Consider the following 144179-nt stretch of genomic DNA (forward strand, 5'->3'; position numbering starts at 1 on the left):
ATACCCAGCTACACCCTCACCTTTTCATGTAACCACCGAGTCCCCACTGTCTCAGCACACAAGGCTCCCACAGTTATCAGGTCCAGAGGTCTCTCTCCACCTGCCAGCCTGTCCAGTCAATAGAGAGGCAGATATTCCCCAAGACAGCTCTGCCTGGGTGTCTTGACCCTGGGAGGCTGCAGTTGCCTCACTGTCCCACTTGGTTGCCCCAGCCACCTCCCAGCCAGCCTCAGAGTCAGGGGGGACTGCCGTCCATTCTCTCTGCTAGAATCTCTGCATCACACGCTCACACAAGAGCCACTGGCCAAACATTGCTACCTGCCTGCCACTGCTGCTGGCACTGCAGATTAGGTGTCCTGTCTCAGTCAGCTGCTGTGCATGCACACGAAGGCTTCTGTAGCTGCTGCCCTAACCCAAAATGGCACCTGTCATTGCCTTCTCTCAGCTGAGCAGTGGGAGCTGTTGTGGGAAGTTGGGGCAGGACAAACATACCCTCTCCTCTTCCACTGGGTCCATGGGCAACTGTCAGCAACTTCCAGCCCCCAGGACGCCAGTCTGGACGCACACCATGCTTTCCCTCCAGCTAAGGCACCATGGGTTGCTGCAGTCTGGTCTCAGCTCCATCTCCAGACCGCCGCCAGCTCTGACTCTTGGCCGCTGCCCCTGTGCTCATGCTTGTGCTGTGCATGCGCACCCTCCACACAGGTTCACAGCATTCCTCCTCTCTCAAAGGACTTCCAGTGCAGCTTTCTCTCCAATTCTCCCCTGAGAGTGCAGTTCCTACACTTTTCTCTCCACTGTTTATCCTTAGCCCAGCGCAGCATGTCTCTCCTTAATCCATCATCTTGGAATCTCTATAATGTCAATTCTTGTGGGGAAATTAGGCACAGGAGGCAACTCAAAGATGGCGCCTGCAGAGAAATCAGGCACCCATGGCAATTCAAAGATGGCACCCAAAGGAAGTAAAGTGGGCAATACCCAAAGTCGTTTACCACCAAAGCTGATTGGCTGTGCAGCATCAGGGGAGGTGACGACAACTGATGCCGATTGTACAGACATGTGGCTGGTGCTGTAGAAAATTGCACCATAAAATGGCCTTTTAAGTAATTGGTTGGTCCTTATGCCCTGCCTCAGTAATCCTGCGGTCTTGTGCTTTAAAAGGCTTCGCTATGCGCGCAATAAACCGAGTTCTTGCTTGCTTGACTTGACTCCTGCTGCATCTGACTGTCTCTGGGATCGGGAGGCTGGGGAATGGGCGAGCAGCGCACTTACCTTTCTTCGGACCCAGTCCATCCTCGTTCAGGTGGACTAAGACCCTGCAAATTCTTAATGTTCACCATGTTTATTGCAACACTGTTCACAATAGCCAATATACTCAGATAAATGGATAAAGAAAATATGATGTGTGTGTGTGTGTGTATACACACTTATACTTTGGAATATTATTCAGCCATAAAAAATGATGATATCCTGTCACTTGCATCAAAATGGATGGAAATGTAAGACATCATATGAAATGAAATAAGCAAGACACAGAAAGACGAATGTTCTTCATTTGTGGAAGCTAAAGAAATCAATCTGAACACAGAATAGTGATTACTAGAGCTAGGAGGGGTAGGGGAGGGAGTTTGGATAACAGGTACTAAATCAGAGTCAGATCAAAAGAATAAATTCATGAATAAACAGAAGAAAGGAGCTTCAATCTTCCAATCATAAAGTAGTGTCAATAAAGGGGAAATGTTGATGATCCTGATTTGATTAGCATACAATTTATAAATGTATTTCAGTGTCACACTGTAACCTATAAGTATGGGCAACTATTGTAAATTTTTTGAAGAAATAACATTTTTAATCAAATTCAAAGTCTCCAAGAATCATAAGATTTTACATGTATCTATAAGGAGTATAGGAACAGAATACTTTTTCTTCTTTACCTAGAATACTGTGACTCCAAACAGTGAGATATGAAGTATTGTATCTGGTTGCAAAATGCAAATAAAATGGATTAATATTCATCTCATAACTTCCATTTCCCAGTAAGCACCTTGGCAATTAAACTTTGATTAATTTATTTTCTATTTTTTAGGGGAAGCGTTAATGAGATCATCACAACTTTTTGTAGAAAGCTAAATTGCTCATTTATAAGGGTGGAAAATTATACGATGATTTAGTCAAAAATTTTACATTTTAATTTTATGTGGAGGAACACACTTATGATTTGGTAGATTAATACAGTAAAAGAGAACTTTATAATAAAACATAGAATATCATAACCAAAGTATATAACAACTCTTAGAAAATTATAATTAAATTTAACCACCAGAACAGAGAAAACTCGTGACTTCATAATATTTCTTCATTTGCATCACTCATATATCCTGTTGCTTATTTTTACTGTTGTTCTTGATAAAATTAATTTAACCCAAGATTTTATCAACTCTGGCATATCTGTTCTTGCTAACATGGAAACAGAATAAAAATTAGAATCTCAAATAATTTCAGTACCCAAACAATAGCATTCAAATCTCAGGTCTATTTAGAGCAGAAGATATTTAATGTGGCTGATAAATGCATATTTGAATAGAATTTTAAACAATTGTTTTTCAGAAGAGTTCACATGTTGGAAACATTAATTTTTGATTTGAGATCAAAGACAGTCCATTTATTAAGAAAATAACAACAATAATAAATTACTTACGCTATAATTTTAAATGCCACCCACTTTCACCCAGTGATTTTGTTCTTTGATTTTAATTCTGTGCGTTTGCTGCAGGTCAAACAATTACTGAAGAGTTCAGCTAGAGAATCAGTGAAATGGCTCTGAGCATCATTTAGCGAAAAGGGTATTTCAACTAAAAAAAATTCACATGCAGCCACAGAGAGAGATCAAACCAATTTATGAGATTATTTCAAAGTAAACTTTTAGGAGGAAGTTAAAGCCCCTGACTAGGAGTAAGGAGACATGACTGTTCCTACCAATTCTACTACAAAGGACTTCTGATCATTGACAAATTATCTTTTATATTCAAGTTTTCTCACATTTAAAAAGAAGGATAATCATTGATACCACTGTTTTCTCATAGTGACGTTGTCACATTTATGACAGGGCTTTTAAAACCTCAATGTGTTTTATTCCTGTTAGTTGCTTCAGACAAATCAGTGCAATTCAGTACTGCACCTGCCCACCCAAAGTTCACTAGTATTTCTAGCAGAGATCTTGCAGAACATTCATAAGTCATCCTCTGTTTCATGTGATGTTATCTGATTTCGAACTTCAGTTATAATCAAAAGATTTGTGTCAGTTATACTTTCAAGAAAAAAAAAGTTACTTCTCTGTACCTTTTTACTTCTTTGTATCTTTGGTAAATGAGCCATGTATTCAAGCACTGCAGTGATTTTACTGCAAAATTGCATAAAATATTTCTGAGAAAAAAATTCTTATGCCAAAATTAAATTAACTTGTATAATTATACTTACACACAAATATACCCTTTTAAAAAGATTTTAGGAGCAAAGAGAATGGTCAGCTACTCTGAAATCCTTTCAAACTTAATGTACATATCAATTAAAATTATTTTCACAGTGAGAAAACTTTCTAAAACCTCTCCACTCTATCTCTCCCTTTTGCTGGGTGACATGCGGAGTACCACAGCTTATAGCAAAGAGCACTTACACAAGACTCACAAATCTATCAATTTTTTTCTTAACTGTATACTGTGCGTATTCTAAAAGCCTATAGTCCTCTTTTACCACAGGATCACCAATATCTGTGCTGTTCTCAGTGCCGATCCAAATAATACTAATCTGTGGCAAAACGTTTGATGCCCTCCATTGTAATTATTGTCCGTGTATATTTTTTAAATATGACAAACAATATAGTTACACAATATATGTAACCTCTCTTTTGTTTCTTCTTTTTTCTCTAAAGACATGGGCTGTATAATGATTCCTTCTATCAATAATCCATCCAATTGTCACCTAGCAATACAGGAAGTTCGTTGCCAATCTTTGTTGAAAATGCTACTTTGGTGGCCGGCACCATGGCTCACTTGGTTAATCCTCCACCTGTGGCGCTGGCATCCCAAATGGGCTCCGGGTTCTAGTCTTGGTTGCTCCTCTTCCAGACCAGCTCTCTGCTGTGGCGCAGGAGGGCAGTGGAGGATGGCCCAAGTGCTTGGGCCCCTGTACCCGCATGGGAGACCAGGAAGGAGCACCTGGCTCCTGGCTTCGGATCGGCGCAGTGCCGGCTGTAGCGGCCATTTGGGGAGTGAACCAATGGAGGGAAGATCTTTCTCTCTGTCCCTCTCTCTCTCACTGTCTGTAACTCTACCTGTCAAATAAAAAAGAAAGAAAGAAAGAAAGAAAGAAAGAAAGAAAGAAAGAAAGAAAGGAAGGAAGGAAGGAAGGAAGGAAGGAAGGAAGGAAGGAAGGAAGGAAGGAAGGAAGGAAGGAAGGAAGGAAGGAAGAAAGGAAGAAAGGAAGAAAGGAAGAAAGGAAGAAAGAAAGAAAATGCTACTTTGGGGGCCAGTGTTATTGCTTAGGGGGTTAGGGGGTAAAGTCACTGCTTGTGACACTGACATTACATATGGACACTGGTTTGTGTCTTGGCTGCTCAACTTCTGATCCAGCTCCCTGCCAATGTACTCGGGAAAGCAGTAGAAGGTGCTCAAGTGTTGGACCCTTACTTCCCACATGGGAGACCCTGATAAATCTCCTGGCTCCTGGCTCTAGCCTGCCTCAGCCCTGGCTGTCACAGACATCTGGGTAGTGAATCAGTGGATGAAGTTTCTCTCTCTCCATCTCTCTCTCCATCTCTCTCTCTCTCTCTCTCCATCTCTCTGCGAATCTTTCAAATACATAAGTAAATCTTAAAAAAAAAAAAGATTAATAAATCATCGCTTTAACATCTGAAAACTAATGCAATATCCATAACAGAAACTTTGTCCTTATTTTTCACAACAAATATGTAAATGTATAAGCCATATTTTGAAACGCTAAGAAACATGCTTCTCCATATATACATACATAGTAGATACCCAGTTAGATGTTGCATAACATATATTTCAAGTTTTTTTAATTGTAAATGTTGTATATTATGTTATTACCACCATCACCACCCCACCTTACCCACTACCAAGGGCAAGAAAGTATGTCTCTCAAACATGTTTCATTTATTGCATATTCTTGTCTTTTTGTCTTGTACTTTTTTAGGGGGAGGGCAGTGTTAATTAACTCGAGTTATCCTTTGATAACCTGGTTTTAATTAAGGAGTGTATTCAGATGTTAATGTCATAGGATTAAGGATCTTATTTAAGATGGTAGATTGAATACGTAGGTTATTTTTATCTGTTAAATCAGGATTTATATTACAGAATCATTCATTTACTCAGAATAACTTCTTGTCTCATCACTTTCTAGTTAATGACAGAAGTCATCCTTTGTGTTTTCAGTTTTATTATGATTGATTTCAATTATCAGTATGATTTTGTTTTGGAGCAGTATAGTTAATTATAATAGAAACTAGCATAATTGTGCAACATAGCTTTTTTTATTTGAACTTCTGGCTTTCCCAGTGTAATTGGGAATATTAACTGTTGTTTAATATGCTATAAATATCTATGCCCAAATACAGAGAATTTTAAACTTCTCAGTTTGAGTTATCATATCAGTATTTCTAAGTATATGTATGTCCCAGTAATTACTGATCCCTGAACTCTAATACAAATAACAGTTATTTATGGCATCTTAATGAATATTTCATGTTTCTTTGTATACTCAGTCGAACAGCTTCTGGTTATATTTCTATTACACTATAGATAACTTTTTTATCCCTTGAGATTTTCTCCCCTAGTTCCCAACATGAATTTTTGTGGGCCCAGCTATTACAGATACACTCTAATTTTGGGGAAAACCATCTGGCTCCTTTTTCCAGATATACTATATAGATAAATGATTAAATTTCATTTGTAATAGAAATATAATATTGAAACAGGGTATCTCTAAGTGCAGATTTAAGATGCATGTGCACCCTGATAATATCATCTGTAATAAGTACAGATGGTTTAATTTTCTGTTGTCTTGGTGGGATTTTAGGTTTTATAATTGCTCTTGACTCTCACCCTACTTAAACTGAAATTGTTAATCTGTCATCCCAAGTTATTGTCTACAGTAATAAAAGAGGAAAATAACTCTTCAGTGAATCTCACTGCATAATTATCTTTTGACTTTAGGTAAAACCAAGTCCAGTCTTTAGAGAGACAGCACTATGCAATGGCAACAGGGTATGGGTTTTAAAGCTATTAAAATTTGGATTTTAATCCTACTCTACCACCTGTAATCTTGTCATTTTACATGTTAGACAACTTTTCTGTGTCTTTTTTTCATGAGTACAATGGTATTTTAAGAGCAGCTTTTTGTGATTCTATAAGGATTAAAATTTGCACATACATATTTATATATGCACTTAGTGTATAATTATCTATCTTTCCTCTGGAGTAACAAAACTATGGGCCGGCACCGTGGCTCAATAGGCTAATCCTCCACCTAGCGGCGCCGGCACACCGGGTTCTAGTCCCGGTCGGGGCGCCAGATTCTTTCCTGGTTGCCCCTCTTCCAGGCCAGCTCTCTGCTGTGGCCTGGGAGTGCAGTGGAGGATGGCCCAAGTGCTTGGGTCCTGCACCCCACGGGAGACCAGGACAAGCACCAGCGCGGTGCGCCAGCCACAGCACGCCAGCCGTGGCGGCCATTGGAGGGTGAACCAACGGCAAAAGGAAGACCTTTCTCTCTTTCTCTCTCTCTCACTATCCACTCTGCCTGTCAAAAAAAAAAAAAAAAAAAAAACTATATTCAGTGTAGACATCCTCACTTTATCTGCCTACATACCTGTAGCAGGCACATCCTTTGAGTTTGAAGTACTCTGGATATGTCTGGATACTTAGAAGAGCAGAGTTAAGATTCTTCTAGGAAACATATAATGAGGAAATACAATTGTTACAGGCTGAATTGGGTCTCCTCAAAATTCATAACTTGACTCCTGAACCTCTAATACCTCAGAATATGGCTACATTTGGAGACTGAACCTTTAAGAGATAATTAAGGTCAAATGAGATCACATGGGCAAGCTCTAATCCAGTGTGACTGCTGTCCTTGTCAGAAGGAGAAATTAGATCATGGACAGTGTGACAAGAGTGATGCACGTGCTGACAGTGAAAGCGTGGCCATCTATAGGCAGAAAGAGAGAAATCAGGAAAAAAATTCAACGCTGACACCTTCATGTTAGATTTTTAGCTTTCAGAACTGTGAGAAAGTGAATTTATGTTGTTCAGTTCATCCAGTATGTGTTATTTTCTTTTGATATCCCTTACAAATTATATAATGAAGCAAAGAGATTTGTTTTAGTGTTCATCACTGCACATACAAAGGGAGAAAGTATTCTTAATACAACCCGGTGTCTATAACTCAGGTATTTCCAAATTCTTATTGAGTTATATTCAATGTTCAGTGGGTTGCACTGAAAATTAACAGTGAATAAAAGCATATGTTTACCACTTTGTGTGCAATGATGGCTTTGATATCAGCAGCAGACCCTGATGCAGAACTCAGGAGACCCGAGTATCAGATAATCCCAACATGTGACAAAGCAACAAAATCACAGGAAGAGTGTTTTGATTGACATACATCAAATAAGAGACAAAGTCAGGTATTTTATTTGTATATTTTTAATTAATTTGTTAGTTCTAATACTCTGGAGCACACAATTATATGTAATTACAGTTTATATTGAAAATGATTGTTGTATAATCTATATAACTCGCATTGGGACATGCGTTGCGGCACAGCAGGTTAAGCTGACAGCAGCATCTCATATGGGCACTGGTTCGAGTTCCAGCTGCTTCACTTCCAATCAAGCTCCCTGCTAATGTGCCTGAGAAAGCAGTAGAAGATGGCCTAAGTGCTTGGATCCCTGCACTCATATGGGAGACCTAGAAGAAGCTCCTGGTTTCCTACAGACCCAGCACCAGCCATTGTGACTATTTTGGGAGTGAACCAGGTCTCTCTCTCTTTCTCTCTCCCTTTCTTTCTCTTTATAATTCTGTGTTTCAAATAAATAAAAATAAATATTAAAAAAAAAAACAGTTTGCGTTGACCAAATAACATGTCTGTAGAGTCAGTCATGAAGAATGTAGAAGTAATTCAAAATGTATATGTTGACAATTTGGCAATGATTGAGTTTTGACTTAGCTATCAATTCAGCATATATTTAGAAGTAAATGATCCTAGTAACGATAAATGATGAACGGCCTGATGAAATAAAGTTGTCAAATTTTGGCATTATTCCCCATTCATAAAATGCTAGAAATGGTCTTTTCAATGGACAGCTTGCTTGGGAAAAGAAAAACAAGTCTCTGAAGCCAAGTAAACACATGAGGCTATTTGGTAAAGCAAAGTATAAATAAAGAAGCAGAACTAATCAAGAACAAATTGTCAAGTGGAGGAAATTTTTTCTCATTTGACATGCTCAAGCTGTCTTTCTTTTCCTGACATCATTTTTGTAATTTTGACTTTCAATCACCAATGCCCAGTGACACATGTTTTTCAGATTTCATTCATGCCTTTTTTCATTCATTTATTCATTCAACAAGTGGTTACTGGGTCCTTTTAAAGTATCAGCCACTTTCTGTGTTCCTACTATTCAGGCATTTGAATTAGCAAAGATAGAATCTCAGAATAGAGCTCAGATGGCCTTTCTGCTAAGATCAGAATATTTCAACAGTGATCCTATTTTAGGGCATTTACATTTGTTGACATTTCTGCCTGGACCAGTTCATGCTCAAATTTTCACATCTCATTTTCATTTTTCACTCTCTTCCTATATTGTTTTTGGAATACTTCAATAGGGTAAAGATCGTGGGAGCTTCAGGACATCTAGCAAAGCTCATGGAAGAAAAAATATGTGTTTCATAATCTGAACTTAAAGGCCTTGTTTATAGTTTGAGGCTGTAGAAACCCTGTGAAATGAAGTTGATCTGAGCTGAAGTAACCACTGTTTACTCTCCATTTCTGCTGTTATTCTGACCTAATTGCTTTTCTTTAAAAAAAAAATTTAGATTTATTTATTTGAAAGAGTTACAGAGAGAGAAGAGAGGCAGAGAGAGAAAGAGGTCTTCCATCTGCTAGTTCACTCCCCAGTTGGCCACAATGGCTGCAGCTGAGCCTATCCGAAGCCAGGAGGCTTTTCCAGGTCTTCCCATGTGGGTACAGTGACCCAAGAACTTGGACTATCTTCCACTGCTTTTCCCAGGCCATAGCAAGGAGCTGGATCAGAAGGAAAGCATCCAGGACTCGAACCAGCACCCACATGGGATGCCAGCACTGCAAGCAGCAGCTTTCACCCGCTATGCCATAGCACCAACCCCTCACCTAATTACTTTTCAACACTCCTTCCACCACTATAGGTGTTACTGAAAGCAATACAATAGCGTAGCATGCTTAATAGTATAAGTTCTGGAGCCACACAGCTGGGCTCAACTCATTCCATGATCTTGGACATGTTTACTAATCCCCCTGTACTCCAGTTTTCCATGCGTATAGAATGTAGAAGCATCCTATACTAGCAGCATGGCTGTGGTGAATGGATTACATAGTGTATGTAATAATCTTTACATGGTGGGGCGTTGCTGTGGTGCAGCGGGTTAACGCCCTGGCCTGAAGCACCAGGATCGCATTTGGGCACCAGTTAGAGACCCAGCTGCTCCTCTTCCAATCCAGCTCTCTGCTATGGCCTGGGATAGCAGTGGAGGATGGCCCAAGTCCTTGGGCCCCTGTGCCTGCGTGGGAAACTGGATGGGGCTCCTGGCTCCTGGTTTTGGATCGGCACAGCTCCAGCCATTGCGGCCATCTGGGGCGTGAACCAGTGGATGGAAGACCTCTCTCTCTGTCTCTACGCCTCTCTGTAATTCTGTCTTTCAAATAAATAAAATAAATCTTAAAAAAAAAATCCTTACATGGTGTCTGTTTACATATGTCGTTGCTATTATTATAATTAAAAATTATCTTTATTTCTTGATTTTTCTCCACTTGTTTTCTATTCATTTTCTGCTACTTCTTCTTCATGGATCTTACCCAGTAACATTTTTAACCATCTGCTTACCTCCCTCCTGCTCATTACCTGTATGGCTTTACCCAACCCTCTAAATAAAAGAGTTTTTTGCTTTAGTCACTGTCATGCAGGTTTGGCCACTATTTTATGGAAAACATGGCCAATTTGTATTTCCACAGTCCACTTCTAGTTTATTGTGACTATGGAAACAAAGACATCATAAAGGATATTACAGATGTGGAAACCCAATAGGCTCATTTCAAACGTGTCCACCATTCATGACCCATATTACCAAAAGTTCTATACAAAAGTTATAAGTGCTAACTCTTTGACTCCTGTTACTGAGAGAAGACTACAAATATATTGGAGACATCCTTGAAAGAAGGAAATATCAGAAAACTAAAGAAAAATGGATAGATAAGAAATTATATTGAAATAAGACAAAATGGGTTGTCTGATTTTTCCCCCGAAAAAGTAAGTTATATTTCCACAGCTGGAAGCTAAAAACAGCTGCATTATCTGTACCTCATTGAATGTAACTCAGTCATTAATATTTTACTCATGTACACACTTCATTTCAATGCAATTTTCCTGCATAACCAGCCAGAATCATTTGCAAGATATTTAACAAAAATGATGAAAATACTCAGCTGCATCTGTTCATCATTTGGCTAACCACATTTTTGCATAAATTTAACATGGGCTTAAGCCACCACCATTATTTTCCTCATCCTTTTTCTTCACTGTTCAAATCTGCATGCCAAAATTTATTATTTTTCAGGTATCCAATCACACTACCATCCCAGCAATCAAGTTTAAAGCAGCAAAACAAAATTGAAAAGATGTTGTATTCTAAAACTGCAGGCACGCACAATACTTCCCTAAGACAACAACTAGTGGTTGTTGCAATGACAAACAGCTTTAATAATGAAAATAGACTCTTGGTTTTACCTTCACAGATGCAATTTAATTTTCTTCGTCCTTATTAGAATCCTCACTAGTTCTCCTCCTCCACCCTGCCTCCAGTTATAAAAATGAGTTGGCAGGCACAACAGTCCTATTCATTCTCTGTTTAATATACAATTTCTCATATATACAAAGAGGTGAAATGGCTTCTAAAAACATTGGCTGGTAATGATGACAGCAGAATCTAATTCCCTCAGGTGCTCACTTAATACTTATCTCTCCGCTGGAGAGTGTAATAAGGTCGTCAGGATTATTGAAGTTGACAGAGCACCAAGCTCAGATTAATTACATCATAGAATTCAGAAGGAATTAGAAAAAGGCAACAGTACAGCCCGTGGCACATGCATATATTTTTGTAGTTCTCTAGGGACTCTCAGTATAATATAATACGAATGAGTGAAGAGTGGCTAAGACAATTGATTTGTATGTCCTAAAGTACAAACTCTGGAAGATTAATGATTCTGAAAGTAAGAAAACATTACTGCAAACTGAAGAAGAACACTTAAGAGTAGGATATCTTAAATAAGGGAAAAATAATCAAAGGGTGAGTAAAAGGTACTAACATGAAGATTTACTTGGTATATCACTTAATTTTCACAATCACACACAATAAGTATTGTCCTTGAGAAATGGAAACTGAGGCTGAAAATAGAAACTTTCTTCAAATCTCATATTTGGTAAATACTTGGAACATTTTAATTTATCACCTAAACTCCAATCTGTGTTCTTTTTAACAAGGAATAGCAAAGTATTGTTCTTGAAACATTTTCATGGTAGATGGTAAAAATTTTGCATAGGAAAAACACATATGATTATTAAGCAAATGCATATTGAGTGCCTTTCTTATGCAACATTGGATATTTAATACATACTTATTTAATTAAAATTAGGAAATTTGAAGAGTTTGCAGTCATTTGTGATTAATTTGGGAGGATATGACTTACAAACCTAAAACATTTTGATAAAAAGAAAGGACAGCCTATATCATTACTCTGATAAAAAGTGAGAAACATCACTAACTGCATGTTTAAAATTATAAAATATACCAATATTGGAATAAGTCAAAACAATAACAGCTTCTAGACTGCTAAAACTGATTTTTCAATTGTTCCTCCATTCATGCAATATTCTGTCAGTGGCTCTGTTCTTATTGTCTGTGATGAGGTTTTCACTATGTTGAGTATTGACTGAACCTGCAAAGCTCAGGACAAAGGGTAAAAAGTGCATATCTGCATTCTGAAGAAAGGCATTCACACATTGCCAAGAGCTTGCCGAGAAGTGACCAACATGGTCACAGTCAACACTCTGCTCCAGTCTCCAAAAAAGTGATATAAAATGTTAGTAACTTTAGACACAGAGACTGCTATGGATTTCCCCAGCCCCCTCTCCCAGGGCTGCAGGAAGAAAGCCCTTCCTCTGCACCTCAGAAAAATGGGGAGACCCAACAGGACTCCTAACAATCTGGAGTTGTCTGCAGTAGAAGAGACATGGCTAGCTGAAGAAATGTGTAGGGAAAGATTAAGGGTTAGTGAGTAAACATTTGTCATCTGTTCCTAGGAATTTAGAAGGAAAGAAAGAAGTCTGACATTCCATGGAAAACTCCAACAGCTTGCTGAGTGAAACGGAAGGTTAGGCCAGTGCAGGAAAAGGCCGTGGTGGGAATAAATTTGTATTTCCCCTATGCTGTGGCACAAGGCTTTGTAACTTGTGTAATGGCTGAAAATTAAATCCTGGACGATTCTTAAGAGGGCTGCCTCTGAGGGCAGTGGGAACTCTTGCTTGTAACCTAAGGGCAGGAGATCACTATGGGACATGTGAGAGGTCTCCATGAAAATAAATCACCCACAAAAGGAAATGGTGTGGTTTTGGTGATTTCCAAAGGAAATACTAATATGTTCCAGGACACACACAAATATGAACGCATCAGCAAAGCCAAATGAAAACCACAAACAAAAGAATTTTTGGAGTGGGAGTGTGTGCAATAAAAGAACAGATTCCATGCCCCCTCCAATCTTTCCTCTTCAGCGGCCTACAGCATAGGGTTAGGAACTGGGGAAAGCTTTGAACACAGCTGAAGTTTTGGTGTAGATTGGATTGGGCATTTTCACATGGGAAAGTGACCCCCAATTTATTCCTGAAAAAGGCAGGAAGGAGGCTTCAAGAGAGCATGGTTCTGCACAATGGAGAGAAAAAGGAAAGTTGTTTCTGAAGTATAGCTCGTTATATAAACTGCTTACACAGGCATAAGAGGAACCCTTGGGCCCACACTTGTACAATATTTACTCTGATTTTTGCGAAGAAGTTGATCATTTCTGCAATATTTATCATTTTTAAAATAAAACTACATTAGACAGCGAGGCGAATGATTGTTCCTGACACACTGACAGTGGTGAACATGACAACCTCAAAGCAAGGGAGAAAATAGAAACACTGTAATAAGCAGCTTTAAGAACTGTAAAATCATCAGTCTTCTTCATTTTACATTGGGGCTAACCTCCCTGTCTCACTGCGCCCCACCCCCCACAAGCTTGCACGTGTAGTTAATTCGTTTCTGGGAAAGTCTGATTCAATTGTTCTATAGTAAAGCCCAATCTTAATTTTAGTTATCAAAGTGATTTTGCTTGAGAATGTGCCAGTTTTGAAGAAAAAAACCTGCTAGCATCCTCCTGTTAATGATTTTCAATAATGATGTTCTTATATCAGTTTGCTTACAATTTTAGTGTCTTATAATTAGGCCTAAAAGAAGCATAACACATCTTTAAATGATGTCCACTCAAACCTCGTTTTATGAGTTTCTCCTTGGAATCCCTATCTTCAGCTTTTCAGAAATCTCAGTTGATCAGAATGATTCATTTGTTATTTGTACCAAGTAGCCAAAATTTTGTCAGATAGAATGTCATACCCTCGGCTCATGAAATCAGAGCCACAAGGGTTCCAAGCCAGGAAATCTGGTCTGTTTTGACTTCTTCATAAGCTTGAACTTAATGCCTAGACTTAGAGACTAGGTGAATGAAGAGATTTTGTAAAGATTAACCAGCATAGGAAATGACATACAGTGAATTCAAAAGGAGAAGTAATTGTCCATCTAGTCCCGAGGGTAGGGTAATCTTATTGTGAGAAAATCTGCACACTTTGTTCTAGCATGCATCTGTAAAGGGATGACAAGCTGGGGGAGTGACTGGATTTATTTATGAGATTGCTTAAAGGATACATTACACAGAAGATAAACTAGAGAAATTGTATGGTCATGTTTGCCCATATACAATCAAATGCTCAGCACAATTGATGTATCCAATAAAATCCTGAGATGGTACATAGACTGTACAAAATAGCAGAATGAGGGCATTTTGCTTGGAAGATGTCCAAGAGAAAGTGTATGATATAATTTATAGCCTTGCCTGAACCCTGAAATCACAGATGTCTATGAAAAAAAAAATGAGGTAGAAAAATAAAAGGAAAACCACTGAGAACAGATAATGGAAGCAAAAGTTCCTGCCCACAAAAGACAGCTGCAACTTTTGTTCTTTGAGCTTTCCAGAATCTTAGAATGCATGGGACTGTTATAAAATTTGACCGAAGCTGCATATTAGAAAAAAAATCCTTAACAATTTAATAAATTAAACTCAATTCACTAAAAACAGTAGTAAGAGGGGGCACTTTGTGCTTCATTTTAGGATTCCCTTCCATAACATAGAAAATGAAGTTTGTTTAAATGTTGTGAGGCGTGAATGCTTCTGTACCAGTATTACTCACATGCATGTAAAACTAAGAATGAGACAAAATTTATCATTACACCTAATATAAACTTTCACTAAAATTTCCTCCTCTTCCTAACTCATGTGGTCTTTTTCTTGATTCCAGCTTCACTTATCAAATAAATTATTTAAATTTAAATGATTTGCTCTATTAACTCGATTTGCCACTTTTGGCTAATTCTTCCCAAGATTTAAGTTTCCTGAATGTCTGAATCTCTCATTCCTTCACGTGTCTGTGAATGTGGCTTCTTCCACCTTTAGCCTCATATTGTATTTTAGCTTCTTCATATAAACAATTATCAAAAATGTTCTATGTGCAAGCACATATACAGATCATGGATACAGAACCTCAGACGCAAGAGAACATCTGGCCTCTTAGAACTCACCAACTAGTGGGTTAGGTAGACATTCCTGCAATGTCTGGAAGCTAAGGCAGTAAGGACCGGGAAACATCACAGATAAAAGCAGTCCATTTCTCTACTGTCTGTTTCATAGGGTGTCCATTTCCTGTTCCTCAAACCAAAAAGAGAAGGCTTCAACAACCATTTCTGTCTGCAGCTGGTGTGCAGTTCCAGGCTGTCTTTGTTTCCATGCTTGGAAATGACAGGAAAAGAAAACTAGACCAAAACAGGAAACTCACCACCAGTATACTGATGGGGAGCTCCCAGGACACCTGCTAGCAGAGTCCACAAACAGCGGCTTCGTGTGTATTGCCCAAGACTTCCAGTTGCCTCGAGTAGAAAGGTCAAGGCAATATGCCTGGACTGCATTTTATGGAGACACAGACTCTCCATGAGTACAGTTCTTACTTCAACATCATTTCTGTGTAGAAGTCTCTCTGGACAGTGTCCAGACATTTCTACTCCTGTGAGAAAAGTTTAAAGCAACATCCCTATATTTAATTGATTTTTTTTTTTTTTTTTTGGCAGGCAGAGTTAGAGAGAGAGAGACGGAGAGAAAGATCTTCCTTTTCTGTTGGTTCACTTCCCAAATGGCCGCTATGACCGGTGCACTGCGCTGTTCCGAAGCCAGGAGCCAGGAGCTTCTCCTGGTCTCCCATGGGGTGCAGGGCCCAAGCACTTGGGCCATCCTCCACTGCACTCCTGGGCCACAGCAGAGAGCTGGCCTGGAAGAGGGGCAATCGGGACAGAATCCGGCACCCCGACCAGGACTAGAACCCGGGGTGCCGCGCCACAGGTGGAGGATTAGCCTAGTGAGCCACGGCGCTGGCCTATTTAATTGATTTCTAAAACTAGGCCACGATTTTACAGATGAGGAAGTGATTAGTACTCCTTGGAGTTGCTCTACCAGGGAAATTTCAGACTCCAGAGCATGAAAAGCCTCACAGCCGGCTCAGGCTCAGCATTATTTTTTGCACCCAGAGAATGTACTTTGTGGTGATAGTTATTTTTTTCTTCGTCATACAGGAATCTTATAACATGGAACCCAATCACGAAAACACTAACTCATTTTATTTTACAGACCAAATAGTATTCTTTTCATTGATATGTCATAATTTCTATTTCTATGGCCCACATAGATGAGCATGTAATTGTCTCATCTGGTATTAAAACTACATTGCTGTAGCCAACAGTTTTGCAGCTATCATTGTCCTAAAGATGGATTCTGATTTTGCACATTATAAAAATTGAAGGGTGGCACATGATTTCTTTCCACTGTTGTCAAAATGCTCTAAAATTAACATTTTTAAAGAATTTTTATTATCCAATAACTTTTTCTTTCAGTATTGTGTACCTACAGTTTTGTTATGTCATGGTATTGCCATAGATTATATCTTTGTTTACTCATTTCTTTAGACCATGCTGTCCAATAATATTATAGATGGAGATACTCATATATCATGGCAATATGAGAACCACTAGACTCGTAGTTATTAAATACTTGAGATGTGACAAAGAAAATTACATTTTATGTAATATTAACTAAATTAAAATGTGTTTCGTGGCTATCATATTAGGCAGAAAAGCTGTACTCTGTAAATCCTTGAGGATAACAAGTTTGCATTTCATTTATTTGTCTCTGGTACTTATGTTAGTCAGGGAAGTTTGTATTCTGCTGTGGTAACAAATCAACCCTAATGCATCAGTACTGGAACATCGCAAACACTGTTACTTGCTCACCACACGTGTCCAGTGTTGGCTTTGCTACTCACCATTACTCAGGGTCTCACACTAATAGAAATTTCAGCACCTTGTAGCTGTGAATTTAGGAACACAAGTCTCTATGAATCCCTTGATGGGATAAAGTACATGTGGAAATTCAAACCACTTCTGTTTCACTAAAACCCATTGATTAGGGCAAGTCACATGAATCTACCACAAAACCAGGGGATGGGGAAATATGTGTGTGTGGGGGGGAGATACATTGTTATGAATGACTAACAATTATCTGTACCACACAATACCCTGAATGCTAAATGAATGTTGACTAAGGGGAGATTTTGATTGTTAAATAAGTGACTGGGTTTCAGATAAAGGAAAAATTATGACTATGTAGGAAAGGTCTGTTTTTTTTTTAAATGCCTCTTCTAGGAAAATTGATTTGTATGTGTAAAAGTTGAGCAGATAGAGTAATTTAAAATGGTGGGTTCTAGGTTAAGGTATTTAAAATATACCTGGAAGACAACAAACACTGGCAAGTTTATTTTGGGCCGTCAAATCATCAGACCTTTAATTTTTTTTTAATTAGGGTAAATATGACATTGTAAAGGAGAGGGTCTTCTTTCTTCAAAACAACTAAATAAAAGGGAATATGGATGAAAACTTAAGAGAAACTTCTGAGATGGATAGAAATGAATAAATGATAATAACACTATAGCATATTGACCTTTGCAATGTCCAGGAGATATACTCAAACAATTCACATTTACTATTTTTTAAACTTCTCAAGAAACATATGTGATGTATACCACAACTTCTTCCAAACTTAATGAGAAAACTAAAGGATTAACAGTATAGTGAAGAAATTTATTAAAAAAAAAATATGTAGCTTACAAGTTGTGATTTCCTTGGTCTACAAAAGAAAAGTGTTTTTTGAGAACGATAGGAAAAAGTTTGGAGTGAGGCCTTCGGAGACTGGAAAATTCCTGAGTAGTCACTAAAAAGAATGAAACAAGACAGTAATCCCTCCTGGATTTGGGAAAAGCTATGTCCTGTCATTCCAATTTTGCACTGTAAAGTAATTAGTACTCGGGAAAAGAATTTACAACAAACACAGAAGGGATTTATTTTAATTGACACATAATAAATAATTCTATATATTTCTTGGATATAATGCCATTTTGATACATGTACAAGGCTGCTTCAAAAAGTTCATGGAAATTAAAAGTATAATGGAATTAAAAGTTAAGTTTATTTTACTGCAAAAAGATTTTTTGGCATCTGTGCATAGTGTTTTTCAAGGTGTGCATCCTCCGTGTCTATGAATAAATAATTTTGCACCAAAATAAAATTAGCTTTTAATTCCATTTTCCATGAACTTCTTGAGGCACCATTCTGCATTAGGTAATCAGCAAGTCAGAGTAATTAGTATCTGTTGCCTCATGCTCACTTGGACTTACCCCTAATGGTAGAGCTAGAAACGTGCCAGGGGATTCCAATTCAACCCCATCAAGGTGGCATGTACCAATGCCATCTCACTAGTCAAAGTGATCAGTTTCAGTTCATAATTGATCATAATGATAGGATTAAGTGTTAAAGGGATCACATAAATAAGACTAGTGTCTGCTAATACTAACTGATAGAATCTAAAAGGAAGAGAACAATCCAACATGGGAAGCAGGATACACAGCAGACTCATAGAATGGCAAATGTCCTAAACAGCACTCTGGCCTCAGAATCAGCCCTTAAGTCATTCAGATCTGGCTAAAAAGCCCATGAGAGTTTCACAGGCATGGAAAGCCAAAACACTGCAAAAAAAAAAAAAAAAAAATGGCCTAAATGAAGATCTCTGTGAGTCAGATCTCAGCAGAAAGAACGGGCCATCAAAGAAGGAGGTACCTTTCTCTGAAGTGAGGAGAGAACTTCCACTTTGAGTATGGCCTTGTCTAAATAAGATTGGAGTTTGTGAACTCAAGAGGCTTCCATAGCCTTGGCAGCTCATGACAAGAGCCTCGGGTGATTACTGACATAAATAAGACTGTCAATTGTTAAATCAACAACAGGAGTCACTGTGCACCTCCTCCCTATGTAGGATCTCTGTCCTTAATGTGCTGTACTATGCAAATTAACAGTAAAACTATTATTCAAACAATACTCTATACTTTGTGTGTCTGTGTGGGTGCAATCTGTTGAAATCTTTACTTAGTATATACTGAGTTGACCTTATGTATATAAAGATAATTGATAATGAATCTTGATGTGAATGGGATGGGAGAGGGAGTGGGAGATGGGATAGTTGTGAGTGGGAGGGAGGTTATTGGGGGAAAAGCTGCTATAATCCAAAAGTTGTAATTCGGAAATTTATATTTATTAAATAAAAGTTGAAAAAAAACCAAATAAACAACAAAAAATTTAGTATCTGTTGCCTCAAACATTTATCATTCTTTTGTGATTAGAACATTTGAAATTCTCTCTTTGGGGCCAGCACTGTGGCGTAGCAGGATGCAGTGCTGGCATCCCAAATTGGTGTCAGTTGGTATTCCAGCTGCTCCACTTCCAATCCAGCTCTCTGCTAATGTGCCAGGGAAAGCAGCAGAAGATAGCCCAAGTGCTTGGGCCCCTGCACCCATTTGGGAGACCCAGAAGAGGCTGCTGGCTCCTGGCTTCAAGCCTTGCCCACCCCTGTATTTTTAATTTTCAAGTAAATAAGTAAAATCTTTAAAAAATGTATCTGTTCTAGCTATTTCAAAATATATAATACAATGGTGTTGACTATAGTCACCGTACTATGCCATAAATGCAAGAACTTATTCCTCAGTGCTAACTGTAACTTTCTACCCATTGATGTGTCACTTTTTTGTTGTCATTGCTGATGCTTTCTACTCACATTGTAAGTAACAATGAACTCCAAAAGGAAACTGAGTCAGAGATTGCAGTATGTCTAATGATTTACTTTTATTGACTAGTTGCTCAAATTTATTGTTACTTTTAGTAATGTTGATTTAAAATTGATGGGGAAATGAATTAGTCCATTTAGATACAAAATCATTTGAATCTGATTTGTTGACATTTGAATTCATGCTGTCTTTATCTATTCACCTGATAATGTCAAGGATAATGAGAAGTTGAAGGTATTACATTAAAAAAAAGAAGTTGAAAATATCTAAATCCTGCTGTTCTTGAGATTATCAATTTCTCCTTATAATTATTGCAGTCTTTATGCCTTATAAGGAAACATTTCTGAGGCAAATAAAATGATAGTAACTTCTTTTAAAAGGCCCTTGGTTGTACCACTTTGCTGTTCTACAAAATCTTGGAAGACTTAGGAATAAAAGTTTTTGGCAGTGCAAGAATGGCACATCAATTACTTGCAGGGTGGCGATACATTTTGCTAAGGACAGTTGACATCTGTAGAAAATCAAATAATGAAAGGCAATGACTTTGAAAGTGCCCTGAGTTTTCATCCATTTCCTAATGTCATGTTTCTCAAATTGCCTCACATTCGCATTCCTGCTCTGTTTATGTTGCTATTTTTGAAATGGATACCAAAAATTAAACTACCTTTGGAAATGCTACCACTATTGAAAAAAGAACTTGTCATGATCCTTAACATAAGCACTGCAATTTATCAATGCATCTGATTTTATGATGAACCAGTCACTAAAGAAAGGTATCTTCTTTTTTTTTTGTATTGCTGTGTTTTATTTATTTTATTTTATTTAACTTTTATTTAATGAATATAAATTTCCAAAGTACAGCTTATGGATTACAATGGCTTCCCCCCCATAACGTCCCTCCCACCCACAACCCTCCCCTCTCCCACTCCCTCTCCCCTTCCATTCACATCAAGATTCATTTTCGATTCTCTTTATATACAGAAGATCAGTTTAGCATACATTAAGTAAAGATTTCAACAGTTTGCTCCCACACAGAAACATAAAGTGAAAAATACTGTTTGAGTACTAGTTATAGCATTAAATCTCAATGTACAGCACACTAAGGACAAAGATCCTACATGAGGAGTAAGTGCACAGTGACTCCTGTTGTTGACTTAACAAATTGACACTCTTGTTTATGGCATCAGTAATCACCTTAGGCTCTTGTCATGAGCTGCCAAGGCTATGGAAGCCCCCTGAGTTCACTGACTCTGATCATATTTAGACAAGGCCATGGTCAAAGTGGAAGTTCTCTCCCCCCTTCAGAGAAAGGTACCTCCTTCTTTAATGACCTGTTCTTTCCACTGGGATCTCACTCACGGAGATCTTTCATTTAGTTGTTTTTTTTTTTTTTTTTCCCAGAGTGTCTTGGTTTTCCATGCCTGAAATAGTCTCATGGGCTTTTCAGCCGGATCCGCATGCCTTAAGGACTGATTCTGAGGCCAGAGTGCTGTTTAGGACATCTGCCATTCTATGGGTCTGCTGTGTATCTCACTTCCCATGTTGGATCGTTCTCTCCCTTTTTTTTTTTATTCTATCAGCTAGTATTTGCAGACACTATTCTTGTTTATATGATCCCTTTGGTTCTTAGTCCTATCATTACGATCAATTGTGAACAGAAATTGATCACTGGGACTAAGAGTAGAGTTTCTTTGCTGCTCCCATACAAAAGGGTTCTCTTTCATTTTCTGTAGTCTTAATATTGTCCCTGAATTCTTTAATGGAATTATACCCAAGTATTGGATTTTTTTTTTCTCTTGGAAAGTCTGTCTTGGCAAAATTTCAGTTTTAAAATCAGTGAGATTATCTGCTACCTTTAAACAAAATTGTTTGCTCACCCTTCCATCCCCATCTCCCTTACTATAAGCAGCTTAAACTCAGTGGAAACAGTAACTACGACCATTCTCCTTTTCCTAGCACAGCCAATAGAAACCCCAGATTACCTACCCAAGAAGGTATTACTTTCTGTGTAATAACTTTGTCTTTTTAAAATGTCATTTAAAGGGGACCATTATACTTTCTCTTCCTTTTTATATGGCTTTTTTCAATGTTAACAAAATGCCTCTGATGTTATAACATGCATCAGTGGTTCATTCCTTCCTATTGGTTCTTTCATTCTTTTGATGAAAACACCACAATGTGTTTGTCTGTTCACTTATTTGACATACATATGAGCAGTTTCCAGGCAGGGCTGTTATGTACAAAGCTGATATGAAACACTGAAAATAGTAGCTATTTATGGTTCCCTCCTCCAAATGCATGCAGCAGCCTGGGCTAGACTGGACCAAAGCCAGGAGTTTGGAACTTAATATGACTCTCCCATGTGTGTGGCAGAGACCCAAGTACCTGGGCCATCATCTGCTGCCTCTCACATTAGCAGGAATCTGGATCAGAATTAGATGAGCCTGGACTTGAACCAAGCACTTTGACATGGGATGTAGGTATTCTAAGTGGAAATTTAACAACTGTACCAAATGCCTATCTCAATCCCTTTATTAAAATGCTTACTTATTTATTTTCATCTTCTTAAAAGAGCACAGTGAGAGAAAAAAATCAGAAATACACATACACATACATACACAAAGAGAGAGTGTCTTCTATCCACGGGTTCACCCTCCAAATGCCTGATGCAGCCAGGGCCGGGCTGGGGGCGGGGGAGGGGAGGAGGCATCCCAAGCAGAGGCTTAAACTACAGTTCCTGGCCTCTCCCTCCAATCCCCTTTTAAAATTCACCTTCAAAGTATAATTGTTTTTATACTCAGATAATATTATCTTTGGATTCTTGATAAAGTACACTTAAAGCTGACTTTATACTAGGAGCAAAACGAAACCACAGCCTTCCCTGTAATGAGGTGCATGTAACTATTAGTGCCTGCCTTTCAAATTTTCCTTGTGGGTAAAATGAGTCAAAGAAATAAAGGCAGTCCATTGTAGCAGGGGAGCGGGAGGTATTTCGGTCATAACTGTCTTCATTGTGTGTGTGTGTATGTGTGTGTGTGCATATAGTGTTTATTTTTGTGTTTTCCTATTTGGTACAAGATCCCTTGTGATAGCTCTGGGAATGCTTATAATTTAAAATAAGCCACCACTGCTTCAGGCCTGAAGGAAGATTCTCTGGTTTGTAGGTTCTCATACTTCCAGCAAAGACAAAAAGATTTCCGTTTTCTCCAAAGTTCTGCCCTGGGAATTAAGACCAAGATCTCATTATATTCTGTACCTAGTTTTGGGCTCCTTGTGTGGTAAAACACCACATCAAAGGTAGGATTTTGTCATCCCTGTGTTTCAGATCAAATACTGTTTTAATCTTGTCCCACTTATTTCCAGCATTAGTAATCTGGTTTATGTGCTCACATATCATTTTTTATTCACATAATATGGGCAGTTGCTGTCTTAATTTTCCCACAAACTCAAGTAGAAATATCTTCCTCTAGTAACAAGTTCCACCTGACCCCTGATGTATCCCTTGGAAGACTGAAATAATGTCTGAGGATTAGCCTGGAGTCTTTGAGTATATGGAGGTCTTGGAGAATTTGGAGGTCTTGGAAAATCTGAAAAGGGGAACATAGTAGCTGTTTATGATGTCTTCTTATGTCCAACTCTAGCCAGAGGCAGTGCTACCAGAAAACAGGTTTCTTGGAAGAATTCAATGAAGCAGTGGCATAGACAGAGGAAATATTGTTTCAGCAACAAAATTCTTCACTAACTAATAAAGTTGTCTCTGGATTTCCTGTGAATGCTGTTGAAACCAACTGTGTTGAAAAATTCATTACTTCCAGCTTTATCAGCCTTGCTGTTCTCATCTGTACTTGCTTTTCAAACAGACAAACATCTCACTCACTCATTCAGCATACATTAGTGAGTTCCAGGTACTCTTATTGGTCTGTGAAATACTCAGATTAAAATCTACTTCCTTGAAGCTGTCTTCACTTGTTTCTAAGGTATTAAATATGAGGCACAAAAATTCTACAAACAATATTGCAGATTTATGTGCTAGAATTCAAGCAGACATTTGCAAGACAGTCTTTGTTCAGCCCTTTATTATAGTCCTTGATAGTGCATTTGGGAAATGCGATTTTTATGTACTTCAAATTTGAAGCTATTGATGAGATAGCAAGAGTTTTCATGGCTACCAGTAGGGAAATCTGAGAATATTCTTAAAAAGGATTTGTAGATTGCACCGCGTCTTCCTGAAGAAGGTTAAGAACAAAAAGATGCACCTGGAGTTTGCCTGGAGCCCTGTGCGGGTCTAAGCTCGGGTGGGATCTGGGGTCCTTCGCTGGAAGCCGCTCTTGCTGAATGCAAATAGAAACCAGGCCAGCTCTCCTCAGTGGACAGTTGGTTACCTACCAGAGGTGTCTCCTACTGAAGGTATCCTTGGCGATACTGTAAGCCATAAAAAGACAACTTGCACCCAAGTTTGTCTGACATCTACCCTGTCAAGTGTCCATGATGCTGGGTCCCGAGGGAGGTGAAGGCTTTGTGGTCAAGCTCCATGGCCTGCCCTGGTCCTGCTCTATTGAGGACGTGCAGAACTTCCTGTCCGACTGCACGATTCATGATGGGGCCCGCAGGTGTTCATTTTATCTACGCTAGAGAAGGCAGCCAGAGTGGTGAGGCATTTGTCGAACTTGAATCAGAAGATGATGTCAAAATGGCCCTGAAAAAAGACAGGGAAAGCACGGGGCACCCGTACATTGAGGTGTTCAAGTCTCACAGAACCGAGTTGGATTGGGTGTTGAAGCACAGCGGTCCAAACAGCGCTGACACCACTAATGATGGCTTCATGCGGCTTCGAGGACTCCCGTTTGGATGCACAAAGGAAGAAATTGTTCAGTTTTTCTCAGGGCTGGAAATCGTGCCAAACGGGATCACTTTGCCTGTGGACTCTGAGGACAAGATTACAGGGGAGGCCTTCGTGCAGTTTGCCTCTCAGGAGGTAGCAGAGAAGGCGCTAGGGAAGCACAAGGAGAGAATAGGGCACAGATCTATTGAGGTATTTAAGAGCAGTCAGGAAGAAGTGAGGTCATACTCAGATCCTGCTCTGAAGTTCATGTCTGTTCAGCGACCCGGGCCCTATGACAGGCCTGGCACAGCCGGGAGGTATATTGGCATTGCGAAGCAGGCAGGCTTGGAGAGAATGCGGCCTGGCGCCTACAGCGCTGGCTATGGGGGCTATGAGGAGTACAGTGGCCTCGGCGATGGCTACGGCTTCACCACTGATCTATTCGGAAGAGACCTCAGCTACTGCCTCTCAGGAATGTATGACCACAGATACGGAGACAGCGAGTTCCCAGTGCAGAGCACCACCGGCCACTGCGTCCGCATGAGAGGGCTGCCATACAAAGCGACCGAGAACCACATCTACAACTTCTTCTCTCCACTTAACCCGGTGAGAGTCCATATTGAGATTGGCCCAGATGAAAGAGTGACGGGCGAAGCCGATGTGGAGTTTGCCACCCATGAAGGAGCTGTGGCAGCGATGTCGAAAGATAGGGCCAATATGCAGCACAGATGCATAGAACTCTTCTTGAATTCCACCACAGGGGCCAGCTACGGGGCCTACAGCAGCCAGGTGTTGCAGGGCATGGGGGTGTCCGCGGCTCAGGCCACCTACAGTGGCCTGGAGAGCCAGTCAGTGAGCAGTTGTTATGGCGCTGGCTATAGTGGTCAGAACAGCATGGGAGGATATGATTAGTTTCGTAGAAGCATTTGAGTTAATTTCAATCAAATTTTCAGAGGCAGCCAGCAAGCAGTGAAAAAGCAGTTATTACCCTAGAGGAAGCTGTGGGACCCATTTTGCACTATGAGTTTGTGAAATCTGGATTAAAAAATTACCTCTTCAGTGTTCTCTCATGCAAACTTTTCTTCTAGCATGTGATATTGAGTAAACTAAAACTATTTTTCGCTTTTCTCGATTAACATTTTAGTAGTATCCCTCCGAGTGATGTTATCTGAGTTAAAGTAGTTTAAGTATGTTAAATTGTGGATCTTTTACACCACACCACAGTGAACACCTTGGGGAGATGTACTCTTTTGGAAAACTCAAAGGTGCTAGATCCCTAATTCAAAGAGAAACATTTCTCATGTTTGTTCATTCTAGTTTCTATTTTCATTTAAATCTTTTAGGTTAAGTTTAAGATTTTTAAAAGTTAGTTTTGAGAATTGAGACACAATACTAATACTGTAGGAATTGGTGAGGCCTTGACTTAAAACTTTCTTTGTACTGTGATTTCCTTTGGGGTGTATTTTGCTAAGTGAAACTTGTTAAATTTTTTGTTAACTAATTTTTTTTCTTAAAATAAAGACTTTTTCACAATGACTGGCACAGATTATCTGCTAAGCAAAAGGTGGCAAAACTGGGTGGTTGAAAGAAATTCATTTTAATCGTAATGTATTTTGGTGTGAATTTAAATTTAGTAAATCCATGATCTCCCTTATATTCTTACAATGAGGCTAAAATAAAAGTCTAATAAAAGATTTTAAAAAAAAGGATTTGCAGCTGCCTTCCCCACTGCCTGTTGCTAAGGCCTGGGGAAAATTCCAATATTCACCAGACTCTGCCTCTTAAGAAATAAGCAGCTTTGAGAATGAGAATAATTGGAGAAAGTTGTAAATTTCTGCATGTTTCCTTAAATCTATATTCAAAAAATTTTAGTTGTATTCTTAGAAGTTAAATGTTATTTATTCATTATTTAGGTATCCTCTTTGTCAGTATATGTCTATTAAAATCCTAGACATTTTTGTTACAGTAGACTTTTTTCTCTTAAATGTTATTAATTCATTATTTAAAAAAGAAAGAGAGTGAGAACGCTAGGGACTCAATCCAGGTTTCCCACATGAGTGGCAGGAACCCATTCACTTGAGCCATCACCTGCCACCTCCCAGGGTATACAAGAGCAGGAAGCTGAAATCAGAAGTTAATTGAGGAATCAAACCCAAGGACTCCAATCTGAGATGCAGTGTCCTAACTGGCATCTCAACCATTAAGCTAAAGGTCCTCTCCTCCTACATATATTTTTTTACCTAAAAAAAAAAAAAAAAAAAAAAAAAAAAAAAAAAAAACACAATATTTTGACTCTAGTGGTTGTATAACAATCTTTCAACAAAAATCTTATAAAATGTCTTTTTATGCTAATCTCTATACATGATTTAATATCCTAAGAATTTTATACTAAAATGAGGAAAGAAGATGTTTTTTCCAATATGGAGATTCAATTATATATTTGAATATTTGAGCTACAATTTAACAGATCACTTAAGGGGGTACTCTGAAGTCAAACTAATGAGCTTGTTTCCTGGCTCCATCATTTGCTAGTTGTATTTCCTGGACATGTTGCTTCACTTTTTTGGGCTCCAGTTATCCAACCTGAAATGGGTTTATTATCAACCCACACCTCATAGGATTTATTTTGAATGAAATTAATATATATGACTAGAATGCTTAGCACAGTGTCAAGATTTTATAAATAATGAGCAAAACTCACTGAATGATGAAGTGAAAGGTGAAATACTTTAGAATGAGTTCTCTTGGAGCATATTTTACTTTTATATATATGAGAGAACTTGGTCCAAATATTTTCTGAATTAGTCAATACCATTATCATATTATCAACCTAATTTTTTTTGACAGGTGGAGTTAGAGAAAGAGACAGACAGAGAGAAAGGTCTTCCTTCCGTTGGTTCACCCCCCAATGGCCAGTACAGCCAGCACGCTGTGCTGATCAGAAGCCAGGAGCCGGTGCTTCCTCCTGATCTCCCATGCAGGTGCAGGGCCCAAGCACTTGGGCCATCCTCCACTGCCTTCCCAAGCCACAGCAGAGAGCTGGCCTGGAAGAGGGGCAACCGGGACAGAATCCGGTGCCCCGACCGGGACTAGAACCCAGGGTTCACTAGGATTAGCCTAGTGAGCCACGGCGCCTAATTTTTCTATAAAAACAGAGTTTTTAAAATCCTTTCAAGCCTTACTGTAATAGTTACTTGAATTTCTTCCTCACATTGAATTACAAAGAGATATACTGAAAAAAGTTTGAAAATTGAGTTAGAAATTTGTGACCAATGTGCATAAAAAATAATATAATAATGTAATGATGGTTCTGGCAAATTCACTGCAATTTGAAAAATTAAGAGTTTTCATTTATCATAATCAATTTGCACCTTAATGGGTATTAATGTTAAGATACATGACTGTTTTTCAGAATAAGATGGTGTTTCAAGTAATTACACTATCACAGTCTATTTGGAAACATCCTACTGAAACATTTTTTGTGTCCCTTTGAAAATGATGTAGAAATGACTAAAATGAGCAAGCAGTTCTGTAAGGAGAAAGCCTTTAGGTCTTAACTTCTTCATATTCATAGCTCTTCCTCTTCAAATATTTTTCATTTGAGTTGATTGTCACTCCCCGTCTTCGTGGAGGAACGACACAGGACCCTGCGTTGTTCTTTCGTCGGCTCGGCCCTCCCCGGGTTTGCTGCTGGTTCTTCCCGGGTTGGCTACCGACCCTTCCACCTCCGTGGAAGGGCAGTTCCCCCTGCCACTTTCCCCACTTCCGCCGGGGAGCGGCACACCGCCGGCTGGCTCTCTCGGGGGCTGCACAGGTGTTCCTTCAGATAGATGTTCCCCTTAGATGTTCCTGGTGCATGTTGTCTCTCTCCTCCTTTATAGTCCTCTCCACCAATCCCAACTCTGCTACCCACACGCCGAGTACGCTGCTCTCCTCCAATCAGGAGCAGGTCCTACAGTTTATTGGTTGAACTGGAGGCAGCTGTGTAGAAGCTGTTTCCTCCTCTCCCAGCGCCATATTGTGGGAGAGCAGATGCATAGAATAAGTCTTAATTCCAGTAACTTAGTCTAGTCCGAGTTGCTCCCCACAGTTGATGAAGATTTATTCTTTTTCATTTTATTTTAAAGATTTATTTATTTAGTTCAAAGAGTAAGAGAAAGATCTTCCATCTGCTGGTTCACTCTTCAAATGGTCACCATGACTGGGGTTGGGCCCCAATGAAGCCAGAAGCCAGGAACTCTATTCTGGGTCCATTCTGCACTGCTTTCCCAGGCACATTAGCTGGGAGCTGGATCAGAAGCAGAGAAGCTAGGATTTGAACCACACTCCAAAGATAGCATGCTGGCCTCATAGGCAGCATCTTAGCTGACTGTACCACAATGCCCAACCACTTTTTTTTTCCCCCAAGAAGGCATTTTTTAATTTTTTTAAAGATTTTATTTATTTATTTATTTCAGAGGTAGAGTTACAGAGAGAGGGAGAGACAGAGAGAAATGGCTATAACTGCCAAAGCTGTGCTGATCCAGAGCCAGGAGCCAGGACCTTCTTCCAGGTCCCTCATGTAGGTGCAGGGGCTCAAGGACTTGGGCCATCTTCTACTGCTTTCCTAGGTCATAGCAGAGAGCTCGATCGGAAGAGGAGAAGCCAGGACTAAAACCGGCACCAGTATGGGATACCTACACCACAGGCAGAGGATTAACCTACTGTGCCACAGCGCTGGCCCCAAGAATGCAATTTAAACTTATATTTTAAGCCAGGTAGATGGCAGAGTGAGTGATATACCTGCAAGTGAATTTTTAACCAATATTTATTTATTTTAATATTTTTAATTAATATAATGTTTGTACATATTTGATGTGGAGCAGTATATCTTTTAATTCTGTGAAATCGCTACATCTAGTATTTCTATATGACTTTGTTATAAGTAAATGTACATACTCTCTACTCAGAGCTTGGTTTCTAGTTATTTGCACGTTCAGTTAAATTCCAAACGCTGACAGAATATTCTTCATTAAATTATACTCTTCAAGATATATATCACTTCTAGTCAAATGTGCATTTGAAAACTCCGTAGTGTTAATCATTTCTTTTGAGAATGAGTAATTATGTGTCACCATTTTGGTCAGAAAGATAATTTTGGTTTCCACTTCTAGGTAGAATGCTAAGATACTGATTCATATCAGCTTATTAAATTTCACAGAAGAGAACACATCTTGAATTTTCAAAAAAGAGTTTCCTGTCTTCAAATGAGACTTCATGCTTTTCTTTGAAATTAGATTTTTAACTTCTGTTAAGGCTTCCTAACAAAAGTCATTGAATCTTTTTCCTACTTTTTCCATTATTTTTCACTCACACTTTCACTGAGATTTCCTGGCAGGCATCCAAAGATGGAGCATAGCATGGTGTATGTTATTAGTCAGTTTCCCTCCCTGGTAGTGTATATGAGTGTTCCGGTGTGTCTTTTTTCTTAGTTTCTTTATTTATGTTCATTATTTTATAAGGCCAAGGGAGAGAGAGAGAGAAAGAAAGATAAGTGGTGGTGGTGGGGGGGGGGGGTGTCTGCCATTTACCTATTCACTTCCAAACCGGGCAGGGTTGGGCCTGGCTCAAGCAAGGAGCCTGTAACTGTATCCAGTTCTCATATATTGGTGGCAGGGGCTCAATTACTTGAGCCATCAACTGCTACCTCTTAGGATGCACATTAACAGGAAACTTGGTGGGAAGCAGAAGTGGAACTACATTCAATGCTCTCTAATATGGTATGTTGATGTCCCAGACAGCAGCTTCACCAGCTGTACCACAATACCCACTGTGTATATCTTTTTAAATTAATACTTTCCTAAAAGTCCTCGAAAGCCACAATTCCAACCAAAATAAAATTTTCCCTTATTGTAGTCTATGGATATTTTTATAGAATGAAGAAAATCATCAAACTTTTCCTCAAGAAATAAATAAAATCAAGCTGCAGAACTTAAAGCCTCCTAATTGAATTTTACACAAATCAAAGCACTAAAAAATTAACATAAACAGGTATCATTATTGAAATTAGGAGACATTTTTGAAAAGAACTATTCTCAGTATGATAGCGAAATAGTTAAGCCAGGTAACAGAAAGAACTCCAACAACACAGCTATCTAATGTACCCTGAATGCCCAAGGGAGGGTGATGATCAGTTGCACACTGTGGATATTTGGGATGGTCCAGCGGGTTGCTATAAGGCTCTTCTGCTTTGTCATTTGCAACAAAGAATATATTTGACAGACAGTGTCATCAATATCACTGCTAAAAACTTCCTCTATCAGCAACTGATCTTGTTGCTACTGCTGCTGCAATTTACCTTTTATGCCTCATTACTTTATTTAGAAAATGAGCACATGCTGTTTAACCTTTGGAGAAAGGGACTGCATCACTTTCAAATTTGTGATAGCCAGAAGGAAGAATGCTGGGCATGTAATAAATTTAGCTCAAACTTGAGAAAGATGGACTACAAAAGTTGAGAATAAACATAGGCATGAACTGAGCCACCAAGAAGAACGTCAAACCATTGGGTCTAAAGTCACTAAAGAATGATGTGCTCGTTCCCTTGAGCTCAGATTTTGAATACATATTTAAAGTGATAAGGACAAATAAACAAACTGGAAGATAAATATTATTTTAGAAGAGGAAAGCTGAATTGAAAAATAATCCATAGTATTAAAATAATGCTTAGAATTAGGCATATTAAGGGCAGGTATTTGGCCTATCAGTTAAGATACACCTTAGGATGCTTGCATCCCACATCTGAGTACCAGGATTTGATTTTCATCTCAGGCTCCTGATACTGGCTTCTTCCTAATGCAGACCACGGGAGGCGGCAGTAATGTCTCAAGTAGTTGTGCTACTGCTGCCAGCATGGGAGACATACATTGGATTTACAGCTCCTGTTGCTGGCTCTGCCTAGTCTCAGCCACTGCGGCCATTTGAGGAATGAATCAGTGGATGGGACCTCTCTGTCAGTTTCTCTCTGTGCCTCTCTTTCAAATAAATAAATAAAATTTAAAAACCATGCCAATGAGCCAAATGGTAAATGCATGAATTCTGGAGTTGACTTCCTGTGTTGGCATCTAAGTTTTGCCTTTTGCTACTTCATCTTAAGCAAGTTAGCAAACTTTTCTGAGCCTAGTTAGTTGTTCTATAAATAAAGGGCAATACTAGAACTTTTCCTTTGATATTATTATGAAGATGATATGAGAAGTAAATTAATCAACAGTGTGGTGATCAATGGGCAATACATGTTACCACTATTTAAGAAAAGTACTTTATTTTCAAAATGAAAAGGTAAGCAGTAGACTGGTTAATAATGTCAAAGAAAAACTGAACCACACAAATGAAATGGGAAAAGAAGTGTTGATTCAAGGCTATTGGAGTGAGGGAGAGAGATTCAATTCAACCCCCCGAAACAAAAGTAGGAAGTGAAAAATTACTGGTAGTCTTTAGCAAGGGAGCTGGTCAATGTGATGAGGACATCTGTGTTTGCTAATTGCCACTTAACCGCAGTTAGGCTCCTATTCCCCTCTCAGAGGCTGGAAGATTGAAATAATTGCTCCTGATGATTTCCAAAGGATGCCTCCAGGTCCTTGTGACAAACGTTCTTGGCTTGGGCAACTGACAAAAGGCTGGAAGATTTGTATCTCCAAGGACAGATGATGAATTTGTAATTGCAGGTGCATGCTCTAGGAAAAAAGAGGTTGTAGGAGCAGACATCCAGGAGGAAAGCTGCCCAAAGTTTATGAAGGAGAAAGTTAATTTCATCGTGGATAAAAATGACAACTAAGGTATCACATTTCAACTCCTACTTTCTACCATTTTCTGTCTGAGGAATAATGGCATGCTGCCATTTTTAATCTGAGAAACATTCAAAAGGAATTGAATCTCAAAATAGGCACAAAATTTTGGTCTTTTCCTATTCCTATAGTTATTCTATATGGATCTTAAGTTTTCATGTTTGGAGAAATTAAATTGCATGATACTGAAAAATTTTCGTGTAAAGTTACTGCTGCTGGCCATAATCATGAGGAATATGAAGACTAAATGAGAAAGTAGAGGACCACCTTTTGGAAAAGTAGAGCATAGGAAATTCAAGATTAGTGGGCTTAATACTGAACCAAGTAAAAGTTCAAGAATTAAATTTCTAACTTCATTGTGTGAACACTTATAATGGAGATAATGCTAACTCTGCCCATGAGCTCACAAATAGCTAAGATGTATATGGATTAACAAGCTTGTATATTGGGGCAATGATGTAGTGGTGCCAAATATATATGCTTTCAAGGACCACACAGGAATGTACATAAATGAAGCAATTAACTGCAAACCAATAACAGGTTGAAGTGATTGCAGAGAGTGGAAACCATAAGCCTTTCCTAAAGTTTGCGAATTTCAGTTTCTTTTTTAAAATCCTTGAAGCCCAAACAATGTGTAAAGCCTAATACAAATTCCAACTAAGCCTATGAGTTTGGAAGCTTTGATTATAACCTGAAGTTCATCAACAATTTTACCAGTGTCTACCAAAATATTTCGTGGACATAAAGAAGAAATGTAGATTACAAATTTAAATTCATAACTGATGTAATATTGCAACAAAATATTCCTGGGGGTCAGTGTGTGGCACAGCAGGTTAAGCCACCATCTGCAGTAGCAGCATCCCATACAGGGGAGCTGGTTTGAGTCCCTGGTGCTCTACTTGGGATCCAGCTCTCTGCCATGTGCCTAGGAAATCAGCAGATGGTTTGGGTTGCTGCCACACATTTGGGAGACATGAATAGAGTTCGAAGTTCTTGGCTTCAGCCTGGCCCAGAGCTGCCTCTTGTGGCCATTTTGGAAGTGAAGCAACATTGTTAGATCTCTTTCTCTCTTGATCTCTCCCTATCTCTTTGACACTCTTCCTTTCAAATAAAAAATAAAATAAATCTTTACAAAAAGATATTTTAAAAGATTACTGTATAATATATCTATATTAGGTATCAAGGCGCATCTGACTGCATACACAAAAGTGCCTGTATGAAAATATAGGTGATTTTAAAAAACAAATTTATCGAGGAATAGCAAACAATTTGACTGGGCTGAAATAATCCTATAAAGTTAGAATAATAGCGTAAACCTAAAAAAGAAGTGATCCTTTATTCAAGTCTACCAGAATTAACAGATCAGTTCAATATGCAAATTAAAATGCCCATGGAAAAGAATCCAGCAGATTTTTCCATAGAATATAAACTTAATATTGATGTGGGGAATTATGATTTTTCACTTGTATAAACATAATAAAAACCAAAACAAAACCCAACTCACTAATTACCAGTAAAGCAAGAACATTTAGTTCTGGACTAGACATGTATAAACACCAGTTCTGCTACTTGCATTAGTTTGAGTAAACTATTTTAGCTTTATTTTACTGCTCAGTTTAATCAGATTGAAACAAGAATAAAACATATCATAAAAAGCCATTGCTTATGTTACTCTATCCTTGATAGATTTTCAGTAAATCAAGCAAAAATTTTTCATAGACAAGTCCATATTATAACGCCATATTAGGTAAGTAAGGCTCAAACTCAAAATAGCACTCAGAATCTTAGATCTAGTGATTAAATTAGTCAAAACTAGCACTTCAGTTTCTTTTTCCTGCCTTCTACTTCCATTTCTCCATACATTTTCACTCATAAGAAAAAATAAAGAGAATGGAACTGTTTAAATAGGTAGAAAATAGTTTGTTTCCAGTAGTAAACACTGATTCAATATTTCTATAATGTAGAAATTCAGTCAATATTAGCAGAAACCCTTGTTCAAAGGATGATTCTCACCTGAAAAAGTAAATCACAAGAATCACAATTTTCCTTTACCAAGAACCTCTTTTCCTCTGAGTATTCACCCTTCATAAGTACAAAGAGTCATTAAATTAAAAGTTGAGCCAGTAAATTCCTTTTAATTATCAGTTCCATTGCTACTTTACTGATTTACAACAATCTTGGGCATTAGTCTGACTCCCTATATTAATCCTGTCATAACTAAAGGATTACATTATTTTCTATTAAACAAACTTCCATTCCACTGTGATTGACACCAAAGAAGAAACAATATTCAATGTGATACAGTTCCAGCTTTCATTATAAATGCAACAATGTTTAGTAAGATAGTAAACAAATACTTGGCAAATTAGTGGATGGATAGATAGATTGCAGAAAAGAGGAGATCAAAATTTCAGTTAGAGTACATTCAAGAGGTCTATGTATGACATGTATTTTTGAAAATTGCTTACAGAGTAGATTTTTAAAAAATAAGTGCACGAAATTATGCACATTAATTAGCCCAATTTAGACATTCTAACATGTATACATATTTCAAAATCATATGCTGTTCACCATAAATATATGTAATTTTTATTTATCAACTTAAAAATAAAGAAGTGATTTTTTAGAAAGAAAATAAGGAAAAACTATGAAAATGATTATAAATTACATTCCAAACTGTAATATAAGTATTATAAAATATATAGCATTGGCTGGCGCCACAGCTCACTAGGCTAATCCTCCGCCTTGCGGCGCCGGCACACCGGGTTCTAGTCCCAGTCGGGGCACCAGATTCTGTCCTGGTTGCCCCTCTTCCAGGCCAGCTCTCTGCTGTGGCCAGGGAGTGCAGTGGAGGATGGCCCAAGTCCTTGGGCCCTGCACCCCATGGGAGACCAGGAGAAGTACCTGGCTCCTGCCATTGGATCAGCGTGGTGCGACGGCCGCAGCACGCCGGCCGTGGCGGCTACTGGAGGGTGAACCAACGGCAAAGGAAGACCTTTCTCTCTGTCTCTCTCTCTCACTGTCCACTCTGCCTGTCAAAAAAAAAATATATATAGCATTATTATTTGATTACCGTGTGCTATAGAATGATAGTATGTTTTACAGTATTTGATGCCAGGAGAGTCTTGTGTCATCATGAATACAGTATTAATATCATACAAAGCAAAGTCAGGTGTTCTACAAGGAAACACAATAGAATGAACATGAACTTTAGAGCAAGTTATTTCTAGATATGAGTCCAGATTATGGTATTCATGAGCCATGATAACTGGAGAAAAGTATATAGTCTCCTAATTTCTTTCCATTCATCTTTAAAACAGACATCATACGTATTAGATAAATTATTGGGAGGGTTAGATTAGATAATATTTGTGATAGTGTGCCTGGTATAAAGATATATGTATGTATATGAATATATAGAGATATATAGTAATGATATATATTAATATACTTATTTATTAAGATTTTCCTGATCCATAGATTTCATAATCTAAATTACTATCATTCTTTTTAAAAAGATGTATTTATTTTAAAGTCAGAGTTACAGAGAGCTAGAGGGAGAGCCAGAAAGAGAGAGAGAGAGATTGAGAGCTCTTCCATCTGCTTGCTTACTCAAATGGCTTGCAATGGCTGGGACTGGGGCTGGAGCTGGGCCAGGTCAAACTAAGCAGCTAGGAACTCCATCCAGGTCTTCCACGTGGGTGGCAGGAGTCCAGGTACTTGAGCCATCTTCTGTTGCCTTTCCAGGTACAATAACAGGGAGCAGGATCAGAAGTGGAGCAGCCAGTGCTTATATGGGATTGCTGATGTTGCAGTGGCTTAAATTGCTGTGCCACAATACAGGTCCTCAATGACTCATTCTTGAGGGATATTTTGAATTCAAAACTTTCAGCAGGATGTTATAAAAATTAACATAAGAGTGAATATGACTTTTTGAATAAGAAAATTTATTTTTAATTAATAATACCTATATTAAAGGTCATAGAAGACCCTTTTGTGCATTGTATCCATTTAGCTGGTAGCATACATAATTCCTTGTAAGATTTTATCTTATACTAAATTATCTCTTTTTCAGTGATTGTATCCCTCTATTCATAAAGGGTTATATTAAACTTCAGTTACTATAGCCTTGTAAGAATTCCAATCTTGAGCAAGTCTTTAGAAATGAATCCTTATGTCAGTGAAACTGTCACTAGTTATATTCATACATTGCTTCTAAGATTTATATAGAAGTTACACAGAATTCTTCCATTAATTGCTCTAATTTTTCAATTCCTTTATAAAACCAAAAAAAGTTTCTTTCAGTAAGTAGATGTGCTCACAACTACCCATCCACATATAAGCTATTGCCTCCCAAAGTCATGTCTCAGTGGCGTTTGAAGGACAGAAACTTTCAATATTCATGATATTCATTCGACAAAATGAATTAAAGACAAGATAAAATGAAGATATGTTATAGGCCTGAAGGTTTTCTGAGAGGCAGAGTCTGCAATCAAGTAAATGACTAGTCAAAAGGAAGACAAAAGAGGAAAGAAAGCCTGGTTTACAGCTCATGCTGAGTATCTCTTCTAAGTTGGGCAATAAAGTGAGCCTATTGTTTCTGCGTTCATTAATTATTTATCACTAGCTCTCCAAACCTCCAAACAATTTCTGTTGAAAGAACTACAATACACATGGAGTCATTCATCAAACGCAGATGTTAACACGTTCCCTTTAAGGCTATAAACACGAGTGCCAGCTGTCCTGAGAGAATCACCAGAGTTCTGATTTATTAAAAATAGTGAGTTCCTTCACATTTTGAAAAGAACAAAAATATCAGATTATGGTAAATTAACAGGGGTACAATATATGTTATCATCACTTTCAGGAAAAGTTTTAAAGATAAAAGTTTGAGGAAATACATACATTTACCCAGATTCAAACATTACAAAATGCAATAAAGATAGGTGAAAGAAAAGACATTCTGGTATTCACATTGCAGTGGAACTCAAACTGCTATCCCTTTATTAATTCAGACACATTCTACCAATTACACGAAAGCAGAGTATAAAAAATTCCTTGCATGCAGGAATTAGGAGCAGAGTTTTCTAAAAATTTTTGATTTTTTGATTAGTTAGTGCAGTTCATACTTAACAACATAAAAATTCCGTTTCTCCTTTCCTTCAGAATTTCTCCATGCGGTTTTTAACTTTCTGCCTCAATACTTGCAAACTTTATGCACCTTCTTTCCTGCGGCAGTTTGATTATTACTCCTATAACCATACTAAAACTATCCACTAAGGCAGTGATTCTCTATTTTAGGGTTCATAAAATGCATAAGGAAAGTTTATTAACATGCAGATCCTTGGAGACTTCACCTTTATGAGTGGATTTTTGTGTAGCTTGTTGGAGGGAGGTTGGCTAGCACAAAGGGAGTAGCTCGTTTATGTGACACTGATGTTGACCATCAGAACTGACCTTAGTCAGCGTTTGTGAGGTGTATTGATTTTTGGCTCAGTGAGATGCAAGCAGGTTATGTCATGAACAGCCTTACTGGTAGAAGTCTTAATTAGCCCCACTGTATTTGCTTTCAGAATTTACTTTCCTAGATTCTGATCACAATAATTTAAATCCTCTGCAAAGAAAAGAAGAACCACTGACTTCAAATAACCTTTGATTTCTGAGATGTTGGCCATGAAGTTGAGGAAAGTCGAGGTAGAGCTTCCAGTTTGAGATAGGTTAACAGAATTCTCATGCAAAATATATATTAATATACTTTAAAATCCATCCTGAGACTCTGGCACTATGAAAAATATAATTACTAGGAAAACGAAGGACTCAGACTAATATTTACACAAAAATAACATTTTAAACATTCAGCAGCAAGACAAAGAAAGTAACCAAGTGTCAGTAGCATTCCATATATTTGATTTTGAGTACAATATAGATGGAAATACTTGCAAATGCATTAAAAATGTATTTGTGAATGATTTTATTCCTTTTCAAAGCAACGAAATAATTTCAATTACTTCTTTCCACTGGTACATGTTAATTCAATATATAAGCTGATAAGATAGACTTCTAAAATAATCCTTCCTGCCATCATGAATAATTACATGAGCTTACTGGAAAATTTAAATCATCTAAGGAATAGTTATAAGGTAAATACTGTACCCTTTATTAAATTTTCTTTCATAGTTAATTTTATAATGTCATCATGAACACCCAAAAGCATAATAATTTTGGAATTAGTGGGAATTTAAACTTGCATTATAGGAAGCTGTATACTGTAAAATATAATATCTTACATGAGATGTAAAATTTTACATCAGTTATGGAGCCAGCCTATATCCTAATGTTTAGAATGCCCATCTACACATTGAAGCGCTCGGTTCAATTTCTGTCTCCAGCTACTGACTTCAGTTTTCTGCTAATACAGGGTATGGGAGGCAGCAATGGCTCAAGTAAGCAGGTTTCTGCCACCCATGTGGGAGCACTGGATTGTGTTCCTGGCTTCTATCTCCAGCCACAGTTTGGTCACATCTGTTGTGGACATTCAGGGAGTGGACTAGAAGATAAGTTGGTCTTTCTCTCACAAATAAATAAATTTTTAAAAAAATAATAAAATTAGACATTCTTTAAAACTCTAATAAAAATTTAAAATTTGTATCAATTATAGGTATTAACATTTTTCAGTCTCAGTAAAGTTAAATAATTAGCACTGATTTATGAAAAAAATAAATATAAGAAAATTGCCATCTTCTACTAGTTCCATTTGATTAGTCTATCAACCATTAAGACCTCTGGAACTTAATCAGAGAGAAGTGTCTTTGAAATTTCAATAAAATAAAGAAGCATAGAAAGTTGGATATGTTCATTATGAAATAAAACAATATGCAAGAACAGAACAAATTCTGAACTTTCAATAACAAGAGCAGGTGGTGCAAAACTACTTATTAATCTATGAAATCAAGTTTGGAAACTATACACTTCTCAAGTGTCATACCCTTAATTCCCAAGCAATTAAACTGAAACTGTAGTGATGATGGTTTTACATTGGTACACAGCAGCATCTGAAAGAAGATCCTTGGAAATTCTCAATGTTATTACTACTACTATTTGGAATCTCTGATAAGGATTTAGAAAGGGTCTAGTCTATGAAATCAATTCCTTCGAACTGTTCTCATCTTTTTTCTCAGGAAGTCACTGGCTTTTTCCAAGAAAATTATTATAACCCGAAAAAAAAACTGAATAAAAGTTACATAAATGTAAAGAAAGAGGAAAATAATTTTCACTAATTCTGTTTATAGTAATGTTGAGTTGTCTGATTTTTCAGTTGCTAGACCTCTATTTCCTGAGAGAGACGTGAGATGTGTCATTAAATAATCATGCCACTGTAGATTTTATATCATTCTTGAATAGTAGGTTGATGTTATTTTTTCTGAATTCAATGTTTTTTTTTAATTTTGTAGGCCATCTCTACCAGAATTTTGTTTGGCCTTTTTTCCAAGCCTTTTTTGGTAGATCATTCTGATCTCCTTAGAAAACCAAACAAACCCTAAGCTGCTTCTCACTGCTTTCAAACCATGAAGTAATTATCCTCTAGCTAATAATAAATCTACACACATCAAAGCATGCTCTGCTGGGGACAGTGCCTTTCCAGAGATTTTCCTGTAACATCCCTTCCTTCGAGTTTTTCTGTATTTGATATATTTGCTTTTCTTTTTCCTACTTCAAAATTTTTGTATGTATGCTTTACATCATTATTTTGTATTTAAAATTTTCCTTATTTTGCTATTTAAACACAATATTGTTAAACCTATCTGCCTTTTAAGCTGTTGCTTAGAGCATTAGGGTTAAACAGACCCTAATTATTTAGAACCAGGATTTTCATCGTAAGTCAAAAGATTATTTTAATATGAAATAATACACTAGGGCTACCTCAAAAATTGCCTTCCTGTTTCATTTCTAGACAGGCAAACTAGAAGATAAATGTCAGATCTGCTAACTACAAGGTCATATGTGGTTTACATAGACATAGCCTGAACAATATCTTTTTTTCATTTTCAAAAAATCTTTATTTACTTCAAAGTTACAGAGAGAAGAGAGAGATCTTCCATCCTCTGGTTCACTCCCCAAGTGACCCCAATGACCAGGGCTGAGCCAGGCACTTCATTCAGGTCCCCCACATAGGTGGCAGAGGCCCAGGCACCTGGGCCATCTTCTGCTGCTTTCCCCAGACACATTAGCAGCAAGCTGCATCAGAAGTGGAACAGCCAAGACACAGACCAGCACCCATGTGAGATGCCATTGTAAAAGGTAGCAGCTTTACCCACTATGCCTCAATGCTGGCCAGCCTAAACAATATTTTAAATTTGCTCAAAGTATATCTTACATTATATATACACATATATATATATATATAATTTCCACAGCATATTAAAATATAATTGATATAATTTATATTACCTTATATTTTAAAGAAATTGTGCACCAATTTTACTAACAAAGAAACTGTCCATGGCTATTAGTAGTAAGTTTGGGACATTCCCAAGACTTCATATTTATTCTTTATTAGACCTTTTCCCCAGTGCACCCCTTTTTGCTGTGTAAGTTGTTTTTCTGTAAGTTCTATAAGTTTATTCTTAAGTTTAAGGGGCCAGCGTTGTGGCCCCTGAAGCAGCAGCATCCCACATGGGTGCCAGTTCTAGTCCCAGCTGCTCCTATTCCGATCCAGCTCTCTGCTATGGCCTGGGAAAGCAGTAGAAGATGACCCAAGTCCTTGGGTCCCTGCACCCATATGGGAGATCCGGAAGAAGCTTCTGGCCCCTGGCTTTGGATCGGCACAGCTCCAGCTGTTGGGCCAATTGGAGAGTGAACCAGCGGAAGGAAGACCTCTCTATCTCTATCTCTATCTCTATCTCTATCTCTATCTCTCTCTGCCTCTCCTCTCTCTGTGTAACTCTGACTTTCAAATAAATAAACAAATCTTAAAAAGAAGTTTAAGACTGAAACTTTTTAACTTTTATTGAAATGTATGTGTGTAATTAAATTGCATTTGTAGTAGGCTTAAAAATTAAAAAAAAGTAGAGAGTGAAAGTAATTACTTTATTAAGGTAGATTGAAACTTAAAGATGAGTGAATTTTCCAGATTTCCAAAAAAAAAGGAGCTGGACAATAGACATATTAATGATGTTGTTCTGATTCTTTCAATTTTGCTTCTGTGTGTCCTATAACAAGAAATAAATGAAGATTTCTCACTTAACTTTCTTTAAAGATGTATTTATTTATTTGAAAGGCAGAGTTACAGAAACAGAGGCAGAGAGAGAGAGAGAGAGATTCTTGCATCTGGTTGTTCACTGCCCAGATGGCTGCCATGCCTGGAGCTGGGCTGATCCGAAGCTGGGAGCCTGAGGCTTCTTCTTGGTCTCCCACGTGGCTGCAAGGTACCAGGCTGAAGCCAGGAGCCATGAACCTTATTTGGGTCTTCCATATGGTGGGAGGGGCCCAACCACTTCAGCCACCACCTGATGTCTCCCGAAGTGCTCATTAGCAGGAAGCTGGACTAGGAAGCACAGCAGGGACCTGAACCCTGGCACTCCCATAATCTTTGCATCAAGTGCACAACCCAAGCATGACATTTTAGAGGAAAGGGAAAAAAGAAAACAACTGAAAGGTGATTTTACATTTTATAAGTGAAAATATGAAGAAAATTTTGCGGTCAGAATCACAGACTGGAATTGAGCCTTGACTTAATTACATGACTCTAGATTCTCAGTTCAATTTTTTTTATTACTTACACACACACAGACACACACACACACACACACACACGAGAGAGAGAGAGAGAGAGAGAGAATCAACCATCCACTGATTCACTGCCCAAATGGTCACAATGGCCAGAACTGAGTTGATCTGAAGCCAGGATCCAAGAGCCTCCTCCAGGTCTCCCACGTGGGTGCAGGAGCCCAACTACTTAAGCCATCCTCTGCTGCCTGCCCAGGTGCACCAGCAGGGAGCTGGACCAGAAGTGAAACAGTTGAGACTTGAACCTCAGACTGGTGCCCATACAGGATGCTGGAGCTGCAGGCAGCAGCTTTACCCTGTATGCCACAGTGACAGTCCCTATTTCTTTCTTGTAATAAATTACTACATTTCATGAAAAAAGATTCATTTGAAATCTGATCTAAATTTGCATATTGTGATTGAAAATACAAAGCCACATGATTAATTTAACACAGGCTATTCCTTAAACTATGAGGAAGAAATTAATGAAGCATCAGTTATGTTAATCGGCTGGTGAAAAAATATTTCATGAAGATCCACTAAAATACATTATGAAATGCATTATACAAAAGGCCCACTCTGAAAATAAAATAGAAATCTGAGTCAAATTTCTCACTTGTTTCCAGATGGGTTATGAAAAATAATTGCTTTTCACAATTTAGCATTACAAATAAACCAATTGTGATAAGCACTCTCCATTTGTTGACAGAGACTTTATTTGGTCATGTCATGTCTAAAGAGCAGTAGTGGATGAATCAACTGCCTTTTCACTTCACTAGCCTGAAGATTTAATTGAAGAAGACTGCTTTGCTAATGGCCATTTCAGGGACTTTGTGAAATTGCTTGTTAGGTTATCTTTCAATTTTAATCAATCTCAGAGGAAAAAGGCTCAAAAGGATTGAAGAAATGTGACAGTATTTGTATGTAGAGTTTCTCAATGAATGTGTTTGTAGAATTTGCAAGACTATGAATCTGATTAATTATATGTAAAGAAAAAAACGCTATGTACAATAATTGTTCATCGAAAATACTTTTAAAAGTAAATAAGTAAACTAGATAGTTTTTAAAGCTGCATTAAAATTTATTGGCAGTTTTGCCCAATAATTATACAGGGGAAAGGCAGATTTCAGGTGGGACCAAGCTTGTCAGAATTCTGTTTAACTCGCTGGTAATGAATGCCTTGGGCAGATTTCTAGACTCTCAACATATGTATTTCTCCCTTCCTCTTAATTTCATAAGGTCCTGGAAAACCCTATTATTTTTGTGCAAAGATTTCTTGTAACACCTCAAAACAAGAATATATTATCCTTCTGACACAAATAAAGGCACAAAGTTTTCAATGCGAGTAAGAAAAAAGTGTATATACAATATAATTTAAATAACATAGCAATACATATTGACATTCACTTCTCTTCATAACTTAACCTTATTCTGTTGCACGAGTGATATTCTTTCTCAAAATTACTGGTTAGGTTTTATATTTTCCTCTGACTTAAATAAAGCAAAGCAAACTGCTGATTACCACTCATTAAATTATAGTAATTAAGCCAACACATTATAAGAATTCTGTGACATATATTTCTCTTCATAGTTTCTTTTCCTCAGTTTGGATACAAATGAAAGCCAACAACTCTCTAAAGGAAAGATTAATTTTATTTATTTGAAAGGCCGAGTGACAGAAAACAGGAGAGACAGAGACAAAGAGATCCTCCATTTGCTGACTCACTCCCCAGATACCTGCAATGGGCAGAGTTGGGTCAGGCCAAACAAAGCCAAGAGCCAGGACCTCCATCTGTGTCTCTCACATGAGTGGCAGCTACCCAAACGCAGGGATCATCTTTTGCTGCTTTGCCAGGCACATTAGCAAACAGCTGGATCAGAAGCAGAGCAGCTAGAACTCACACCAATGCTCCAAAATGGCATGCCAGCATCGCTGGAGATAGATTTATACATTACTCTGCATTGCTGGCTCTACTCAGTAACTCTAAGAAAATTTTTTTTCCATTGAATGATAATAAAATGTCTATCACTTTGATGACTTAATTTTTCCACAGATTTGGCTAAAATCATCAGGATTACTCAAATATTTTCTCATTTAATGTACACCACATTGTTTGAAATGAATTATTGTCTCCATTATACAGATGATGAAACTGAAGAATGGAGAAGTTAAAAGGCTCTCTCCAGATGATATAGCTGGCAAACAACAGAGCTGGGGGCCCAGATGACAGTTGTTGGAAGCTGTGGCCTGTGCTTTCTACCAAGACTAGTATTACTCTGGGCAATCACAGGTAAGTTCAGTAACAAGTTGATTTCCAATAAGCTGATAAAAATTTGAGAAATAACCACCTGACTTCTCTCCCATTTGTAAAAAACATCTTCACAGCATGCCCAAGGGAGACATATTTGCATAGGGAAGACACGCCTTCTATGCATTTGTACAATTTAACATTAAGTTTGGGAACAGAACTACATTGAAAACAAACTGACAAAAAAATCATTCTACTCATGTGTTTGCTATGAATTAGCCAAGAGATAATCTACAGCAGACATAAGCAAGGAGTAATTTTTAAAATTTTTAAAGACTTATTTATTATTTATTTGAGAGGCAGATCTACAAACAGACAGAGGGAGAGGTCTTCCATGCATTGGTTCACTCCCCAAATGGCCACAATGGCCAAAGCTGGGCTGATCCAAAACCAGGAGCCAGGGACTTCTTCCAGGTCTCCCACATGGGTTCAGGGGCCTAAGCACTTAGGCAATCTTCCACTGCTTTCCTAGTCCACCAGGAGGGATCTGGATCTGAAGTGGAGCAGCCGGGACTCAAACCAGCTCCCATATGGGATGCCAGAGCTGCAGGCAAAGGCTTAATCCACTGTGCCACAGAGCCGCCCTCCTCCCCAGGGAGCAATTTGCATAAATATCCTGGTATATTTTCATTTATATTAGCATACATAATATAAACATATTATCATGTTATAATATATATAATATATACTAAGATATATAGTTTATTGTAGTATTTATTTTATATAGCTTAGTTATAATTATGTATTCATAGCTATTTATAGGTAGAGAACAAGAATACAAAAGTTAATACTTGCCTAAAAATATTTATTTGTTAAACATTTAATTATTTTATTAGAAAAATTTTAGAACCAAACTGATTGGTACAAAATTTGACTTATATTAACAAAATTTCTTTACAAGATATTTAAACCAATTTACACTCCACTGTAGGAAGGCAACTGACATCTAAACATATAGTGAATGTGAGGCTCTTACTACAAAGTTACTAGGAATACTGCTGCTAGTCATTTACATCTGAATCTCTCTCCCAGAAATTCTCCAAGGCTAAATCTCTCACAGGCTGCCTATTGGCTAAGATTGGTTCATGTAGAGGAACAAGCCCCCAAGCCCTCGACTTTCCAAGGCATCTCTAAAGGGCCATCCCAGTCCCAAAGCCCCTTATGGGATTGGCTGAGATGTTTGCTGTGACTGGATCAGTTTAAATTCTTTCTCTGCCTAATCCAAATTCCTGTTCCTCAAAAATGCCTCCAAAAGTATTCCTCAAAAAACTGCCTTTAGACAAATTTCCTTCAGAGTGGGTTCCTAGTGACACCCTATATAGAACATGTCAATTGTTGATATCCCCATTCATAAAGATGGAACACCTCACCTCTATTCTAAACTATTTTTCTAATGACTCAGAAATGTTTTGTACTATTTTTCCTTATTGTCCCTTTTTACAACTCCTAAGTGTTATATATAAAATTGCTGTCATTGCTATGAATAAAATTAATAAATGCATTTTGTTAACTAAGCAGAACAATTTCTTGTCATTATAAATTATCAAAAACCAATAGATTAAGCAATATTTATGAAGAATACAATGTCAATATGTTTAATGCACATGTTTACATTTCAACTATATATAAAGTGCTATTACAAATCAGTAATTAACACTAAAATATAATGATTACTAAAATCGACTTCACATTTTAAATGTATATGATGCTCAAATTGTAAAGTTGATAGAGTCATGTCAGCTCAGGTCAACATTGGGTGTCTTAGCTCTCACTGTGATTGTACATTTTTTTCTCTCCTACTTCCTTTGCTTCACAAGGGATCTTCCCTGGATCCTTACATCTCCATGAAGCACTGTGTGGAAGCAATTGTTCTAAAATAGAAATTATTTTTTGATATGAATGTCCATAAAATTAAAAATATAAGAATTTCCTGTAATTGGCATTATTAATAGCATGAGAAATTCTTGTTAAAACAAGATGTTACCTTTCATAATTTCATAGATAAATTGTGACACACAAAAATGACACTAGTGGAATATAGGGGGACATGTAATTAAAGTTTTCAATATTAAGAGTGCTAAAAATGGCTGGTGCCACAGCTCAATAGGCTAATCCTCCACCTGCGGCACCGGTACCTTGGGTTCTAGTCCCGGTTGGGGCACCGGATTCTGTCCCAGTTGCTCCTCTTCCAGTCCAGCTCTCTGCTGTGGCCCGGGAGTGTAGTGGAGGATGGCCCAAGTGCTTGGGCCCTGCACCCACATGGGAGACCAGGAAAGGCACCAGACTCCTGGTTTCAGATTGGCGCAGTGCGCCGGCTGCAGCCCACCGACCATAGCGGCTGTTTGGGGGGAGAACCAACAGAAAAAGGAAGACCTTTCTCTCTGTCTCTCTCTCTCTCACTGTCTAACTCTGCCTGTGTGTGGAGGGGGGGAGAGTGCTAAAAATGTTTCTACATTTCTGAGAAATTATCTGAAGGATTTTAAAAATTAAAATGTTTATATATTTTCATTTTATCCAACAAGATATCACTTATAATCGCAGATTTTTGAAAAATCAAAAATAACAAGAGGTAATTAAGAATGTAAAATAGATCCTCTGATTAGTGCCAAAATTGAACCATTTTACTCTGTATCCCTGTGATAGAAATGAATAGGAATTTTAAAAGTATCTCTTAAGGGAAAACAAAAGAGAATAAAGGTCCATATAAAATTTAAAATAAACCTGTTCTTTCCACTGGGATCTCACTCGCAGAGATCTTTTGCCAGAGTGTCTTGGCTTTCCATGCCTGAAATACTCTCATGAGCTTTTCAGCCAGATCCGAATGCCTTTAGGGCTGATTCTGAGGCCAGAGTGCTATTTAGGACATCTGCCATTCTATGAGTCTGCTGAGTATCTCACTTCCCATGTTGGATCACTCTCTCCTTTATTTACTCCATCGGTTAGTGTTAGCAGGTACTAGACTTGTCTATGTGCTCCCTTTGACTCCCAGTCCCTCCACCATGACCAACTGTGAACTGAAATTGATCACCTGGAACAGTGAGATGGCATTGGTACATGCCACCTCGATGGGATTGAATTGGAATCCCCTGGTATGCTTCCAACTCCACCACTTGGGGCAAGTCAGCCTGAGCATGTCCCAAATTATACATCTCTTCCCTCTCCCATTCCCACTCCCATGTTCAACAGGGATCACATTTCAGTTAATTTTCAACACTTAAGAATAACTGTGCATCAATTACAGAACTAAACCAGTCATATTAAGTAGAACAGATAAAAAAACTACTAAGAGGGATACTGTATTAAGTTGTTCATTAACAGTCAGGGCTATGCTGATCAAGCCACCGTTTCCCATAGTGTCCACCTCACTCCAACATGAGAGTATTTCAGGCATGGAAAGCCAAGACACTCTGGCAAAAGATCTCTGCGAGTGAGATCCCAGTGGAAAGAACAGGTCATCAAAGAAGGAGGTACCTTTCTCTGAAGGGAGGAGAGAACCTCCACTTTGACTATGACCTTGTCTAAACAAGATAAGAGTCGGAGAACTCAGAGGGCTTCCATAGCCTTGGAAACTCATGACTGGAGCATAGGGAGATTACTGATGCCATAGACAGGAGTGTCAATTGGTAAAGTCAACAACAGGAGTCACTGTGCACTTACTCTCATGTAGGATCTCTATCCTTAATGTGCTGTACATTGAGATTTAATGCTATAACGAGTACTCAAACAATATATTTCACTTTGTGTTTCTATGGGGGTGCAAACTGTTGAAATCCTTACTTAATGCATACTAAACTGATCCTCTGTAAAAAAAAAAAAAAAAGAAATTATCAATTCCCAACTTGACTCTCACTGGGATTAAACATGACAATAGGTCTGCTCTGATTTCATCATCATTTAAAAAAAATCATCTAGTATTTTTCACTTTATGTTTCTGTGTGGGAGCAAACTGTTGAAATCCATACTTAATGTATACTAAGCTGATCTTCTGTATATTAAGATAATCGAAAATGAATCTTGATGTGAATGGAAGGGGAGAGGGAGTGGGAAAGGAGAGGGTTGTGGGTGGGAAGGACGATATGGGGGGGAAGCCATTGTAATCCATAAGTCGTACTTTGGAAATTTATATTCATTAAATAAAAGTTTAAAAAAAATTTAAAATAAACATAAAACTTCATGATCAATGATTATGGTCTTGACAAAAATTAAAATACTTAATTGTGTTTATATATCTACATGATAGATTATTGTATTAGTTAATCCCATTGTTATTTTTTATTTTAGCTACTAAATTGTACACAAGCATGAGGGTCTTATAAGATGATGTTTTTACTTGAAATTACAAAACACCATATTCAAAAGTATGTAATCATTAAAACCCTGAAATACAATTTTGTTTCTACTTTTCCATAATCCCACTCCTGCTACCCTGCCTTCACTCTCCCAACTTGCACCTATGGCCTCAAGGAGAGCTCCCAAAGACAACTGACACAGGAAGAAAAGACTTAGGCCTTCTTTACAGATGATTCTGCGAGACAGGCGTGCTTCACCTCAATATTGACCGCAGCAGTACTAAATATCCTCCCTGGGACATCCCTGAAGGGCGGGGGAAGGGCAATTCTTCCTGTGGACAGAACTTTAGGCGGTGCACCTGGTTGTACACTGGGAAGGAGAAATGGCTAGACTTGCAATTCATAATTTAGTAAAGCTGGATATTAATGGATTTGGACAGATATGTTTGGAAAATAGGTGACAGAAGAAATTTGGGAAGGTATATATGGATAGATATCTATGAATGGACAAAGAATATGAAGATACTTGTGTTCCATGTGAGCACACATCAAGGTGTGACATAAAAAGAAGAATTTTAATTATGAAATGGGTAGCATAACCCATTCTGTGAATACAAATTTGCTTCTTTCCCCCACCACTCCTGTCATTGCTCAGTGGACTGGTGAATAGGGTAGCCATGGTGGCAGGGATGGAGGTTATGCGTGAGCTCAACAATATAGACTTCCATTCACCACTGATGATCTGCTTATGGACATTGTGACCAATCTGCCAGCAGCAGAGACCAACACTGAGGCCCCGAAATGGCAACATCCCCAGTGATCAGCCAGTTACAAGGTAGCAGGTTGATTTACACTGGGCTCCTTCCATCATGGAAGAGGCAGCTCTTTGTCCTTATTGAAACAGATGCTGAATTTGAATATGGATTTACCAGTCCTACACACAATTCTTTTGCAGAAACTGCCATCTTTGTATTTACAGAATGTCTTATCTACCATCATGCTATCCCACACAGCCTTATTTCTGACTAGAGAACTCACTTCACAGCCAAATAAGTGCAACATGGAAAGCGTGTTCATGGAATTCACTGGTCTTACCATATTCTCCAACACCTTGCAGCAGCTGGCTTGAGAGAGTGGAGGAATGGTCTTTTGAAGAGACTCGGCTACAGTTTAGCAGCTGGCAGCACTTTACATAGTAAGAGCAAGGTTCTTCAGAAAGCGTATATGCTCTGTAGTGGATTGTACTATTTCTTCTCTAGCCAGTATTAATGGATCTAGGCATCAGGGGCATCAAGGGATGAAAATGGGAATGACTTCACTTGCAATCTCCCATAAGGATACACTAAATTTTTTTTTGCTTTGTGTTCCTGATGATTTCTGCCTTGCTGGCCTAAAGAACTTAACTGGAGAGGAAAGAACATTTCTGCCAGGAGATTCTGAGTCAAGATAAGGAAGATTGACACAGTGTTGGTTGAAGTGATTGATCTTTACTACCCAGGAGGCATCTGACCACTACTCCCAGTAGAAGTAAAGACATGGAATACAGAAGATCCCTATGGTGTCCTTTAATGTTATAGTTCTCTGTGAGTAAGTTCAATGGGAAACAAATAGCCCAAGCCCTTCAGGAATGAAAGTTTGCATCAGCACACCAGACAAAGAACATGACCACCTGGAGTATTTGAAGAAGGCAGCGGAACTAAAGAGTGAGTAGTAGAAGAAGGCAATTAAAAATATCAAAGTCCTGTGCCCAGTTACAGAAGTGAAGATGAATTCTCATGAGTATTTCCTTCTTATTTTGTTACAAATACATTTTCATGTGTGTTTTCATGTGGGTAGTAGATATATAATATCATTGTTTTCCTTTCTTCCCTTATTCCCATTTCATAAAACATATGATGTACTGGCTTTATATCAGTATTTAAGGATTGTTAATTTTACATAATAATAATTTATGGGCTATAAAGAGAAGAGTAAATATCATTCAAGGAATTTTACCTGTTCTATATTTTTTGGTTGTTTGCTGGAGAGGTATAATGTTACATAGGCTTATGGCTTTGTTATAACCTTCAATTGGACATAAAGCACAGTTTAAGGAGATATGTTTTTGTGCCAAGTTCCTAAAGGGTAGGCTTTTGATGGCTAATTTTATGAATTAACTTGACAGACTAAAGGATGCCTTGCTTTATAAGACAATATATTTGTTACTTATATTAGTCAGTATTCTACATATATATATCCATATATGTATATATATATCTGCATTTATATATCTATATACCTCTATATGTATATAATTATAATGTAATAATATCCTGTTCTGTTTCTCAGGAGAAAGCTCACTAACTCAAAGAAGATATATTGTCTTATAATCAGATAAATTATTATTTGGAAATACAGAACATTTGGGGGCAGCATTGTGGCACAGTAGGTTAAACTGCTGCCTGTGATGCCAGCATCGCACATGAGCACCAGTTCGAGTCCTGGCTCTTCCATTTTTGATCCAGCTCCCTGCTGATGCATCTGGGAAGGCATTGGAAGATTGCCCCTGCCACCCACATGGAAGACACGGATGGGGTTCCTAAATCCAGGCTTCAGCCTAGTCCAGTCCTAGGCCAGCCATTGCAGCCATTTGGGGAGTGAATCAGCAGATGCAAGATATCTTTCTCTTTCTCTCCCTCTTCTCTCTCTCTCTCTCTCTCTCTCTCTCTCTCTGAGTGTGTGTGTGTGTGTGTGTGTGAATGTGTCCCTCACTCTTTCTGTAATTCTGTTTCCAAATGAATAAAATAAATCTTGAAAAAAATACACAACACCATCCACTGAGGTACAGCTTTCATCTTTTTATTTAGTTTGCAATCAAAGAATTGATCCCAAATTGAATATGAACATTTCTTTGGTAGATTATAGTAAAACACAAATGTTTCACTTAGTTCATATCTTGTTTTGTTATCAAAGTGTCATTTATGCAATTTTCTTAGAATATTTTTTCCTAAGCTCTCTATATGAGCCCCAGTTCGGTGTCTTACACTTGGGTTTTGTGAAGGTTGCTCCCAGCATGTTGCTTTCAAGCATTCACTGTGCATTTTCTGTCTCTCTCTCTCTCCATTAGAGTGAAGGAGTCCAAAATGCAATTTGTCTATTAGTAGAACATTATGGGTCCAGGTTGGCAAGGGCAAATGGAGATCTGAGGATCAGACCAGCAGGTCAATTGTGATGTAATTAATTACAGTCATGTAACTTAGAGTTCAGGCTGATGATCATTCAGTTGTGCATCCCAGAGAGACAGAGAGGGCATGCACAAATTGATTCTTTTCCAAATAGTTAGCAGAAAAAGGTCACCGTGTCTTACTCTGCTTGCAAATAAAACTCATAAGAAATCATCTTAATGGAAAGAACTAATTTACATATTTTCAGTAAATTTCACTTGAAATTATGTTTACAGGATATGAAACCCTAATGCATCACTGTTCTTCATGGTGAAGGGACATGGGATTTTTCTCTTTCTGTTCATGAAACACTATAAACAGTTGATGAAGTCATACTTCCTAACGTTTTTCTACCCACTTAAACATACATACACACACACACATCTGTAAAAATAGCTACAAGAAAAACGAATCACTTAATAGTGGCACAGCGAGTTAGGCCACGAACAGCAGTGCCGACATCCCATATGGGCACTGGTTCGAGGCTCCACTTCTATTCTAGCTGGGAAAGCAGTAGAGGATGGCCCAAGTCCTTGGGCCCCTTTACCTACATGGGAGACCCAGAAGCTCCTGGCTTCAGTTCAGCTCAGTCCTGGCTGTAGCAGCCATTTGGGGAGTGAACCAGTGGATGGAAGATTTCTGTCTGCTTGTCTTGTTCTCTGTAACTCTTATTTTCAAATAAATAAATAAATCTTTATAAAAGTCTCTAAAGCTGATATGCATTTACCATACTAGGGCATTGAAAGGATGAACACTGACATTCAATTATTTTCTTTTTTGCACTCCAATATGTATTAATTTCTGAGTCAGATTGACTTATGAGGAAACAGATCTGGTTTCTACATTGATACAAATTGGTAATATAATGTATGATGAACATAAATAAGAAACTATACCACTAAACTGATCTTCTGTAAAAAAAAAAAAAAAAGAAGAAGAAGAAGAAATTAGAAATTATCAATTCCCAACTTGACTCTCACTGGGATTAAACATGACAATAGGTCTGATCTGATTTCATCATCATTTAAAAAATCATCTATTATTTTTCACTTTATGTTTCTGTGTGGGAGCAAACTGTTGAAATCTTTACTTAATGTATGCTAACCTGATCTTCTGTAGATAAAGAGAATCAAAAATGAATCTTGATGTGAATGGAAGGGGAGAGGGAGTGGGAGAGGGGAGGGTTGCGGGTGGGAGGGACGTTATGGGGGCGAAGCCATTGTAATCCATATTCTGTACTTTGGAAATTTATATTCATTAAATAAAAGTTAAAAAAAAAGAAACTATACCATTCATGGTTCCAAGATTTATTAGTTTTATATTTTAAAAGCACAAAATATGTAAGTATGTAGCTGAGTTTTCTTCCATTTTTTCATTTATACAGCTGTCATATCTGAGTCTTTTAATATTTCAAATTTCCCCTTAAACATGCAATATCCTTATTATTAGTCATTTATCAACAATTTTACAGTATTTCTCAATATCATTGAACCAATGGTCTGGCATTATGGTATAGTTGATGAAGCAACTGCCTGCAAGGCCGGCACCCCATATAGGCACCAGTTCATGTCCTGGCTGCTCCACTTCCAATCCAGCTCTCTGCTAATTGCCTCAGAAAGCTGTGAGAAGTGCTCCAAGTTGTTGGGTCCCTGCACCCATATGGGAGACCCAGATGAAGCCTCTGGTGGTGTATGACTTTGGCCTGAGCCAGCTCTGGCCATTGTGGTCATTTTCGTCAGCTGGTTTACTCCCCAAATGCTGCAATAGCCACATCTGTCACAGGCTGAAGCCAGGAGCCACTCTATCTGGTTCTCCCACATAGGTGGCTGGGGCCAAGATACTAGGACCATGCTCTGCTGCCTCTCAGGCATATTAACAGAGAGCTGGATCAGCAGTGGAGCATCCAGGACTCAAATGGGCACACCAATATGGGATGTGTGGGTTGCAAGTGTTGGCTTAATCTGCAGCACTGCAGCACCAGTCCCCATTATTATTATTTTTAGCTCATTTTTGTGATGTAAAAAGTTTTGCTTTTTTCTTTTTGCCCAACATACCTATGTTAGGTGGAATTCACAACTAAACCCATATGAGTCCAGTGCTTTAGGCTTGCGAAGCTTATTAAATATTGACTAATGTCTACACTCACACACACACATATACTTATTGAGGTCATCCAATTATTTGTATTTGGGTACAATGTATCTTGCAAAGAGTTAGTCAATGTCTCCTAAATTATCAAATTTGTGGGCATAAGGTTTTTCATAATGTATATTTATTATCCTTTTAATACCCATGGGTCGGTAGTGATGGCCCTTCTTCATTTCTGGTACTGTTAATTTGCATGTGTGTGTGTGTCTTTACTTTTTTCTCTTAGTTAATCTGACTAGAGGATTATCATATTTAATGATTTTTCAAGGACCAGCTTTTGCTTTTGTTGATTTTCTTCTATCAATTTCCTGTTGGAATTTCATTTATCTCTGCTCTAGTAAGTTTATTTTTTATTTTATTTACATTTTTATTGATAGGTATTTCATAGATGGAATTCTAAGAATATAATGATCTTTCCTTCCTTCCTTCCTTCCTTCCTTCCTTCCTTCCTTCCTTCCTTAATTTCGCTCTCTTCATTGCTTTCTTGCTTTTTAAATTTTTGATTGTTTCTCTTCTGCTTACTTTGAAATTAATTGACTCTTCTCCTTTGTAGAAGATATTTGATAGTAAAGATTTTATGTTTTTTCTCATTTCTTCTTTTTTGCACTATAAGTATTCAATGCTATGTTTCCCTCTATTTTTGCCACATCTCACATATTTGAAAAAGGTGTAATTTTTTATTTAAATCAAAATATTTTTAAAAGTTTTCCTGGCCAGTGCCATGGCTCACTAGGCTAATCCTCCACCTGTGGTGCCAGCACCCCAGGTTCTAGTCCCGGACGGGGTGCCGGATTCTGTCCCGGTTGCTCCTCTTCCAGTCCAGCTCTCTACTGGGGTCCGGGAAGGCAGTGGAGGATGGCCCAAGTCCTTGGGCCCTGCACCCACATGGGAGACCAGGAGAGGCACCTGGCTCCTGGCTTCGGATCAGCTCTGTGCGCCAGGTGCAGCGCACCAGCTGCAGCAGTCATTGGGGGGTGAACCAATGGAAAAGGGAGACCTTTCTCTCTGTCTCTCTCTCTCACTGTCCACTCTGCCTGTGGGGGAAAAAAAAAAAGTTTTCCTGAGACTTTTTGAACTGTGTGTTATTTAGAAATATGATCTGAAAGCATATTTCATTGTGTTCTGAAAGGATACTTTGTCTGATTTCTATTCTTTTCATTTTTTATGATGTGTGTTATAAAACACTCTATAGTTTATATTGGTAAATGTGTCCTACAATTACATGAAGTATTCAATATACCAATAAAATCCAGTTGATGAATGGTTTATTTCAGTTCAAATAAGTCCCAACTTATTTTCTTCATCTCTTTACTTTTTAAAATTGTTTTCATATCTCAATTAACTTTCTTGTAGAAGCAACTGGTTGGGTTCCGTTTGGTTTTTAAAACTAACTCATTCTAAAAGTTTCTGTTTTAATTATTGTATTTAGGTCATTGATATTTAAAGTAATTAGCAATATAGTTGGATAAATATATTCCATATTTGATAGTTTTCTATTCATTGCTCTTTCGTTTTTTTCTTCGTCTACTATTTTTTAACTGTCTCTTATTTTAATTGGCTACTTAATTGGATTCTATATTCCATCCTGTCTTAACACAGCAGTTACACTTGAGTTTTTACATCTTTGCTAGTTCCTCTTGAGTTTTCAGAACAAATTTAAACTAGTAAAACTACTCTTTCAAATAATGTTGTATCAATTCATGAATAGTGTATCATAAGAGTATTAAAATTTCCCCTTCTTTGCTCTTGTAGCATTTTTGTCATTCATTTCACTTCTGCATAGAAGCTGTGATTATCAAAAATATGGTTGATGTTATTATTTTAAGCAAGCTGTTATCATTGTTAGATCAATTAAGTAAAGAACAATTGATTATTTTATTGCACCTTCAATTTTTCTTTCTCTAGAGCTCTTCATTTCTTTAATTAGGGCTGATTTCTGACCTGCATCATGTTTCTTCCCCTAAAGAATTTCTAATATTTCTTGCATAACAAGTCTACTGACAACAAATTCAATCAAGCTTTGTTTGTCCAGAAATGTATTCTTCACTATTGAAGGATAATTTTGTTGAACACAGAATTCTAGGTTAGATTTTCATTTCTCTTTCAATACCTTAATTATTTCATTCTTTTTAAAGCCGATTTATTTATTGAAAGGCAGAGTTATGAGAGAGAGAGATCTCATCCACTCATTCACTTCCCAAACTCACAAAACGACCACAACATGACTAAAACCAGGAGCCTCGAACCCTATCCAGATCTGCCATGTGGGTGGTAGGGACTTAAACACTTGGTCATCCTCTGATGCTTTCCCCATTTGTTCTACCAGAGAGCTTGATCAGAATTGGAATAGCTGAGACTCATGTGGAGTGCTGGTGTAGCAGGCAGTTGCTTTACCTGATATGCCACAACTCTGGCCCCAATTTCTATAAATTTTGGAATAGCCATATATCCCATGATTTCAATTTTCTAATGAGTTTAAGAATTTTTTTGGTTTTCAGTTTGTTCAGCAGTTTTCTTGTTAGGAAAATGAAATCAACAACTTGTAAACTCCTTGCAGTTTCAGCCAGAAACTGGAACTGTAATTAATATTATTGTACATCTAATCCTTCATCCAATACACTATTATGTTGATGTCTGGGATATTACACTTTTCTGGCTTTCTTTTCTCGATGGCCACTCTTCCACCACCTTCCTCCTCCATATTCAGTCTCTAAAGATTGACTCAATCATTGACTATGTCCTTGACTGGACTTTATCTGCGTGCTCTCACAGGCAACCTCATTCAGTCAAGAAGCTTTCAACATTAGCTCTCTGTTGATACCCACAGTGTATGTATTCATATTTTATTTCTATCTGTTCACATACACACCTTCAAACTGATACCTATTAAGCATCTTAAAATGAACTGACTAAACACATTTTAAAGTCTAATCCTTGCCCTAATCATATACTCATTCAATCTAACTCATTTCAATTGCTGGTTTCACTATTTTTCAAAGGACACCATTCCAGAATCCGCTAAGCATCTTGTTCCATGAATTCATTTGCAGGTCCTTTCAGGATTTCCACATTTGATGTTTCCTGGGATTTTTGTTCTCCAGTTGTCCCTATGGCAGTCACCCTCTCACCATTTAGGTCTTGGTTCAAGTGACACCCTTCACTGTTTCCATTACTCACTATCCTATCTAAGATTATCTTCCAGTGCCAGCCCTTCATTTATCCACAGAGCACACAATATAAGAATTTTAGGGGATATTAGTAAGGAAAGGAATATTTTCACTTAGAGAAAATTGTCAAATTTCTACAACTTCGCCTCAGTATCATTTGTATTAGATTATCCTTACTTTAAGTAATATTCTTGAGAGAAGTTTCTTAGGAAGGGAGAAAGTTTATTTCCACTTACAGTTTGGAGATACACATGACTAGATCAGGAATGTCCTGTGAGTCTGGTGTCTAATGGTGGAATAGGTGCAAGGGAGGATCATACTGCAAATGAGGAAGTAGTGACAGGAGGTGCACTGCTTTTATGTCCAACCCTCTTACAAGTGCTAGCTTCTTGGCACCTTTTAAAATGAAAGCTGTAGAGGTGAAATTGACACTTTGAGAAACAATGACTTCAACAGCCTCGTCTTCACTGTAGAGGAACAGTTTTTTATTTTTAGTTCTTATTTTTCTTTCTTTTCTCTTCTTCATACTATATGTTGAACTCTTTGCTTAACATAGAGTTAATCCTGTGTATATAAACTCAATTGAAAATATATCCCAGTAAAAAAAAATAAGGGGAATAAGAGAGGGAGGAGGAAGTTTATAACTGTAAAGCTGTATAGCTCTGCGTACAGTCCTACGGACTTACTTCTAAGAATACAGTTTAAAAACTTGTAATGGGACTCCAAATCCCATTAAAATTGGTGGTAAAAATGCCAAAAAAAAAAAAAAAAAAAACCAAACAAACAAAAAAAACAAGAAGCAAGTACTAGCTTCTTAAAGCCTGAAGATCTCACACAAGGTCCACGTCTCAGATGTTGCATTCAGATCAAGTCTATACTCTTAACCTATTAACTTGAATCTATCAGATATTAAGATAAGGCTTTGAGGTTTAAACATCTACATGAGTTTGGGGGATTGAATCTGGGTTCAAATCATGACAATACCTACCATATGTATACTCACTAAACAAAGTTGTAAATAGAACATTGAGTATTGGGTATTAAATACAGTGAATAACACACCATTTGCAATGTCCTGATCCCATATCAGAGTTTCTGAGTTTGAGTCACAATTCCTCTGCTTTTTTTTTAAGATTTATTTATTAATTTGAAAGGCAGACTTACAGAGAGGTAGAGGCAGAAGGCAGAGAAAGAGAGAAAGAGAGAGGTCTTCCATCTGCTGATTCACTCACCAGATGGCCGCAACCGTTGGAACTGGGCCAATCCAAAACCAGGAGCCAGGAGCTTCTTCCAGGTCTCCCACATGGGGGCAGGGGCCCAAGGACTTGGGCCGTCTAGTGATTTCCCAGGCCATGGCAGAGAGCTTAATCAGAAGTGAAGCAGCAGGACTTGAACCAGTGCCCATATGGGATGCCAGCACTGCAGCCAGCGACCTTACCTTCTAAGACACAGTGCTGGTCCCTGTTCTGCTTCTGATCCATCTGCTTGCCAATGCACAGCTTGGAAGAGAACACATGATGGCTCAAATAGCTGGGTCCCTGACACCCATGTGGGAGAACCAGATTGAGTTCCAGGACCCTGGCTTTGTCCCGGTCTGGCCCCAGCTATTGTGGGCCTTTTAGGAGTGAACCAGCAGATGAAACATCTCTCTGTGTCTGTCTCTGTCTATCTCTTTGCATCTTAAATAAAAAATAATATTTAATATTGGTTTTCTAAGTATCATTTTTATAAAGATACATGTATAAATGTATATTTTTGGGTTCGCTAGTATGTTTTTATTAAATGTTAATATATTTAAGGGTTAAGCTATTTTCAATGTTTTCTAGAAGAAATAGTTTCAGTTCAGTAACTTTTTTTTCTACTTACATGTCTGTATTCTTTGAACTAAGTGACAAGGATCTTACAGTGCATAAAGCAGACACACCTTGCGTTCCTGGAAGTCAGGAAGATGGGAATAAAAACAGGAAACTGTGATGTTTCAGAAGCAAAGCAAAGTGATTCCAGGGGGAACGATCAATCGGGTCAAATGCCAATCAGGTCTGAGAACTGAAGATTAGATTTAGCTAATTGGAGGAATGGTCTCAAGTGGATAAAGGACAGACTTTGAAGTGATGTAGATCTGGATTTGAAAACTCCATGTACCTTTCTTCATTTTTTTCCTGAAAACAAGTTTTATTTAAATGATTTAAGTATCTTGCATAGCATTAAAACTGAAGGTAAAAACCAGTTTGTTACTTCAGGTGGTGCTAGCAAGCAGCAAGCTCTATAGCTAGCTCTAAGTGATGACAACCGCTTGGATTTGTTCCCTTGTCAAAAGTCTAACTGATAGAAGGCTGGCCTCACACTGGCATTTGGACAAACCCCCACCCCTTCCCCCACCCCCGGCTAGGGTACGGCTGGTCACCTCACTGGAGGGAAGTGGCCTCTGATCTCTATGTGCGTCTGTCCACCTGGTCAGGTCGGAGGCACCAGGCCATCTTGCCTCTGTCGAGCCGGGCAGCTGCTGTTGCTGCCTTACCCCATCCTCGGATTCACTGAGGGTTGTGCAGGTGGTGGCATCTTTTAGGGCAGGGGACTCTGCAGAGAGACAGGCGATGAGCTTCTGGGCAGTCACAGCCATCTCTGCTCTCGGAGCTGCGGGCTTGGCTGAAACATCACGTTATTGCTGTGTTTCAGGCTGGACACCGCCAGGCGCCTTCACTAGTTTCTTTTCATCGTAATCCACAGCGATCCTCTTGGACAGTAGTAAGGGGCTTCCTACCGGTTCTCTGTTGAATTCCTACATGGATATAATCCCCAGTGCCAGCAGGAGGCGAGTCATCGCTCATACTTGCATCAGCAAAGGGGTCCAAAATGTGGAGGTTCTTGGTAACAGACGTGGGATAGCATTCCTCTTCCTCGGTGGAGTCTGCCTACGGCAGGCTGGCAGGCTGCGGCAGGAAAAGGCAGGCGGAGGGGACTGAGCGTCTGCGTGCGGAAGCCAGGGAGGGGCCCAGGGGGAGCTGCTGAGTCCTCCGAGGCAGCTCAGTGACTGGGGCCCGAATTTTTCTTAATGTACCTAGAATTTCCAAAACCATAAAATAATAGCGCCTACCTTCGAGGTTTCTTCGAAGAGTTAAAGATATTAATGAATGTAAAGAAACTAATGAAATAGCACATGGCAGATACTGAATAAACGTGATGTGCATTATGCATAATTGAATAGGAATATGCACAAATTTTTAAAAGACGATTTTTTAAATGTTTTAACACACAGTGATGAGGGCAGCCAAACCACTGACAATGAATTTTTTTTTTTAAGTTGCAATTCTAGACAACCAACTAGAAGTCTCTCCTGCCAAAGTTATTATTTTTTAATTCCTTGGAGACCTGGGCCTGCATATTTTAATGCTTGTCATTGGAATTTATTTAAAAAATTTTTTATATTATTGACTGTGTTCATTGTCCGTGCTTTATGTATCATTGCCTATTCCTTTGCACCATTTTTTTAAGTAACAAGTTCTTTTTTTTTAAGATTTTATTCATTTATTTGACAGATAGAGTTACAGACAGAGAAACATAGAGAGAAAGGTCTTCCTTCTGCTGGTTCACTCCCCAGATGGCTGCTACAGCCAGAACTAGAAGCCAGAAGCCAGGAGCCAGGTGCTTCTTCCTGGTCTCCCATGTGGGTGCAAGGGCCCAAGCACTTGGGCCACCCTCCACTGCCTTCCCAGGCCACAGCAAGGAGCTGGACTGGAAGAGGAACAACCACGACTAAAACCGGCGCCCAAAGGGATGCTGACGCTGCAGGAGGAGGATTAACCCAGTGCACTGGCCTTAAGTAACAAGTCTTTTACCAGAAAAAAACCCAAAAGATCATTTCCTAATTATACATCAGATACAACATTCAACTTCTAGTTGTATGGTTTTTTCAGTATAATGGAACTCAATTTAATATTTTCATACTTTCCACTCTCAGTTTGTATATGATTGATTCTCCAGTATCTCATGTTTTCATATGGTTATTTCAATTAGCCAAATATTCAAATCTCCTTTAAAAGTTCATTTAGAGAAGAATCAAATTTAATTTTTACAGATTTTTGAAAGTAAAGAAGTATCTAAAAATTGAGAGTTACTTATCAGTGAAGAACAATGTGCCCTGTGGTTTTCTGGTAAATGTTTTTACTCACTGTTATATGTTATTCTAAAAACAAACAAGTAAAACCATGTATTTATTTTAGCTCTTTATGTCTGAAATAGTTAAATTGTACCGTGCTTTGTGTTAAGTATCCTCTGAAATAAACTGCTTTTGTGGAGTTGTTATTATGGAGAGAGTCAGTAATAACACAGACATTACTAAAAACTCATGTTTCCTAGAATGAATTTTTATCCAGAGCCATAAAGGCCGAATATCAGAGGAAAGTAGAAACAGACAAATTTCTCTGTTACCAGCCTCTCTTCTCTTTCTAAAGGGCAATGGCTCCTCCCAATGGACAGAGAAACAAAAGAAAAAGGATCAGTTTAATTTTTATACTAGTTATACTATAAACTAGCCATCTCTAATAGCAGCATAATGTGGAGTATTAGGGAAATACTCACTTAGGGTTATTAGATTATATTTTACACTAGTTTCCTAAAGGAAGCAACTTGTGAATCCTTTTCATTAACAATTTGAGCATATGGATTAATGAAATGGAAAACAAGACAGTGTTTTTACCAAATTTGACTGTAGTTAAATCGAGCTTTGAAGAAAATGTGGGTTCTTGAAAACTGCCCATTGCATTTTGTAATGGGCAGAAACAAAATCCCACACACATGGGGAAATTGCAGCAAAAAGCACTTTATTTCCAATCCAGCAGCCTCATGATGGCTTAGCAATCCATGAAGAATCTTCTCAGTTGAGACAGATGAGGGAAGGAGGCATGTGTTATTCAGAGCCTTTCTCACACAAATAAGGAATTAATTTGGACTTGGGGTATTGGTTAGCTTTATTTGAGAAGCTTGTTAAGTCATAATGATTTTTACTAGCAACTGTCATTCTGCCAAAGACAGTCTTAGTGGAGCGCCTCCTCATGTCATCTCAAGTGTAGATACTTTCAAGAACCTCCTAAATGCTCTGTATATCTATGTGTTCTCTACCCTGCGAGATAGTCCAGCATTATATTAATAACACCAAAACAATATTATTCACATTTTTCTCAAAAGTTATCACTTGACATAATTAGGCTCTTTCCTCTATGTCTGAGTTTGAGTCCTAAATAAGGACCCATCAGTGCATATTTCCAAATGAGCCAAGATATTCTGAAGTTGAAATAATTAGATTTTGAGATTCAAAGCTATAATATAGTTTATGTTAAAGTGACATTTAATTATGTTCACATTAAGAAAGTAGGTATTAGAGATATTATAATGGACTCTATATTTGGGAGGAGGACATAACGAAAAAGATAAAATAGTTTAAGCAACTAAGAAATCTAGAGTTAATCCTTAAATTTACAGATTCCATTCTTAGAATTTATTTGGAAACCCAAAGTTAATACTCAAGGGTTTCAGTGTTGAGGGACCAGCGCTTGCTCAGTGTGGTGTAAAGTTCAGTTGGGCAATTCACATGATCCCAGCTCAGGCAGAGTAAGGCATTGCTTTGCTGTCTTATTTCAGCTCTCAAAATGAAAAAAGTGTCATATTTTAATGCTGTGTTTTTCTCATTTTAGTACTTTTTCTTAGTGATTTCCTTGTTTAAAATGTCCCCTAAGCCTATTACTGCAGTGTTGTCTAGTGTTCCCAAGTAAAAGAAGGCTGTGGTATGTCTTAGAAGAAAATGTTTGTTTTGGATACATTTCATATAGTCATGAGGTATAGTGATGCTATTCATGAATTCAATGGTGTTGAATTAACAATATATATTAAATAAGGTGTCTTGAAACAGAAGCATACATAAAACAAGGTTACCTGTTGATTAATAAAATATCTTGTGATCAGAAGATCCTAAAAACTTCATCTTTTGTTTCCTTTTTTAAGATTTTTATTTATATATTTTATTTATTTACTTGAGAGGTAGAGTTACAGACAGTAAGATGGAGAGACAGAGAGGAAAGTCTTCCATCTGCTGGTTTACTCCCCAAATGGCTGCAATGGCTAGAGCTGGGCCTATCCAAAGCCAGGAGTCTGGAGCTGCTTCTCCCTTGCAGGTACAGGGGCCCATGTGTCAGCTCTCGTCTAGGCTGCTCCACTTCCAATCCATCTCCCTGTTAATGCTCCTAAGAAAGCAGCAGAAAATGGCCCTTGTTCTTGGGCCCCTGCCACCCACTTGGGAAATGCAGAAGGAGTTCCTTTTTCCTGGCTTCATCTTGGTCCAGCCCCAGTCGCTGAAGTCATTGGGAGAATGTACCAGTGGTCAGATGATCCCTCTCTCTCTTTCTCTCTATCTCTACCTCTATGTCTCTCTCTCTCTTGCTCCCTCTCTCTCAAACTCCACCTTTCAAGAAAAATAAATAATTCTTTAAAATTAAGAAATGTTTTCTAGTAAATTATATTTATTGATAAAAGTTATTTAGAAATAAATTATATTTATCTCCCTACAGTACTGACCCAAAAAATTCAATATAAATAATTGAGTAAATATTAAACCCCATTTTTTTCTTTGATAATTGTTTCAAATTAAATACCTTTAAAACATGTACATAACTGATATTTTGGGGGATTATGTGGCTGACTTTCATTGAGAGGATTGAATATTTTTATTTCATTGCAGGAGAGAAAAACTAAATGACTGCAATTAGAAGTTAACATTCATTAAATTTTCCTTTTTCCCATTTGCATGACTCAACTTAATTAATTTGTTAAAGATTGGCATTATTAATTTAAACATATAACACATTGTATAGAAGACATATCTTAGGACAAGCTGTGTTCCTCTGTGACTCATTACCAAAAGGACCATCTGGAGAATTGAAAAGAAAAATCTAGTCCCTAAATTCCAATGAAAGCCTGATTATCCACTCCATGTGAAGAGAGATTTGAGAGGCCTTTCTAAATGTGCACTTCAAAGATTGAGGAATTGTCTATCCTACCAAAGAGCAGAAACAACACTTAGGGCATGGCAAAGTTAAATGAATTTCAATTACTAAAAGCAAACATATAAACATCTGTAATTCTAATGGCCATAATAAATCTTAGCAGTTGAAAAAGGAGGGGGAAGAGTTCTAGCTGGCTTGATAATTGGATCAATTTTTCACTTATGGGCTGTCAATTATTTGACATTTTAATGCATGCCAAATACAGCTAAAAGTATTTTAATTAGAATAATGTTGCAAAATCTAACCCTACAGCTTTAATTGTGATTCTGATGCACAAAATGTGCATCTGAATACCTATTTACTGAGCAGAAGTTAATTAAAAGCATAGTTTTATATTGAACATGCACTGAAAGAATGAGAGAGAAAATAATTGGCAATTAGGAATATTTGAGAGTCCATTCTATAAGGCTAAGCATGCATGCTACAAACTTTAAACAAGTTGGGAGTCTCATTATTATTTTGCATAGTACCAAAAGTTCTAACAATTCAATATTCTTCACATAGATGCAGAATGCATATGGCTGCTGTGTTCAAAAGCTTCAATTTTATTATGATAACAAATTACATTTATATAGTGAATCATTATTTTCAAGTTACCACAGTATAAGTGATTATATTGGGTCTTTTCAACTGCTGGGGTTGATTTAAAGATCTTAGGACTAACAGCTCCTTTTTTCTCATCTAAATTTTGGACCAGGTGAACACTAACACAAATGCAAAATGGAAATCGAAAGCATCTCTTGTCCCCAATAAAACTGGAGTGGAGGACACGGGATGAAATGCAGATGGTCCTGCCTACTCCCTGTGTAGGTGTAAAATAATTTAATTACAGACTATTTTGTCTACCCTATGTCTTTTAGGGAGTTTATAAAGCTGGAAGAACTTTCTTTCCCAGTATTTAGAAGGCAGAATCCTGGGATTTAAAATAGTTTTCTGATGATTATTTTAGCAAATTCTCGGGAAGGAGAAATAAAATCTAGATAGTGAATCACAATGGAGCACTTAGCCCCAGTAGCAAATGCTGCAGATGTTGTTCTGCTGCCTGACGCTGTTCCACAATAGAAAGGAGAGAAAAAGCAACCAAATCTTTCCCATCTGGAATATTTCTAGATTGGTCTCACTCAGTCAAAAATCATGAATTCATGACTATCACCCATCAAGAAAACTCATTCCATTGTACCAGGAGTAATGGAAGGGAAAGAGGTAGGGGTATTTAGGGAAAAAAAAATTCCTTCTTGTGGAGACCAGATAATATGGGAAAAAGTATTCTGGTCTAATATGAAACATGCAGAAAAGTTAGTTATCATTTGTGAGGTAAACAATGGATGTTATATGAAGTGGCAGAATTAAGACTACAACTGGACTGTCCATTGCAACTCCAATATTCTTTTCTCTATATCTTGCTGATTATTTGCCTTATGTCTGTGGTCCTTATTGTTTTCTCTCTTTGGTTTACCATCATAAGTAATTTATTTGAGTTGTTCATCTATTAGGGTATTTCAAAAAAGCTCATGGAAAATTAAATTAAAAGTAAGTTTATTTTGGAACAAAAATTTTTATGAAATCTACCCATGGTTTTTCTTGTAACACATAACTTTCATTAACTTTTTAAAGACTCTTTATGTCCATGGATTTCAATTTTTTTCACCAAAATGAAATTCCATTTTTCACACACTTTGAAGTTTTGTCAACACCATTTATTGAGGAGACTAGCTTTTCTCCATTATGTATTTTCAGTAGCCTTGTTGTTGAAGATCAGTTAACCAAATATGCTTGTGTTCATTCCTGGGCTATTCTCTTTGTTCCATTGATCTAGATATCTCTTTTGATGCCAGAACCATAGTGTTTTAATTACTGTAGCTTTGCAGTATTTTGTACTTTTTTCTGAAGATTACTTTGGTGTCTGGGAGTCTTTCAAGGTTCTATATGAATTTTGAGAATTTTTTCTGTTTCTATTTTTTAAATATTCTAAGTATTTTATGAGCAGATCACTGAATCTGTAGATCAATATATATTTGGGTAGAGTGGATACTTTGACAATTCTGTCTCCTAATCCATGAATACAGAGTATCTTGCTACATATGTGTGTCTTGTTTAATTCCTTTTAATCAATGTTTTGTAGCTTTCAGTGTACAATTCTTCCACCTTTTAAAGTATTTTATTATATTTGATGCTATTGTAAATGAGATTATTATTCTTAGTTTCCTGCTCAGATAGTTTATTACTAATGTGTAGAAACATAACTGGTATGTTGATTTTGTATCCAAAAATTTTAATAAATGTATTTATTAGTTTAGTTTTTTTTTTTTTTTTTTTTTTGACAGGCAGATTTAGACAGTGAGAGACAGAGAGAAAGGTCTTCCTTCCGTTGGTTCACCCTCCAAATGGAGGCTACGGCCGGCGTGCTGCGCTGATCCGAAGCCAGAGCCAGGTTCTTCCTCCTGGTCTCCCATGCTGGTGCAGGGCCTAAGTACTTGGGCCATCCTCCACTGCACTCCCAGGCCACAGCAGAGAGCTGGACTGGAAGAGGAGCAACTGGGACAGAATCCGCTGCCCCAACTGTGACTAGAACCCGGAGTGCCAGGGCTGGCAGGTGGAGGATTAGCCAAGTAAGCCATGGTGCCGGCCTGTATTTATTAGTTCTAATAGCTCTTTGGTGGAGCTTTTATGAATTTCTACATATAAAATCACATAGTCTGGAAAATGATCAACAGGTTATGAAAAGGTGCTTAATATCACTAATCATCAAGAAAATGTAAATCAAAATCACAAGGAGATATCACCTCCTACCTGTTAGGATGACCATTATCAAAAAACAAAGGATAAGCAGTGTTGGCTAGATTATCAAATAATTGAAATCTTTGTGTCCAACATGTTGATTGGAATGTCAAATAGTGCAACCACTATGAAGACAGTATGGTGTTACTTCAAAAAAAATTGCAAGAGAATCCAGCAATACCACTTCTGAGCAAATACCCAAAAGAATTGCAAGAAATCTTACTCCTGTGTTCATTGCCACATTATTCACAATAATCAAGCTATGGAAACAACATAAATGTTTACCAATGGATGGATGAATGAAGAAAATGTGATATTTACATCAAGTTAATTGCTATTTAGGCTTAAAAGAAAGGAAATTCTGTCATCTGCATAGATGAGCCTAGAGGACATTTTGTAAGTGAAATAAACCAGTCACTGAAAGACATGATTCCACTTACATGAAGTGTCAACTATAGTCAAACTCCACTGATATTTTCAAACGGCTGATGCTTCTGCAGGTAAGGGAAATGTTGGTGGAAGGATTATGTGCCAAAAATGTGAAAAGAAACTTGGTACTATTGCCACTGTAGATGCATGAAAAGAAGATACAAGGAATACCATGGAAAGTGGTAGAAGAAAGTTGAGCAAAAATTAAAAATAAAACAAGATTTGATCAAATAAAAATAACAAATTCTCCATTTGCATAATTTATAGAAGTTCTGTTCACCAATCAGTTTCTCATTATTTTAAGGATTGCACATACAAAAAGATCATCCGTGCCTTGTATGGAAAGAATATTTTTGGATTGAGAAAAACTACAAGCAAACATTTATCTAGAATCTAATTAGATGTATTCTGAGATTTCTGGATTTTGATATGATTTTATTTTTTGCTTTAAATTTCCAAAGTGTTATGTTCAAGTTACAAAATGACATGTTTAGGGAATTGAAGGAGGGAGAGTAGGAAGGTGGGAATAATGGTTATCTTCTTAAAATTATACCTATTAAATACATAAAATCTGTTCTCTATACTAATATAAATTTTTAAATGAAAACTTAAACCAAGGAAGTTCACGGTTACTTATTTTTTTGCTCTCAAAAAAAAAAAAAAAAGAAAGAAAACAAACCAACACACAAAATTCCCAGGGTAGTCAAATATATTCATTGTGTGACAAAAACATGACTGAAGTTTTGAAGATTTATAAGAAGATAGAGGACAAAACAAAATAATCTCTGTATTTTTACAATTTCCTATTGCCTGTTTCTGCACATATGAAGATACAACCACAAATACACATGTGGAGAAGAAGGAATTTTTTATAATTTTCAATTTAATTTATATTATAATGTGAACTGTAGTAATGGATCTGTACTGATGTATTATATTTATTGTAATTCATTGCATTTTTGTTATTACACATTTAATTAATTAGAGAATTTCTAAAAAAAAAAGTTCTTAGATAACAATGTAACTACTGAATCTTCTACTTTGTTTGATTCCTTATAGGCATTTTAATGAACTAAAATATGTGGGGATTTAATGGAAAAATCTCTAACTTCTTTTTACATATTTTAGCCTTATTCATATGATTGTTATCCCTTCTCTACTTTATTAATAGATTTGCAAAAGTGAGATTAGTGATATTTTGCTCTGGACTTGGCATTTAGACTTACAATTTTTCCCTTGTTCCTCATTCATTGTGCAATTCTTAGAATCAGCATCTACTAAATTAATTGCAGTTTCACAGGATATTTAAATATGTGAAGCCATTATTGTTGAATGGTTCCTTAATTAGTCTAGACCCAAATTAAAGACAAATTAGATTTGTGATTTTTTATTTGTTCTTGAAGCCAAAGTGTCAATTCCTTTCATATTAAAAAAAAAAAGGAATACCCATGTCTAAATGAATACATTGAATTTTAGGAAAACTCATACTATATATAGATTATTTTTAATCCAAACTATCGTGACAACCATGAGAATAGTGTTTGTCATGATGACACATAATGAAACACATCTCCATCCTTTCTAGAAGCTCTTTGAAGTAGAAACCAAACTTTTTTTTCTTACTTCCTACTTACCCATAAAAAGAATAGATGCCAGCACTGTGGTGCAGTGGGTTAACGCCCTGGCCTGAAGCGCTGGCATCCCATATGGGCGCCACTTCCTATCCAGCTCTTTGCTATGGCCTGGGAAAGCAATAGAAGATGGCCCAAGTCCTTGGGCTCCAGCACCCATGTGGGAGACCTGGAAGAAGCTCCTGGCTCCTGGCTTTGGAGCCAATTGAACCATCGGATGGAAAACCTCTTTCTCTCTCTCACTCTCTCTCTCTCTCTCTCTCTCTCTCTCTCTCTGCCTCTCCTCTCTCTGTGTAACTCTGACTTTCAAATAAATAAATAAATCTTTAAAAAATAAGAATAAGTACAGTCAAGCAAAAAAAGGTGATATAAAATAATCAGCTCCTAAGTCAAATAGCATGGTGGTTTCTAGGAGTTGGGAGAAGATGAAAAGTTGTCCAAAGTTTACAGAATTTCACTTATGCAAAATAAATAAGTTCTAGATCAGCAGATATTTTTCTTGGTGTTATGTCTTCTTAGGGGGAAGACTCCACAGAAGCAAAGTGCCCTTCTATCAAAATGTATCACGGGTGATACTAACAGCACGACTTATTATTGGTGTTATTCTGGGTCACACAGCTGAACTTGGGTTTGTCAGGTTTTTCCTCTGCAAAGTCATTCTTTTCCCTTTCCATATTGTATTCTGACTATGTACCACCCCTACTCAGGGATAGGAGTCATACTACATTTTCCTGAGGGTATAGTATCTACATAAATTATCATAATTTTTCATAGAATCATTTATTCTCTATCTGTTATTAATTTATCTAATCATGCTATATAAGAATGGATACAGATATTTTTATTTTTTAAAAAATCTTAAAATGTATTTATTTTTATTTATTTGAAAGGCAGAGAGATATCTTTCATCTGCTGGCTTATTCACCAAATGCACACAACAGTCGGTGCTAGACTGGCTGAAGTCAGAATTCTAGATCTCAAATTGGGTCTCCCACTTGGATGTCAAGTACTCAACTACCTCTTGCCTCTTAGGGTACACACTATCAGGAAAGTGGAATCAGCAATGGAGCTAGGATTTGAATACAGGCACTCTGATATGGGGTGCAGGTGCCCTAAGCAGTGTTTTGATCGCAGAACAAAATATCATACCCCATATTTATTTTTTGATTTAGGTTATATACTATAATGCAGTATTTATTTGTTATTCAAATTGTTCCTGCTTTGGCCATTGGGAGTTCTTTTAGCTGATCCCTGTGTGTGCCTTTTTGACATGCCTTGTTTTCTTTATTGTGGACATTTTCAAGAATCACTTCCTTTCATTCTGCTACCATAAGATACACTTAGCTCTCCATGTACTGTTGGCCAGATTTTCCCAAAATAAGAGTAAAATCAGCCTTATTGTCTTCAACAATGAGTCAACTATCAATATTGCTTTTTAATTAATTTGTGGATCACTAAGAATATTCTTGTACCTATGCTATATATCCACACTGTCACAGTTCTAAAAATAACTATTTAACATCAATATTGTTTACTTGGTTTATAGTTATCTATACTAATCCTTAAAAATGGTAATTTGTGCAAGTACACGTTAATACATTAATCATACATTTATTAAATTATTTAAATCCTGAAGACAGAAAATCTAAGACTTGCCAGTATTTTGAGAAAGGGAAGGAAATCTATGTTTTAATTGAAGAGACTAAAAGAGTGGCACGAGGATATATCTTGGATGGAAGTTTTCAGGCCTCATGTTTTCAAACTTATGTCAAATCTGAAATCACTTGCCTGGATACCTATTTATCAGAACTATTACAGATCTTAAGCAAGAGAGACTAAAAATTCTCACTTTTTATGAAATCTGCTGTTACTACTCTAGCTATAAAATTTTCCTTGTTGTCCAGTCTTGTCTTACACAACCTCTGGTTCTTAGGATCTTGTCCTCAGTCTCTGTTTTAACTATGTGCTTAGAGGTCCGACTGTTCTCACACCAGTCAAATCTACTTGCTGTAACTAGTGAGTCAGGATTCTAGCTTCGATCCAATATCTAGCAGCTTAAGTGGAATTTGGTTATCTTCTGAAGGACTGCCAATAGCCAAGTCAATTGACTCAAATTTGTGTGTGTGCATGTGTGTGTGTGTCTTCCATATGTTTCTCTCTGTTCAAGTTCTTCAAACCAGCTGTCTGTTAATCCACTGTTGTTTACTCTGAAAAACCTGTGTTGTTCTCAAATAGACCACTTATTCAGCCCCCAATATCTGCCAGCTGTATCACATTAAAAGTGTCAGTTTATTAGATTTAAAGCAAGTATTTCAATTTTAATAGGTGTTCTGGAATTTTGACAAGTTTTATAATAACAAAGATAGTGGATGATGGGTAGAATCCACTTTTCCAGCCACAGGTCCTCTCCCTTCCACCACCCTACCAGCCTGTCATTTCTATCACAGACTCACCTATTGGTACTCACTATCCGCATGATTTGGTAAAACAGAATTCCTCATTCCAAAGATCAATCTTTACTTGTTTATGTAAATCACTATATGAGGGCACTTCAAAGTGTTCATGCAAAATATGTAAAATGACAAAATAGATTTCAAATATGTTTTGCACCAGGGCAGGCATTTGACCTAATGGTTAAGATGCCCACATCCATATTGGATGTGAAATGGGTTCAATACCCAGCTCTAGCTACTGACTCCAGCTTCCTGCCATTGCAAACCCTGGGAGGCAGTGGTGATTACTAAAGTATTTCTTTGTCTCTCTGACTCTCAAGTAAATTAAGAAATATTTTTGTAAAAAATGTTTTCCACCAAAATAAACTCATCTTTTAGTTTACTTTTCTACAGATTTTCTGAAGTGCTACATATTTTATCTCTATGAGTATATTTAGGGAATGTAGATAATCCCAAAATAGGGCAATACAATGCAATTATCTCTTTGCTGGTGAATTTCAGAAAAATGAAACAGTAGAATTTGATTAGATAGTGGTAAGATGTAGTGTTTGTTTCTGGAGCTAAAAATGAAGCCAACACAGGAAGTAGGTATGTAAGAGAATGAGGGTGAAAATGGATGCTGGGACTATCTTTTCAACCCCAACAACCAATTCCATTTGAAGCTAGCCCTACCCCTTAAGCTTTTCAGTGCATGAGTTAATAAAATTCACTTTAATCAGTTTCTAGTATATCTGATGATGTAGCTAGCTAGGATGGTATGAAGGATATAGAGTTGGAATCAGATATTTCTAGATTCAAATCTATTGTTATTTAGTTTTATGAACTTAGTCAAGTTTCTTAACCTGTGTGCATATGCAAATTCATATTACAGGTTACACATTATTCTATTTTATATAAACATTGGTATTCCTGCACTATGTTGTTTAAGTTAGAGTGAAAGTGTAAAAAGAAATTTTTTAACTTGAGTAGCTGATTTAGACTAAACACTCTAAGTTGAAACCTAATTAAAACTTTAATTAGTAATGGACACATAATTTATTCAATTTATGAGAGTTCTAAATACTTAGAGGGGTATTTTTATTGTTAATCTAGAAAACTGAAGTGCTTTAAAATAAATATAATTTAATAAATTTAGAATTTCAGTGCTTAAAAATTGGGGTTGTATAATTAAATTTGGAAAAAAGTGAACATTAAAGCCTCCTTAGAAGTAGTTACTAAAATCCAATAAATTAATGATTAGAATGAAAATTACTAAATAATTAAAGGCCCGGAAAAAACATGCTTTCAATTTTAGCAGTTTTAATATTTCAACTTAAAAATAATTTTTGGCAGTATCTATTCACTATATAAAATCACTCTTAACTGCATCAAAAAGCTCACATCAGTTTCCTCCAGTCCATTGCTCATGAATATCATTTAACTAAAAGTACAATGACAAAACTTCATCTGATGCATCATCATTCTTTTGTTCAATTTTATCTTAATTTTTAATATGTTTACATGGTAAAAATGGATATAAAACCTACCTTAGGAAATACAATGTAGAATAGATTTCTCATTAAATTTCTTGTCTCAAATCATAGCTCCTTTCCCTAAATACAGTTGTTTTTTTTTTTTTTTGCATACTGAATCCTGCAAAGATACTCAATGCATATAAATCTTCTCTTCATATGCCTAGTGTCATATTAGACGTTGTCCCACACCTTACATTTTTTACTTGACTGTGTATTTGGGAAACTTTCAATGTTAGAGTTTTCTGATGACTTCATTTCAAAAATAAACTGGGGCTGTGGCTATGGTATAGTGGTTTAAGCCACCATCTACTGTGCCGGCATCCCAAATGGGCACCAGTTAGAGTCCCACTGTAACTCTTCAGATCTACCTCCCTGGTAATGCGTCTGGGAAAGCAGCAGAGAATGACCCAAGTGCTTGGAGCCCTGCACCCATGTAGGAGATCTGGATGAAGCTTCTGGCTCCTTCAGCCTTGCCCAGCTGTGGTTGTTGCAGCCATTTGGGGAGTGAACCAGCAGATGGAAGATCTTTGTCTCTCTCTCCCTCTCTGTCTGTAACTCAGACTTTCAAATAAATAAAAATCTAAAAAAATAAAATAATCTAATACTATTTTCAGTGTAAGAATTTATCATTATTTAGTTAGTCAGTTCCCTATTAACAACTGCTTAATTTTACTTAGTTTTTGTGTTTCGCTGTTAGTTTTACATAATATTCTAATGAATATTTATGTATCTAGATTTTTTCAAATATGGAGAATAAATATTCAGAAGCAGACATACTGGAAAGTATGACTATTATTTTTAATTTTGGAAAATTTTGTCAGATTTTCCTCTATAGAAATTATTCCAACTTACAACTTCATCAACTCCCACAGTTACAGATCAGGTATTACCACAAATTTTCCATTTTGTTTATTGATTATCAAAAGGTCCTCCAATACACTTACTTCAGATAAAAATACCACTTTCCACATCAAAGTTAGTAATGACTGCAGAGGACTACTACATGTGAAGCACTTATCATGTTCATATTGCTTTACTGTCATGTTCATCCTTCACCATAAATAAAAGTGTCACTTTTTATATAGTTTTTTTAAATAGGTAATAGAGCGCTTGCTAAATTCACATGGCTAGAAACTGGTGAAGGTATAGCCAGTTCTGAATACTCCTAAGTTATATTAGATTGCCACTAGGGTCACTTATTAGTGGCAATGCTAAGTTATGATAAAGTAATAGTAACTTTCAAATCTCTGCAGCATAAAAGAAAATATGTACTTTTCATGCATGCAGTATGCCACAGAACAGGATCTCTTCCAGGGCAGCTCTCACCATGGGGCTCAGTGTCACACCTTCACAGTGACATGTGCTTCCTTCATTACAAAGAAGGGAAGGAGAGTGAACCATCATTCTCTTCAGACACTGTGGAACCATCGGGCACAAGAGAATGTAAACTAGTGATGAGGATAATGATAACGATAACTAACACCATGTTTGTCACATCTGAGTACAACTCACTGTTCTATGGCCTTGCATATATTAGACCACTGTAAATATGCAATGCTTTAAACCTTATTTTACAGTTTACAATGCTGAGTGATATTTTTATGTATTCTGAAACTAAGTTGTACTCAAAAGTGAATAAAAATAATGTTTTCTCCATCCTTCATATTTCCAAATATAAGAAATATACATTTATGTAAGTGTGTGAAATAAAATCTTGAAAAACATCCATTCAGAATATTAAATTTAATTTTGTAGTTTTTGCAAGATTGGTTAAAATTAAGCAATGTGGGAAAAACTATCTACTCATACTTCACCCATGGAGGAGATTATACTAATAAGTAGACAAAGTATAAGGTTGAGATTAATCGAACTTGTTTTATCTATCTATTTATTTATTTATTTACTTGACAAGCAGAGTTACAGAGAGAGGTAGAGACAGAGAGAGAGGTCTTCCATCCACTGGTTCACTCCCCAGATGGCTGCAACGGCCAGAGCTGTGCCAATCCAAAGCCAGGAGCCAGGAGCTTCTTCTGGGTCTCCCATGTGGGTGCAGGCGTCCAAGGACTTGGGCCAACTCCCACTGCTTTCCCAGGCCATGGCAGAGAGCCGGATTGGAAGAGGAGCAGCCAGGACTAGAACCAGTACCCATATGGGATGCCGGCGCTTCAGGCCAGGGTGTTAACCCACTGAGCCTCAGCGCTGGCCCCAGAACTTGGTTTTATCTTTAATTGTTTTTAGTTATATTTATACTTGAATCTTTATCTATACACATGCTGCTAATAATTTAGGTAAAACTTGGGTCAAAATTAGCTCTGCTGGCCGGCACCGCGGCTCACTAGGCTAATCCTCCACCTGCGTCACCGGCACACAAGGTTCTAGTCCCGGTCGGGGCGCCTGATTCTGTCCCGGTTGCTCCTCTTCCAGGCCAGCTCTCTGCTGTGGCCCAGGGAAGGCAGTGGAGGATGGTGCAAGTCCTTGGGCCCTGCACCCGCATGGGAGACCAGGAGAAGCACCTGGCTCCTGGCTTCGGATCGGTGCTGTGCGCTGGCTGTAGCGGCCATTTGGGGGGTGAACCAACAGAAGTAAGACCTTTCTCTCTGTCTCTCTCTCTCACTGTCTAACTCTGCCTGTCAAAAAAAAAAAAAAAAAAAAATTAGCTCTGCTAAAACATTCTTCAGCACGTATTCTTGGCTAAACCAGAAGGAACACTTGGATGGCGGTAAGGATATCTCAGGAAAGACAACACAGACTTTCATTCCAGTATAAGCTTTCTACAGAAAGAAGAGATTAAATAAACTGTTAGTCACCTAGATGTCCGGTGTGACTGAGCTACATGTTTATGCACTCTCTTTCTCTTTTCCCCCATTTTTAGTTTGATTCAGGTTGCCTGGTATAACATCTTCTCTTTCCAGAATAAAAATCATCACGGTTTCCCAGTAGATCCTCAGACAACAAATTAGAGATGAAAAGATATATAGTGTTTTACTTCCTAAAACTGCAAACATTTGGAGAAATTTTATTTGAGGAAGTAATAAAATAAGGAGCAAAAAAGGAAAGTATTTCAGAATCATGACAATTTTGTGATATATTTCTTTAAATAATAAAGATAAAGAAATTTTAAAAATGAGATCACTAGGATTGTCAAAATCAGCCCTCTACCTTAAGCAGGGAAAGTACCCACAGTTGAGGACAGGGAATAGGGGAGATTCCAGGCAAAGTGACGCTGTCGAATAACTTTACTCACCAACTTTTTCAGCGTCATTTCTTTAGCTGCTCTATGAATCTTCTTGAAGCTATTTTAATAGGGTTCAAAGCAGGGAAATTTTATAATTGAAATGACAGGCAACAGGTCAAATTTTTACAGATTTTGGTTAGAGGAGTAATTACAGCAGTTGTTTGTTTACTTATTTGGTAAAATAGTTTTGTAAATTTTGTGCAAGGGGTATTGACAGGTAAAGATGAGATTGGAAGTTTTCACAATAGTCAAAAAGATATAGCAACATTCAGGCTTAAGCATACCATAAATTAAACTAAACTAGTGATGAAGACAATGATGGGGGGCGGGGAGATAAGGTTAGAAGGAGAAACTAGGGAACTGTAAATAAAAGTCTTTTCCCATAGAAAATCCTGAAATTACATTCTCTGTTATTATTACTAAAAGATTGGTATCTATTTCAGTAAGAGTGCCTGTAAAGGCAGAAAACATTAGCCATTTTCAAAAGTAAAAGTTCACCTTGACCAGTAAGCAAATCAAGAAAAGTAAGTTACTGTTGTGCTTAAGTCTATATTAGCAGGCCGGCACCGCGGCTCACTAGGCTAATCCTCCGCCTAGCGGCTCTGGCACCCCGGGTTCTAGTCCCGGTCGGGGCGCCGGATTCTCTCCCGGTTGCCCCTCTTCCAGGCCAGCTCTCTGCTGTGGCCAGGGAGTGCAGTGAGGATGGCCCAAGTGCTTGGGCCCTGCACCCGCATGGGAGACCAGGAAAAGCACCTGGCTCCTGCCTTCGGATCAGTGCAACGCGCAGGCCGTGGCGGCCATTGGAGGGTGAACCAACGGCAAAAGTAGACCTTTCTCTCTGTCTCTCTCACTGTCCACTCTGCATGTCAAAAAAAAAAAAAAAAAAAAGTCAATATTAGCCTGAATATTTCTATGGTGAAAATGATAAAGAGACGGAATGAAAACAAATTATAAGAATAAATGTGAGTTTTCAGAGATAATTCTGATATTTTAATGGCTGCTGTATAAAAAATTAAAGAAAAGTTAGTGGAAGGAAGACATGAAAAATGGAATCTGTAAAACTATCTTGGCTACACATTGTCTGTATTCTTCATGTGACTTCTCTTTGCAATGTTCATAGGTAATCTAAAAATGACTTTGCACAATACTGCTCAGAGAGATAGAATAGCTGAAATCTAATAAGAGTTCAATTTTTTTAAAAGATTTTATTTATTTATTTATTTATTTATTTGAGAGGCAGAGTTACAGACGGTGAGAGGAAGAGACAGAGAGAAAGGTCTTCCCTCCGTTGGTTCACTCCTCAAATGACTGCAATGGCCGGAGTTGTGCTGATCCGAAGCCAGGAGCCAGGAGCCCCCTCCTGGTCTCCCATGTGGGTGCAGGAGCCCAAGCACCCAGGCCATCCTTCACCACTTTCCTAGGCCACAGCAGAGAACTGGATTTGAAGAGGAGCAGCCAGGACTAGAACCGGTGCCCACATGGGATGCCGGTGCCGCAGGCAGATTAATCTACTGCACCACGTCTCTGTCTCCAAGAGTTCATTTTAATCTTCATGGAATCCTATGCTTTCTTCTTGCATTTGCAAAAATTAACAAACATTAGTTGAGGCAGTTTTTAGGCATATTTTACTGTTCCTTTATTGGAATAATAAACTAAAGCAGTATTTTTACAGAGCTACAACTAGGAAGTGAGTTCCATATGCTTTCTCTCTGAGGCATACATGCTAATGCAAACAATTTTACATTTTGTTGACTTGTAGCAATTTCAAGAGGCTTCTAGCTTCATTAAAATGAAATTGACAACTTATTTAATTTGATGTTATTTTATGCAAATATGTTTAGTAATAAAAAAATAGAAGTACAGAAGATGTAATTTGGAAAGCCAGACTGTTTCTAGTGCACCATTTGGCAAACTTCTTTAGGATTTAACAGTTCTCAGAATGATTAATTGTACATGAATGACTGAGAAAAATTCAAATAAATAATTGGTTTAGCAATGAGCAATTTTATCATTTATTTTGACTGCTTAAGTGAGGAAGCGTTGTTTACATTAACTGTAAGGCATCCATCCCACTTTGTCCTAGTGAATTGTAAATCATAAAAGAAAAATTTGAAGTCAATATTCCTCTAAAAATATTAATAATTTATGAAAGTCACAAAAAGTATTCTGTATAAATCTTAGCTCTTTTTATTTTTATTTTTAAATAAGTAGTAAATAGTGCAGAATTCTAGAATAGGAACACTGAACGTCAAGCCAGAATTCAACAAACAAGATGACTGAGTTGTGAGATTTTGTTCCCTGTTAACTAGAGTTGTCCCACCAAATTTTGCCTAAATATGGTGATACACAAGAGGAATGCTTCCTCCATGGACTTCAGATAAAAGAATTAAATAGAAAGCTTTCAATCTTACCACATCTGTGTGGAAGAAAACAGTTTCAAAAATCTGACATAAAAAGCCATCTAACTTCTTATTGTCCAGGGAGTTCTATTAATTTTGCCTCTATAGATATAATTTCAGAAACTGAGTTTCACCTACTGTTATCCAAATATAACAGACTGTATGTTCAAAAGTGCTCCTCAAGAAACAGGACTTGAAAACATATTAATAGAGAATGAATGATAAATATCTGTGTAATTATGATTTTGCACTTATTTCTTAAGCTATACCTTGGAATTCAAAAACCACTTACTCTTTATTATTCTAGCATTTGGATTAAGCAATATATATAACTGAATGTCAATGTTGTTGAACCTAATTCAATCTTCAAATCTCTTGATGATGGCCATAATTGAAAATAAAATGAAACAATGAAACAATATAAATGTGTATCTAAAGTCTCTGATCATTTTGTAGCTGTCTCTGAAATCATATTTTAATCATTATTTTGAGCTGTCCTTTTTTAAAATTTTTTGATATTTTATGTGTATACTTAAGGCAGAGAGACTAAAAGAATGAGAGACATGGGCTGGCGCTGTGGCTCACTTGGTTAATCCTCCAACTGCAGCGCCGGCATCCCATATGGGTGCCGGGTTCTAGTTCCAGTTGCTCCTCTTCCAGTTCAGCTCTCTGCTGTGGCCCAGGAAGGCAGTGGAGGATGGCCCAAGTGCTTGGGCACTGCACCCGCATGGGAGACCAGGAAGAAGCACCTGGCTCCAGGCTTTGGCGCAACTCTGGCCGTGGCGGCCATTTAGGGGGTGAACCAACAAAGACAGAGCTTTCTCTCTGTCTCTCTATCTCACTGTCTAACTCCATCTGTAAAAAAAAAAAAAAAAAACAAGAATCAAGAATGAGAGACAGATCGTCCATCCCGAGGTTTACTCCTTGAAAGCCTGACACAGCCAGGTCTGGGCCAGGTTGAAGTCAACAGCTTGGAACTCTCTCTGGCTCTCCCACATAGGTGGCAGAGACCCAGGGGCTTGAGACATCGCCTACTGCCTCCAAAGCAATGATTAGCAGGAAATTGTATCCATCAAAAGTGAGGGAACCAACATTCAAATAAGGCACTCTGATATTGGATGCCAGCACTCCAAGAGGTGACCTAACTGTTGCACCAAATGCTTGGCTTGGAAACTTTTTCAAAAAGAGATTTATTTATTTATTTATTTATTTATTTATTTATTTGGAAAAGAGAGCAACAGAAAGTGAGGGAAAGGCCCAGAAAGATCTTCCATCTGCTGATTCACTCCCAAAATGGCCTTAATAGCCAAGTCTGGTGCAGTCTGAAGCCAGGAGCCAAGAACGCCATCATTGTCTTGCACATCGATGGCAGGAGCCCAAGTATCTGGGCCATTTCTGCTGCTCTCCTAGGTGCATTAGCAGGAAGCTGGGTGGGAAGCAGAGCAGCTAGGACTAGGTGTTGCACTCTGCTATGAGATGCTTCATCACAAGCTGAGGCTCAACCTGCTGTACTACAATGCTGGGCCCTGGAAATTTTTTTATAAAGAGTTCAGTGTCATTTAAGGGTGCTTCCTCTAAAATATCAAAAATACTATACTATATTAATGTTTTAAACATTAATATGTAATTTCTAAGGATAAATATCTACTGTTTAGAGAATTATTCCATTACCCAATCATCTAAAATGTTTTCACTGAATGTCTCTTCCTTCAGTTTGCCATTCTCTGAATTTCTTTTCTGTCTTAATAACTCCATTGTCTGTCTTCTCTTTCATTCAAAAAGCACTTAAGTGCCTTCACTAGAACAAGCTCTGTGATAAGTTATAAAGATACAAACATTAATTAAAAATAACCCTCATCTTAAGCCACTTATATTCCAGGTCCTTAACAAATACCACACACAATTTCAAACAATGAGAAAAGTGCTATTATGAAATGATAATTGATCACTTTTTGTATTCTGAAGATTCAGAAAAATCTTTTTAGTGAGATAAAATAGCACCTAAACTGAGATTTGAAGCACACTTAATGCTAGACTCACAGCATCTGAACACATTTCAGAGAAAATAGCAGTGCACAAGTGCAGAGGCAAAGAATAGTCATGTGTTCATTACAGGCAGATTGTTTTTACTAGATTATAAAATAAATTCAGAACAAGAAGGGGTTGATGATAGAGAGGTACTTAAGAACCAATTTTTCAATATCTTTATCTCTTATTTGCTTCACAGAATGAAAATCTTTGAAAGGATACATGAAGTCATAATATAGTTCATTATTACATTTTGTATACATGTATCAAATTACCACATTATACCCAAAAAAAGGCACATAATAATAAAAGATATAGATTAGAAATATTTTTAGTAAAATCATTTAACATAATTTTAAAAAAATAAATTCTGTAAGTGCTATGATAAGGTCACAAGAATAACAACATAGGAATTATCATTATTCTTTTAAAAATAATTTAGGACATTGCAACATGGATGGTGACAGTATTATTGTCTGTAACTGCTTTGTCATCATCTACCTTGGCTCTTTGACTTTAGTTCTTAAGAATCTTCAATGGAGAATGCATATTCCCATTTCTTGACGTTTCTATAGGGAGGACATTCCACCAGATAACACTTCTGTTTTGTCTTGCACTCTCCCCCAACCCACAACTGATATCAAGGAAAATTATGTTTCTTATGAGTGAATTGCAGATATAAGTTGACTGTGTGTGGCTTGGCTCATTCTGATTCCTCTTTAGTTCTTCCTGCCTTCATGAAAAGGTATGATCCAATGTTGGGTGTTGGGGGTGAAGAGGCATTGTTAATCCTAGGGTTGTCCAAGTGTGCCATGGACTGGATCTGTTAATAATGGCAATACAGAGGTCAACTGTTACTGATCTGCTTGGCTTAAAATTTAAGCATAACACACATGGAAATAATTATGAGTAAAAATTTGATGTAATTACAATCTATCAGTCCATTTCTCAGTTCCAATCCCAAGCACAGAAAAGAGCACTAGTACGAACTGATCTCCAAAAACTTTAATATATGAAGGAACTCTTTCACGTGTATTCCTAATTAAAGCTGGTTGGCGCTATGGTGCAAAGGATAGGAAGTTTACTGTCACTCATTGCCTCCCTTAGTTCCTTTCATGGTTTCTGGAATCCAGTTGTTTATATTGCCTAGTACCTTACTCTAGGCCGACCTTCCTCAGACCAAGCTTTTATTCTGTTCTATTCTGCCTGAGGATATTCAAGTCTATGTAATAATTTTCTCTGTAGTAATAAAAAGATGAGTGGTGATGTGTTTTTGAGTAGTTCACCAATGAACATATGCAGTCTAGCAAATACTCTAGACATCAAATATCTTAATTCCAATATGTGAATTTAAAAGCAGAAAATTTGCATTCAGTGACAAGCTTTTGGGGAAGTTGCTTATGAACAGATGGATTTTTTGGTATGCTTTACTTCCATCAAGTTGATAAGTAAATATTTCATCTAAATATATCAGATTTGATAGGAGCTTATCAGAGGGATCCCAAGTGAAACTAGCAACTAAGGCAGTGCTGGCATGGCAGATACTCTAGGATGTTTAATTCAACACAACTGATAGTTTCCATTCCCTTTCCAAACTCCACTACAAACAGGGAGACTGTCAGGTCTATGTCTCACAGAGAACACATGACAGAGTTTTATCCATTGAGATTTCAATAATAATCTCTGGGTATGGCATCTCTTTTCAAATAAAGCAGTTAGTAGAAAGCTTTTGGTGCCTTCCCCCTCCCTCATCTAGTGGACCAAAAAAATAAGAAGGTAGAACCCCTCCTGCAAAAATGAAGGGAAATCACATGTTGAAGATAGTTCCCTTTTACCCACCATGTGAAATGTGAGCCCTTTATTTAAGTGACTGGTAAATTTTCTGTTATTTACAACACATAACTAATTGAAAAGGAGAACCAGTACCTTTTAAAATGTTTTTTAATTGATAGAAACAGAACAGATTTAATGTAATACATATATACAATTTCAAACTCATACTACTTCTTACCCTCCCTTTGACCCTCCCTCCTCCTTTCTTTCTTCTTTTTTATTCTTTTAATTTTTACAATAACATACTCTCAATTTACTTTATAGTCACAGGCTTAATCCTCCACTAAATAAAGAGTTCAACAAGCAGAAAGTAGAAGGGCCACTATTGTACAGGTGTATAGACAATGGCTATAAACAATAATCAAATCTCACATACATTTTTGTACTCTATGTATTTAGCTACAAATCAAACATATGATATTTGCCTTTTGGGGAGTGACCTATTTCAAGAAGCCTAATGGTCTCCAGTTGGACACATTTTGTTGCGAAAGTTAGGACTGCACCTTTTTATGGCTGAATAGTATTCCATGGTGTATATATACCACTTTTTTTATTCAGTCATCAGTTGATGGTGATCTGAATTAATTCCATATCTTAGCTATTATGAGTTTAGCTTCTATAAACGTGTGGGTACAGGTAGCTTTTTCATATGCTGATTTCATTCCTTTGGGTAAATTCCCAGGTATGGGATGACTGGGTCATATGGTGGATTAGATTTCATATTTTGAGGAATTTCCATACTGTCTTCCATAATGGTTTGCATTCCCACCAACAGTGTTTTAGAGTACCCTTTTTCCACATCCTTACCAGCACTTGTTATTTTTAAATTTTTGGAAGATTGGCCGGCGCCGCGGCTCACTAGGCTAATCCTCCACCTAGCGGCGCCGGCACACCGGGTTCTAGTCCCGGTCGGGGCGCCGGATTCTGTCCCGGTTGCCCCTCTTCCAGGCCAGCTCTCTGCTGTGGCCAGGGAGTGCAGTGGAGGATGGCCCAGGTGCTTGGGCCCTGCACCCCATGGGAGACCAGGAAAAGCACCTGGCTCCTGGCTCCTGCCATCGGATCAGCGCGGTGCGCCGGCCGCAGCGCGCTGGCCGCGGCGGCCATTGGAGGGTGAACCAACGGCAAAAGGAAGACCTTTCTCTCTGTCTCTCTCTCTCTCACTGTCCACTCTGCCTGTCAAAAAAAAAAAAAAAATTTTGGAAGATAGCCATTCTAACTGTAGGCAGGTGAAATGTCATTGTGTTTTTTTATTGGCACTTTCTTGATGACTAGTGATCCTGAGTATATTTTCATGTATCTGTTAACCATTTGTATTCATCCAGGACCTTTCAAATTTGTATACGTCACCATTCTGAGTAACAGAAATTAAAAGTAATTTAACTGGCTCATTCATTAAAAAATTGGTTAGTGAAAGGCATATAACAGAATTGTTGGGATAACCTTTAAATTTGGAAGCTACATATATGGAAGAAACTAGTATACTTGAAGGACAGCATATGTAGGAATGTGCCAGCCTGCAACACGAAGAACCGGGTTTCCTGAAACAGAGAGTGGGAATGCAGGGACAAGGACGCAAAGAATGGAGCCAAGACAAGTCCTGATCAAGGCTCATTTATTGAACAAATCCAGTAGTATTTAAACATGACCAGTTGTTTACAAGAGGGAGCACAAAAGATTTACATATCAAAAAGGCTTTTAAGGTTACAAAGAGTTCCCGATAAGGTTCTTAATTATTGTACAAGGGTACAATAAAACACTTAGGTGATAAATGCAGGTTTCAGGTGTGACTGATTATCTATATCATCTCTTGTGAAAGGTTTAGCAGTGAGATAAGGTTCTTCTGCCTCTTCCCGGAATCTCCCTAGCCTAATTGTGCCGGGAAGTCTCCATTCATATGTTTAAGTGTAAACAAAGGGAGAACTGCCTGTGGCTGCCCACATAGGAAAAATGTCTATCCATGCCATGAGGTCATTGGTATGAAAAAAATGGCCATTTGCATTGCCCCACAAATGAAATATAAGCTGGAAACTCTACCACAGCTGTCAGGGGGAAGTACATGACACAGCTACTTCGTGTCCTTGATCTCTTCATTCATTTTTCATGCAAGTACATTTGCTTAGCTGAATCCAAGTCCCACATCTTCACACTAGTCAAAAAGATTTGGGGAAATTCAGCTTGTGTGATGCTAGCCTGTATCGCTCAAGAAAGCAAGCCAACAAAAAAAGTATTAAAATGAGTGGTGAGTGGTGAGTGAGTTGATATGAAGTGTCTGCAACAAACTGTGGCAACCTTGAATGGTATTGACTTTCTGGAATGTTGTTCTGAGGACTGGCTGAACATATGCAGGCTCAGCAAGAAAGAGTGAAGTGATTCATTAGTGATCTCTGCAAAGATACAGAGAAAACAGGTCTGGATACACCTGCCGCTTATTGTTTCATCTGCAAGCAAATATCAGATAAAGATGCTGCTTAGGAGTGGCAGCTCAGGGGTTGAAACAGATGAATAATTATAGGGAAGGGAGATTTTAGAACACTATGCTGCTTTAATTTTTGAGCTGCTTAGTCTCAAGAGGAGGTGAAATAACAAAGAGAGGAGTGGTTGAAAGTAGTACTATGCTGGAACATAGTACTCTCTTCTCCTGAGTGCAGCTTCTCTGACACCTGTTTAATCAACCTTTGGTTTAGGGGCAGGAAAACAACATGACAAACATGGATTAAATTTGGACTGTGCATCCATTTTAGGTACACCTGCTCCAGAAATCTTACCAAATAATATCACATTAGAGGATCCTTAATTTTAGTATCAACAGAAAATAAAATAGGCTAAGACAAATAATACAGAGTTTCTTGGTCCATAAAACTCATCTTACCATTTCATTTTAAATCTGAAAAATGTGTGACCAGAGATATGACGGCCCACACAAGGCAGAATGTTAGCAGAGAATTTCAGTGTTTCTCAGCCCTACGCTTTTTCTGTGTGATCACATGCTCATTGAAGCATTCATATTAAGATGGCATTTTTCTAAACATTATAGATTATATAAGGAATATATGATACATTTTCCATAACCAAGCAGTTTATTATTAAATGGAGAAACAAAGACAAATAAGACTAAATGCTCTACAAATTCCAAAGGAAGGAAAACAAAACATGAAATTGGAACACATCAGATTTTTTGGTTCAATTAACAGAATCTTCCCCTATCTGAAAATGTAGAAAAAAATTTTAAAGACTCATTGGAAAGATCAAAAAGTCAACTTTTGAAACAATTTCCAGAGGCAATACATGAAACCACAGTATGGATTTATATGTTGCAGAATATGCCTTCAAATGGTAGACATTTGTATTCTCAAAGTTGTTAGCATTTATAGTCTGCTGCTATTATCACCAGCAGAGAGAGAGAGAAGCTGCTTATAAGGTACCAAGTCAAAATTAGCTGTGGGGAAGGCTGAGATCATAAGAAACTGACATTCTAAATTTTTTCACAAGGAGAGTATTCCTCTCGCTCTTATCAGTATTCTTAAAGTAAGAAATTTTTTTAACAATTTGGAGATTAAATTAACTCAGTTGGCACCTGCATTGTGGAGCAATGAGTTAAGCCACTGTTGGTGATGTTGGCATCCCATACTGGAGTGCTGGTTTGAATCCTGGCTATTCTGCTTCCAATCCAGCTTCCTGATAATCTGCCCAAGAAGGAAGTGGATGATAGCCCAAGTACTTGGGCCTCTGACACCCATATAGGATACCCGGATGAAGTTCTTGGCTTTGGCCTGGCTCATCTCCTACTGTTGTGACCATTTGGGAAGTGAACTAGAAGAGGAAAGCTCTCTCTCTGTATCTCTCTCTCTGTCTCTGTCATTTTGCATCCCAAATAAGTACATAAGTAAAGTATTTTTAAGCTAGGTGATCATACATTTCCTAAAAAGTTGTAATAATGTCACATTGTTGTGTAGATACTAGAAAAGTATCTACACTCCCATATTCATTGCAAGATTATTCACAAGAGATAAGTTATGAATAGATGAATGGATAAAGAGAAATGTGGCCTATACATACTAAAAATACTACACAGAATTGAAAAAGAATGAACTCTTGTCAATTGTATGGTAAGTCTGGAGGACACTGTGTTAAGTAAAATAAGCCACTCACAGAAGTACAAATATTATATGATTCCACTTATATACGACATGCATAACAGTCAAACTCACAGTAACAATTAGAGAGGCAGCTTCCAAGGGCTCAGGAACAAGGAATCAAGTCGTAGTTATCCAATAGGTATCAAGTTTTGGTTCTTCAAAATGAGCAGGTTCTAGAGATCTACTATACTGCATTGTGCACTGAAGAATTTGTTAAGAAAGTAGATCGTATGTTAACAATTGTTACTACATTTTTTGAAATCATGCAGAATTTTTTTAAAAGAACTGAAACCTGCATATTCTAATAATTCTTCTTATAAAAGTAGTAATTTTGTTTAAAGCCCTGTCTCTACTGTTGAGGAACAATGTTTTTTTTTCTTATTATTATTTGTTGAAGTCTTTGCTTAGTGTAGAGTTTATCTTATGAGTAGAAAGTAAACAGAAAGTAGATCATTGTAAAAATTAAGAAAGGGAATAAGAGGGGAAGAATAAGGATGGGTAGGAGCATGGGCGGGAGGGAGTGCAGGGTGGGAAATATCAACATGGTCCTAAATCTATATATGTGGATCACATGAAATTTATTTACCTTAAATAAAAAAGTTCTCCAATAATGAATGTTATCATTATAATGAGTCACACTAAACTTCTTCCTCTTCCAAGTCTCAGCTCTAGGAATCAAAAAATGATCATTAGTTATTCCGTAAGCCTTTATTGTATTACTTATTCATGGACTTTCTATGAATTTATATAAAAATAAATATATTTGAATAACAAGGAAAGTGTGAGTATAGGTATTTGAAGAAATGTAACTATAATTTTGTCCCTTCTCTTAATGAAACTGTATCTTTCTGAAACTAAAGTCAAAATCACATTTATCCCCTTGCCCAAAATCATCCCAGTCCCTGTGTTGAGTTGATGGACGTTAAGTCATTTATCGCTAAGGACAAATATTTTTCCAGTCTGGAGGTAAAGGGAAAAACAGTTGCCATCCTCTACACCTAATAGTTTGCTCTGATAAAGAAATCTGTTTTGCATTTCAGGCAGATTTCTAGTGATACTATAGATAAAGTCATGTAGGTATTAAAGTACTTTTTTCTTTTCCACTAATGGTGTCTGTCTGTATTTACTATATTTACCTGGCACATTAGTTCTGACCATTGTGCCTGTGTTTCAGGGTAACTAGAGCAAGTGAAACCTAAAGATCAAAAAAGAAATCCACCTTTTTGAAGGAATATGGGGAGGAAAAATCATGCATGAAAATATCTAGATGGAAAATATTAGCAATGCTCACAAAACTTGCAATTATTTCTGCATTGTTGCTTAACCTTTAGAGAAAATAATTAGTTCCTTTTTCCTATGTGTCTTTATCATTTTAGAAGCCTTTTAAAAAGCAATTTCATTTCTCCTTTTTTCATTAACTTCCAAGTACAGACATTCATTACCAAATAACTTACCCCCAAACTGTGATCATACCAGAAGAAGACCATATTTAAGAATGTGTATTTATAAATTACGTAACACTTAGTAATAGTTGCCTTTATTCTTTTGGAAATTTCATTTTGAAATCAATTGACTCTAACTGCAACATTTTTCTGCTTATTATATTAAAGCAATGAAGTCTGAAGATGAATAACTTATTTATCATGGAATTCATAAAACTCAGAGGTAAAATATTTTTCTTAATTTATCTTTTGAAAAAATCCATATTTTTCTTTCTTTAATTGATTGTAATGTTTTATATTACTTTTATAATAATATTTATCCATGGATACAAAGAAGCCTCAGATGAAGTCAGCTACTAAAATCCTTGCAATTAGAGGATTTTTAATAATTGTAATTTGAATAGCAATACAGTGGGTGCAAAATTATGCAGAGGCAGAATGCAAAGTGAGAAGTTGGGGAGAAGTAGAATTGATGGTCACAATGGAAAGCCAAGGGGAAGAATAAAGAAGACTGTAAGACTCACTTCATACAGAAATAATGCACAAGGGAATTTAGCGTTAAGCTAAGAGGTTTTGAAGCTGTGTGAGTACAAGGAGCATAGTGACTCCAATTCAATGAAAGTATGAAAATGTTTTATTTGTTAATTTTTACCTAAGATCCAGTAATCATGTTTTTTGAGAGAAAGTCAATCAAGAGTTATAAAATGAAACAAAAGAGGAAAAGAATTAAATATAAGAAATGAGGAGAGATTTTTAATTCATTTCTAAGTCTTAATTCTGTTGTTCCTGAACATAAATAGTATGCCTGTCTTACACACAACTTTGTAGTTTCATAGGATCTGAGTATCCTGCCAATTCACTTAGTGATTCAATTAGATAGATTTAAGTTGCTGGTATTGGCAAGCAAAACATTACCAAGAAATACAGGGTAAAAATGCATCTCATTAGAAGTCCACCAAGTTAGAATTCAGAGAAGTAAAACTTCAGAAGCTAAACTCTCCATTGCCCTGGTTTTAGGTTGGTAAAAATTCCCTCATTGTCGAGGCCTGGAAATACAGCCACATCAAAATAAATATAAGTCTTTCCTGAATCTTTTGTGATCTCCTTTCCAGAGGCAGGAATTAGAAACACTAAAAAATGAAGTTGTTTGGATGGTACATTCATAGAAAAAGAGCTCCCCTTTAGATCTTGAGGTCTAAATACACATTACAGGGTAGAACCTCAAACAGCCTGGGTTTAGAGTTGTTAGGGTCTGAAAAAGCCCACTGCCCAAGGAACGACTCCAAGAGACTTTTTCTCTCATGCAACCAGCAAAGGGTTAAATTTATTGATCCAACATGTTGGGGCCCTCTGACAAGGACAGAGGAGCAGTGAGGAACTACAGCACAGGGTTTATAAAGGCAAAAACCACAAAATCGGGAGTGGGGAGAGAATACACGGTTGCTAAGTGGTTGCTAAAATCTTACAAACAGCAATTATGATTTTAAGACATAGACAAATCACATCTTCATTATTAGCCCAGGTAACCCAGGTGAAACCTTTCTATTTTCAAACTTGAGCAATCATGCTAGGGTGTTTTTGTGCATTGCGAAGGGTGATGTAGTGCACTGCTATCGTCCGACTATTTGAGATCATAGTTTCAGACCAGCGTCTCACGGTGGGGGGTTGCTTTCCCAGAATGCAGTCTCAAGTGCTCCAAAATGGAGTCCCTACTGTCAAGGTGCTACTTCACTCTGTTTTATTTTTACGGCTGCACCAGGAAGGTTTAAACCTGTAAGCTTAAGCTTAACTTTTTACACCCGCACATATACAATTTTAACTCTTCAGAGTGAAATTACTTACAGTGACTAAGGAAGATGCAAAGATGTATATTCAGTGAGGGCCAGGAGGATGCAGACAGCAACCAGCACTACACTAAAAGAGAGAAATCTCCAGATGAGAGAGCAAAGGGACAATTCACCCTCAAGGGTAGAGATCTCTTTGCTCTTCCAGTCCAGGAAAAATCTTCGAGACCAGAGCTATTCAATAAAAATAACACATGATACTTGATAATTTCTGATAGCCACATTAATAAAAGTAAGAGGAAGCAGGTAAACCTAACAGTGTGTTTTAATTCGATATATCCAACCTATGATTTTAAAAATTATAATCATTATAACTATTACAGATATTTTATTTTCTTTGGTACCAAGTGTGAAAAGTCCACTGTGTATTTTACACTCACATCACATCTCAATTGGGACAAGTCACACTCAGTATTCAGCAGCCACATATGCATTGTTGCTTACCTTCTTGGACCTCAGAGGGCTATTCTATAGAGTGGTGCCATACCCCGCGGTCCTCTCCTTCTCCAAATGTTGCTTTTTGTTTTTGTTTTTGCTTTCTTTCATCCATGTGCATAGTCAGTTGAATAGTCAGTTGGAAACAATTAATTTGCAAAAGCTGCCTTAAATTGATGTGAAGTTCTGGAACAAAATGACCCAAAATTAGACTTGATTAAATCAAACCCTCCCTAAAAGGGTTCCTGGACTTTAGGATAAATTTATTCCAACCTGAAATTATTTAAGATTATTTTTTGCTTGGCAATCACAGTGGTGGACCTTGTGAGCTTTCCTTGTGAGCTGTCAGGGAAGGTGGGAATTGATTCTTTCCCACCTCTCAGGCCATGTTTTGTTTGTGAAGTGCTGCACAGTGGTAGAGAGTAGTAGAATGTGAAGCTGACCAATTAGCACATCAAATAAAGACAATAACCGCTGTGTTAAAAGCTGACCGTGGGTTGGGTGTTGTGGCATGGCAGGTTAAGCTACCTACATCCCATGTCAGGGTGCTGCTTTGAGTTCAGGCTACTCTGTTTGCAATCCAGCTTCCTGCAAATGCACCTGGGAAGGCAGCAAACAACACCACCAAACAGCTGGTCCTGTGCCATCACCATATGAGACCAGGATAGAATTCTGGGTGCTTGACTTCAATCTGGCACAGCCCTGGCTTTTCAGACGTTTGGAGAATGAAGCAGCAGATGGAAGTTAATATCTCTCTCTCTCTCTTTCTCTCTCCCTCTCTGTCTCTCTCTCTCTCCCAACTCCCTTTCTCCCCACCAAGCTCTTCCTTTCTCCCCCACCCCTCTCCTTGTCACTCTTTCAAATAGATCTTTTTTTTTTTTTTATAAAAAATGATGAACATGCATTCCAAGTTTTGTATTCCAAATGTTTCAGTTACACATGAATTACAGGCTGTTTGTCATTCTCTTTTGCTTTAAATTCCTTTTAACTATGAAGTTCCATGATCTTCCAATTCTCAGCATGTTCAAGCACAGAGCACTAAATTAAATGTACAACAGTGATGAAAATGTGTGCTCTCTCTGCCCTCATGGAACTTATGGCTAGGAAAATGGAAATATTAAACATTTGAAGTCACAAATTAAAAGTGACTCATAAAAGTGTGGAATGTGGTACCTTCAACATCCCCAACAGTTCACTTTGATAGAACGTCACCTACCATCTTGAACAACAGATGGCACAGGCCAAATCCAAGGACCTTTCTTTTGAACTTCTCTTCTTCGTTCTCCCAATACTTGCCAGAAGTCAGTAAGAGCCCGGTGGTGGGAACAGGTTTGCCCATCCTGCGTCCCCTCCCTGAGCTTACCTTAGGTAACAAGTATTGAGTTAGGTGAGAGAGAAAGGTTTTTAACTCATATCTGTCTGTACCTTGAAGTAAGTGAGGCTCTTCTAAAACCCCACCATCGTGCCTCCACATTTGGTGTATTCAGTAGTGTGTGGATGCCTTTCTCTGCCACTTGATTATACATTCCTCCAGGACAGTGAGAAGTGTAGTGCACTAGGGTACTTAACACAGTGCTCAGCTCTCATATGTCACCAGCAGTGTCAGTACTCTAGTCTAATGCATTTCAGAACAGCAGAATTGACTCTCCTTCCTTTCCTGTTCCTAGTGCACTTACCTTGAGAAAAGCTGTAAGGTTCTATCTAAATCTCTGTCTTCTAAGAATCCCATATCAACCAGAATCAATATCACATATGCCTGGAGAGTTTCAGATAGGGTTGTTTGAAATAGAAATCCTGTACATTTAAGTGCCTTGAGACCCCTGCTTCTTGGTTATTGTTCAAATCTTCCTGAAAGTTTCCTCTGCGATGATTGAATCCCCTGCTACTTCCTCTTCTGCCCACAACCCTCACAAGAACACTTCATTCAATTGTTCTGAATTCTTTTCTTCACCTCCAGACTATGAAGAGAGATACCACTTTCCCTAAAATATAATGTCTCTAAACTGATGCCCTGATATAAATTGCGAGGAAAATTCTAAGTGATAAAACAAGAAATCTACACCCCATGATCTAAGAGACATAGAAATTCTTTTTAAGGACCTTGTTAGTTTTATTTTTTTGTAAACTGTTGCAGATTATACCAGCAAGAAGAAAGTGCTAACAATTGATAAATTTTCCGTTAGAGTATTTCTGTCATTATATTTTTATCAATATCGATCTATATAAACTCCAATATACAAATCTATGTTAACCTGTTTACCAGAATTGTTAATCTACTTTGTACATAGAAAACCTTTGATCTTTTTTCTAAATAGTTGACTATCAAACAACCAGATGAACACTAGATGGCAGCATAACTCAACTCTTATGAAATACATTTCCTGTGGTGATCTTTGCTTTACTTTTAAATGGCTTGTTTCAAAAGCTTTAGTGGCAAAAACAGTATATTGAAATAGTATATTAGTTATTACTGAATACTGGATGCATATTTTTGCACATAATCTTGAGAATAGCTCCAAGTAAGGAAGCAACAATCTTTTTTTTTTTTTTTTTTTTTTGACAGGCAGAGTGGCCGTTGGTTCACCCTCCAATGGCCGCCGCGGCCGGTGCGCTGCGGCCGGCGCACCATGCTGATCCGATGGCAGGAGCCAGGTGCTTCTCCTGGTCTCCCATGGGGTGCAGGGCCCAAGCACTTGGGCCATCCTCCACTGCACTCCCTGGCCACAGCAGAGAGCTGGCCTGGAAAAGGGGCAACCGGGACAGAATCTGGCGCCCTGACCGGGATTAGAACCCGGTGTGCCAGCGCCGCAAGGCGGATTAGCCTATTGAGTTGCGGCGCTGGCTGAAAGCAATAATCTTTTAAAAACAAAAGTAGGTTATATAGAACTAAGGCCTAACAATGTGTGAAGTGTGTAAGTTTCAGAATCTGATACATCTGAATCTGACTCTTTGTCATAAACCTTAGAAAATATGTTGTAGTTATTCTTTTATATATCTCCGTTCTTAAATAATTGCTGCATAACTGAAACCTTTTAAGGCAGCTTTTTCACATGGATTATATAATTTTTATGTAACATATGAAATCTTTATTAATCTGCCCTACGATGTTTGAACTTCCATAGTATAAATTAGTTACAGCATAAATGTTGGGTCATGATGGTTCTAGCTTTAAAATTTTGTAAACATGACATACAGGTAAATATATTTTCTCAATTCCTTAAGAATATACTGCCTTTAATTCTTCTGTATCTTTCTCTCAATTCTTAGGCTACAATAACACAATGAGTTCTCTCTAATTGCTTATTATCATGACTTGAAACAGATCATTCATTGTGAAAGTGATTAATGTACCTTAAGAATCCTAGCTCTTTACTACTGAAAAGGATAAGCTAGCTGGATGAAGAGACAGAGTACCAAAATTTTAATAGGTTTTTTTCCTAAGATCATGCAATTCGTAGAGACAGATCCAAGATTAGAATCAAATTATCTTTCTAATGCACCACATACTGGGTCTTATTTCATTCATAATCATCCACCATGACCCACACTGGAAACTTTAGACATAGTTATTCCCTCCTCTTCATCTGCCAAACTGAATCACAAATTCATGCCAACTCCATCTCCAAAAACCTCTTGACTCCATTGCATTTTATTCACCCACATTTCCAATCTTTAGTTAAAGCCATAATCATCTCATCTGTATGATTAAACCATCTGAAGTGATCTCTGTTCCTAGACAGGGACCTACATTATCCTTGTATTTCTCTCTGATGTAAATTAGCTGTTTCTATCAAAGCACACAGTTTTCAGTTCTTGAAACTTGTGAGATGCGTCCCCTGTGCTTGCAATGGTTTGGGACAAAAATAATGTGTGTATGTGCGGTGGGGGGAGGACATGTGGTTTAGCTATTAAGATGCTGACAGATGGATTAGAAAGTTTCTGTGCACATGAAGAGTCCCCAGGTGTAATTCCCAGCTCTGGGTCCAGAATCGAGCTTCCTGCTAAATGTGCACACTGGGAGGGAAAAATGATGGCTCAAGTAATTGGGTTTCTATCACCCACGTGGAAAATCTGGCTTCCCACCTGGTCCAATTCTGGTAGGTATTTGCAAAGTGAGGTAGAGGGTGGGAACTCCCTTTTTGTCTTTCTTTCTCGAAATCTGTCCCATAAATTAAAAAAAAATCAAATGAAATAATGGCTGTTAATATCCATATTTGTGTGTCTTAGAGTCTAAGAATATGTAGCTCTTCATCTCATTAGAGATGCTAATTTATGCAGCTAAAAATCAAAAAAGGAAGAAAGAATCATGAAGAAGAACTGAAACATCATTTTGTAGAGTCAAAATAAAAATGGAGTGAGTGTGGCTAAAAGCTAATTGCAGATCTCTTGCTTTTATACATATTAGCTTTGCTTGCTAATGGTTAAAGGCGTATCTTGTGAAACAATGCAGGCCCAGATTCCAAGGAACTAAGAAATGACTAAGCTGACAGAAATGCACCCTGCACTGCTATCCTGCTATCATACAACCATATCTTGGGTTTGTTACTGTTCCTGGGTTTGTTATTGTTAACTGTTATCTTACAACCATATTCTGGGTTGTTTTTTAATTGTTCACTGCATGCTAGGGATTTGAAATTGTGAGCCCTAGTGGACAGAGTACTATACAAAGCTGTGTAATTAGCTGTGGGGGCCACACTCTGGTAAGGAGTATCCATCCAGATCAGTTACCTTGCCTCTAATTTCCAATAAAATTCATGTGTGACTGTCACTGGTTTTTATAATATTCTATTTAGCTGAGTGGATGCTTTAGCTGACGAGACGGTGCAACAGTTTGTCCATTTACTGCCCCACTGAAGTTTAGGAGAAAGTTAGAACTCTTCTCACTGCAACAATGTCTCTTCCCACCTTTGGTCACAAATTGTGCTTCTGCCATGACAGCACAGAAGGAAGAGTGCAAAACCATCCTACAAAAGGTCCAAAATCAAACAAAGAAAAAAGAAAACAAGACAAAAAGAATCCTAGCAGTATTGTGTAGCGGGAATTCTATATTTTCAACTTAGCATATATAGCTGTGATTCAGTTAGGCAGATATGAAGAGCCCACCTCATCTAAAGTCAGCATAACCTTTGTCAGTGAAATTTTGTGATTATTGAGTGCTAACAAAAGTCAAAGCAAAAAAAAATGCACTGGACAAAATCACATCAACAAGGAAGACTTTATTTAAGATTGCTATGAGAGAAGAGAGAGGTGAGAACTCAGGCGGAGCGTAGCTCTAAGGGAACAAAAAGCTAGAAAGCTTTCCAGAGCTGAAGTGGGGAGATCTTAGATGCTCCTTGCCTTTACTAATTGGCTTTACCCTAAGAGAAAGTATTTTCTCACACTTAGAGGACCTAGAGCAAGCTTCTTCCACCAGTTAGGCTACTGCCCTTTCTCAGACAGAGGCTCTGCCTCTGATGTTTACATTTCAGAGAGGGCTGGAGGGGCCCTCTTGGGTTTTAAGACATTCTGGGTTTTAACTTTAACAAGAGGCTTTTAAAGTAATTTACATCTCAAAGGAGATGGAGGGGATTTAAAATTACAAGTTCTCCAAAGGAAATGCTCTAAGAGACCTGGAGGTGAGGGCTTCAGATTCGGGAAGAAGCCTGCTTAAAGGCTGATCAAGCTGAAGGGAATATTCAGTGCTTCGTGCTCACAAACGATCATGAGTGCACACGCTGGGCAGCTGCGCACCTTAGACGTAGATGAAACAAATCTCCCATGACAAATAGTAGGAATGATTCTTTAACAAAGAGCCTCCGTACGACCTGAAAGACAGAACATACTGTGTTTAGTTGAATATCTGCCAGGCTGGCTATTTTAAAAACAAATTCCAAAACTCTGGCCTTGGAGAAATCACTGCAAGGAAACTTAAGGAAACACCATCTGAGAGACCTGGAAAAATACAGACCTTGGAAATGTATTTGCTGTTAAAAAATAAGAAAATTTACCAGAAGTACATCAGTATGATGTAAGAAGACACAGTCCCTATGGTATAGGACGAAGGAATTCATAAATCTAAAATGTGAAGAAATATTCAAGTGAGAGGAAGGAAGGATAACCAGGATCTCTAATGATATGAAATCATTGAAAATATTCCCTAATACAACAAATTTTATCAGTAAGATGAATAAGGACTCTAAAATAAATGAATGATAAAGTTATTAAATATTATTAAATGCCAGGTTTTACAGTTTAAAATCTCAAGTGAAAGTATTATAAGTTCTATTTTCAGATATTTTATTGACAGATTAGATATATTTTCACATATATATTTTAGCATGGTAAAAACTAAGCATGTCGACAATCCATCCCCTTGAACACTTTCACACCTTCCTCTTTTTAATTCCTTTGAGTTTCTTTCTCAGGTGTCTTACTTTTTTTAATCTTTTTTATTAGTGTTATGGAATTTATTCAACGGGTAATATTTAACAGCACCTTCATCGTCACAAACTCCATATACACAAATAGCCTGGCCAGCCAATAATGCTTCTTCAGGCCATCTGGTTGACTTGTGTAATGAAGGGTCTCCATAAGTAGGTATGCTCCTGCACTGATTACTATTGATGATATTAATCATTGCCCACCAGGAGTTTGGTGGGGGAGGAGGGAAATGGGGCAAAGGTGAAATCTTAACTTTTCCTTTATTATTTCCTTAAATCCTATTTTCCATAAGAGTCTTTCTGGGAAAAACAATCTCCCCTGTTCAACTTTTGCAGAAAATAAACGTCTGCTGTTCTGATGTAGGAAAGAGGGAAAGGAGAGAGGATCTTTATTTTCTCCAATAATTCTTTGAACTTGCCAAAAGGGCAAAATACATATGTTAAGAATTTGGACTGTTGTTTAAAAAACTGAAAGTACAAGAAATATAACATTTTCATAGTTTATGAATATCATATTAATTTTTAATTTTATTTTTAATATAGGACGTAAGCTAATTTTGGCCTCAACATATATAATTCTACAGTTGATTCAGAGCTACATAATAGACTGTTGTTACTACCTCTAAGAGGAAGATCTATCTCCTCTTGGATTTCTCCTGTTGGACTGAGGGAACCAATATCCTGAATAATGTTTGTTCTTTTGATTTTTCTTTATATTATCTATATTGCTAGTTTTGCAGATACTTTATATTTATACTCATGGCACATGAGCATTTTTAATTCTAATTAAATACTTTACATTTCAACAGACATGTAAATTGTACATATTTATGGGGTACTCTAGTATGTTTAGTTACATGTATACATTGTGTGATGTTCAATCAAGGCAAATATCTATCTCTTGAAGTATCTAACATTTCTTTATGGTGAAAATATTCAAATTGCTATCTTCTAGATTTTTTGATAGAGAAATAATTTTGTGCTTACTAGTATGCTTATGAAATTCATATGTAATGATAAAGGCAGCTGTGGACTATTCCTTTTTATTTTATGTAATATCCCATAACATTGATATTATGAGTTTGTGTTTCATTAAGCTTGCATGTAGATTTTTCCCACACTGATGCATATATGCAACAGTATTTTTTAGGTAATTATCTATCTTAAGAATCTCTAGGGGACAGGCATTGTGGCTGGGTGAGTAGAGCCACAGCCCGTGCATTCCATATAAGCCCCAATTTGAGTCCTGGCTGCTCTGCTTCTGATGCAAATCCCTGCTATTGTGCCTGGGAAAGCAATGGAAGATGGCACATGTGCTGGGACCCCTGCCACGCACATGAGAGACCTGGATGGAGTTCCAGGCTTCTGGCTTCAGCCTGGCCCAGTCTCAGCCCTAACCATTGAAGCCATTTGGGGACTGAATCATGATATGAAGATCTTTCTCTATCTCTCTGTCTCTCTATGTGACTCTTTCAAATAAATAAAACGAATCTTACAAGAAAAAGAATGCTTAAACAACAGGAGCAGAAATTTAGGTCAGAAACATTGAATTATACAGAAAGATCACTATCAACTTTTATAAAATCTCCAGTTTCTACCAAGTAAGTTATAGTCCTGCCAGCAATCCAGCAGTAATGTCATTGCTTCCTGTCCTTACCAACAGTTGTTATGTTTACACTTTTTAATTATTCTTAATCTAGTGGGTATAGTTACCTCCTTGTCATTGCAGTGTGAATATATGTTGTTTCCCAGTTTTATTTTGTTTATATTCTGCATATTAACTCTTTGTCAAATGTTTTGCAAATAGCATCTATCCCCTCACCTCTTTGTGATTGATGGGCATTTATTTATTTATCATTGAACTTAATGAAAAAGTTTAGTCTTTTATTGTTCATCTATTTTGCATATTGTTTAAGAAATTCTTCCTACAGAAGAGGGGTGTGAGTATTGTGAAGATGTTAGTCAAAGAACATAAAATTTCAGTTAGGTGGCAAAAATAAGTTCAAAAGATCTGCTGTACAACATGGTGACCACAGTTAATGTTGCTTGGAAATTGATGACCATAGTTAATGTATGCTTGGAAATTGCTAAGAAAATAAAGTTTAAGTACTTCACAAATAAACAACTATTTGAAGTAATACATATTTTAATTAGCTTGATTTAGCCATCTACAATATGCATATTTCCAAACATCCTGTTGTACACCATAAATATGTACAATATTCTCAATTAAACAATTATGAAAAATGAAAACAAAAATTCCTTTCACTCAGTATTATTCATATATTTTTAAAAATTATGTTTTAATGAATTGCATTGATGTGGGGTCAATTTTGTATATAGTATATAAATATATATGACTATGATATAATTGTATTTTATTTTACATATGAGTAAAATTCCAGCACAATCTAATGAATGATTCATTCTTTCCTCAATGATCTGGAATGCCCATTCTGTTATACATATCAGGACCCTGTATAATTTTAGGAAACCTAATCTTCAATTTTTTGAAAGATTTTGAACACGATATTCTCCCAAAATATGCCCACTTCAACTGATTTTTCTTATTCTGTAAAATTACTCCTCTTGTCCTCCAATAGCTTGTATTTTGCTCTCTGTCTGTATTTTTACTCTGTTCTGTCCTCAATGTTTATGTTGCCTTCACTGCTTTTATTTTATTTTTGTTTTTGTCTGACTTTCAGATCAGCTATGGGTTTAACCGATCAGATGAGCTGTTTTGATGTTTCCTTAAATTTAATCATCTCTGATGTATTGCTATTACTTTCTAATAATGTATTTTAATTTTGCTGTTCTTAGTTTCTTGTGTTTAGTGCTCTAAATACATTTGTTTTCAACTGATCATTGTTCCTAATAAATTCATTTAGTCAGACTTATTTATTAATATTTTTATCTAGTTGAACTATGTTAAATTCTCCTGATATCATCTGTTGTAGAATTTTCCCCATGTTAATTACAATTTTATTTTATGAGTTTGTACTGTGTTTTTCTAGGTACAAATTTAGAAGACCAATATGTTTTCTAAATTTAAGTCTTTTTTTTTTTTTTTGACAAAGTGGACAGTGAGAGAGAGACACAGAGAGAAAGGTCTTCCTTTGCCATTGGTTCACCCTCCAATGGCCGCCGTGGGTGGCGCACTGCAACCGGCGCACCGCACTGATCCGAAGCCAGGAGCCAGGTACTTCTCCAGGTCTCCCATGGGGTGCAGGGCCCAAGCACCTGGGCCATCCTCCACTGCACTCCCGGGCCATAGCAGAGAGCTGGCCTGGAAGAGGGGCAACGGGGACAGAATCTGGCGCCCCGACCGGGACTAGAACCCGGTGTGCCGGCGCCGCTGAGCGGAGGATTAGCCTGTTGAGCTGCAGCGCGGCTAAATTTAAGTCTTAAATACCTAGAACTTTTTAACTGAAAATATATTTTCTCGGAGCCAAATTTGAAGTTTAGTGGGTTAAGCTGCCACTAGTTATGTCTCATCCTGTATCAGAATGCCCATTTGAGTCCAAGCTGCTCCACTTCCAATCCAGCCCCTACTAATGTGCCTGGGGAAGCAGCAGGTGATAGCTGCAAGGCTTGGGCCCCTGTATCCACATGGGAGACCTAGATGGAGTTCCTGGTTCCTGGGTTTGGCCTGGCCCAGTCCTGGGTGTTGCAGCCTTTTGGGTAGTGAACAAGCAGATGGAAATTTCTCTGCAGTGTCCTAACTACTGTAACCAAATGTCCGCCCCTAACGTGTTTCTTCACCTCAAATGCCTTTAGAAAAAAGGTCTGGTCTAACCCTCTCATTCTGTAGATAAGGATGTTTTTCTTCACCAGATGTCAGGAACTATTAGTCAGAATCTTTATGTGAGCCTACTCATTGTCACTCCTGATCTAATGACTGGTATTAATACTGCTGGATACACACACACGCACACACACACACACACTGCAGAACAATGAAATGGAACCAAGCCTCTTTTGGAGTAAACAGATGTAATGCTCAGATACTTACATATGAACTCTCTTAACGTCAGATTTGTTATCTATAAAACAGGAATATCTCATGCCCTTCATGACCCAAGGACTTTCTGCCCAAATCAGGTGAGATCATGTGGACAAATGTCAGTTATCAACATAAAACTGTTTTTCAGCTATTAAACGATTATCATTTTTCTTAGAATCACAAAAATTATGAAAAAAAAAGTTGAGAAAGAACAAGAAAGAAGTACTAATTTTTCAGAAAACCTTGTTTATAAGGTAATTATAGTTAAATTAATTTTATAATTACCTATTTTCTTGATTTGTTTGAGTTTATATATTTCAATTACATATACCTTACATTCTGTCATATTTCCAGCCAGGCAAAATTCTAGGTCCAAAGACTGAATGGCATTCTTTGTCATTCACAACTAGAAGCTCACACTATCATATGGCTAACTAAATTCCTACCAACAGTATAAGGGACTCAAGACTTGCAGAATGTCAAACTTCGTCTACATCTGAGTCTTCCCAGGATGGTTGAGGCACCAGCAAGCTTTTACAGGACATTCTCCCGGTAGTCTTTAAAGCCATTGTTACTTGTGTATCCATTTCTCACTGAGGAAACAAAGTGTAGAAGCAAAATACCCCCATGCAGTTTTTCATAATAAAGTACAAGATTTTTTCTTAAATGATTTATATTGTGGCCAGAGAAACTAGGAATTAATATGCCTACCTCTCCTCTCCCTCAGTTGGTAGCAAAGGAAGAGGAAACAATAAGAAATTATATGCAACCTCTCATTCCATCCATAATAATTAAATCTATCATTTATTAAGTGCAATACTCATGCCAAACACTGAATCAAGAGCTTTAGATATTTATTTAACCTATTTTAATTCTAAAAGTTATCCTTTGAAATAGGTGGTGTTGGGGCTGGTGCGGTGGCGCAGCAGGTTAACACCCTGGCTGAAACGCCCGCATCCCATATGGGCGCTGGTTCCGGTCCCGGCTGCTCCTCTTCCAATCCAGCTCTCTGCTATGGCCTGGGATAGCAGTAGAGGATGGCCCAAGTCCTTGGGCCCCTGCACCCACATGGGAGACCCAGAAGAAGCTCCTGGCTCTTGGCTTTGGAGCAGCGCAGCTCCTGCCATTGCGGCCAGTTGGGGAGTGAACCAGCAGATGGAAGACCTCTCTCTCTGTCTATACCTCTCTGTGTAACTCTGTCTTTCAAATAAATAAAATAAATCTTTAAAAAAAAAAAGAAAGAAATAGGTGGTGTTAAGAGGTATGGTAAATGCCACATAGACATTAGTGATAGAGAATTTTTTTAAAGATATATTTCTTTATTTGAAAATCAGGGTAACACACAGAGAGAAAGAGAGGTAGAGAGAGAGGTCTTCCATCCACTGTTTCACTCCCCAAATGGCCGCAATGGCCAGAACTGCACCGTTCCGAAGCCAGGAGCCAGGTGCTTCTCCTGGTCTTCCATGCAGGTGCAGGGCCCAAGGACTTGGGTCATCCTCTACTGCTTTTTCAAGCCATAGCAGAGAGCTGGATTGGAAGTTAAACATCCAGAACTCAAACTGGTGTCCATATGGAATGCCGGCACTGCAGGCGGCAGCTTTACCACAGCGCCAGCCCCAGGTAGAGAAGTTTTAAATGTAATTTTATATGAATCTCAAATCCATTTTTCTCCCATACTCTTTTTTAGCATTTTTTTAAATTTGGCAGCTGTAGGAAAAATTTTTGAAAAGGCCATGGTAATGACTCCATGGCACTCTCTTCTTCAAACCCTCCAGATTTCTCAGCTGGGATCACTTAATTCCCACCTGCAAACTCTACCCCTTCTCAGAAACTGGTAACCTCTAATAAGGCTCTTCTGCTTTTCATCTTGTTACACCTGCTGGTTGGCTGGGTTTCATTCCCTCTATCTCTTCCTTCATGTTGGAGGCATATTATACTGTTCTCTCCAATACTTCTGGGACTTGTGGTCTTTTTTTTTAAGCTTTTATTGCCTTTTGATGCCTGCTAATTTCTTCCAGGTTTATATGACATATCCCATCTTTCAGTCTGGAGGCCTAGAAATTGCTTGTTCTCTCACTCCCCATAGCTTTGTATAGTTACTTTTCTAGAATCCTTTCTTTTATTCTGCTTTTTAGGTTTTTAAATTTTAAATTTTTAAAAGATTTATTATTTATTTTGAAATTCAGAGTTACAGAGAGAGAAGGAAAGACAGAGAGAGAGAGAGCACGCGTGACCATCTTCCATCTCCTGGTTCCCTCCCCAGATGGCTGCAACATCCAGTGCTGCACAAGGCCAAAACTAGGAGCTGGGAGCCTCATTCAGGTCTGCCATGGGGATAGCAAGTGCCCAAGTACTTGGGCTATCTTATGGTTCTCTTCCCAGGGCATTAGCAGGGAGCAGGATCAGAAGTAGAACAGCCAAGACACGGATTGTCACCTATATGAGATGCTGGCATTGCAGGTTGTGGATTTACCTGCTATACCACAATACCAGCCCTATCTTATTTTTATTTATTTTTTAAAGACCTGAAATAAGTTCAACTTAATGAAATACCAAAGACTGATCTGAATATCTCCCCCTTCCCCACAACATTGTAAATTTAATAGTCAGAAAGACAGAAAATATTACCTGATTGTGTACTTCAGCAATTCTCTTACTTAGGCATAATTTAGCAGCCTTCAGCCTGGAATTGTCTAGGGTGTTGGCTGCCATAATTGGCTGAGGCTCAGTTGCTTAACTACAAGATATACCCCTGGATAATGTTTCAAACTGCTCGGTCATTTAGCTAGGTTGTACTTTACCAGAATTGGGGTCCCTTTGCTAACTTCATTGTTCCAAGGCAGAAGGTAGTTTAGGCCAATTTGTTCCAGTTCTAAAACAATCCTATGCTGGATTTCCTTGTAATGATTTACTTTCATTTCTGTATCACCAGAAAACTGGATTGTCATACATCTTCTTCTGCAAGTCTTTGTTACTAGTTTAGGTTTGGCCCACTCTGTAACAGAGACCAGTATCTATTCTAATAAAGGATGCTTTTATTCAGTATCCTTCCATTGGTCATATTAGTGATAATTTCCATCTTAAAGTGGACGTCCAGCTGTGCATAATTTGATTCAGCTTGCTAAATGAACTATTTCTAGACCTTCTATTTACTTATCAAATTCAGTTAAGATGTAGAAAGCTCAGATAACAAATTCATTTTAAGTTAACTATACATACACAACCCTTTGCAGAGGTTTCTATTTCAATGTTGCATTTTGATATAATCTTAAACTTATAGTAAAATTGCAAGAATACATAACTTTTATGCAAATTCATCAGTTATTAATATGTGGACAAATTTGCTTTATTTTTCTTTCTAATCATGGCTATATATCTGTGTGTGTGTATGTATCTGTGTGTGTGTGTGTGTGTGTGTGTGTGTTAAACCATTTGATAGTAGATCATGGTCATACTGTTGGTTGGTATTTCTCAAAAAAAGATCTCCTGCACATAAGTTATCAAATTCAAGAATGTAAACATTAATGTAATTTTTTACTAATTTGCAGTTTGTATTATAGTTTACTAATTTGTAGTTCATATCATAATTTCAACAATTATTTTCATAATGTCCTTCATAGAAATTTTTTCAAGTTTAGAAACTGTCAGAGGATCCCAAGACTTCATTATTCCAGAGTACTCACAGAACAGAAATGTAGTTACATTCATGATTTATTAGAATGAAATTATGAGGCATCAGATGGGTTAACAGGCAGTCAGGTTGGTTCCAGTGGAAATTGTGGGTGCAAAATGCTTGCTTCCCCCAAAAGTTATCTTTAGTAAGGTCAAAAGTGCCTGCCCCACTCCTTGGGAACTTACATTTTTACCACAGAATAACAGTGGAGTGGGGATTCAGCCTTCCGAGCTCACAGTTTACTGTAAAAACAGGCTACCTATCCCACCCCTTGGCAAATAAGATTACAGATCAGGTTTTTTGATGGGTTTTGTCCTTGCCTTGTAACTGAATGTCAAGCTGGTAAGTTTTTTCTTCCCCAAAATTGTGCTTAAAAACCCCACTATTACCAGCCCCTTTGGGTTTTGCCCCCCTCTTGGCCACTCTGCCAGGAAGTCTCTGACTTAAATAAATCTTGCTTTTAAATACATCTTGCTTTTCTCTCTCTTTTCTGCATGATAATAATTCTTTTGCTCTGCCTTTTTCGTGTGACAATTCTTCTTTCGTGTGAGACAAAAAACCGAGGTAATCTTTTTTCCCCTGTTTCACTTGTAGCAAAAGGATGCTCTTTAAAATCAGGACAGGGAAAAGGCACATCTGACAAACTCCAAAAAAAAAAACCAGATTTGAGGCTAGCACTGTGGTGTGGAGGGTTAAACCTCCGCCTGCAGTGCTGGCATCCCATATGGGCACCAGTTCTAGTCCCGGCTGCTCCACTTCCAATCCAGCTACCTGATAATGTGTCTAGCGAAGCTGCGGGGGATGGCCCAAGCAACTACATAGGAGACCCAGATGAAGCTCCTGGTTCCTGGCTTCAGTTTGGTCCAGGCTTAGCCATTGCAGCCATTTGGAGAATAAACCAGTGGATGGAAGATCTCTCTCTCTCTCTCTCTCTCTCTCTCTCTCCTTCTCTCCCTGTATCTCTGACTTTAATAATTAATTTAAGAAATTAATTAACTTTTAAAAAGAAACCAGATCCAAGCTTCTAAGTGTATCCTCCCATTGCAGTCGTATATTGACACACTTATTCTTGTGGTTGTGGAAATACATGAAAAGTGTTGCCCATCAGGGAAATTTACTTGAACTTTGGCACCCCAGGGTTTTGACTGTGGTCAGTCTCATAGGCATTTACTGTCTGCCTGGCTGATCTCAGTTATCAGACTCTGGTCTCCATTTTGAACTGCAAATAAGAAAAGGTGTTTACCATATATCATGTTATTAGGATGTACTTGTCTGGTCAAATTGACACAGTGTTTCTCCCAGTCTCTTATCTTCTAAGCAGATAACACTCACATCAAGCAGAATATTTTATGGGCTCAGAGGTAATTTCTCAGGAGCCAAACAATGATTAATCTTGGAGACAGTCATTTTTTGAATGTGCAGATTTCAAGCAAATTGATAAATGAGAAATAAGTAATCAAAGAGAATAAGATGTAGGGTTCCCAAGAAGATTTTGCACAAGGTGAGAATTATGGGGACAGAGAAAAATAACAAACCTCAGCTGCTAATTTGATACAACTTAAACACACCAGCCTGTACTACTAGTCCTTTGCTCATTCTGGTCCTTCCTCATAAATGCAATCTCTCACATATTCCTTCTCCATTAAATGTGTACTGTTCCTTCTAAGTCTGGAATTTGTCTGCTTTCTAAAAACACAAACTAATCTGTATATTGAGAGCTATGTCTTACTCTATACTGAATGCATTATTGCCAGTTGTTTGCTACCCTTATTGCTATGGCTGTATGATGAATCTTATGATGATGGAGATTTTTATTACTTAGTCATTAGGGCTATTCAGATCTGCCAAGGTGCTTTGAGTATGGAAAGTAGAAATAAAGGTTTAAGGTGATTAAATAAATGAAAAAGCAATTGGCAAAATTAGAAAAATATTATATTTCCCAGAAACTTATTTAAAAAGATAGGTGTCTTTGTTCTGTTTCCAGTTTAGTTAGACTAGGCTACTCAGAACAAAATGGTATACAGTAGGGGAAAATGTGAGTGTGACCTAGAGGTAATTAGCATGATTTTTAGGCTTTAGGTTATTTCTATGATTTTATAAATGTAATATCTGCCACACAATAAAAAACAGTAATGCATACAGGAAGATAAGACATTATGAGTTAAAATCAAGAAATAAAATGAATAAAAGCATACAATTTAAAGAAATACAGAGAGCTGTATATGTTAATGTTGTTAGTAAAAGATTATAACTAGCTATGCAAACAACATCCAAAAAGATAAAAAAGAAAATGAAATTATAATTCTAGCACAGAATTGAAAATAAATGCCTAAAATATATGCTAATTTTTTAAAAAAAATTAGCAATTGATATTAAATTCAAGCTAAGGATATAAATACAGATTAAATACAGATGAAGAGAAAATTACCAAATGTTAGTAAAATAGTATGGTCTTACCTATTGCACCATCTTAGGCTCTGGCATGTAGTCACCATTTTGTACAATAAATTTCATTCTAACTTCAGGCTGGCTTACTAGAAGTCAGGTGACCAAATGGCCCAATCACAAGCATCAGCTCCACCCCACTCCCACTTCCTTACCTCATCTATATAAGATCTGTTTTCCCAGTACAGCTTGTTCTTTCTGTGCATGGGGAGGCAGCCTATCAGGTTTCCCACCCTATAATAAACTTTTTCCCTTACCCCAGTGTTTGGTGTGTTTTGTGGTGGCCTTTCCTTTCATTGGGGAAACCTGGGATCCAGGCTCTCCCATTGACTTTGCTCTACCTGAGCTGTGTTGGGATCCTGAATTGCTGCCAACCACAACTCACCCCCAGACCTTCTTCACTGAATGGTCTGTGATCTCCATCCACATAGCCTCCCTTCAAAATCCCTGAGGTAAGACAGGGCATGGAGGATCCTTTCATTGTGACTCTCTACAGGTTGTGGTTCTACGTGACTTTGCCCCAAAGTCCTGGTACCAAGCACCACAACTCTTTATGGCCTCATGCCTCTGTGAACTCTGTATCCAGGCAACAGTGGGTGTGGGTGATGACTCAGCCCCTTGTCTTCCTTCTACCAGCTATGCCTTGGACTCTACCAGGTGCATGAGTGATGACCCCACCCTCTGTTCCCATATCCTCCCATCAGATGGCCGTGATCTTGGGGATGCCCGATATCTGCCAGTCCAGTGCTACAGGTCGCCATGAGAGCTTTTTCGTCCTACTTTCCATCTGATCCTCCTCAGGAGTCTCCTACCTCAACAACCTGTTAAAACAGCATGTTTAACCCCAACATTATTAGGATCTCTAACACTTCTATGACTGTTCAGAAAAATGGAAGATTTCCTATATCTAAGCCCTCTATCTCTGCTCATGTTCTCTGGCTCAAACACTCTTAATTTTGAAAGCCCTTGCTAAAAAGCCAAAACTCTGGCTCTCACTGTCTTGCTCACTGTACCTCTCCCACCTGCCCAGGAATTCTAAGCTCCTCCTCACCCTTATCTCAGAACCAGCCCTTGTCCAAGGTTTACTCCCTCTGACACCCTCCTCCCAGAGAAGCAAAGGCAAGTTTGGGAATGGGCTGTCTCCATGCCTTTCCCCTCATTCTCCAGCTGGTCTTTGCCTCTCCTCTTCCTGTTCCAATTGTAACATAAGGATAACAAGGGAGTGGTGATTCCATCCCTCAGAGCTCCCTCTTTACTGCAAAACAAATTAGGTATCCCACCCTTTTTATGGCTCTTTTGTTTTATCATGAGCAACCCAGACAGGGTAATCAGGTCTTTTGATGGGTTTTGTTCCTGCCTTGTAACTGAATGTCAAACTGACCTTACCAGGACTCCTCAGTTCCTACAAACTCAATTTCCTGGTCACATTAGCAAGCATTTCCTAGACTGGCCCATCAAACCAGCCAGCTCACCAGGTTAATTACTATTTCCAGACATATCTCCTTTTCCCTAATTGCCCCTTGCTCTGTCATCTATCAGATTCTCCTCCTTAAAAATCTCTCTCCAACCAGAGGGATGTCCATCTATCTACTCTGATGGATACTATCCCCCATTAAACCTAACATAATGGTGAACAATCTCCAGTGGACTTCTTGTCCCTAGAACATTTGCCCCAAGTCCACAGTCACTTTGGGAATCTGTCAAGCAGCTGCCTGACATTTTGTTTCAGAGGCAGTCCCAAATGGCTGACTGTTGACTAGGGCATCATTGGTCTAAGGTGTTCTTAGGGTAAAAAAGCAACTGTAACTAGACACTAGATTTAAAGGAATTTCTCTCTTTTGAATCTAGGAAGCTCACTGCCTTTAAAAATATCACTTTTTAACTTGCCAAACTTATTTTGAAGTTTGGTTTAATAGGTTTCTGTTAATATAGCAGTGGGTAATCAGTACTCATTATAGCCACTAAGGTAGATTTTTCAGCCTCTGGCTTAATGTCACTGATTTATAGCTAGAGTTATATAAAAGGAGTAGAATTCCATATGAATGCAATTTTGACCATAATTCAGATAGAGATATGATATAATACCAGCAGCCTCAATCATCCAGGTGTAATTGCTAAATGTAAATTGGATAAAGGCAAATGAGATAAATGTGTCTAAATGTGAACTTTGATATCTTAACATCTTACATTTTATAGAAAAACTAGTTGAATTTGCTAACATGTTTTCATAGACTGTACATAAGAAAATAGTTCAACACCACTTGAAAGTAACTAGGGTTGAAATTCGACATGTTATCTCACTTAAAAATGTCTTAATTTGGAGATTTTTAATAGCTTATTTCAAAATGTAGATCAAGGAAATTGGCAGATTGAAAAGGGCACAAGTATAGCAATGTGTTCTCGGTAAGAAAACTTAAGAAGGAAAGAGTTTTTTTGAGTAAATAAAGGACATGGTTTGGGGCCAGCGCCATGGCTCACTTGATTAATCCTCCGCCTGCGGTGCCAGCATCCCATATGGGTGCCAGGTTCTAGTCCTGGTTGCTCCTCTTCCAGTCCAGCTCTCTGCTGTGGCCCAAGAGGGCAGTGGAGGATGGTCCAAGTGCTTTGGCCCTTGCACCCACCTGGGAGACCAGGAAGAAGCATCTGACTCCTGGCTTCAGATCAGTGCAGCGCCAACTACAGTGGCCATTTGGGGAGTGAACCAACAGGAGGAAGACCTTTCTCTCTATCTCTCTCTCTCTCACTGTCTGTAACTCTACCTGTCATATAAATATATAAAAAAAAAAGACATGGTTTTTAAAAATTACTTTATCCTAATGGCTAGTTTACTCTAGATTGGAATGAAAATGATAGAAATCTTTAAGTAAGTTGAAGAAGGTATGTGGAAGTCATAGAAGGTTATGAAAGAAAATTTTTGACTTGGTAAAAAAAGGTTAAGAAGGAAAGTTTTTTAATAAGGGAAGGACATGGTTTCTAAGAATTACTTTATCCTGATGGATAGTTAATTCTAAACTGGAATGAAAATGATAGAAAGCTTCAAGCAAATTGAAGAAGATGTGTGCAAATCACAGGTTATGAAAGAAAGAAAGAACTTGAGCCATCTTCTACTGCTTTCCCAGGCTATAGCAGAGAGCTGGATTGGAAGAGGAGTAGCAGGACTAGAATTGGCTTGGCAGCACTTCAGCTCAGGGCTTTAACCAACTGCACACTCCCAAAGCTATCTCTTATTGAGGTCTCAGAGCTGCCTTATAAACTATGGCCAACAACTCTGTATCTAAGATTATAATAATTGAAGGATCCAGGAATTCTCACATATTTACAACAATTCTACAGTAAAGAACTGAAATAATGTAGGTAATGCATGAATATTGACCAAAAAAGTGACAGTTAAAATATTTTTACTTTTTTCTATATCTAGTTTTTTTTTTTTTTTTTTGACAGGCAGTTAGACAGTGAGAGAGAGAGAGACAGAGAGAAAGGTCTTCCTTTTTCAATTGGTCCACCCCCCAAATCGCCACCATGGCCGGTGCACTGTGCCGATCTGAAGCTAGGAGCCAGGTGCTTCCTCCTGGTGTCCCATGTGGGTGCAGAGCCTGAGCACTTGGGCCATCATCCACTGGCCTCCCAGGCCACAGCAGAGAGCTGGACTGGAAGAGAAGCAACTGGGACAGAATCTGGCATCCCAACTGGCACTAGAACCTTGGGGTGCTGGCACTGCAGGAGGAGGGTTAGCCAAGTGAGCCGCAGCGCCAGCCTATATCTAGTTGTTCTAAGGTGTTTCACATTGTATTTGGAAAAAAAATGCAAAATGTCTTCACTCAGAAAAGGATAACGTATAATTCTAGTAAGTCAGATATGCCATATGAATAAACCTTGTATTTATCATGAATGTACCTATAAAACATAAACCTGTGATTGTCACTGGTACATTTGTGAAGTTGGAGTTCATGTCTGTCTGGGTGTTATGGACCCTGGTCTTTGGCTCACTGGCAAATAGAAATCACAAGAGACCAATGTACAACCCAGGCAAGATTTACTGGGGACTCAATGCTTGAACATAAGGGAGAGGGCAAGGCGGGAAGCAGTTTTCCTGCTGGCTCTCCATGGCAACAGAACAGGTGCATTTATGGGTTGGGGAGATGTGGCACACAGCACTTTCATCTCCACCCAGCTGGGAATTCTGGCTCTTCCCCCATGTCATACAACACTTCAATTTGCATCCAGCTCAGTGTTATATGCAGGTGCTCTTGTTCTTTGTTTTTGTTTTTTTAGCACACAACATGCTCAAAATGATAGTGCTGCTTATTATTACCAGCCCTCAGGAAGGCCATATGTAGGCCACATTGGGGTATTCTGGCAATGTGTGCTGGTTGGGGACACACCTTCAAGGAAGTAAGTGGTCTTTTGTGATTCAGGTCTGGACGTTTCTTGCCCCCTGATTGGTTTGGAGCTGGAGATGGATGCACAAGGGTACAGGAGGGGCTTTGATTCAGTGAGTCTTGTGTCTGTCGGTCTCATGGGTAGTGATTATTGTGTAGGCTGTAAAACACTTTAAATATCACTAACAATAGGTCAAGGAAAATCATTGTTTTGTTTTGATATTTCAATTCAGATCTAGTATGCCCTGAAAATTTCATTTTGTTTTAAACTTAATTAAAACTTAATTAGTGGTGAAATTAAAAACAAGATAATTATAAAGTTAAAGAGAACAAATTTCATACATCAAAGAGATTTAAAAATAATAAAAATAAAACATTTTCAGGCATAAACAATATTTTCTGAAAGGATACTAAGGTTGTTTACTGTGGTTATTTTGTAAGAACTAATTAAATTAATATTGAATACTTATAATAATTTCAACTCATGGAGTTTCTGATTAGGTGGTTCATGTTCAGGATTTTCCACCAGAATCACCAGGACATTCAGTTTGGACATCAGCAGTATTTTCAGTCACTTCAGGTGATTCTAAAATAGAGAAGTTCAGGACAATTAGCCTATTAGAACTTCTGCCTGCCAGGAGATTCTTAAGTACACATAAAATTGTTTTCTTCTAATTTATTACTTCAGCCAGTACCACTGTGGTGATGATTCTAAACTATATACGTAGGCCTCCAATATTCTCCTGGGCTCAAAGTAATAGCAAATCTCTCTCCACCACAGTTATACAGTCATGCCTCTTTCACATTTTAGTGTCTAGGATCAATTCATTAAGGGTACCATGGCACAATGTAGGGAGCTCTTTCTGATACATTTTCAGTCTCTGACCCTTCATAAATTGGTCCCCATGTTCTTTGATTTCTACTTCCCTATTATTTCTTAAATATATTTACTTCATGTTTTAGTTACCTGTCACTGTGAAACAAACCACATCAAAATGCAGTGGCTCAGAACAGTGGTCCTTTATTCGCCTGTGATTCTGTAACATGGATAGGCTCCTCAGATAGGACCCCTCTGCTCCAATAGTGTCAGGCGGGCTCCCACTCTGGGTGTCAGTTGGAATGTCTAAGGTGGCTTCACTCACATATCTGGTACTTCGGCTGAGATGACTAGAAAGGCTGGGAGCAGGCTGCAGACCACTCTTGCCCCACCTAGTCCCTCTTTCCAGTCTGATATCTGCAATACTTTACATGGACTAGCTTTCCAAAAATGCAAACAGAGCTTTCTGGTCTTCTATGTCCTAGAATACCCATGGATAGTGTCATTCGTGCCACATTTTGTTTATCAAAACAAATCATTACCCTAGACAAGAAAGGGAAAATTGACACACCCCTTGATGAGAGGGTACATAAGAGTACAAAAAATAGAAAGTATTTGGGGGGCGGTTTTGCAAATAACTTATTACATTTTATTTCTATTATTTTGTCTCAGTAAACATCTCTTCTCTGATCTCCAGGGTTGTGTTTTAACAAAACAACCTCCATCAAAGCAAAAAGTTGATTAGGAAAAAATATTACCATCTCTTTGAGACATGGAATGCAGAGATTGATTAAGACTTCTGTTACCAGTGAGAGACTAGGTACAATTGAGACAGGGACCCATTAACTGTAAGACCAGATGCAATTCAACGAAGTAATATCTTTGTGAAATAATGTATAATTCCAGAATTCCCATCCAGGGCTGGGAGAATCATTGTACTCCCACAGGGTACAAACATTGGAAAACCACATTTCAACATTGCAAAAACATATTTCAGACTGAAAAAAGCATCTGCCAGCCCAGGAAGCTCTGTTCACTGCAAAAACTGTAACAATTTCTTCAGAGCCTCTCCAGACAGCACAGCAACAAAGCACCCATGCTGTCTTTTTCAGAGAAATCACAGCATCTGGTGTACATGCTACACTAGCACATGTATTTTGCTTTGAGTCCTTCCAACAAGGAGTTGGGAATGGCAAGGAAGCTGACATTCTTCTGAACCCCATCTTCTTTGAACTCCCTTGGGGCATTGCAAGCCATAGATGCGCAATAAAGAAGCGTAGTTGCTCAACCAAAATAATCTGAGCTATTTTAATAAATATGTTAGTTTACATACAGAAATATTTTTTGATTTATCATTTTAAAAATCACACTTCAGGATTATTCTTCAGTCTTTTAAATGAGGAATTTATGCCAATAGACCAACAAGTAACACGATTTAATATCTTCTATAGTAGTAATTAAATCCATTTAATCTCTATTTGCAATTGTGAGACAGTTCTGTGCTATTTCCAATATATACTTAAATTAGAAACAAATGAGTTAGTACACAGTGGATACAAGAAGATGCAATTTATGGAACTTTTTTGAAATGTAAATTATTTGCAAACATATGTAGTGAAAAAATAAGTTACTTTTAGGACACGCTACAATACAGTTCTCAGCTTCTATAAAAGACATGACAGAAAATACACTTCTGCATTATTTTGATATAACCTGGTGGTGTACCAATTTAGAAATTAATGTTGGCATTAAAATATTCAGGGATATGGATGGTATTCAGCTTGGAAAATAACTTTAGAAACCACCAGCATTTATTTGCTATGGAAAAAACTAGACAGCTCAGCATACTGTTTAAGAGCACACAATTCACAGATTTGCATCTCTACAATTCATGAGCAGCAGGAAGTCAGGCTACCCCTTAGAGTCTCTGTGCATCTGCTAATGTTGCCTCATTCCTAAAATATGGATCATAAGTACCTATCTTATAAGTTGCCATGAAGCATAAATGGATTAATATTTGGAGACTGGCACATGGAAAACATTGTAAAAGTGTTTCCTTTATTCCATTCTAATATCTTGCATGATGTCTAGGATCTGTTACTAATTTATCTGCAATGATTAGAATTATGGCACATGGCAATCACTCAATAGTGTTAACTAAATGAATGAATGTGCTATGTCAAACTTCCTCTTTTTAATACATATAAAAGATGTATTTTCCTAAGTGAAATATTTCATTATGAAAATAAATCATTCATAACTTCAGAATTGGCCCCATCATAATAGAATTACCTACTGGCTGGCACCGCGGCTCACTAGGCTAATCCTCCGCCTAGCGGCACTGGCACACCGGGTTCTAGTCCCGGTCGGGGCGCCGGATTCTGTCCCGGTTGCCCCTCTTCCAGGCCAGCTCTCTGCTGTGGCCAGGGAATACAGTGGAGGATGGCCCAAGTGCTTGGGCCCTGCACCCCATGGGAGACCAGGAGAAGCACCTGGCTCCTGCCTTCGGATCAGCACGGTATGCTGGCCGCGGCGGCCATTGGAGGGTGAACCAATGGCAAAGGAAGACCTCTCTCTCTCTCACTGTCCACTCTGCCTGTCAAAAAAAAAAAAAAAGAATTACATACTTATATCTACTGCCACCATGATGTTTTCTGGACAACTTTAAAGAAATTCTATGTAAAATAAAATATTCCATTAACATTATGACTCTATTGCTAGGTTTAGGTTTTAGTATGTATATCTATTTTCAACTCCTCTATTATAGACTGAAAATATTTGCATTCACATGTTATTGGGGTAGGTATTTGGTGGTTAAGATGTCTCTTGGAATGCCTGCTCCTCAAATCATAGTGTTTGGAATGCAGTTCTAGCTCCATTCTCAATTTCAGCTTCATGCTAATGTGCATCTTGGAGGAAACAGTTGATGGCTGTTGTAGTTGGGTGCCTGCCACCCTATGGGAGACTTGGATTGGGTTCCTGGCTCATGATATTGGCCTGATACATCCCAGGCTTTTGTGGCCATTTGGGGGATTGAACCAGCAGATGGGAACTCTTCCTTTGTCTCTCTGCCTCTCAAATAAATGAAATAAAGAACTAATAAAATGTTATTGAAAATACCACACTTAAAAATAATTATCCACATCTTTAACCCAATGCATTCTGTATTAAAGTTTCAAATATATTGTTATTTATTATATACAGAAAATAAATTTCCTCATTTCCAATAACATCTCAATTGCTCATTAAGAGATTTTAGGTTTGATTAAATATTTTGTAAGCATATAATTTTCTTAATTTTTATTGTTCTTTCATTGCCATATATAACACAAAATATAAAGAGGAAAATAATCTCACTTCAATCAAATCAGAATCATTTTAAAATATTTACTTATTTATTTGAAAGGTAGAATTACAGAAAGAGAGGGAAAGACAGAGAGAAATCTTCCACCCACTGAATCACTCTGCAAATGCCACAACAGCTGGGGCTGAACCAGGCCAAAATCAGGAATCAGGAGCTTTGTTTGTGTCTCCTGTGTGGGTGGCAGGGGTCCAGGTGCTTGGGCCATCTTCCACTGCTTTTCTCAGGTGCATTGGCAATGAGGCGGATTGGAACTGGAGTGTTTAGGACTTGAACCAGCATTCATTTAGGATGCTGGTGTCACAGGTAGCAGGCCCTGGTCTACAACACTAGCTCCAAATTCAGAATATTTATAATCATATTTTTATAGAATTGAGATCATTCCAAATCTTCAGCCTTAAAGATAAAGATAAAGAAATAAACTTTTTTTTTTTTTTTTTTTTTTTGTGACAGGCAGAGTGGACAGTGAGAGAGAGAGACAGAGAGAAAGGTCTTCCTTTTGCCATTGGTTCACCCTCCAATGGCCACTGGGGCCGGCGCGCTGCAGCCGGTGCACCGCGCTGATCTGAAGGCAGGAGCCAGGTGCTTCTCCTGGTCTCCCATGGGGTGCAGGGCCCAAGCACTTGGGCCATCCTCCACTGTACTCCCTGGCCACAGCAGAGCTGGCCTGGAAGAGGGGCAACAGGGACAGAATCTGGCGCCCCGACAGGGACTAGAACCTGGTGTGCCGGTGCTGCAAGGCAGAGGATTAGCCTAGTGAGCCACGGCGGCGGCAGAAATAAACTTTTAAAACTGTTTAAAAAATCACAAAAAGAAAGAAAATAGGTTATTCAAAATCTAACACTTCAAAAATTACTTTTGTAAATTTTTTATTTTTTAAGGAAAAATGAAACTGATTCTTATTTTGATCTGTAGATGTAAATACAAAAGGGAACTTACAGACAGAAAGAGTAGCTTCTGGTACTCATTACAGATTTTTGTGTATCTATTGACATAGTTTATTAATATACTATTGGTTTATTAATTATTTGGTTTATTAATACTAATTACTCTTTCATGATATTAAAAGAAAACTATGAGTGGATTTAAAATATCTTGTATATTGTCCAAACAACAAAAAAATAGCTATATAATCCATGTGAGTTGCCCATGTAAATATATTATAATCAATGAGAATAAGAAGCACAATATTAAATAAAAAGCATAAGTTGGACCACTGAAAATTTTGCAAAAAGGCATCTAAAGAAAAAAGAAAAGGCCCCTACAACTGTTGATCAGGCAAAATCAAGTTTCTTTCTACAGTAACACAGGACAATACCTTGAGGGAATTTTAATCGGGGGTCAGAAAACTTGATTGCACCTTTTAAAAAAATTTTGGGCTGGCGTTGTGTCATAATGGGTAAAGCTACTTCTTGCAGCACCATCATCCCGTGTGAGCACCAGTTGAAGTCCTGACTACCCCACTTCTGATCCAATTCCCTGCTAATACTCCTGGGAAAGCAGCAGCCGATGACCCAAGTGCTTGTGTCCCTGTGCCCAAGTAGGAGATCCTGATAAAGCTTCTGGCTCCTGGCTTTAACGTGGCCCCATTCTATCCATTGCAACCATTTGGGAAATGAACCAGCAGAGGGAGGATATATCTCTCTGTCTCTGTAACTCTGCCTTTCAATTAAATAAATACACTTTTTAAAAAAAAATTAAAAATATATTTATTTTATTTGTTTGAAGGCAAAATAACCAGATGGCAAGGGCCTAAGTATTTCCCAGCACATTAGCAGGGAGCCGGATTGGAAGTGGAGCAGCTGAGACTGAAACTGGTGCTCTGATATGTGATGCCAGTGTTGCAAGTGGTGACTTAACCCGCTGCATCACAATAACAGATGCTAAGGCTCATCTTTTAACTTAGAAGTCTGCCTACTTGAATGATACAGTGACAGAAACAGACAAAAATCTTTTACTCACTGGTTCAACCCCTTCCTAGCCCCACCCAGTTCCTCCAATGGGCGCAACAGCAGAGCCTTGGGCAAGTTAAAGCCAGAAGCCAGGAACTCCTTCTGAGCCTCCCAAGCAGATTGGGGAATCACAATTTTGAGCCATCATCCCTTGCTTTCCAAGGCTCATTAGCAGGATTCATGGGACGCAGAGAACTGAGACTCCAGCTGCCACTCAGATGCAGAGTAGCTGGACTCCAGCTGCCATTCAGATACCAGATGGGGACATCCCAAACTGCAGCTTGACCCCCTGGGCCACAAAGCCTGCCCCATAAATCATTATTTGAGAAGCAAACAAGTTTTGCCACTTGTCCTCAAAAGGAAGCTGTTTACTCAGATGAGCAAGCTATTATGCTGAGAAGGGAGAAGTAGAGCAAACTATTGTTTGAAGCTAAGGACGAAGTAATTATTGGTTTACAGTCTTATCTTAGTGAAAAATAATTTCCTGCTGCAAATGGTAAGGTATTCCTTAAGGACTTCTTAGTCCTGACAATTAGGCTATGGAGGATAGCAGTTTCAACTTCAACGATGCTAATTCCAACTCTTATGCTTTCATTAGCAAAAGAGGAAAAATATTGACTTTGCTGCCTTGTGAGATGTCAAGAAGAAAAGTAAAAAGGTCAGTATTTGATTACTATGATGATTTCAGTGGTAGTTAAATACAAGCTTTAAGGTCTAACTTTTATTCTCATTCTGAATTTAGTCATTTAATTATGTGTCTTGGTAGGGATTATCAAACAAGCATTACTCAGTGATTATTACAAAATAATAAATTTAACAAGAAATCCTTGTGATAAATCTGAAAATACTGAGGTTCTGTATGCTTGAAAGGGTAGGTGGAATGTATGCTATTCTTTAAAACTGAAAGAGAGCTTGTTAATGGAGTTGTGGAAGCAGCAGCCATTTAATTTACATATTATTGGCCACATTTATTAACATAACAATGAAAATTCATAGTGTTTTGAGATACAAAATAGTAAAAACTTAAAATTTGGAATGTTGAATTTTCATTCACTCTTCTGTTAGCAAGGAATGTGATTTTGACAGATGTGGGTGTGATGATCCAGTCAAGAAAATTTCAGTAGAAACAATGCAAAGTAAACTATAAGTTACAAGTAATATAACTCTTACTGTTCTAACATAACACACCTTCCACATTTTAGGAGAAAAATATCCAGAGCAGGTGATTACTAATAGACTCATGATTTGTAGTCAGACTTTCAAGGACTTATAGATCAGCTTCAAAGGCAAAACAAAACTCATTAAATCTTTTTCTTTGATTGTGCAAAATGTGCGATGAGAATCATAACTAAATAGAGAATTTTGTTTCTGTTCCTGCTAACATTTGGGTTTTTTCAACTTGCAAGGAATTTGATTATTTAATTACCATGGCATTTTCCTCAATTTAAACAAATGATACATTAAAATTGACATTTCTTTCTTTAAATAGATTGTCAAAAATCAGGAACTAGAAGGGTCCCAGAGGTCATTTAGCCGAGATGGTTTCTCAAAATATATTCATCCTCGGAATTTCAGCATCGCTAAGAGAGTGAGATGCTTTCTCCCAGATTTCTCTACTGGACGTTCTGATTCAGTAGATCTTAGTTATGCATAAAACTCAAATTTCTTTCAAAAGTTTCAAGTGAGTTAGCGATTTTTAAAATACAGATTTGGTCCAATGACATAGGGGAAAAGTACTAGATTTGGAATGTAAAATTCTATGTGTATTGTAGGTATCTAAGTAATTGAGACTTGGTCTTCATATTAAATGCCTTCTTAAATCTTGTGCCCCTATGCACATTATAAATTTTAAAGCTTCAATTTAATTTTTAGATGGTGTGTTTATTTTTTTGATGGAGGGTAATGGGGAGATAGGGAAAAGAGAGAGAAAGAGAGAGAGAGAGAGAGAGAGATTTTCCATATGGAATTCACTCTGAAATGTTCCTTAACAGCTGGGACTTGTCCAGGCCAAAGCTTAGATGCTGCAATTCCGTGTGGGTTTCCCACTAGGATGGCGAGGACATAAATACTTGAGGCATCTTCTGCCTCACAGGGACAGAATAGGAAGCAGAGGAGCCAGGACTAGATCCTGGGTACTCCCAAGCAGTGGCTTAACCTGCTGTGCCACAACACCTGCCAATCAATGTTATCTTTGAAAAGGTGTCCTCAAATCGCTTGTCCAACAGCATCAAGTGTCTTGACCGAGCCAACATCATGGCAGGTAATGATTTGCTTTACAAAAATGCTTTTCATTTTATGAAAGATGAACAGAAAAGCTGTTTAACTGTTAATTTATCATTCATAGAACTGCTTTTGTGAAACTACTGTAAATGAGAATTTTTCTCTTAATTGATTTATCATCTGCTTGGTATATTTTATCTTTTGCTGTCTGATCTAAACCATTTCTGTCGCGAGTTACATACTTATTACTTATATTCCTTTTTAAAAATATATATATTCTTTAAAAACAAAATTTATTTATTTATTTGGAACAGTTACAGAGACAGAGGCATTGTGAGAGGGAGAGAGAAAGAGAGAGAGAGAGAGAGAAAGAGAGAGAGAGAGAGAGAAAGAGAGAGATCCTCCATCTGCTGGGCCAGGCTGAAGCCAGAAGCCAGGAGCTTTATTCAGGTTTCCCACATGAGTTTAGAAGCCCAAGCACTTGGGACATACTCTGCTGCTTCACTATGCACCTTAACAGGGAGCTAGATTGAAAGTGGAGCAGCTAGGGACTTGAACCCTTGCCCTTATGGGATGCTGGAGCTGCTAAGCCAAAGAGGGGACCCCCTATATGTACATTCTTGTGCTATGAGAAACACGCTATTATTCTCATATTTTAGTGACAAACTGGGATAAAAAAATGGATGCTACATTGATTGACAAGTTATTGCATTTAATAAGAAGTGTGATCTATATAAATTCAGACAGAATGTCTGCCAAAGCTTTTGATATAATTTTATAGAAATTTAGAAAAAGATTTCCAGAAGAAAGAAGAAAGTGTTAGAGTCTTCAGGGGAACAAAGTAGATAATCAGGAAACATTGATAGGATAGGTGAAAATGACGTGTCTCCACAAATTTTTAGATGTTTCCCCACAGTATATTTTACAGTGACGCCAGCACTCACCTCTCCTGCTTTCTTATTTTTCCCATTGCATGAGACTTCATTTCGAACATATGCTCTTTTCCAAAGGATAGAGTGAGTCAAATATGCATTTATTTGTAATATGATACTTTACAGAATTGTGTCCTAAAAAAGGACTCCAAAGTATAGATTTACTTCATTTACATGGGTCAGTTATTTTTAAACTCTATGAATGAACTAATCAACATTATCTGTATCTGCTTGATGTAAAAATTGATAGGAATTTTGTCAAATACATGTAAGATTTTTGAAGGAATTTGTGACTGTCGCTAATGTGTTTTCTAAATATTCAGAAGATAAAGCAAACAACAACAACAACAAAAGTAATAGAAAAGACATTCAAACTAGTAGTGTGTCTCTGAAAAAAAGGTTTTCATCAATGACCCTAATAGACGGGCTGTGAGCAAATTCCTTTCTTACCACACTTAGTCCAGGCTTCCAGGCGCTATTCACAAAGGCAGATCTTCAGGTCCTGAAATAAGCCTTGTTCCTGAGGTAGGCTGCAGATGTTCTACAGATTCTGAACGAAAGCACACATCATTGAGGTTAAAAATCAGGTGGAAATTAGCATGGTGATAGTATTTTATCCACCTAGTCTATGAATTTTTTATGTTCATAAGAGCTAATTTTCATAAATCCATCTGAATCAATAACTCTTCACAATCATAGACAATGAAAAAATTCCCATAAATTCAAAAGCGTGTTTTGAATTGTCCTTGCTTTATCATTTCATTATCTCTATTAAAGAGTCTATGCAATAATTAACACACACACAGAATACACACAGAATAACTACATAAGTTAATATATATGTTAATTAGCTTAACTGTGGCAGTCATTTCACGACGTATCCTTATATCAAAGCATTAAGTAAGACTTCTTAAATACAGCTTGTGTCAGTGACATCCTAATAAAGCTGTCTAAATAAACAAATGCTTGTTGATTTAGTGATTTAGCCTGTGATATAACATTTCATTGTGCAGAGGTTCTAAAGGTAGAGATTGGATATGCACATTCAACTTCTTCTGCATTCACATAGAAATAATTTAAAACGTACATTTATTGTCACCTATAAACATAAACAAAGGTATAATAAACTGGGAAATAAGTGAACAGAATTCTAGGAGAACTCCTCCTAAATGCCGTGATTCCAAGGACTGAGAATGAGGATGAAGCTAAAATGAGTAAACTGGACAAAAATCACCTTGTACTGAGACTCCAGAAGATATTGCGGAATCTATTAGAGAGAGATCAACTCCATAGCTAACAACTGTATTTCTATAGAGTATACAAACTGTGCCAGGAATATTAGTGTGACAGTGTTCAAAGTCTTGTGGCCTGAAATTTCCTGCCCACTTTTTTTCTCCCATTGCTATATTGTATTGTATCAATCCCCAAACTCTTAAATTCTATATTTATTAGGCATAGGTGAATAAAGGACAGAAATATGCTTCACTAAAGAGAAAATAGAGCACACAAGAAGCGATTATTTGAGCCTATATATATATATATATATAATAAAGAACTGATAAAGAAAGGGAGACCAACTGAGGGTAAAATGAGAGCATGTGTTGTGGGTTTTGTGTGTTTTGTTTTGCTTTTTGTTTGTTTGAAAGGGAGAGAGAGAGCAAGAGAGAGAGAGAGAGATCTTCCATCTGCTAATTGACACTCCAAATCTGCTACAGCCAGGGCTGGACCAAATCAAAGCTAAAGCCACTTTGGTAGCAGGAACCCAAGTACTTGAACCATCATCCCTGGGTGCACATGAGAAAGCTGGATGGGAACCAGAAGTGAGATTCAAACCTAGGCATTCCAATATCAGATTATAAATATCAATGCTCAAGGCTCAACCTGTTATGCCTCAATGCCTGGCCCTGCGTCATGGTGAGGAATATGAAACAGTAGAAGAAAAGAGAAAAAGTGATTAAAGAAATGTTGGGGTTATAACTTTTAACTTTCTTTATTTTATTTCTAGATATAGTAATAAAAATTATAAAATATTTTTAATATTAAACTTCAGCTATTATAGTGTTAAATTAGACATCATTCACAAATTGAATGATTTAGGAAATAATCATTTTTTGATTGCCAATCTAGGATTTTTAGTGATAGATTTGTTACTCAAAAGCAAAATGTAATATCTGGATTGCTGACATTTGGCAGAAATAAGAATCCTTAAAATAAGAGACATATTGTCTTCTCAGACAGTGCCAAAAATACAAAAAGACTGCTGGAGATTTACTTACCTTGGAGACAACAATAATAGTAGGATTTCCTTGGATATGAATGTTTTAGTCTGAGAATCAATCCTACAAGGCCCTAATATAAGTTTGTTTCATGAAAAGATGTTCACTTTGGGTATTCTCCAGGGCTATTTAATAACCATCCAGATCGGTTTTCATATTGAAACTAAAAAACTACATCCATTCAATGGCCAGAAAAATGAGTCTTTTGAGCTTAAAAATCATAAACAGAATTCAAAAGAATTAGAAATTAACGTAGAATATTTGTCATCACTTTCATACTCAGGAGTGTTGTCATTGCAATTCTAGCTGGTAATGAAATAAACTAAGCCTATAGAAACACATAGAAAGATCTGATGGTAAATATAGAGCAGGATTAATTCTAAAAGTTAGACCTACATCTCTGGGGTACAATTAAGATGACAGCGGAGGTATCATATCAATCAGTTAAAACTGGGACCTACTGTGTAGAAAAAAATGTGAAAAATACACAAAGTATACAAAAAAGCAAAATGGCAAAGTGTAGAAAATATACCAAAACAAAAATAATAGACATAAATATGAATGTATCAGTGATGAGAATAAACCTAAAAAGACCTCTCACTTTGGGAAAAATAAGGCTAAAATGGAGCTAACAGATATGCCTAAAACATAATAAAGACGCTGAAACCATCTACAAATACTTAACTTACATGACTTTATTTGTCTACATTCTGCATTAACATGATTTTCAAAGAAAAAATTTTTTCCTGGTAAGGTGATATTGCAGATAATTTTTACGTTTGTCCCAAGGGCTTCAAAACATACTACTCATTTATCTAAACAAAAACAGTGAATTAGCCTCAACATAATAGAGTCTTCTCCATTCTCAAGGCAGTCATTGGCTGAACTGGGTTTATTAAATGGCTGTTTACTTTTATTTTTTTAATTTTTAAAATATTTATTTATTTAAAAGGAACAGGGAGAGGGACATACACAGAGAGAGAGAGAGAGAGAGAGAGAGAGCGCCACACAGAGATCGTCACACTGGTTCTCTCCCCAGAAGGCTGCAGCAGCAACGGCTGTGCAAGGTCAAAGCCAGGACCCAGGACCCCATCCTTGCCTCACACATGAGTGGCAGGAGACCAAGCCCTTGGACCATTATTTGCTGCATTCTCAGGCACATTAGCAGGAAGCTGGGTTGGAAGAGAGTAGCTGGGCACTCCAAATGGTGTTCCAATGTGGGATCCTGCTGTTGCAAGTAGTGGCTTAACCTGCTATACTAGGGACAGCAGCCCTGGCTGTTCACTTCAAACCCTTAACCTTGCTGTGTACACCAGTCCTAACTACTATATTACAGCAAACAAACTCCACAAGTAGTATACATATCCTGATCTCTTCTCCTGTAGCACTAATACAACTCTGTCAAGATGACAGTTTCCATTACTGCAATGAAAGTAATAGTACAAAACCCAGTGTACCAAGAAAATTCTAGCCATAAAATTTGGGTAAAACACAGAAAATATAAATTAATGCAAAAATTGATATTAAGGATAGATTCAGTTTATCAGAGAGAATTATATATCTATCTGTCTCTTAGTCTCCCTGTCTCTTCCTCTAAAGGGAAAATCCTGGAGAATTTGATAATAATACCTGCAGAATAAGAAGTTTCAGCACAGTTATTTAATATGTATGATATAAAATGACATGCGGAAGATTGACCCTACACAAAAATCTGGATTTATAGATATTACACGTATCAATTCACACAAATGTTAGAGAAAACAAATTCTCAATTTCACATTGTCCTTCATTAAAACTTGGTTACATTCCAGTTCTAAAGCAAATTGCAATAATTTATTTTGAAATAAACCAAGCATCTTTAACATACAGACCAAGTTCTCTTAACCTAATACAATTAAATTCAAGACCAATTAAATCAAGTTTTATTGGTACTGAACACAGCGCTAAATTCTAGATAAATGCACAGAGAGCATCTATGAGAGAAGTCTGGAAGGTAACTGATAAAGGAAAGATTTGGAAATTTAGACAGATTCAAAGTACCACTGAGTGAAGGGCAAGTATAACCTATTATTTTTCTCATGCTTTCCTGTTACTTACCCCTGGATGCAGGCACAGCCATAGGGAATGCTCACTAGAAAAAATATATAGAGCTTCATGTTTCTCTTTGGAAGAGCTACAACAACAAAAGATAGTTGGGAGAAAGTGGAAAATTACAGTAATGTTAAAAGACTTGGGAAAATGACCCTTTAAATTTGTATATGAATTCCTAGGCTTACTCCTGAACAATGCATACATAAACTTGATTGATTTAGGTACCTACACAAAGACCTTGAGAACTGATTTCATAAATAGAACAAATTCCAGACTGGTTAGTAAGTGATCTACCTGAAGGTCAGATTGTTATAACTAGAAATGCTCTGAAAATGAGCTGACTTTGGAATAACAGTGCAGAGAGGGCAAGGTGAAATTATAGCCTGAACTTAACCAGGCTAATTGATACTAAAACAGAAGTCAACATTTTCCATGGGATTTAATAAAATCCAGGGTCTCAATATAAATTACAAAATGTTTGAGAAACAACAAAGGTATCCAACCTATAAAGACAGAAGAATAACTTCCATTTGAAGAGGCATTCAACAGATCCTAATATCAAGATGACACAAATGATGAAACACTGATAAAGACTTTATTTATTTTTTTAAAAAGATTATTTATTTAAGAGTTAGAGTTGCAGACAGTGAGAGGGAGAGACAGAGAGAAAGGTCTTCTTTCCATTGGCTCACTCCCCAAATGGCCGCAACGGTCCGAGCGGTGCCGATCCGGAGCCAGAAGCCAGATGCCCAAGCACTTGGGCCATCCTCTACTGCTTTTGCAGTCCACAGCCTGGATTGGAAGAGGATCAGCCGGGACTAGAACTGGAACCCATATGGGATGCTGGCGCTGCAGGCGAAGGATTAAGCTACTGAGCCACTGAGCCAGTCCCCATGATATATACTTTAAAAAGCAGGTATTGTTAAAGTGCTCTAACCCTGGCCGGCACTGTAATACAGTAGGTTAAAACCTCCTCCTGCAGCTGGCATCCCATGTGGGAGCCAGCAGCCCAGACTGCTCCACTTCTGATCCAGCTCCCTGCTGGTGGCCTGGGAGGGCAGTGGAAGATGGACCAAGTGCTTGGATCCTTGCACCCATGTGGGAGACCCAGAAGAAGTTCCCGAATGAAGCCTGTTTCATCTTACCTTCAAAATATCATTGAATATTTCCAGTTTGTTTGAGAGAGAAAATTGTTATCTTCTAGGTCACTCCTCAGTACAGCTGGGGGTGGATCAAGCTGAGATGGGAACTGGGAGCAGGAATGCAATGCAGTTCTCCCATGTGGGTGTCAGGAATCCAGTTACCTGAGCTATCACTACTGTCTCTGAGTCTGCATTAGCAGGAAGCTGGAGTCAGGAACTTGGGCCAGGTTGAACCTAGGTATTCAGGTATGAGATGCAGAAGGCTTACCAAGTATCTTAACCTGAAGGCAATGTAGCAACCATTTGTAGCTGGCTATCTGACCCCTTATCCCAAGAGGCCTCCTGTCTACTGTTTAAAACATCTTCCTTGGGACTGCTGTTTAGCCATTAAGATGCCCACATCCAATTTGGGGTCCCTGGGTTCTATGTTTGCCTGTGACCTCTGATTCCAGTTTCTTGCTAATACAAAACCTGGGACACAGTGGTGATGGCTCAAATAATTGGGAGACCAGGATTGAGTTCCTGGCTTCAACTTCAGGCCTCTGTATTGCTAAATTGAAGAATAGAAAAAGTAGTTTCTAAATATTACAAACAAAAAGTTTGAGTAAAATAGCACATTTTCAAAATATTTAGGTAGTACAAAACACCTTTCTGCATTTCAATTTGGACTTTGCTAGAGGAAAATACACATGAATGTTAGGCTTGCTACCACGTAAACCTCTTACGTGCAGAGTACCTATTTGCAGTAGTGATTGTTGCAGATAAAGTTGAAGAACATTTCCCAGTAGTTGCTATGGTATCTGACATTGTGTAAAGGAAAGGTAAACGTAATTGGCAAATTAGAAATTGGCACCATTTATTATATATCATTATAATGGAGTTACATAATTGAACTTATTTGATCAACTGATTATGTTTAAGGTTGTTTCCTGATAGATAATATGCCCTTTTTATTATATTCATTTTGCCCAATAAGTATTTCAGTTACGAACGCTAATGTTCTTTTAGTTAACTAAGACATTGCACTTATTTAAATTCTCATTTACCACCAAGAATATTTGCTGATGGAATCTTTTAATCAAAAGAACATTTAAATCCAAATTACCTAAATTAGAAGAATAATTAAGCTCACTTGAGAATATAGCCTATATTGAGCTGAAATGAAAACTCACTTCTGTACATATTCCTTTATTTTGTCTTTTCATACTGGAAATAAATAATACAAGTGAGTTTTCATCCAGGGATAATGGCAACACAGAATATGACTCTTTTACATGAGTATACAATTTTCACTAAACACAAAATCAGAAAATGGTCATACAAAACACAGTAAAGTTAAATGTTATACATTAAAAGCAAGCAAAGGAGAGTTCCTGGCTTGAAAATTCCAACTAAAGGGGAAAAGTATGAATCTGGAAAAAAAAAATGTAGGGGCCAGTGCTATGGCACAGTAGGTTAATCCTCTGCCAGTGGCACCAGCATCCCATATGGGTGCTGGTTCTAGTCCTGGCTGTTTCACTTCTGATCCTGCTCTTTGCTATGGCCTGGGAAAGCAGTAGAAGATGGCTCAAGTCCTTGGGCCCCTACACCCATATGGGAGACCTGGAAGAAACTCCTGGCTCCTGGCTTTGGATCGGCCCAGCTCTGCCTGTTGCGGCCATTTGGGAAGTGAATAAGTGGAAGGAAGACCTTTCTCTTTGTCTTTACCTCTCTCTGTCTGTAACTCTACCTCTCAAATGAATAAATAAAAATCTTTAAAAAAAAAGAAAAAGAAACGTAAAGAAAGTTAAACAATCAAGATGTCCAAATTGAAATTACCTAGAGGAAAATAAAAGAGTAGCACAAAATTCACATGTAAAGAGCATCTCTTCACTTAACTTTTTTTTCTCCACTGATAATCTATAAAGTATCCATAGCCTACTACACATAAGACATATTAACTATAACTGCTTCACTGCTCCTAGGAAAGCAGTAAGAAGCTTGTTTGGAAAACAAGTCATTGGAACAAGTTTAAAAGTTGAAACTAAGGGAAGAAATGAGAAGAGAAGGAAAAAAAGGTCTGTAGCTTTGAAAACCTGTAGCTAACAGCTGGGCTGTGATGGTACTGGTGAGTATCACCTAAGTGAAAATTGTACAAAGTACCAACAATAATTAGCAAAAAAGAGAAAGCAAGACCACCCAGAACTATGCCTGAGCATAAAACAAAGACAAATATACTATACCACCAGAAAAAACATCAAACAACCCCCAACCCGATTAACAAGTGTTACAACTACCTCTTTACCACTAGCAACAACAACCCTGCATTTCCTCCTCCTAGAAACAAGGAAAACTGACTACCTGGTCACTAAAGTGTAGCAAGCAGAAAAGGCTTAAAGTACTTTTGAGTAGGACAAGTGAAAGCCAAAGAAATGATTATGTAAGCCTATGGGTCAGTGATCTTTCCTTATTCCATTTACTTATGGATCCTATGTGCTGTAACAACGCCTAACATATGGTAGACACTTAGGAAATAGGTGTGGAATAATGAACGACTTGTAGGTGGTGTGTGGGGTGACCATCAAATTTACACCATGTGTTTATGGTGGCACTAATATACTCTGCTACTCAAGAAGAGTCTTGTACTTATCAAAAAAACAGGAGAGAGGGATGCATTTCTGCCAGGTTGAAAACAACGTGGGGAGAATAAGGAGGAGTATTTGCAAATTTTGTTATGTGATAGACCATGAAATGCACCATAGAAAGAGGCGGGAAATGAAAGCAAGTGGGTCCACCACATATTAATCCACCAACAAAGATTTTAATTCAAAAATATATTTGAAGGGGAGAGAAGGAGAGAGCAAGCGAGAACTCATCTTCCCATCTGCTGGTTCACACCCATTGGTTCAAGCCAAACCCAGGAAGCCAGAGCTGCATCTGAGTCTCCGATGTTGGTGACAGAGACCATGCAGGGGGCCCAAATACTTGGGCTATCCTCCACTGCTTTCCCTGATGTGTTACCAAGGAGCTGGGTTGGGGCCGGGGCCCCCGCTCACTAGGCTAATCCTCCGGCTTGTGGCACCGGCACACCGGGTTCTAGTCCCGGTCAGGGCACCGGATTCTGTCCCAGTTGTCCCTCTTCCAGGCCAGCTCTCTGCTGTGGCCCGGGAGTGCAATGGAGGATGGCCCAAGTGCTTGGGCCCTGCACCCCATGGGAGACCAGGAGAAGCACCTGGCTCCTGCCATCGGATCAACGTGGTGCGTCGGCCGCAGCGCGCCAGCCGCAGTGGCCATTGGAGAGTGAACCAACGTCAAAGGAAGACCTTTCTCTCTCTCTCACTGTCCACTCTGCCTGTCAAAAAAAAAAAAAAAAAAAAAAAAGAAGAAGAACTGAGAAAAGACAAGGAGCTGGGTTGGAAGGGAGCAGCTGGAACTTGAACAGGCTCTCTGATATGGCCCCCTGCCTGAGGAATCCTGTCTAACTCTTCAGAGTTTGTGACAGGATAGAGGAAAAGACTAAATGACTAAATGGTAAGCTGTTAAACTTTTAAGATTAAGCTGAGATGAAGGGAACAAGGTCAGTTTCACCCAGCCTCTAGGAGAAAAGGAACCAGTACCAGCTATTAATCACCATGAGATTCAGGGAAAGAGGTTTCTTCCTAATACCCCGAACTGCAGACCAGTCTGTCCTGGAACTTCTAATTCTAATGGTAATATGTGAAGAGATTTGCCTGTTACATTTCCTGAAGGTAGGTAGGGAGAGGCAGGAGAGCACAGATTCAAAATATACCACAAGGGTCTTTTTGCTTTTTACTTTTTAAACTTCTTATTTGGTGAAGTATAAAGCCTTTGTATGCTAATGTAAATATGTTATCTCATAACATATGTTATCTCAAAAATATGTTATCTCAAAAACAAAAAGAATTAAGAAAAGGAATTGCAATGAGGGAGGGAAGGAGAGAGGGGGAAGGAGGGAGGGAGAAAGGAGATGTCATTATGTTCTTAGAATTGTATCTACAAAGCATGTTGAATTTGTTAAAAGCTAATTAAAATTTAAATAGAAAAATTTTAAAAAGATATATTGAAGCCCTACTCAAAAAACAAAAACAGCTGTCTACAATATTTATATTTTTTTTCCATTTTTTCTATTGGAAATTTTAGACAATTATTGTGGAAAGGTAATACAGAAAGTCAAGAGGCTACTGGATATTTCCAAGTCTGTCCAAACCCTTTTTTTTTCTAGATAGGCACCAACCAGTCAATAAATAGTTAAGATTAAGCAATCTGTCTTCTGATTCACTTAAAATTTTAAATTAACATTCAAAATTTTTCAGTTTTATTTATTTGATAAAACATATTTCTTTATTTGTGGATATGTTCTTTGATATGAACTTTGATATGATGTTGCCTGATTCATAATTGAGAAGAAATGATTTGGGATAGGTGTTATGGTGCAGAGGGTTAAACTGATGCTTGGGAAGTGCCTGGTACAAATTCTGGCTGTTCCACTTTCAATTCAGCTTCCAGCAAATGCCCCTGAAAGGCAACAGATGATGCCTCAGGTATTAGGATCCCTGCCACCCACTTAGGAAACCCAGTTGGAGATCTTAGCTCCTGGCTCTGGGGCCTGGCCCTAGCTCCAGTTGTTACTGTTACGCGAAAAGTGAAATCAGACAAGACCCCCTAAAATTTACCCTGAAATGTGGCCCCTTAAAGTTCCATAGAAATGCTGTCCGGGGTGCCACATGCACTACCAGAATTTGGGGTGCCTTACGATTTCACCATGGGCTTATTACTAAATCCCCGATATTAATAAGCCAAGAGGGTTCTTGCCTAATATTTAGAGAAGAATTCTAAATACCGGCGCAGATAAACGAGGCAGCATGGTACGTTTTAAGCTTTTATTTAGTGAGAAAGATGCATAGGAAAGTGAGAGCTTTATTTAGGAGAGAGAAGTGAATGGGGGTTCAAACCGAGCACCAGAAACCAGCCACATGGAGGAGCATCTAGGCCGGGAAGCCTAGAGCACATGGCTGGAAGGCCATGCACCCTGGAGGCGCAGGGCTACAGCAAGCCCTGTCCTGGCAAGAGGCCAGAGAAGAAGAGCAGGGCCCAGGCACACTGTGCCCTAGGCTTTTAACCCACTCCAAAGGGGAGTGGTTAATTACCCTGATTGGCTGGTGGGCACCCCGGTGTGGCCAGGTAGGGGAATGAGGCCACACAGGGGCGTGGTAAAGGCATCAGGTAGGAGCATGTGGTCACACAGGGGCGTGGTCTTCCAGTTCACAAATCTGATCAATTTTAATCTGTTTGCCTGCCTACTTCAAAAGGGCCCGCAGAGAAATCAGTTCTTTGTGTCACATGGAAGAAGAATTTCCTAGTAGAAAGCAGAGAATTTAAAAGTATTTATTAGAGTCAAAGACCTCCAGCCAGAGCGGCATGGAGGGGGGCTTCCAAGAGAGGAAAAAACCCAACAGGGCTGGTGGTAGTGAGGTTTTTAAGTGCAATTTAGAAGGGAAAAAAAAACTTGACAATCAGATTGGCATTCAGTTACTTGGTGGGGACAAAACCCATCAAAAAGCCAGACTTACAATTCTCTATCCTGTCTAGCCTGCTCCTGACAAAACAAAAAACCCTCCAGAAGGGTGGGCTAGGTAACTTGTTCTCTCAATAAGCTGTGAGCTTGGGAAGAGCTCCCTTGCTATTCTCATGGTAAATTTGGAGATTGGAAGGTAGGAGCATTGCCTGTTTGTTCTTGCTAAATATAACATTTTGGGGAAGGTAGCAAATATTTTACACCCCAAATTCCATTGGGATCCCCTGACTACCTGTTACCCATTTGACTCCTCACATTATGGATATTTGGGAAGTGAACCAACAGATGGAAGATTTCTTTCTCTCTCTTTCTCTCTCTGACTCCACCTTTCAAATAAATATTCTTTTTAAAAAATAAAAGAATGGAATAACTAAAAGAAGCACATAGACCTTGGAAAAATTCTCAAATTTACTTCTATAGAAAGTGGACTGCTTAGAACAAAGGCAATTCATTTTCTATATAGTTGTATGAGAGCTAAACACTTTTTTATAATATAGTAGATTTTGATTTTTGGCATAATAAAGGGTGCAAATATTCTTTAGAGAGTGAGTCATCAAAAAAGATGATTGATTTCAGCATCATGAGTTGATTATTTTCTTTGGTTTCTTTAATCATTTTGAAGAAAAATAATACAAAAGAAATAATTCTTGAAGGAGAAGTAAATACAATCTACACATACAGATATATCTTTTCAGTTCTGGCATAGAACAAAGACTTTTAGAGAATTAAAGAACAAAAGCTAGCAGCAGAATCGGAAAACTGAAGCGGTATGCTGAAAGAGTACGATACATCAGGAAATGAAATTCAAAAAATACCAATTATGAAGTTCAGAACTCATTTGAAAAAGTAATACATGCTCAAGTCTAGCTGTGGATTTTTTCTTAAGTCATTTATTAGGTTGTGAAAACTATTCAGTTTATTTATAAATTGTTCTGATGCTTGACCTGAAAAAATATCTTCTTTGTATCAGATATTTTATCAGCAGTTATCAGTATATAAAACATGAAATATCCTTTTCACAATAGAATGAATATTCAGATATTAGAAAAAAGATTATATCAATTTTAAATATTTTGAAAAGAAATGCTTCAGATTGTTCAAAGTTTGAAAACTTTTATGCTAATCTAACTAGAGTTCATTTTTTAAGGACACATTTGAGAGATACTATTGAAATCCTAATGAGCAACTAAGGGAAAATATTTTAAAGACTTAGTGACATTTTTTGAACTTCAAGGCAGGAAGTATAGTTGCAGGGTCACAAGGCACCTATAACTGGATAGCCACCAAGAAGTAAAATGATAATTCTCTTGATTGATTTCCAATTTTAAAGCAGTGCATTAGCTTATAGTTCCCATTTCCTCTTAAAGCATGCTGATTGATTCTCTTGACATTTGAAAACCTTCTGTCTGATAGCCTCCTGCCTGCTGGACCCCAACAATTCTCTCCATCTAAGGCACAGTTTGTTATTTGTTGTTTTACTAATCTTTTTAAGTCCTACTTTGCCTTTGCTACTACATAATGTAATTATTATGCAAATTGATAAAGCACAATGATGCTTAGAGTAATAAAGGCCTTTTCTATGAAATTTAATGTTAATGCTTTAGAATTGCTTAAAAACACCCTTTACAATCTTGCTGTTAAACTAAATAAGATTCTGAAAGTAAAAAAGATGGGGAAAAATTGCTTTTCAAAAAGTAGAAAAATTCTTCACTCAGTTTGCTTCCATTTTAAAAACTGAAACTATAAATTACAAATTGCACATTATATATACATGTATATGCAAGAAATATGACAATACACTCCAATCAGTATGCTGCCACTCATAGAAGAACCTGGCCTTTTTTCTGCATGACCCAACAAGGCATCCATATGGCTTTGTTCTTGATTCCCTGCATAACTTTTTTTTTAACTTTTATTTAATGAATATAAATTTCCAAAGTACAGCTTATGGATTACAATGGCTTCCCCCCCATAACGTCCCTCCCCCCCCGCAACCCTCCCCTTTCCCACTCCCTCTCCCCTTCCATTCACATCAAATTCATTTTCAATTCTCTTTATATACAGAAGATCAGTTTAGCATACATTAAGTAAAGATTTCAACAGTTTGCTCCCACACAGAAACATAAAGTGAAAAATACTGTTTGAGTACTAGTTGTAGCATTGAATCTCAATGTACAGCACACTAAGGACAAAGATCCTACATGAGGAGTAAGTGCACAGTGACTCCTGTTGTTGACTTAACAAATTGACACTCTTGTTTATGGCCTCAGTAATCACCCTAGGCTCTTGTCATGAGCTGCCAAGGCTATGGAAGCCCCCTGAGTTCACCGACTCTGATCATATTTAGACAAGGCCATGGTCAAAGTGATTCCCTGCATAACTTAAAGGGAAGTTGTCACAGTAGTTGGAGACCGATGTTCTGAAAATGAAGGAGGAGGATGTCCTCAAATTCCTTGCAGCAGGAACCCACCTAGGTGACACCAATCTTGACATCCAAATGGAACAGGACATCTACAAAAGGAAGAGTGATGGCATCTACATCATCGATCTGAAGAAGACTAGGGGAAACTTCTGTTGGCAGCTCGTGCCATTGTGGCCATTGAAAACTCTGCTGAGGTTGGTGTGATATCCTCCAGGAACACTGGCCAGAGGGCTGTGCTGAAGTTTGCTGCTGCCACTGGTCTACTCCTATTGCTGGCCACTTCACGCCTGGAACCTTCGCTAACCAGATCCAGGCAGCCTTCTGGGAGCCGTATCTTCTGGTGCTTACTGATCCCAGGGCTGACCACCAGTCTCTCACAGAGGTATCTTATGTGAACTTGCCTACCATGGCTCTGTGTAACACAGACTCTCCTGCCATGTGGACATTGCCATCCCATGCAACAACAGGGAGCCCACTCGGTTGGTCAGATCACTGCTGAAAAAGCTGTAATCATGGAATAATTTGAAGGTTGAATGGATTACCCCAGCTCTTGAGTTTATTGCTGCTCAAGCTGATGGTCCAGACTGATCTGAAGGCATGAAAGAGCCCTTTGTGCCTATTCACCAGATCCCTACCGAAGATCAGGGTGCTCAGCCTGCCACCAAAGACTAGTTTGCAGCTTCCACTGCTCAGGCTACCAAATTGGTAGTAACAAATACTGAATGGTCTTAAGTGCTCTTCACAGTCTCTGAAGCAAAAATGGAAATGAAGGACCAGCACTGTGGCATAGTAGGCTAAGCCTCTGCCTGCTGTGCCGGCATTCCATATGGACTCTAGTTCCCAGCTGCTCCTCTTCCAATCCAGCTCTGCTATGTCCTAGGAAAGTAGTAGAAGATGGCCCAACACATGAGAGGAAACACTTCAAAACACTGGTATAGATGATGACTTATTGTGTAAGACCCCCCGAATACACAGAAATAAAAAAAAAAAAAACCTAGAAAATGGGATTATATAAACTCAGAAGCGTCTGTACATCAAAAGAAACAATAGAATGAAGAGACATCCAACAGAATGGGAAAAAATATTCGCAAGCTTCTTATCTGACAAAGGATTAATATCCAGAATATATAAACAAAAAAAAGATCTCAACAACAAAAAACAATCAACGCAGTTAAGAAATGAGCAAAGGATCTGAATAAACAGTTCTCTAAAGAATTTCATTGTTGCCGGCGCTGTGGCTCAATAGGCTAATCCTCCGCCTGCGGCGCCAGCACACCGGGTTCTAGTCCCAGTCAGGGCACTGGATTCTGTCCAAGTTGCCCCTCTTCCAGGCCAGCTCTCTGCTGTGGCCAGGGAGTGCAGTGGAGGATGGCCCAAGTTCTTGAGCCCTGCACTGCATGGGAGACCAGGAGAAGCGCCTGGCTCCTAGGCTTCGGATCAGTGCGGTGCACCGGCCGCAGCGCGCCAGCCACGGCGGCCATTGGAGGGTGAACCAATGGCAAAGGAAGACCTTTCTCTCTGTCTCTCTCTCTCACTGTCCACTCTGCCTGTCAAAAAAAAAAAAAAAAAGAATTTCATTGTCCATCACTCTAATCACTACTTCCTTTTGGGGGTCAAATAATCACTTGCTCATGTTTCTCCCTTTTTTTTTTTTTCAAATTTTTATTTGAAAAAAGTTTGCCATAATTATTAGTTTACCTGATTTTTATTTTTGTTAAAATTATTTTATATTCATAAAATAGTTATGTATAACATGTTGTTTGAAATATATCTGTACATATATATGTGGTAGAATGTCTACACTGGGCTAATTTACAGATACTTCTTCACATACTTATCATTTCTTGGATAAGAATACAAAATCCAATTTTAGTGTTTTCTAAAACAGATTGAATTTTTAATGTATTTCTTGAACTTATTCCTCACACCTAACTGAAATTTTATATGCTTTGACCAATATTTCCCCAACCCAGGCCACTTACCATTCTCCCTGATAAATACCATCCTTCTCTCTGCTTCTATGAGTTAAACATTTTTTTTAATATTTGTTTATGTAGCTTCATCTACAGGAAAGGCACAGTGACAAGGAATGGGAGATGGAGAGAGAGAGAAAGAGAGCTTCCAATTACCTTTTCATCCTCCAAATGCCTGAAACAGCCAGTGCTGGGTCAGGCCAAAGACAGGAACTAGCATCTCCTTCTGGGTCTCCCAAATAAGTGGCAGGGTCCCAAGCAGGATGTATGAGCAGGAAGCTGGATTAGAGGCAGAAGAACCAGTACTTGAACAAGCACACATATTTGGAATATGCATATCTCAAATGGTTTAGCCTTTCATGCCACAATGCCCACCCCAAATTATTAAGTCTCCACATATGAGATTATGTGACATTTTTGTTTCTGTGCCTGACTTAATTTACTTAACATAATAACCTCCTAGTTGATTTATGTTGTAAATGACAGAATTTTGTTCTTTCAGACTCATTAGTATGCCACTATTTAAAAATTTCGTATTTTCTTTATCCATGTGTCCATCGATGGACACTTAGGTTCATTCCATATCTTAGCCACTGAATAATGTTGCAATGAACACAGAAGTATATATGTCTGTTTGATATACTGAATTCATATGTATCCTCTAACCAGCTTTGTAGACTTTTTACTATCTTTTCCTTTGATGAAGTCTCAGGCAAGCCACATACTTTTTTATTATTATATCATAAAAACGTCCTCTAGGAGCTTTTAGTACTAAGAAAAGATCTTCAATAATAAACGCTCAGTTCAGTGTCATAATCACATAAATTCACACTCTAACTCAAAACTTCTTTCCTGTCCATGCCAAGGCTTCATTCTCTTTCTAATTCCCTATCTTTATTCCTAGCTACTTAATGGAAAGGAGACATGCTATAAATCTTATATTTTCTGGAACTCTGTATGTACCAATTACATACATGTTCAGCTAATATGATTTTCCAGGACAGGACATTTAGCTTTGAGCAGTAGAGATTTTCATTTGTAAGTAGGGATGAATAGTATATCCATACCACATCCCATCTCCCATATGCCTTCTCTGCTTTCTCCTCCTTTCAAACCAGTACCACTAAACTCTACTACTAACCACAACCATAACCACTAACAATGGAAGAAAACCTTCACAACATAAAATATACATATAAAACAATTTGGTCAATAAATTGTGTCAATCATTATTTTACCAATAATGATTTGTCTTAGAGGATGTCCCTTTACAAGATCCGGATGTCAAAAAGGACGCTAATTTATCTGAATATGTTTTACAAAATCATACTCGGTATATTGCTGTTGGATTTGTAGATTCAGAAATTTAAATATCTTGTTCACATACAGTAATTTTGTCTCCCATGATCTATCTAGGTTTTCTACCTCTACTTCCTCATTCAAAATGATGTAAGCACATGATTATTAATGTGTAGTTAATTGATGGGAAATTTATTTGACTTAAACCATATTCTTTGCAGAATTGGTTTCTGCACTTAGCTGTTAGTAAGGAAGTCAGTTCAGGAGATAAACTAAAGATAAAGGTTAAACTTGCAGTGCAGCCATTGAGTCAAGGTATATGGACTCAAAACTATTTATTGAGCTTTTATGGAATGTCAGGTGCTGTCCTAGGTGCCAGAGGTCAATGATGAACAATGCAGAACTGCTATCTCTGCCCTCATAGAACATTCACTCAAGTTAATTTGAGGAGAATGTGGGTGGGAAACAAATAGGGTCATCTTAATATGGTGCATGCTAAGAAGGAAATGTTCAGTGGCACATTCAATAGGATGCCAGGGGAGACCTCACTAAATACCTGAATATCTCTGAAGATATGACTGCTTAATTTACTCTCTGGACAAGAAGCCCAACTATCTAAGTGTGGACTCAAATTTTTTTAGAAAATAATAACAGAACTAGGATTTGTGCACAGAATTTTTTTTTTTGCTTTCTCTGATTAATTCTCAGGATGGTCATAAGATTTAAAATCAAAAAGAACTTTCTGATGCCTTTAGTTCAACAACTGTCTTACCCTTCTGAGTTTTGTATGTACTCAAGTCATTTGTTGTTCAAGTTAGTTAGTCTGATGGATGTTTTTCCCTTCTCTAGAGTGTGTAATTCGAATAAGTGCACTCCCTCTCTTAGTCATGGCTGGATAAAGATTTATAGATTCCATTCTCCTCTTTGATATTTCATATCACTACAAGTGCCACAGAACTCATTCCACAATTATGACAATTGTTCTTTGCATTAAATATAGTTAAGTCCTCAGTTCCTATTATCATGTGTTAGTTTTCTTGATTGAAAATGTAAAATAAAAGTTCTTCCTCAGAAGCACTGTATCTTAGTGTTATGATTACAAATTCAGTCATTCTTCCACAGACATTTATGCCAGGCCTGCCATGTGTGAGGCATAATATGAAAGCTGATTTTTAGATGAATAAAACAACTTGCCAATTTTCCTGTTTTCATGGCCTTGCACTTTAGTTTATAGCTGTTGGTTTTGTTTTTATTTAAAAAAAAACACAGGATTTTTAAAAGTATGCCCAAGGCCTATAAACATGTTTACATGGTTCATAACTGAGAAGTGACAAATTCATTGTCTTCATAAATAGAATTCTTCAGGGTTCACTGCAAATCACTCACTGAAATTTCCCATTAGAGATCTCTGAAACAAGTTCTTGCTGTGAAAATTCTTTATGCCAGACTAATTTTTTTTTCCAGCATTTTAAAAACATAGACTATTGATGATCAAAACAAAAGCTAAACAGTCATAAAATGTGAACAATATTTCTTTCATTAAAAAATCCAAAGCACTGACATTACATGGATTATTGGAAAAATGCAAGGAAAATAATCACAGTCTGTTCAAACTCTTAGCACAACTAAACATCAGGAGGGACCTCCCCTGCATCACTATGGGTTCAACGAAGCTTAGGTTGCAGTATCACTACTGTTCATGACAAAAGCTTAATATTTATGTAAACTGAGACTAAGGTTGGTAAAAATGAGATCACCTAAGGAACTTCAAAAAGTGCTTACATTTAGTCCGAAGATTTTACATTTTTGTGAGAAAAGAGTGGTAAAATGAAGGATTCCCACATGGGGAGTTCACAGTGAAATACAACAGACTACTTGACTGAGGGCTTCCTCTGGATATAGTGAACCACCACAAGCCACAGTAAACCATTGCTGGAATAAGATGCATGCACAAGTAGAGCTTTTTGATACCTGATCAAAGGTTGAGAGCAAAATCAATTCAGACAAGGTAGAAAGCATGGCCCCGGAGAGCATGTGAAAGGACAGAAAGGACAGAGCCTCATCCTCTCCCAGTGTCTTCTGATCAGTCCTGCGCCACCTGATAGAAAACAATCAGGCATAAACTACTGCATTCAGCTGCATTCTCAACCCTTCGCTGGTGGTCTGGAATAATGTGACTTAACAGGCTGCTGGTATGAAAGAGCTTTCAGCACCTTACTATAGTTGTAGGCTAAAATTTTTGTGATCTCTTGCTTTTCCCTTCCTAGTCTACTTTGATGAGGGTGTTTACCCGCTGGCAAACTGTGTCATGTAGTATCTCTAAGTTTCTAAGAAAGATAGCTAACTAGTGTCTTTACTATTTGGTATTTCACTATTAAAATGATTTTATTTGACAGGCATTTTAGCCAAAAGCAAGGGGACAAAACTGCAAAAGAAGCCTTTGAAATAAAAATGTGTTGAATTTGTTACAAACAGAGGATGTTCTCTATTCCTAAAATCCAGCTATGAATAAAATTCCTCAATATATATTTTTTCATTTTATCTATTCAATCACAAGAGAATAAAACAGAACCAACCCTTTTCCCCCTTTGCCTACCTGACTTGTTATCATCATAATTACTTCTAAGAGTTCTGTTTCTGTTTTCTCTAGTTGAGTCTTTTTGTAAACAATGGTATAAATACTAATGTTTAGAAATGAAATTCTAAAATAAAAAGCTAAATATCTATTTCAGGCATATTTTCCTGTATTCACAAATTATAATTCAATGACTTTCAAGTGACTTAATAATTTGTGATTTATTAAGTGCAAATTTTTTTATGAAAGGACACATATATTCTATATTTTTGGGTATTATTCACTCATTCATTTAACTATTCAGTATTGTTAGGTGTTACTTACTCAAACACTGAAAATGCTCTTATTTACCTATAATCAAAGGAAAAATGACAATGTACTAACAAAATTTTATATAAATATTCAGCACCCTAATTACTAAGTGAAAATGTGAAGACAGTGGTCTCTTTCAGGAGTTTAATACAGAATAAAAATTCATGATTAGGTGTGGTGGAATGAGAAGGCCATGCCAAGATGGCCACTGGAAAGCTAGCATCAGTTATTCAGGAGTGGCTTCAGAAACCCCCTGGAAAACAACCTGGGAAACCACCTGGCAACAAAGCCTGCCTAATTAGGGCATAAACCGCCCCTTGACCGGATTGGCTGCCTTTGCTGTTTAAGCTGCTGTACCAACTGAAATAAATGAGTCTGCGGGCTGCTCGCCTCTGGCCCTTTCACCCGACTCCTGGGGTCTGTATGGTGACTCCGCGCCTCTTGCCCCCACCATGCTCCTCCTCTCAGAACGAACCCACCTCAACAATTAGGGGTTGGCGCTGCATAGAAAGCTAGGCCACTGCCTGCAGTGCCAACATCCCATGTGGGCAGCAGTTTGAGTCCCAGCTGCTCCACTTTCAATCCAGCTTTCTGCTATGCCCTGGGAATGTAGTAGAAGATGGCCCAAGTACTTAGGTCCCTGTAGCCCCATGGCAGACCCAGAAGAAGCTCCTGGCTTCTGACTTCAGATCAGCCCAGCTCCAGCTGTTGTGGCCATTGGAAGAGCGAACTAGAGGATGGAAGCCTTCTCTCACTCTATCTGCCTCTGCCTCTCTGTAGCTCTACCTTTCAGATAAATAAATAAATCTTTTTTTTAAAAAAATTCATGATTAACAGCAAAAAGTACAGCTTGGGATACGGAAAAACTTGCCTACCTTCTCTGCAATTGTAGAGTGTATTCTTTACTCTTAACCAATACTTCAAAATACAGCCAAGAAAAGCATAAATGTCATGATTATGATGGGATAACATCAGTGTCCAAAATTGTCAGTCCCATTTTCATTTTCAAGTCACTGATGATGTACAGCAATCGAGCTGCTAATGGCCAGGATATATCAAGATGTCTGAGGTTCTTATCTATTTTATGAATCTTAACAAACCACCAAAAACATTGACTTTTTGAAGTAAATGAGTATAGATTATAATGTCTCCAAAATTGGTGTAATTGAAGATCTTGTTTGGTATTGTAAAAATTGTGCAGTGTATCACAGTTTTGAATTTTTTTAAATGTAAAAGTGTTAGCAAACACCACTCATGAAAAATAGTATAATAAATCCAATGCAGACATTTTTCTCCAGAGCTCTAGACCATAAATATATAACTTTGTTATGGACATCTCCAAAGAACATTTCCCAGTAATATCAATCTCAACATGTCCATAACAGAATTCATTATGTTATTTAAAATGTGCTTGTTCTGTTCTGTATCAAATTGCACTGAATGGTGCCCCCATATATCAACTCAAACGAGCCAGAAATTTGGAAATAATTTTGAACTCTTCGCCCACATCCAGCCATCAACTTCTATTTGGTCTGTGTCATCAATGTCTATGGATTTGCTACATGTCTTGATCTCTCACAGGAGCACTGCATGCCTCTGATTCAGTCTCCACCCCAAAGTTCAATGAATCTTCCTAAAACTCTGTTTAAAGCTTCCCATTGTTCTTAGGAAAAAAACAAAGCTATATAACCTGTTTTTCAGTTCCTGAAAATTAGCCTTTTCCTTCATTTCTTGCATCTTCTTTCAATCTATAATGCTTTATCCATCAGGGTTACTTTGATGTTTTTCTAAGGTTCTACACACTGCTTTGCACACTCTTATTGGTGATTATATAATGAGTTATGAAATCAAATTAGTGGACCACTCTCAGTAATTTTTATTTATTGTTACTTTTACTAGCTTTTTAATTTTTTTTGAAAGGTAGAGACAAAGAGAGAATCCCCAACTGCTGATTCACTCCCCAAATACTTGTAATGACCAGAGTTAGGTCCAGGCTTGGACCAAATCCAAGAACCAGGAAGTCCATCCAGGTTCCTCATGTGGGTGGCAAGGACCCAAACAGCTGAGCCATCATTGCTGCTTCCAGGGGTTCATATTAGCAGGAAGTTGGAATAAGGAATGGAACCAGGATTTAAACATAGGCACTCTGGTATGAGATTTAAGTATCCCAGGCAGAGTCTTCGCCATATGTCAAATGTTGGCCCTTCATTCAGTAATTTTATTTAAATGGAATAAAATAATAAAGACATGATATAAAATAGAAATATATTGTGCTACATGTGTATACACATAAGCTTTTATGCATTTTATATTATGCAAAATTTAAAACTCTCTACTAATTAATCTACACTTAATCACCTTGAACCACATGTAACTGAAGAGCCATCAGTACAACAATCATGACTAAATCCCACCTTGTAATGTATCTTCATTTCCACACACTTTTGCTTGTATAAACCATTTTTACCTGTTAAGTCTGAGTTTTTCTCTTACCTCATACAGGACCTGAAACTATCTGAATATTCTGAGGATTCTCAAAGCGCCATGTACTTCCAACTCAACAATGTTATTTCATACTCTATTTTAACTCCTTTACATTATATATTAATTTATAGGATGTGGGCAAATGTATCTTCTTATATTTTAATGTACTTTTGGTATGTTTCATAGGACCTGGTGCATTGTCAAGTACTTCATAAATATACTTTGAATGAGGAATCAGATTTTTGGAAAATTCTGGCTTACATTTTCCTTCTTTTTTTTTTTCATGAATCAAAATGTCACCATCTTTTATGATGTATTCTGTATCTTCTTCCTGTGAGTATCTAGCATAATAGTTTTTTCTTACATTTTAAAATACAAAATTACCAAAAGATATTGCTAAACTTTTTCAAATTGTTCAATAATTAGAAAATTGCTTAACAAATAAAATATTAATATCTAAGATACATTTTTTTTCTCAGTTGTATGAGACTTACTGGTGTATATATTCATCCTCAGGTTCATATTGAAAGAATTTTGAATTATTAAAATGCACACATATATGTGGATAGAGAAAAGGATAAAATATCATTTCTGAATATATTATACTGCTAATCACAGATTACTTTCTTAGTGACAAGAACAGGAAAGTTAAAGTATAAAAATTGAACGTTTCTGTCATAGTATAGTTCAAGGTGACCTCGATATTGCAAGTACAGAAGATATTTAGATGATATTTCTATCTGTATACACTTTTTCTAATTCCTGATTGCAAAAGCAGCTGGATAATGTGAAGACTTTATTTTCTGGGAAATCAGACACACAAAAATAGTTCTAAAATATAATCTTGCTTGTTTAGAAATGTACTCATTTGAGATGTGACCAGAAGACGAAATTCTTTTGCTGATATTTCAAGCTACTTATTACTCTAAACATGTAAAGTGATGTAAATGGAACTGCCAGATGTGACTAATTGTCACAAAAGTGCTTCCTAATCTAGTATCTGAAAAATTCTGTAGCTAAACAGTTTTTAATATTTGATCTCTGACCCCTGATTTACAGTGGAAGCTGTCACCAAGCAAAAAAACCCATGGATCTAAAATCTAAAGGTAGAAGGACTCTACTTATGGAAATAAAATATACTAAGCTCATTCCATCTATAATTTAACATTGGTTGAAGTTCAAATTGGGACTGAAATCCAAAAAATGTTAGTAGTATCAAATTAAAATTTTATATCAAATTATATATTTATTTAC

General features: G+C 37.7%; 1 protein-coding gene across 1 annotated transcript; it reads left to right on the forward strand.

Annotated features, from left to right (window-relative positions):
- Positions 1-24584: 24584 nt before the first annotated feature.
- On the forward strand, positions 24585-26192 carry LOC149123535 (heterogeneous nuclear ribonucleoprotein F-like). The gene has a single exon (XM_089309053.1). The coding sequence runs from the start codon at positions 24660-24662 to the stop codon at positions 25569-25571; it is 912 nt and encodes a 303-aa protein (XP_089165179.1). The 5' UTR covers positions 24585-24659; the 3' UTR covers positions 25572-26192.
- Positions 26193-144179: the final 117987 nt, after the last annotated feature.

This window comes from Oryctolagus cuniculus, chromosome 11, assembly GCF_051225735.1.
Source record: "Oryctolagus cuniculus isolate XC-2025 breed Fujian yellow rabbit chromosome 11, ASM5122573v1, whole genome shotgun sequence".
Lineage (NCBI taxonomy): Eukaryota > Metazoa > Chordata > Mammalia > Lagomorpha > Leporidae > Oryctolagus > Oryctolagus cuniculus.

What these genes read in the sequence shown, in the direction of transcription:
- LOC149123535 (XM_089309053.1), top strand. Translation starts at nt 24,660, where the DNA reads ATGCGGCTTCGAGGACTCCCGTTTGGATGCACAAAGGAAGAAATTGTT.